Below are 142722 nucleotides of genomic sequence, written 5' to 3'. Positions count from 1 at the left end.
GCAAACTCCATTTTAAGCTATAAAAGGGGGGGGCGTATATTAATAGGGGGGATGAATAATACGGTACCCCGAGAAATTCTAAAAATAAAAAAATCCCGTTATCTGACCCTTCAGCAGGTAGAAAATGGGAAAAAATCAATTTTTCTGTGGGGGCGCTATAAAGGGGGGAGGGGGCGGAATCCCATATAGCGCTTGCAACTCGTATTGACCCCCTCTACCCCCCTACCAAATTTCATCAAGATCGGCCCAGCCGTTTCGGAGGAGTTCATGTGCCACAGACAAACAAACATTTCAGCTTTATATATTAAGATACAACACACTTTAATCAAAATCAGAGACGATGGCAAACGATGCTTTCGCAATACTTTTTTTTCTTAACGTATATTACATACAATTCAATGCAAATTAAAATCAACTGACCACTTCTTTTCGCCATCCACACTTCCTGTCTCTTTTGGAATTCTTTTTTTCTTCCCCAGCAAAAAGGCAAATTACCCCGTGTGAGACATTTTTATTAATGCCAAAAAACGAACATTCTAAATAAGAGCTCTTTGCTCCCATTTTTGGCTAATTCTCTCTCGCAGATAACTATAAGAAGTGGATTTAATTGCTTCCCCATGTTTCATGCCCATGGAAAATGAAGTCCATCTTCATTGTGGTGGGAATATTCCCATGAGATGGGATTTAATCCAGCACAGCTTTTGCTATAAAAGATTTTAATTGCGATTTTTTTGTTCTTCTAAAACATGTGCGAAGTCTTTTTTGGCCATTTTCGCAGGCACTCTTGCGCAAAATGTCTGACCAAAAGTCTGTGGGTCATATTGTAAATTTTTGACAAATTGGTTGAAAATTGAATTCTTCTGTTGCCATCCGACTCGTCCTAACACACCCAGAATGCGCGGAAAATTGCCAAAGAGAAGCAGCGAGGATTGCCGACAAGAGAGATACTCATTTAAAGAAAAAGGAAGAAAAGTCGAGGGGTCAAAAGCTTTTAGCTGATGGATCAATAAAATCGAATGCACAGAAGGAATTAAATGCACAAGAAAAGGAAGGAGCCAATAAAGAATTTGGATAATTAGGATTGTTAAAATTTTACAATAAAGATTAGGAAACGAAAGTTTTTTTTTATTTTTATGGTTAAGCTGTTAATTGTAATTTAAGAAATTATTTTAAGAGCTTTAAAAAAATCGCAAGATTTTATAATTATTGCTTAAATTGTGCTTTAATAAATTTCTTATTAAAGCTTTTTTCACAAGAAAATTACAGCTGTTATGTAGCTTAACAAAGAATTAATATTGTGCTAAATCATTGAATGTACCTGATGAGAAATAAATTTTTTTTATTGGTCCGGTAGCGGTTTATTAAAACATTTTATTTATTTTATATTTATATTTTATAGCTGCAAATATTATTTGAAAAAAAAATTAATTAATGAACTTTCAAAAAGATAAACGTTCAACATTGTCTTGTGCATAACATCCTTTTACTCAGTTCCTTACTAAATAATTAATTTTTAAAAGATTTTCCATGCTTGAGTCAGTATTATGTACGATCCATGGGTTAAAAAAGGGTTAATTGCGCGCAAATCATGATCAAAAAGAGAATTCGCCCACGCTGGTTGGTCAAACTGTTGACCCCTCGGTGGACTGTCTCCTTTGCTTCGGCATGCCTTTCTCGCGAGTGCCATTAATCCCTGTCGATTGTTGTTCCCTTTCTTATGCTGGACAAGTTACCATTTTTGCAGTGACTGTGCGCATCCAAGGAGGAAATCTCCCCAATAAATTGTGTCAACCCATTATTCGTCGGCGATTTGTTCGCGAGTATGAAGCACAAGTGGACAGTGGGTAGGATACACAACATATACTTACCTATATAGAAAAAAAGCGCGCGCATCTCAGGGATCATCGGGGGGCGACTTGATGGGGATTTTACACGTGACTTCTGTCGCAAGAGCGGCTCACGACTCTTTCATCTTCTGCGCCGCACCGTACAAAGTTTCCATTGCGGGGGTATCGGGCGGCGATTTAAATGCGATTGTCGGTGCAATCAGTGGATGTCTCTCTGGCGGGAATTCAAATGCTCTTTCCAACCCAATGCGGTTCTTTGTCAGCACAGCTCCGGCAACAGCTACAACGAAGAAAAAAAAGAAGCCCATACAGCCAAACACTCAAGTGAAATATCCACGAGTGAGATAAAATCGCAATTAAACACATTATTCAGCATAAATTGAAATTAGTGTTGGAATCTTCTGGTGACTGCCGACCAAATCCAACCCCTTTGACGCCATACCGCCCCGCAGTTGTGGAGGCCACTTGTGGTCGCTTTTCTCGCGCAAAGAGATGCTCACACCATGGCTGTGGAGTGTGATACAAATATTTGCACGGATTGCGAAAAATCACACAAATGGAACCACTCATGGGGTACGCGGCCTTGGACAGTGGCAGCCAAATAACTCATCAGACTAACCACCAATTTTATGTTCATCCACAGCTTCCTCAAGAACACCTTTATTGTTACCCAAAAGCTTAATCCAACAAAATGTTTATTTTTAAATTTCTACAAGTCGTTAAAATTTGAATATTTAATTTCTCTGTATTTTTCGGTTTTATTTGTGAACGAGATGACTTTATGTTGTCTAGAATTTTATATTAAATTACATTATCTGTTTTATTTAGAATTTATTCTAATTTTTCTTCTTACCGATGAAAATTTGTAGAAAATTAATGTTGAATCGTTATGTTGCAGATTTTAAAACAACAACTAAGAATTCTAGAAATTTACATCTCAGATTAAAGATCATTTTTATTTGAGACATTAAATTAATCCCAAAGGCAATTTTATAACCAAGATTGGTGATTTTTGTCGCGAAAAACATTAATTTTCTCTTCTGCTCTTTATGATTCTTCATTGGACGTCTCAGAGTTTTCTTTTTATTATACTGCCTGTCTAGGATGATCCACATGGAATATTTATAGCGTGTTTAAAGTCTTCTATCTTTAATCTATCAGTGCATTTTTCATTGCCCTAAGTTTATCACGGCGGAGCAAGCACGTTTACGTTTTGCTTGAATGTTTTTTTCTTTAAAATTTTTATTGTACAAAAACAAATTGTTGTTGATTAAATGTTTAAGTTTGTGTCACAACGTTTATTTTGACAGCTGTCAATCATTTTGCATTATAAAAGTTATAAATCTAACTGATTTTAATGTTTTTATTTTATTATTTTCAAAACTTTTTAAGCTATTTAAGATTTTTTTCATAAACATATCTTCTTGACTTTTTTCTATATTTTTTTTTATAAAATAAAAAAATCCTAAATTGAAAATCTTACGTTTCCTTTTTGCTACCGAATCTTTTTCCAGTCTAATGATGATTTGTTTTTTTTTCAAGTATATGAGCATGAAATTCATTTGTGATCTTCGCGATGTGAAATGATATTTTTCATTTTAGGCAATTCCAATCCCATTTCAGCCAAATTAACAGCCATTTGTGGTCTTTCCTAAATTTCTATAATTCATCAAACTGCCCAAAACTCTTCACAAATCACTGGAACGTCTGCAACACAGAAGGAACCTCACTGTTGTGAGCAATCAAAGGTCCCTCCGCGACGAAGAAGCATATATAAGAAAAGGATGATCTAACAATCTATTGAGCCACACACGGGGAGAAATATTAAGCGAGAAAACACCAAAAACGAATAAAAATAATCTCTAGAAGGGAAAAAAGATGAAGGAGAAAAAAAAACAACAAGAAAATTTGTAAGATTGGGACCTGATGTGACGACGTAATAATTCTCTCCACGAATAATCCTCACGAGGAGCACTAAGGAACCCTCCTATGTCTCACCTTTCTGTCCCTCTTCGACCAATTTGATAGGGTAGCAGTGCATTACGAATTTCTCTATTAAATGAAAAAAAAAAATAGGAAGAATGGAATGTTGAGCATGTCTCGGGAGGGATGAGATTGACGGTTTTTTTTTCTTTCCCAAACAAAAGAAGAATCTCTCCAAAGGAGCTGGTGTATTTACCAGCAAGAGGATTAAATGCACCCAAGCGGAAATATGTAGATTGGAAATTATTGTAATTTCCAGACATACCTTTTTCTTCTCAATTCTCTGCGCCACACGGATGGGAAAAAAGAAACACCGCGTGGATCAAAAGGAAAGGATTACAGTATTTCATCCTCTAAAATGTGATTATTTGAATTAAATGTACATTGAATTTATTCGGACAAAAGGATGACTAATCAAGCGAAACGTGGTGGCTTTGTACCTTTAGGAAATAATTTAGTTATTTTATTATTGACAGCATACATTTGAAATTCAGCATCTCTTTTTTTGCATGAAATTTATGTAATAATCTGTGGTTTTATATTCATAAGCAATTGATATGAAAATCATACAAGCAATTGAATCTTTTACGATATGCATGATAAAATTGGAAAATTTACAACCGTCCCCATCGTTAGTGCGGCTTAAATTTAAGACACAGACCGTGAAGGAAAAGAACATTAAATTTTGTTAAATTAGTAAAATATTTATGAAGATGACGCGACAGTTTTTTTTCTGTGATAGACTTAGCCGTTTTCTTGCAAAAGAATTTAAAAAAAAATCTTCTTTTCTCTCTTTATTAATTAAAAATTATTTTATGCTTTTTGTTCATAGAAAAATAATGTACAAGACAAAGCATAAAAGTGCCTAAAAATTCGTTAAATATGAAAAGAATTTTATCTGTTTCTAGATAGAAAAATCAGGCAAAAATTGGCTAAAAAATAAAAACTCGAGTTTTTCTATTTCCATCGAAGCAGTTGGGCTGATTATAGTGAGTTATGATAATGATTACATTATGCTTTATGCATTAAAAAGGGATTAAAAATATTCAATAATTTTTTTTTTACAATTTTGGTCAAATATTTGCTGGATTTTTACAGCAGATCCCAGGAAAAAATGAAAAGTGTCTAGCATTTTTTATCATTTTTTTTATACTTACAAGATTGTCGTGCATCATTATAATATGCCTAAAAAAGAAATTTTTCTCCTACAGAAACGTATGAACTCCTTTGTAATTTAAGCAAAATTTTCATAACAGATGGTATTTGCCTTGTTTAGGGGCTTTTCCCATAAATTAAAAAAAAACCGTCAAAATGATCATGCTACAGACAGCGATATGTTGTATAGGGTGTATCGATGAGATGTAAATTGATCCAGACGTGTAGACGATGAGAGTCATAATGACGAACCGAAATTTACGAACAATATGGTCCATAATGAATTATGCAATTTATTTTAATTCTATTTTGACAGTGTAAATTTGTGTGTCTGCACGATGCGCTGACCCGCCGAGAGGATCATTATTCAATTTTGTTGTGATCCACTAATGCTCTGTCCATCATCAGTGCTCGTGGAGGGATCTCTATATAGGGGTTTCCCATACAAAATATTATTTATTACGCGCCCTTTTTTTTTCCTCTGTAGCTGATGAGTGAGGACATTGCCAGGGTTCTTGAGACAAAATGCTGGTTTTTCAATCTAAATTAATTGTCATTTTATTGATTATATACATTTGAACATAACACAAAGGAGGGACGAACAAATTAGACTTGATATTGGTGATTTCTTTTTCTTTGCAACCCCTCGCAATTGAATGTGTTCAATGGGTTTCAATCGATATAGAATTGTTGAATATTGCTTTTTTATTTGCAGCAATGGCACAGAGAACTTGTGTGTACCAACCAATTCCACAGCAATGCACAGACGGATCATCGGAACCATTAAATTGAATGGCTTGGACGTCCTCGCGGTGTCATAGAGACGACAGTATAAATTTTATTCACTTTTCACAATTAAACTCGACTTTGCAATTAATTAACAATGTTTTTTTTCCAGCTTGCACAGCCCATTGTGACAAGTGTTGAATTATTTATCTTGTCAATTGGAACACCAACCGAGCAATTTGCAACATATATAGCGGGTTCATTTATTCGCCATCGTCTACACACACAAAAAAAAAAGGAATTTCTTGAGGAAGAACAAAAAAGCAGCAAAAAAATAAAAGTGTGACAAAAGGCTAAGACTTAATGAAATTAATTGAAAAATTTGCGCTTTAATTGAATTAACCTTTCACACTGCGGGGCATTCTTAAGTGTCGCCCTCATTAAAAATTTCACTCTCATGTGTCTGCCTTTTTTTGTGTATGACCATATAGGAATTCTTAGTGGTTTTGTAGAAGAAAAAAGAAGGAATGCCATTAACAATGGTGTCTGGAATTTGTTCATGAGAATTTCATTGAAGTTGTCATTTTCTCGTTATCAAAATAGACGGTTTTTTTACATAGCCCAAAAGAGACCACAAGTCCCACAAGAAAAGCCACAAAAAACACCAAAAATGCAGCAATTTTCAACACTTTAAATAGAAAACATGGAGAAAGAAAAAAAAGCCCTCACGTGAGTCCAAAAAATCATGGAGTTTACATTGTAAAATTTGGACGGTTAATATCTCGCGAGTTCTTTTATGGGTTGAACATTATTTTTTTGTCGTCGTAGTGTTATTTTTTTTCGAACAATTCCTAACCATTAGGGGCCAATGAACCTTCTCCGCTATTCAAACACAAAAAGAGCGCACATAGAGTGGAATAAACCATCATATGGGAGTTCATGTTCGTCGTTAGAAACATATAATAGTGCTCGCTGGGCCTATGTACGCGCTTCATGTTGGTGGTGCGCCCATTGCGGCAGAAGAAATTCTGGGGATTTCACGGCGTGTTGGTATATAGATCTCCCTCGAAGCTATAAACATATAAATACAGGAACTGAATGATTTAGATGAGTTTTAGATTGATGGTTCAAAACTCATGGACCCACAATCACACACACTGCCTAATGGGATAGTGTGCCTATTCCCATCTGGGCAGGGATTGCTGCTCTTGAGATAGACTAAACGCTCAGGCAAATGTGTTTCTCTTCATCATTAGAGCCGTTTTACGTTCTTTTTTCATCCAACTCGTCAGATCAAATAACGATGAATTGCGCTGTGAAGGAATTAAAAGAAACTTGAGTGATCTTCAAAATTTGAATTATTCCCCCAACATGAGAAGAACTATAAAGTCAAAAACCATTTTAATTTGTTCAAGGGACTAGACAGAGGCTCAAAAAAAATGTTAACATGAATATTTTGTGTGTGTGAAGCTAACAAAAAAATAGAAGAAAGAAGCTTCTCATATTCCGCCCACTCGCGAAAAATCAATCAACCCATTAATTTCAAGAGAAGAAAGAAAAGAATACAATACACTGGAGATCCACAGGAAAGCTGATTTTATTAGAATTTTATGTAAAACACGTACAAAAAATTATTAAAAAAAATCTAATTAAAGAAAAATAATGAGCCTAAAGGAGTTTATTCATATTTGTATGGAAAACACCACATTTGACGAAATAAACAGGACATGAAGGATCAAAACAAGAATAAAAAATCCGCAGACACTTTACACAAAAAAATCCTCGTTAAAACATTTAGGGGTAACTGGGGTAAAATGGTGAATTTGAAAAAAAAAATTAAAATTTATAATTCAAGAAGCAGTGAGAGCTAATCTGTCTAATTTTGTCAAAAAAGATTTTTTATTAAAAAAAAATCGTTAAATAGTATTTTGAAATATTCACAAAGAATAAATATTTTAAAGAATTTTTTTATTATTTAAATTATTATACCCTAAACATTCATACGTCCAATAAATCAGAGAGAATCTCCTTATAATTCCCACCAATTTTCTCAAAATGTAATAAAAGACACACATAAGAACCTTCTTCGCAGGCTCTTCTTGTATAATTTACCATTCATCTGCACAAAGAAGAAATCCCTCGTGTGGACTCTTGGAGGAGATGAATAAAAGATTTTGAGGCAATATATTTTTTTAAATGCCAACCAAAAGGAGTTTTGGATCTTTCTTAGAGGTAGTTTTGAAAGAAAAAAATTCAATGGAAGTTTCAGTGAAAGAGTAATTGTTACATCTCTTGAAAGAAAATAAGCAGCACCACACCTGAGATGGGATTTAAGAGAAGGGGGTGGTGCGGAAGGATTGTGTATTCGTGGTATTCGTGATGTGAAAAGATGCCACAAATTGGAACTCTTTTTGACTCTTGGCAGAGTCTCTGGCCTAATGGCACGAGGGATGTCTTTCAATGGACATGAACCAATTATTTTCGCGCTGTATTGAGTAAAAATAAGAACAAGAAAAAAAATGAGCACAATTCGTTCGTGGAAACTGTATTGAGTGGTTTTTGCGTGTGTACTGTCGTACATTGATTTCTTAGCGTTGTTCTTAGCCTTGAAGGTAATTCACCTAAAATTACCCCATGAATTGATCTCTTCTTTTCACAGGCCGACATGTACACAGGCCCTCAACAATGTGGCGGGGGCAGAGCTTATATTGGGAAAAAGGCCAATGCATATAACCACGAGAAAATCGCACGATGAGCAAATGAAATACAACACGATTTGCCCAGCTGAGAGTTGAAACATTCCCTGATTGATTCCATCCTCGGGTTTCTTCTCTTCTGTGGTTTTATTCTTGGGAAAAGGATTGTATTCGTGACAAAAGATCGGATCAAATTCATTCCGTCATTTGTTGATCTCTTGCTCGTGATTGCCCTGGTGAGGATCAACGTGATTTCATGCTTTCAATTGGTTGAGATCACCTTGATCGACACACTGAAGATCGATAAGAAGAAAAAGATCTCGCGAGATCAGCGATCAGAGGGAAATGTCGTTTGAGATTTGCCATGCTCTTTCAAAATTTGAATAAACAACCATCCCAGCTGAGGGCATCACGAGGCAGTGTCGCGATGATCGCGATTGAATTGGATCATCCGTATGGAGATCACTTCAACCGTATTTTCTCTTTTGTGTATAAGAATCTGCATCGTCTGCATTTCCATACAATGCGGTCACACGAATTTGCCATGCCAGACAGACATGCCGGAGATGATCTCTCCCCCGAAAACATGACGATCGCCTCGAGGGACGCGGCGGCGTGTTTTCCAGTAATGCACGATCAGTCCGTGGACTCCCAAAGAGCATTTCTTGGGCTATTATTGCTGTGTTATTGCTATAATTATGGCGCTCTGAGTGGGCTCTCCGGGAGTATGGCGGGATATCTGCCCCCATATGAGGAAAATAAATCGAGAAATTCCCTCCGCGCACCACAATTGCAACCACGATATCGTCTCACACAAGAAAGTACAAGCAGCACCAACCTCCATGAGCTCAACATTTTATTCCCAAGCGAACATGGGGTCGCCTCAGGGCGGAGGCCATGGGCATCTATACAGATAATAAGAAGCAAACTAAAAAAAAAACATTCACCGTGCACGTCTTGGGAGAAGGATAAGCCAACAGCTTCATGTTCACAATTTCCAATGCAAAAATCCTCCTTGAACGTGGATAAAGTTGATGACTTGCACGAAGCATAAATCTCATCCTCTATTAGCATGACGATTGTATTATTGTTGATTATACAGCAGACTCGAATCTTCTTCCCTTTTCCCAGCATCACTCTTTTTTCCCTCATCCAACATTCTTCAATTTCTTGCACGTGAGGGTATGTTTTTTTGCTCCATGCCATCTTTAGTTGGTAAGATATTCGTGTCATTTGCTCATTTATTTCCGAGAACACAAACCTTCGCAAAGTGATCCCTTCACACAGTTCCTCCTCTCTCTCTGTGATGAATTTGAGCCCTGGCAAAATACAAATGTGCCAAGAAGTTAATTAATCTTAAATTCAAGGATGAGAAATTGTTAAAATCAAGTGCATCATGTGGGGTGAGGGAAGGGGGTTGATCTTTGTTTGTTTGTTTCTTTTTTAATACCGCCGAAAGTCTTTGAGTCTTTTGCCTTTGATTTATTTATTTTATTCCCATGAATGATATATAGCGATGTGGTGGGTACCAGGCGTCTCCATCATTACCTCATCATGAGTGCTCGAGCTTACCTTGATACGATTATTGTGATTATCTTGAAATAATTTGCTGCATAATTGCATAATCTTTACACTTGCTTAAGCTCCGTGATGCATTTGTAAAGAATTCTAAAAATGTCCAACCGAAAAATTCTCTAAAGATTCCAAAGAGGAGGATAAAGAATAAAATTTCTTGGGGCTATTTCTTAACAGGAAATCGGGTGGATGAGTCACTTTTGACTTTGGGAATCGATAAGAATAAAGTAACATTTTTGAAGAAGACAAGAAAATTTTGCCAGAATTCTTTCATGGTTCTTTTATCTGTGATTCTTTCTTCTCTAACTTGTTTCGTTTCTTTCTATATATCAAAAGTGAAGAGACGTGCATTGCTAGAAGGAAGATGACTCACCCTGAGGAAGAAAAACAAAGAGTTTGAGACTTTTTGACTAAATGTGGGAAGGTGCAAATATTGACGATGTGAAGGAAATTTGAGCCAAATGGGGTAAAGGAAATTCCTCAAATTATGCTATATATGTAGGTATATAGCAGCTGAATTCTCATGATGTGAAGGAAATAGAGAAATGCATTTCTTTGGTAAAATGCGGTACTTGCCGTTTTTTTGAGGATAATTACAGAATGTCGGTACGTTTTTTGGGACCAAAAACCCATAAAGTTTGTACACTGCAAAACCGCAAAACCCAATCATTTTCCCCCACCACCGATAATTATGCCTTTAGTCAAACCACTGCAAGTCTATGTAATTAAATCCTACAAACCGATACTGAACGTCACACAAACTTCAAGCACAAAATGATGAATTTTCAGTTTACGGTTTTTAGTCTCATAATTTTTTTCCTCCGTTGTTTATGCTTCACCCTCGTATTTTATTACATGATCCTCCCCCTTTGTATGTAGTTCGTTCACCAGAGAAAATTGTAATTTATTAATGAATGTGCAGTACAGTTGTGAAAACGTGCACAGGGCTGAAATGCAGACTAACTAACTACCCCTATCGATGAGGGATCACTTTTTGTTGTTACCCTATACATTGGGAAATGAACAATCCCCTCTCATTCGGTCCAGGTGGTGATTGTGCTGCAAATGCAACTGAAAGAATTTCACTGGAAACTCATCTCACTGTGAGGCACAGAGACAAAGCGAGGATTTCTTCGCATATGGGAATTGTATGCAAAACATATGTGTTGATGGATATTTTTGGGGTAAACGGAAGATTTACGGGCATGTCTGGCTGCAATGAACTCACAGAAGGAATTTCAGCTCATTCCAGTAAAGTTCTGGGAGTTTTGAATAATTTTTGTTGAAAAAAATTTTCATTAAATTAAGTCTTTGTGCTGGAGAAATAAAAAAAAAGTCATTAGAATCTTTGTTTATATTAAATTAATCAATCAGAACTTATTTATTCTTATTTTTAGATGTTTTCCTTAAATCATTTTCTTCAATTAATAGAAGAAAAATTATTTCTCAAACCTTTCAAAATCCCATCTTTCCCCGCATCAATCGAATTCTCAATTTTAATTTAAAAGCCAACTGCTTCCGAAAGGTCAATGTCTCACAGAAAAAGAATAATTTCTTTCAAATCTATCACATTAAAAGGAACTCAAAATAACTCTATAATTAATTCTTCCTACCAAGAAAACCAAAAGAAAGAAAAAAACATCCAAACAGGGGGAGAAAGAGTTGTCTTTCGTATGGAATTAAAAGGACCCCAAGTCCATTGACCGCGTTAAATACCACTTTTCCGCTCTTCATCGAATGAAAGACCATCTTTTTGGCTCCAGGTGTTTACCACAAGGCTGGTGAACCTCCCGGAATGGCGTTTAATTCCGTCCATTCAATCCCATGCGTGGAGAAATCCTTACAAGAATCTAATACCCCACAAGATCTAGGTCAGCGATAGTGCGTAGTTTCTTCTAATTTCATGAAAAAAAAGCACCATCTGCTACAAATTTCCCCTTTAAAAGAACAAAAAAAAATTAACCATCCAATTGGTGCGGGTTTTTTTTTCGAGTTAAAATAATTAATTTGTGAAAAGCTGTGGGGTTCTCAAATATACAATTTTCAAACCATTTGTCGGAGTTTTAATTCACAACGCGATCATCTCTTATACCATTTTACCTTATCACGATTGATGGCATGGTTGGTTACCTTCTCCTTTTGCACCCCGCGCAAAAGGCTATGAAAAATTTGTACGTCGCCTCTGTGGCACGTTCTTGAGCGACAGGAGTTTTTATTCGCCGATTAAGTCTTACGGGGCAAAACAATGGGATTCCTTCCAATGCAAGAAGTTAATAAATTTCCTCTTCCTCGACAGCGAGAAAAGCTTATTATATTGGTTTAAATTTATACCCTGATTATTCATTCTCAACTCATATTTCGACATTCTATGCTGCCACAAGATCCTTCAAGAATCTCAAGTTGGACAATTAATTTCTTTAATGTTCCCATTGTTCGATTGTGTACATAAAATACATATCTTCCTTGTGAGTGTAGAGTTTGGTAGGTAAGCGCAAGACAGATTTGTTGAGATTGTAAATGAGAGATAAGGGATGAAAGAGTTGTGATTTTTATCAAATAAAATTAAATCAAGAATTTTTTTTAGTTGATTTGTTTTGGAAGAAAACGAAAAGCATTCAAATTTGACTTTTATACTTTGTCTTTACGTTTTTTTAAGCAATTTTTCAGTTAAAACGTGATTTAAAAAGAAAATGTTTGAAAATATGTTTAAAACACATTTTAAAAGATAAAACAATTTAGGACTTTAGTGGTCAAAATATTTTTTCCAGGCTAAAATTATAAGAAAAATAACTTAAAAATCAGAATCTCTAACGTTAGAAAAAAATAGCAAAAGACAGAAAACGTTAAAAATAAATTCCAGTCATTAAAAAAAAAACAAAGCTTAATCGTTATAAAACGAAATTACGACTCTAAATTCAATCATCTACAAACTATTTCAATCTGTTTAGAATTTTTAATATCATTTATTAGTTTTTATTTAGAATTCTTTTCAATTTTCAAAGAGCTACTCAAAGTAAATACCTAAGAAGCAGCATGGTAAGAATTGATCACGACACTGCTGATCTTTCGATTTTGATAGCATAGAAATAGAAAACTCACCGCATACAAGAAATGCATAGAAATTATGCTATTTACTGTGTGCAACTCTACACCTCCATTGAATGTCTCTTGTAGAATTTCAAAAGACCTCAGCTGTCTTTGTCTGCACAGAGAGAAGTCCCTCAGCGCAAGATAATTCTATCCAGGAGGAAATGAGATTTCCCCGCATATGTTCGTTATTTCAAAGGGATGGCGCCGCTTTTCTCCTCTGCGTCACGGCGGTACAAGAGATTACGAAGCTGCAAAAAAAGAAGAAGGTTCTTAATTGGTTCGAAAAAACGAATGAATTTTAATTGTGTGAATTGCAAGTGCATTGGTTGAGCAAAAAGAGGAGGAAGTTTGGTGTAGTTGCGGCATTTAAGACGTTCAATTGAGAGAACCAGTTTGTCACCCATTTACCACGCAGAACGCCATCGAAGATCTAGGAGGAAGAAAAAAGAAGGTGGACATTTTGTGTACACACAGCATGTTAACTTTTATTCCAGCAGCCAGCGAGAGGAGAAGAAGACGCCTGGCAGGAAGTTCTTATTTATTTGTGACACAGCCTGATTGCACTGCACGCACCAGATTTTTAGAGCCCTAATGAGCTTCTGGGTTGTCGAAACACACCCTCAGTGACTTCCTTTCTTCTCCAACACAAAACGTCTATTTGTTCACATGGCGATGCACTTTTCCAGACCCTCCATATCTCCCCCTACTATCTGCCACCGTTGTGTTCACATGCCTCCTCAAGACCCTTGCTCCAGACCGCTCGCGTAATTAATCCACATGAGGGTGCGAAAGAAAAACCACACGAAGTAATCCCGCAAAAGGATCAGATTTATGCGTATGATCGCAGGAAATGAGTTTCCTTCTCGGGGAGCAGCCGCAAAAAAACGTTTCTTAGTGAGACAAAGAAGCAATCAACCGATGACGAAGACAATCTTGAGACAATTTTCTCAGTACACGGAGATTTTTGCGCGAGTGATTGAACCGATAAATTGGCATTTCCTTTCTTTCTTCCAGCTCATCCTCCATGGTGGGCTAATTTGTGCTTCAAAGGTGCACCTTTTCGCGCATCGATGGGCACCAGACAGAAGATCATTATTACGCCAAACATTCGCTTAACAAATATGCTGTCTTGTAGAGCATGAGGTGTCGATCTCTTGAGTCAAATTTCTACAATAAAAAATTTTATTACTAAATAATAACTGAGAGGACTGAGAGTTAATAATACATTCAAGGAATTTTCTAATAAAAATTCTATTTAAATGTGTAGCTTAAAATATTTAAGGGCTATTAGAATAATTCATTTAAAAACTTGTTCGAGAAAGTAAGAAGGACGGATTTTCGGTCGCTTTTAGGCTAATTATTTTTTTATTCTTCTAGGCCCTGAGGAATCACTCATACAGTTCGAAATGTCGGCAAGAATAAAAAATAAGTAGCCTTAAAATGACCGAAAATCCGTCTTTTTATTTTCTCGAATAATTATTTATACGGTCAATCACATCACCTTTAAAACCTTATGCTATATTAAAAAAGCTTTTATGTTGGAATTTTCATCTTAATTTTATGCTACAAAATATTGTTAGAAAAAACTTCTGTAATTCTAAAAGAAATTTATAAGAAAATAAAATTAATTTATAAGGAACAAAAAAATTATTTTCTATCTAAATCTCAAACCAAAAGGATTAACTCTTAAGTCTATACTTAGCATAACAGCTTAGTTTACTTGACCTTTACTTGACCGCCCGTCAGCATCAAAGCACATCAAACAAAATGAAAGAAGCAATTTAAGTGCACCACCTGATTCGTCTTTAGTTTACTTAAGAAGAGAATTGGCTTTCTGGGAAATTGTGCTGTATTTGCTAGAATAAAACTGTGCCAACTCTCTGCCACTCTACAAATATTTCGCCATGCCAGGTATGCTCGGTGGTTGGGTAAGAACAAATCGGGCCACAGTTAATAGAAAAGAAAAACAAAAAATAGGAGCATCAGTCAACAATCGATCTCGATAAGATAAAGCCGGGTGGCTAAAATGAGGTAAATTGAATTTTTCTTTCTTTCGAAATTCATGCATTGTCTTACAAAAATTCTACCGGGAATTCTTTGATTTTTTTTTGCTGCTCAAAGGGTTGGGCTTCCTTCCGGTTCATTCTTCAATGAGGGAAGAGTGCTGTGAAGGCACAAAAATTTGAGGTGCCCATTGCTTCATGGTTGGTTGGGTGAAGAAGGACGCCGATATTAAATTGGACAAATCGATGATCATGTTGCAATGTTGGAGGGAGAGTTGTTTTCTGCATGAGGATCGGTTTTTTTTTGTTGGTCAGAATGATCGCGGTGAAGAATTAGCATTCCAATCACGTTTTGTCGCCTCTTCATGCCAAATGACACATTCAGACCTCGTCTTGGTTTCTTTCTTTTCTCCCATAGCTTTAAAAATGTTCTGATGGAGAAAACATCGCTATATGGAGAGATAAAAAAAAAAGCCATCTCAAGTTGAGAAATATAAATTTCATATATAGCGCCAAAAGATGAAATCCGCGCGCGAAGATGGTGTGCAGGGGGGGGGGGGGGGTGGCGGAAGAAGGTGCTGGGTGAAGAGAAGAACAAACTCATTTACCGGCGGGGACAACAGACTTCATCATTGGAGATCACAGCAAGATGAGTATGTAAGTGCGGTCAATTTACATGAGCAGGAATCCGAAGCGGCAATTCGATGGTCATCCCGATAAGCGGGTATAAGAAGAAGATTTCAAGTCGCCGGAGATTTTGCAAAAGGCAAAATAACATGTCTCGACGGGTCTTAGCGAGTCGATGAGCCGAATAGACGGGTCACAGAAATGATATCAGAGCAACGAAGCAATATATAGCATAAATCAACTTCTTCAATTCCCGCGCGCGCAATTTTCTCTCTCGCAACTCACTGTTGTGGGATTTCCACAATATATATAGCTCCCAGCAGGAAGTCATCCTCACGGGAGTTTTTTGGTTTAATAGAGTGAAGCAACAAATGCTCTGTGATCGCACCATGTATTCTGGAAATTAGCCACAGCTTCAGGTGAAAAGCCATCCGGCAGGTTACCTGTTTCAAATCACAAGCAAGTGATCTCGCATAAAAACAAAGGGCATATGAAGTAACATTGGAGGTGAGGAGATGCAAGAAGTGCACTCCCATTGCTGCATGGGTGAGATCTTGTTCTATAGAGATTTCTCTCCCGACCTACGATAATAAGCGTGTGTTGCGAAATGTATATAATAGCGACGTGTTTATATAAATATATAAAAAGCCGCGACAACGCCAAAGTTGTATGCGGGGAATGAAGCCAAGCCAAGCCAAGAGAGTTCAACTGTTTTCTTACAATTTACTACACATATAGCCATGGCACGAAAGAAGGGAAGGAGGGGACAAACTATACGCTAAAACGTCGTGTACTTTTTAATATCAAGAACGAACGCATAAGGAGAGAAGGAGGTTTTGTTTTTCGCACAATTCTATCTCGGCTATAATATGGCTCATAAATATGCCTGAATTGTGGGGAATATGTGCGCAAGATCGGGCATTAGGTGCAGCGAATATGATCCAAAATGAAAATGCCAAGGGGAAGGTCATTCAAATGCAAAAGGTACCTGTACAACATTGTATAGAGAGTTCTACATAAAGGTTGTTAATTTTTTGGAGCAAAGTCCCAAAAATTGGAAAACTTCCATGAAGAAAAATAATTGCAGGTGTACAAATTCTAAGCTGGTTCGTAAGCTGAATTTGAAGGAAACAATGTAAATTTTTAAAGAAAGTTTTCATTGAAATATTTGGGATGTCTTTTCGATGTGTTTAAAAGTTAAGAAAAAATAAATTCTTTAATATTTTTCAATTTATGTTGTTTTTTATTTATTTATCAATTTTTTATACGGAAGAATGGCATTTAAAAATAAACTGACAAAACTTTATTATTTTTCATTTTGAATTCACAAAATTTTTTTTTTTTTTGCAACTTTTATTATTGTTTTTTTTTTAACGTAATTAAACACTTTAATGAATTTCTTATATGAGGCTGATTTTCATTCTTGTTTCTATCCCTTTATTAAAACAAAAAGCTATATTATAATATTTAAGCTCTAAATTAATGCTAAAGATATTCAGTAAATTTTAAAATTAATACTTTAAATCGTAATAGCTATTTACATTAAAAAAATGAATCTAACTTTTTTTCGATTTTGGAAGATTATTTTTTTTTTTATTTTTACTTCATAATTTTGTGTAATTTATAATTGTTTATTATTCTTACTATTTAAAATATGTGAGTAATTGTAAATTGAAAAAAAAATCAGTAAACTATTGTAAAACTATTTACGAAAAAAAATAAAAAGTAGTTTTTAAATTTAAAGAAATCAAAGAGTCATTTTAAATTCCTATTGACAAACCCCTTGAAGGCATCATTAATCCGACGATTTGCTGCATCCACGATCTTCTTGGGATTAAAATTAATTTTAGCAATTTTCTTTTCAGTTTACTACTTATTATTCACCGTGCATTTCTTCATGTGGCTCTCGCTAGTCTCGCAGAAAATTGTCTTGCTTACGATCTTTTTGCGTCTTTGGCATAAACATGAGATAAGGTACACACAATATATGGTGAGTATGTGGGCTTATCGGGTTACTGATTAGAGCCGCCGCACTCTACCCACTATCTCCTTCGCGATTTGATTATGAAAGCGCAACAGAGACCTCATGTCTGCACGTAGAAAAAATTCATGATGAGGGAGTTGTTTATGAGAAAAGTTTCATGAAAATATTCCACGCGCGCAATCGAGGGGGTTTGAGGCGTGATCTTCAATCGTACCTACATACTTGGAAAAAAAAATTTGTGACGCTGCTGATGAAGCAAATAAAAAGAAGAAATGTAGAGAGTGATTGAGAGAGTAATGCGTGGGGAAAGATATATATGTGGCAGGGGGGGAATAGAGATGTTCATGCTGAGGTTTCCTAAATGTTAGCGATCGTGCGATCCCTCAATTTGTATGCGCGAGTGTGTGGTTGTTATTATTTTAATAAAAGCAACAGCATGTGAGATGTGTGGATGGAGTGTAGAGATTCAAAAATGGCGTCTTGTGAATTATAATAAACATAAAAATAATATCGTTATCTCTCAACCCATGTGTATGCACACTTATGGTATATAAATGGGTATTTTTTTTTGTTGGAAAAGTATAATATTTATGTACAATACACACGAGTATTCCACTATCTGTTCTGTTGATGTTTATGTTATGCTTGTCATTGGGTGAATGACCGGTCAGGGTAGTTGACTCAAGTCAGAGGTTTGACTCCCAAAGAGGCTTGCTCTCTCTCACTCGCATCGCCGTGTGGATGTTTGCTGGGCAACCAAAGAAGCCATCCTCGCACTCCTCTGCGTACGCATCGGGTCTCTGGCCGAAGCCACGCAGGAATATCCATCGAATCACTTCTGGCGATGCTTACAAATGAAGATACAGCAAGAGAGGCACAACCAGAAGAGGAATAAAAAGGCACACTCAGAGAGCCATTTGAGTGCCGCACCAGGAATATTTTATAATATGTATACAAAAAGAAAGATATATAATAAAGAAAAAAAATCACCCAAAGAACGCAACACAGATTTAAATATCGCCAAACGACACTGCACACCATGAAAACTCATCTCTTTTTGTAATACAATTAAGCAAAATGCGAGAACGATCGTGGCCCCAAGTGATTTTGTCATATATACATACATAATATGCTATGTACCGTGTGTGCTTTCTTGAGAGACTTTTTAGATTGTGGCACAGCATCTCCACTCCATACACATCCCTCCATGCCCGGCCTGCCCGGCACAGCCTCACCCAGTAAAGATAACTTTTTTTTTATATTCTTTTACTTTACTTCTTCCAAGCAAGCACACACATCAGTTCCAAATTTCAAGATCTCTCTGTACTGATCGTGACTTTTGAAGAAATGCTCTTGACAACGCGCAACACTGAATGATCATTGGTTCATCTCGTTGTTTTTTTGCACTGGGCCACCTCGCGGACTATTCAGGCAGAGAAAAAAGTACACGATTGCGAAATTAAAAATGGACAGAGACGAAAATTAATCTCCCTTTTGGCTTTTTGGCATCACGAGGAACAAAATAAGATTAAGAAAAGAAGCAAAAGGGTTCAGAAAAACAGATCAACGAGGAGGCTGAAGAATGATCGCAATCGCGGTGTTGTATGTAGGTGTGATCGCGATAACCATGCGACAGACGATCACGATCATAAAATAAACACCTACATCCCGCAGCATTCCACTGTGCTCGCAGTTCTCCCAAAAATGGCACAATTTGCCAGATAGATATTTATTTGAGTTGCGAGAATTTTTTTTCACTGTGCGAAAAATAGGCTGAAAATTTTTTAGTATTGTGAATTAATTTTTTGTAATGGATATTATGTAGCATGAGGGGTTGATAACTCGTAAAAATAATGTAACAGCTTTACAACAGGCATTAGAACGATATTATGTGTTGATTCTAATTTCATTTGAAGGTCATTCTTTATTTAAATTTAAACGATCTATGCATTTATTTGAAAAAGGAAATAATATTTTACAAGTACCAGGCGTCTCCATCTATTTGGGATTTTTAATGGATTTTTCCTGTCAACAAATTTTTTATTTACATAATTTTGATCGAAGAATATTTTTTAACGAAACTTTTCATTTGATTGAAGAAAATAACATTCATATTAGTTTTCTCTCCTTTCTTCATTCAAATTCATTGAGCTGGACTTCAAGCACCAGGCGCCTCCATATTCAACCTGATAAATATTATTTTGTTGCAAAATTTGGAATAAGTTCTAGAGGAGGGCTTTAAAGGGTTCTACACCTTATAAATAAAAATATGCAATAAAAAAGAAACTAAGGGTGGGCAATAAATTAATTAATTAATTGAAAAGTTTAGTCCTAAAAGTTAACACTCTTAAATGAAGAAAACAGTTTTTTCGAAAATGAATTACCTAAATGAAACATTCAGAAAATAATTTTTCAATTAAAATTAAAAGGAAATTTTCTTTAAAAAAAATTCCTAGAAATTATTACATTTTGTGACTCAATGGGAAATTATTCAAAGTAATAAAATCATATATAAAATATTTCTACATTTATTTTTTTTTTAATCTTGCACCCTCAATCTAATTAATAAAAAAAAACCCTGAATTTTTTCACATATCGCATGAGTCTCCACAATTTGTCTGCCATGAAAATGATATAATTTTCAATGATGTTTGATCACAGATACACCTCCACACTGTTGAGGTTGTTGAGAGAGTGAAAAAAGCTCCCCAATACTTTGAAAAATCTCCCTCTGGTTGTGGAAAATTATTGTGTGTATATAGCACACGTAACAAACATCATGTCTACAGCGCGAATTGCGATGTAATTAGTGTGGCAAAAATGGCTGTTTCGTGTTTTATTGGTTTTTCCTTATCTAACCTTGAAAGATTGTGAAAAAAGTGACATCGATATCATATATTTTTTTCAGTGTGGTGAGACGCCTCGAAAATTTAGACACAAAGTCCGACCCATTTACATAAATTTGTGAAATTCAATACCAACGTTATGTTAAAGAAGCCCCACAATGGCAGGATGTGAAGTCACGTGAAACAGGAAGGATCTTCGCATTAGCATCGCATTTTGAAATTGTATTCAAATTTTCCGGTTGTCGATTGAAAGTCAATGTCAGTGGCAAAATATATATGTTGGCGTCGTCTTTTCCGTTGGGGGGCGAAAATGTTGAAAGTGATAGTGGACTGATTAGATGGGAAATGATAATTTTCATTGAGTTCTCATTTTGCTTTTACCACGATGCGTGACGAGATCACGTTGTAGCCGCTGTAGCTGTGTGTATATAGTAGAAGGTGTTTTAATTGGATCAAGGTGAGTGATATTTATGCATTTTTATCCAGTTAGGAACTATGTAGGTACACCGATTAAATTATGCTTGCCCCTTATGAGCGATTTGTCGATATATAATTGATCTCATGCGAAGTTTCTTTGGAACAAAAAGTGGTTTTCTCTGCATCAATTGACATGCATAATTTATGTACATAATGCCATATATTGTGCGCTCCCCACTGGGCTGCTGCTGCAATGGTGATCTGTATAATTAAATTATACAAAAATGAAGATGAGTTGAATGATCTTGCGGTGTTTGTGCCTCCAGCATCTCCACTGCACCACTTTTGGGTGTGGTACACGCGGGGCCAGGTAACGTGAGGTAGGTACGTGAGGGGGTTAAGCGTGTATGACGGTTGCAAACTCGTATACGGTCTTTAGTTAATGATTCCCGGAGATTTCTTCTTCGGGACGAGCTCCATTTTTATTTGGTTCGATGATGAATTGCACCACAAGGTATACATATACGGTGTGGTGGATGATAATGGCAGTGGTAGCCATGCATACACCTTGTTTTATATGAGATGGTACATCAGCAATCTCACCCATCATCTTTTTTTGTCATCCACCACCTCCCATTTGCCTTGCACTGAATACTTTTTTTTAAGTGAAAAATACTACGTGCATTGACCCGAGAAATTTGTTTTTTTGAAAGGTGGTATGATTATTCCAACAAGAAAAAAAATTTATAAAATGATCTTTTTAAAGGATTTTTAAAAACATAGAATTCTTTTGTATAAATTGAAAATTGTTTAAAATTAGGAAAAATTTTTTTTTAGCTAAGTTTGCCCTTAAAATCAAATCATTTTTTTTTCAAATTAGCATTAAAATACATCTAAAAATAAATCCCAAAACACCCCATCTTACGTATCATTATAAGTTTTCTAAAATTTTAAAATATTTTGCATATTTTTTCAACAAAAACGCCCTTTTTAAAATTTCAAATGCAGAAACATAAAATTTCTTTTATAATCTTTTAGATTTTTTTTTTAATTAAAATAATACAAATATTGCAAGCAGGCGGATATTGCTAATTAATATATCCTGTTTGCATTTTTCTTTCGTTCCTTTTCCTCTCAAAAATATAATGAGTGTCACCCAAGAGCCAAAAAACTTTACACGTTTCTGAATGCAAAATTCTTGAAATGAGCGAAATGAGCAAAATTAACTTAAAAATATTTTTTCGAGCTTGTTTTCGCGATGCAACTGCAATTACGATGAGAAGAAAACTTCTCCGGTGCACGAGAGGAAGTTCCCGAAATTTCAATTAAAAAGCAGAACAAGATCTCAAGTGCAGCATCTCCCGGAGGATGTTTTGTAAACAAAAATGCGTAAAAGGTGTATTGAGATGATGTTTTGCTCTCTCGGGGCTGTTTTCTCTGAGCTCGCTCCTTCCCGAATTTATTGCTGTGTTATGTAGCATTTGGGGATCATCAACCGCTAAGGTTGTACGTGGAAATTGGACGAGATCGAGTTTTTATTCTTTGCGAATTTTACGCTACAGAAATTTAAGTGTATGTCATTAAATATTAATGTCCAGAGATTCTCACTCACCTTCTTCGTATTACGCCTTACGCGGAGCCAGGACCGTGGGTACGCCATCTTCGGTGAGATCTCTGTATATACGATCACGCGGGAATGAGCTACAATTAATCTATGACAAGGAGTGTGAAGTCATTTGGGAGATTTATTGAAATGTAGGGCTGCGGCAAAAAAAGTGCCATGATCTAGAATAATTAAGGTGGATTACTCTGCAACTTTACCACGCCAGTTGGTATAAGAAAGAAGGAATGGCTATAGGCCTCTAGGCTACGTGCTATGATCCCAATGATGAAGATATGCTGCTCTGTGTCTGTTGGTGTGTGATCGTAAAATTGATGGTGGGCAATTAAATTTTTGTGAAGTTTCTGCCCTCTTCAAACGATGGACCTTTGCTGACGTTGTTGAGTGGGTTATCCTGGAGGATATTCCTCCAACCAAAAAAGATTCTGCAATTTTGGAAGAAAAATCCCCGAAAAAAAATACATTACAAAGTCATTCCCTCACAACCCCGTCCCACTCGTGCGTCCCACATGCCAAAGGGACGGCCAGGAGGAATGGCGATGCAAGAGCAGAAATCCACGAGAAATATATAGTTAATGATAATGGTGTCTGGCATGCAATAAAAAGCCAATTCTGCCAACGAATGTCCAAATGCCAAATGGATTGTGATTGTGTTGTGCAAAAAGTAATTCTTTTGTACCTCTTCGCGTAGTTTTTTTTTGCGTATCCAATCCACCCAGCGCTGACATGTATCACCTACATTGGTGTGTGTGCTGGAGCATAAATTGAGATGAATGTTTGGCATACGGGATGGTGAGGAGCAAAAAGTAACCCCATACAGTCATCATTCGCAATTCCGCCAAGCGCGCACAAAACTCGGCTGCCCCAACCACGTTCGGCTCGGTATTTATTTTTGTGGCCTGAGCTACTGGGCAGCCTCTCATTATTTTATTGCTACTGTGCCAACCATCTCGGCAAGTCTGGTGTGTGTACCACCGGAGCCCATCAACCCACCATTTATAATCGTGTCCTTATGGGCAATGTTCTCCTCTTGTATTTCTGCACTGTGGCTGCCGCAAATGTTACGCTCTGACTCTGTGGTTTTCGCTCGTTTTTTTTTCTTCTCATTTGCCCTTACGTCGTATATTATGTTATACTGACACGTTAAAAAGTTCCAATGCAAAAGAAAATAAAAATCCCACATATACCCACCGGAGAAAATGAGGAATAAAGCCTCAGCAAGACACAATCCCAGCCAAAGGGGTGGCTAAGTAATTCCACCCGACATCTCGCAAAATTCCCGCTCCGGCGATTGAGATTGAGAAATTTATTGCGAAATCGCGAGAGTCTTTTGTGAGTTTTGGTGAGATTTATGACTCTTCCACCATCCGAAATAAGTAATTGCTGGTTTACAGCGGTGAAGGCGCATGTTAAGATGCAATATTCTATTTATTGCCAAAGTGCTTTGAGAGTGCAGCATTAAAATTCTGCACTCAATATGAGGCTATCCGTGGTGTCAATTAAGTTGATCATGAACAGAGACGCGCAGTCAGATCTACGCCAAAGACGAGATTCATGACTCTTTGTCCTGGAATTAAAATGATTCCTTTGGGATTTTACTGTTGTGTGCTTTTTTGCAAGAGAAGAAACAAAAAATATCCTACAACATAAAAATTATGGATGTTATAGTGATTCGTAGGTAATAGGAAGGATTTATATAAACACCAGGCGTCTCCATCTTGATTTATTAGTATTTTCAGAGGAAAACAGCAATGAAACAAAATTGAAACGCTTTCGGGTTACATATTTTGCAATAACTACCAGGCGTCTCCATCTTAAAGTAACAACAACTTGTGTAAAACAATAAGAAACAAATAAAACAAAAAAGAAGTTTTCGGATTACTTTGCAATGGTTTTGGGAAACAAATTAAATAAAATTGAGAAGCTTTTGGGTTATTTTTTCGTGAACATGACGAACTAGGCGTCTCCATCTTGGTGTATTAGTATTTTCAGAGGAAAATAGAAATGAAATAAAATTGAGAAGCTTTTGAGTTATTTTTTTCAAGAACATAGAAGAACCAGGCGTCTCCACCTAGATTTATTACTATTTTCAAAAAAAAATGAAATTAAGGAGCTTTCGTATTATTTTGCAGTAGATGAATGAAACTACCAGGCGGCTCCATCTTGATCTAATACTATTTTCGAAAAGATATGAAATAAAATTGATGTGTTTTCAGTTTACTTTGAATGAGTAGAACATATGGTAACTACCAGGCGCCTCCACATACTGCTGATTTTTATTTTATTAAAATAAAAATGAATCCTTTAACCTTTTAGTTGCAATTTCAGCTGCAATAAGAAGTTATTCTCCCCTAAGCTGTGATCTATAGGTATTGTTCATTAGAGTTGTAAACAACTCATGCATTCGTTCTCTTCTATTTTTCTCTCTTCATGGGGTTTTCTTAGATATTTTCACAACCACTGAAAAAGATCCTAAAAAAAGCATAAAGTCTCCGCATAAAGACAGTGGATGAGATGTCAATTTCTTCCACAGTCACACCACAAACAATCACAGAGTTGGTCAAACAATAAACGATATTTTAAGAACATAACGGAGACTCTCAACCACACCTTTGCAATTCTCGCGCAATTTCTTATATATGCTGCCATAATGAGTCAAGGAATGGCTTTCCATTTGACGCGTTGGCTATAAAATGCATTAGACTTTTTGCCACACATTTATGACTCTCACAGCCCGAGTGCAATGTTGATTAGTTCCACGTTTTGACCTTTTCAATGACGTTCTCGCGGTTTTAGCCATCTTGCAAAGTTTTCTTTGGGGTGTGTGAAAAATATTATTATTGAAATTCAACGTGCAAGTGTTAAAATAAATTTCACACCATCTTTTTCGTCAGATCACGTTGAAAAAAAAAATTTCGCGTGTCTCTCTAGAGAGAAATCTCCGGCAGTGCATAATATATTGATGGAGAGAGAAACATTTTATTCCGCCCAGAGACCTTTTTTGCATGATGCCAATTTATATTCATTACAGTACGACCTCGCATCAATTACAGGCGTGTATATAAGTATATGCTTGGGACAATTGCGATAATTGTTTCCAATGCAGCAACGCGGGGGGATCTCTCACTCGGGCAATTAAGCTCTTTTTCAACCCTTCTCTCGTTGGGTACTTATTTTTAGATATCTGTCTGCCTGTCAATTCATCAATCTTTCCCGGCGCAAAAAATGAGCAAATAAAAAAATTGACACACAGTGCAGAACTCAAGTGCATCCATGTCTCAAGGAGTTTGGTGGAAATGCGATTGCCCACTTAGTTAATTGGCATCATTATCAACTTCTCCGTTGAGGGCTTTTGTTGTGGATTGTGTGAAAATTCTGCTACGCCTTTTAATCGGATTGGGAAATTGCACAAATGGCAATCTTGAGTGGAATTTGCGGAAAAAATAATCAGAATTAAATTGATTTATTGTGGAAATAAAATTACCGTAAAAAGGGGTCAATTGGGAAAGAAATAGCGTCTCTAAACTGAATACAAAAAATGATATAAATCATTGTAGCCAAAATATTTTCCTAATAAACCTAAAAATTTAAACTTAGAACCCTAAATTTTTATTAATAATTTTTTTGAAGGAGTTTATTCGTTTCTGTATAAAAAAAAAGAAAAGGAAATAATCGGAATATGTTTTATTATTCTAAAGAACAAAATAAAAGAATAAGAAATCTTCAATAATACTTCTAATTTTCCATTTGAGATAATCTGAGAAAAGTCAGCAAAGATTTGTTAAAAAATATAGTCAATGACGTCATCATTGTATTTTTTGTCTGTTTAATGGACGAAGAATTTACGCTGTTGTTTCTTTGGTAAGTTTTTACGATTCACTTTGGTGTTTTATGAATGAAAAGAGGCAAAAACAACAATACTGACGTCATTGTATGCAATTTGAGCCAATATTTTTTGACGATTCTTTCTAGCTGATCATAGTGGAAAATGAAAAATCTTTTAAAGCTTTCTTATCCTCTTTTTATTCTTTAGATTCTACACAAGAATAATAGAATCCTAATTATTTCCTCAATCAAGACGTTTTCCCCGACAAAAACGAATAAACTCCTTTTAGTAAAATGCGAAGAATGACCCGACAAACACAAAAAAAAATCGACACAGACCTGAAAGAAAAATTAGCATCAAATTTTTCTGGATTTAACCGAGATCAATTTGAAATCCGACAGAGCAAAACCAATGAGAATGAATTACTTTGCGAGAATTTCGCACAAAACCGCGATATTTTGCAATTCAATTAGCCACAAGTGTGAATGTGCAGAATAATTAGGTGAGTCTCTTGGCTATTTCTAGAATATATGGCAGCCATTATACATACATATATACGATCTAAACTGGCAAATTAATCACAATTTTTTCTCGCACATCCCTGACACATGAGATGTGTTAATATGAGTCGGTTGGGAAACAAATGAGTCTCTCCGCTCTTTTGTCTGGTGGATGAATTAAAAAATTTAATTTCTTTCACGGGTATTTAAGGATCGCATGAATTGGTCGATTGCATTATGTGCCATTTGATTTATGATTATTCTCGCGAATAACACCCTCCAGAGAGACATGTGGTGGAGGCAAAAGAAATCCGTAGCACTGTATGCGAAATAAATAAACAATCATAAATCATTATGCAAAATACTTTTAAGCATATTACAGAAATTGCTTGGATTTTGCTGTGTGTGGATGATGGCTTTTTTTAGAGGCATTTTTTGTTGTTGTTGCAAAAAACAACATGGACAAAATACCCAAGAGTCATCAAGATCGGAGATTGGACGTTCGCTACAAGTTGGACAAGAAAATACCGTGGTTGAACTTAAAACAGGAGCTTTTAACTTTTATCTGTGTACATATGTATGTTATTAGTGACTATGTATAAGCATCCATAAATCTTTAAAAGATTGGTGTGATTTAGAATTTAGTCTGGAAAGTTTTTCTTCGCGGATTTTTGAGAATAAAAAAAAATTAAATTTTTTTTATTAAATTTATTAAACTTTGGACCAATTTTCATGCCCTGTAGTGTAGAAAATGAAGCAACCTAGGGCGGTATATATAGAGAAGTTGGCAGAACTAGTGCGTGTTGCTATTGCGGAGCCGACAACGAGATTAATAAAAGTCAAATTGAAATGGCTTCTGGGCTGACGGAGTGGATCTCGTTGGAGGCATCTCTCGGATATGAGATTGAGGCCAGGCATTTCGTGCCTTTTGCACAGTATGTTCCCCATTGAGGAGTATGTGTGTGGGTAATGATAGTAGCGCAGCGTGTGCAGTAGTTGAGGGCCCTCTTCATGGCTCTCATATGGGACTGATTAATGATTTTAATTTTTCCGCAAATTATCGTTGAGGCATCAGGCTCTTCATGGGACTTGTTGTTCCATATATGTAAATCACTATCGCAACACGCATTCATTATTAATCCCCATGCTGACCAAGTCTCGCCTTTTTTTCCGGGCTGGTTGTATTATGCGACAAGCGGTCCACCAGTCTTCATGCTGCGTGGCTTGGTTCATGTCTCAATTGGCATTTTTCATGCCTTATTTGTGTGAAAGACACCATCATGGACATTTCACATTCATCATCTCTATTATGTTGTGCAAATTCGCAGATTTTTCCCCGTCAATCCACCATCCAATTGTGAGCCATCGATGCAAATTCTTGTTGCTTCGCTCAATGGACCTTCATTGTAATTTAAAAATCAGACCAGAAAGTCTACAGCTTGGTTTAGACCAACTAGACTCATGACGATGCCAAAACCCATCTACTGGGGGCTTTGTTAATTTTTAAATTTAAAATTCTTACTAGGTTTCTGAGTTTAGAATTTATACTGAAGTCCTCTCCTGAAAAGAGAATTTTTTAATAAATCTAGCGATGTTTTGGAAAACTTTTTTTTTACTAAATTTCAAGCATAAAATCACGAATAAAATATTTGTAGGGGAACGTGGCCCAATTCGGACCGTTTAAGGCCTTTTTCAATCCGCCATTACATAAAACCGATAAAACTTTAAATGTAGAAAGATATGGGATTAAATTATACCAAATTTAAGAACTTTTCTTTTTGTTTTATATTTTGAGCTTTTCCTATCAGATTCCTTAACCCTTGAGTGCCTTTTTTGTCCCATCTTTCTAAAGATTTATAATCAAATCATAACTATAAAAAAAATTATTTTCTTTATTCTTTCCACTTCATGTTAAATTTTTTACCGCCTGTCATGTTTAATCTTCTTACAAGAACATAAAATTTCATATAGAATATTATCTTCATATGACTTATGTTTGGCTTGCTTGGCTTGTAATTATGTTTTCATGAGAACTGTCACTCCTCCAATGAGTGATTATCCACGCAAGAAAATTTCCGACTAGGCCTCTTTTTGGGCAAATTAATGGCAAACAGGTTTCACTTCTATATGATCAATCCCCCTTAATCGCCTCCCATTGAATCCTATAGCATAAGTACAATGCCCGCGCAACATAGAACAATCATCCAATGCTAAAAATCCCTGTGGAAATTGTAAAGAGCTCACATAGGACTGTGTTTGGTTGGAGTCTCTCTCCATAGTCGTGAAGTAAGTTCGATGGCCGCGAACGTTGAACCACAGAATTTCTATTTAGCTCTATTCGAACAACATGCTCGCCCCTTTGCCGGCTTCCTCCACAACATATCTATGCTGTATTCACAAAAATTATAATCTTATATCTCATGCGCGCGTGAATGGAGACTGTGGTGGAATTGAAGATGCCAGAGAGAACCATAGTTTGTGCTTCTTCTGCGCACCCCCTCTTCGCTATACATGATTAGATTTCCTATTCTGTGCCATGCCATGGAATTTCTTGTCTGTCGTGTTTTATAAATCACTTTTCTTGAGACGCAAGAAAATCTCAGCTCACGAAGAATTTCAGCTATTTTATGCTCCAGCGTAGACCTATAATTTTCTCCTTTGTGCTACGTGGTGTGCTAGAAGAGTTGGGATTGAATCTCCTGCCAGGAGGCATTTCTGAGAGCGATTAGGATTTTTTTCTCCTTTTATACCTACAAAGATATATAAGTATGTAGCTTCTGCGTATTTGGGGCTTAATTAAAAATTCATATTTGGCGTGACGCGAGAAAATAAATAAAAAGGGGGCTCCAAATGGTGTTTATACCACAAGAGACTTATCTAAGGGGATAAATCGATGGCTTTGGTGTTTGATTAAAAAAAAAGAAAACGAAGAATCCAAAGAGGAGTTTTATGAAACACAAACAAGTCAGAAGACGATGATGGTATAGAAGCAGCAACAAAAAAAAATCCCAAAAATCTCTGCTACTGTTTACGATATTCCCGGGGAAGTGGCTTCGAGCACAAACCAATATTGTGTATCACTTTTGCTATATATCCACAAACATTGATGGTGGATTGTATACCTCTGACCACAGAGACTAACCCAGCTGAGGTGCGCGCGGTGGCTGCGGGAACACCACGATTGGTTGGAAGTGATAAAGAGTGGAGAGACAAACAACAACATGGGTTACATTCTGTTCATATACATATTAGCCCCCATAGGAAAGTCACCATCAGGAGATTGCTTGATGTACCCTTTTGCCAGTAATTATCTCTTTGCGATCACTGATCGAGGTGTTTGTGTCCCTTCCTGCCCCATACCTTGTGCACACGCCCAGATTTCGTTGGGTTTTATGCTGCAGTTTTTGGGATTTTTTTTTGCGCGCGCATCACTTTCGCGGGGTGGACGCACCAGCGTGGCGAAGAAGTCACAGAGAAGGCAAGAATAAATTGTAATAATAACAAAACGCCCCTGATCGCGCATTATAATTCCTTATACCCTCGAGAGGTGGCAATAAAAAAGCAATCTTGGGTGCTGCTAAAAACTCTTCGGTTGGTCGTTTTGAAAAGTGCACGTGTTCAAAATCCAAAACGAATACACCGTACTCCCTTCCCCCTGGTCCCTACCATCGCCCCCGCCACCAAGAAGTCGCCAACACCATGCCAAGGAGGTAGCATGGGCAAAAGGAAAGCAAAACAACACTATATAGACTCCGAACACACCAGCAACTTCCAATGCTTCGTCGTTTTTTTCCTCCTTCATCCACCATGAGGAATACAAAGAAGGCAATAAGAAATTTATATATGTATATATAGGAGATGAAGCAAAAAAGGCAGAGTACCAGATAGGAAAAAAAGAATTGAGAATCGTACAAAAAAAACTGTCAATTTCCAGTTATATACCTTGGTTTGCTTCTTCTTCGCCCATCTCCCAGCAAGAAACCGAGTGTTTTTCTCTCTCGATATTGGCGTTGGATGGGGCAGCATAAGAAAACTAAAAGAAGCTGAGAGGCACCACAAAAGGGATAACAAGTGCTTCGTTGAGTGATCACCTGAAGCTCTTAAAATTGATAAAAATTTCTCACCCTATTAAAGAAAAGTATTAAGTAAATTAATTATTAAAGTTTCTCGAGAAAAGAGCTTTGAAAGAATTTTTCAAAAAATAATCTTAAGCTTTTAATTCTATAAACCGAATCGCTTAACCGATTTGGATAAATCAGCAATCGATGGAAAGAAAGCATTCGTTAAATAACGATTTATTAAAATCGAACAAGAATCTATGAAAAATTCACCTGGTTCCAAAGATTTTTTTAACACATATTAGAACTTTTTTCAATATTTTAATGGATAGAATTTTTATTAGAAAATGTTATATAGGTTTTTACCTCCTTTGGGTAAATTGTGATAAAAGTTTTTTCTTTTCTTTACTAATAACTTAAAAGGTAGGTGTTGTAAGATTTTGACAGATAGAGTTTTTTAATAAATTTTAAGATTTTTTCCAAAATACCAAAAATCTTATAATTGACGATTTGTAAGGAAAGAAAAGAGAAGACTTGTATCAGAATTTACCTCCTTCTTTTAACAAATAAAGATAGAAGACGTCGGAGAAAACCTTGAACTTTCGACTTTAGCTTCCTTTATCTTAATAGCGAGCTATTTCTTAAATATTTCAACTGTCCATAATAATTTGTGAACTTGTAAACAATTTTAAGGCAAGCTGGTAATAATTCTAATAAAACTTGACATCTTATAAAGATATAGGTATGTATGTCAAGAAAAAAATATCTGCAAAATCCTTTTCTCCAATTTAAGATTTTCCTAAAATCTTTCAAATTAAGTTTTCTTAATTTTCAAAAAAATCATATTTAATTCTTTTAAAATCACCTTTTTAGACACCAAAATATTTTATTAGTCCACTCTACTTCCTCTCTGAGGCATGTTATGTAACTTTTATTTGTTCATTTTGTACCAATTACTCACCGTCAGAGATTTTTAGATCTAACAGCTTATAAAAATATTGTTATATAGATAAGCAAACAAGGCATTTTTCTGCCTAAAGTAAACATATGTATATATTGAATTTTATTATATATAAAAATAAGTCTGATAAACATAGCACAATACCTGATATCGACCACATTTCTTCTGTATTGTTATCATCACCTGCTTATTGTTAAAGAAAATTTTTTTCTCATGAATTTTTTTTCTCTTGGCTGATTCTTGGAAAATCTTGCGCAATAAAATCGCCTGATTTGAAGGGCGTGCAAGAGTGTCGCGTAATTTCGAAATATTGCGAAATTGGGGGCACACAGGTAGGGGTTAGTTAATCGCCCCTGATGGAAGCACCACGCCAAACCACGCTACAATCGCCCAAGATCCACTCTCGCGGGCTGAGATGGATGGAGTCGTTTGTAGAGAACCAGTTTTATTCTTGACTTTTGTATCAGGTTCTTATGCGGTGGAGAAAGATGCAAGAGACGCTGCCTCCAAGTTGGGTCCTTTTGTTTTGACTTGAAGCTCTTTTTATACTGGACCATCTGACACACTCTTCGGCTTCTCTTTGCCCTCCCCATTCGCATTGTGGCCGTTTTGGGTGATGGAAATTTTTGGGGAAAACTAAAAAGGTCCGATCTGCGATTTTGCGCGCCCTTTTTTGGCGCGCAAATACACTGTAAAAAATAAAACAATAATTTTGTGAACTGCATGAGTTTCTTTTAATTTTTTTTTGTAATGTTATTTTCTTATTTCGTGGTTCATCTTCCGCCCGCCTCTTCTGTGTTTGCTCACTGTGTTGAGATTTTTTTTGCTGTGTGTTCCTTTAAGATGGGATTGAACTTTTTTGCTTTTGTTGTTTACTTCTTCGACTGTTTGTGTCAAATTTTTCGTTTATCTTCTCGCCCAGTTATTAATAATGCAGCGTCCTGTGGTCCCGCAGAGGCACAAACAATATTCATTATGAAAAAGGAATGACTTTTAATAAATCTACCAATATATGATTTGTTGATCGAACGAATCAGTCTCTTGTTGTTGGCCATTCTGTGTAAACAAGCAAAAGAACTCCCAGGCAACCACCATCACCAAAATGACAATGATCGCTTGGATACGGTGTCTAACGTAAAAAGTTTATTTCATTTCCCATCCCGCAGCTTCCAGTGATTGTTGGTGGCAACAGTGGAAAAAAAGTGAAAATAATTGAGCGATGAGGTAAGACGCCGTTGGGGTTATTCAAGAACCACTCTCTGAGTGATCATCGACACAAGACTCCAGAAATCTCGACAAGGTACTCTTCAAAAAAAGAACCCTCCTTTGCATAAAACCAGAGAAAAATAAAAAGTCCAAGGGTTTTTTCTTCAGAAATGTTTTCTTTATTGTTTATTCATTATATATTTCAGAGAATGGACACTCAACATTGGCTCTGAAAGTCTCCATTCTCATCCATAAATTATTTTCTCTTGCGCACTCGATCTCTATTAAATGCTAAAAGACAAATTTGTATGCAACCTTAAATACCAAAAAAAAGGAAGAGAAGATCAATCGCAAATTCTTCTCTTTTACTATTTACAAAATACTTAGGATGATTTTTATTTTCTTTTCAACTTTTAATAGTTTTAAGAAAATTCTTAATGCCAAAAGATCTCTTCCTCACATTCGTGTCGTGTGATTGGGAGTTTTTCTTCTTATTTGTTGTGGAAAATATTTTTTTTATTTTGCATTATCCTATGGGAAAGAATATTAATGCAAAATTCACACAAACACGTGATTTATCCACGGAGTGATGTATATTTAATAAACTATTTTACAAATTTCTTGGATAAAGAATCTAAATATTTTTGAGGGTAGAAATTATTGATGCAGAAAAAGTTCAGAAAATGATATATTTCCGTTTGATTTGAATTTTTTTTGTAAAGGGTTCATTCTGTCAAAAATCTTTTCTTCTTTTACAATTTGACTGTTATTATAAAAGATTTTTACATAATTTGAGTTCTTAAATCTTTCTATTTTCCGTTTTTATTCAAAATTTAATTCAAGACTGAAATTTATAACCAAACTTTTTGGTTTTAATTTTAAGAAAAGGACGCTTAGTTTAATTTCAAGTTTTCATTTTTACCAGTAATAATTCGAATTTTCCAAACTTCCTCTGAATTCTTTCTGCAAATTTTTTGAGTTTCCACACACACACGAAACGAAAAGAAAATCTATTCGGTAATTTCCGCAACATATTATATTAGCAAAGAACTGAGCATAAGTGATCTGCTTTATTATATATAATTGTACCAAAAAAGTTGTGATGAAAATTGCAAGAAAATCCAGGTTAACAAAAAAAATGAAGAAATGAGCTTAGATAGAGTCGTATCACAATTCAAAGAATTAAAAAATATTTTGATTATCTCAATAGAGGGGTAAAAAAAATGCAATCAAAAGATTTTTTAGGAGAATTTTGTACTGTACAAGAGTCTCTTGCCAAAACCACGCGGGGTTTTTTTCTTTAGCAAGAATTTACAATTAAGAAAAAAAAATTAATCCAATCAGTGTTTCTCGTTCTTTTTTTCTCTCATGTTTCTTTTAATTCAAATTGTTGGGATTTTTTTTCACTCTAAGAATTACATTTAACAAGGGAAGAGGAAGGGGTAAACAACACGTTGAAGATAAGGCAGTTCAATTTGAAGTTCTTGGGTGACCACGGTGGGAAATTCTCACATTTGTTACAATATTTATACAAATTCTTGTTCTCTTAATTAACATCAATGCCCACACATATGGAGCCTTTAATTGAAATGTTTACTTTTTATTATTATGCAGGTTGTGGGGCTTTTGCAATGACACACAATCTCGGTCCTTTGTCCAGGAAATGTTCTTTAACTAAACAATATTGAGACTTTCTGTGAGGAAAATTAATTTTATCTACAGAGCGCTGTGTGATTGCAAAATCCCTCTGCAGAGGATTTTTTTTGTGTTAAATTCATTTTCTTCAGCTGAGCTCCTCTTTCACAACAAATTGTCAATTGAACTGGAATTTTTTTAATGATGACATGAAATTATTTTAAGGTGGAATTTCTAACTTAAACACTTATGTCACCTTTCGATATCACAATACAATTGAGAAGGGTTTTTCAGTGTGTTGTTCATTGAACCTTGAGATAATTTTCACTGGGGTGAAGGGATTAAATTTGGAAAAAAAATATAAATCTCAAAATGTGATGGACCGTTTCGATGGGGGTCAAAGTGAGAGAAGAAGCTTTTTAGCGCTGAATTTGGTCCCAAATCTCCTCTATTGCACTGTTGGAAAAAGAATGTCTCAAATTCACCTCAAAATTTGTAATATTTTCAAATATTTCTAATCATGTTTTCATTATTAAAACGATCGTTAAGAAATATTTAAAAATTCACAAAAAATTGAGGAAAAATCGTTAATTTCTCCGCGCAGTGCAACAATTTTCCTCACTCAACCAACTCCCTCACTTTAACCACCTTTTTTTTCGCGTTAAAGTTAAAAACGAAATGAATATTGAAAACCGAAGTTAAATTCTATTTCTTCCCGAAATTTCTCAGCTTCAGTGAGTTTTTTTCAATCTTATATTTTATCTCTTTTTTATATATTATGTACGTTTTTTTATTCAAGCAAAATTAAATAGTTCCTAATAACTAAACACAATAAGATAAATTATTTTCTTTTTCTAAATTAAATATTCGAGATCATTTCTTGTTTTTACCATCAATATAAATTAACACTCCTTTGCTCTTTTTGTGTGTTCTTTCTCAAATGGTTTCACGATAAAAACTGCATATATGCTTTTTTTGTTTTCTTACAAAGAAATTAATTTGTTTTTTTATGAAAATTTTTTTACTGCACCAAACCCATGATGCGCATGAAGAGGATAACTCACAGGATGACCCCCTTTAGCGCTTTTCCTTGGACTCTATGCTGGACTTCCTTGATCTCGCGGTCTTTCGTTCTGCCTTGAAGTGATCTACAATGAGAGAAAACAAAGACCAAAATTAGTACTAAGCTGTTGAAGAAAAAAAAAACTGTTGGTTTTGTCTTTAATGTTCCAATTTGGTGTGGATATTTGCACCATAAGATGGCTAAAAAAAAAAAGAGCTTCATTGTTCTCAATCATTTGAAACGGCGAGATGGTTTTCTTTTTTGTTCCTTCTTGACTCTCTCTCAATAAACAATGGAAAAAAAACTACAAGGACATTGGGGTCATTTTATTTACTTAGGTGTTCGCAATCCATCAACACACCGTGTACGCGAACACTTGCAAGTCAATGAAGAAGAACCATTCATGGGGGTCTTTTCATCTGCACAGGGTAAATACTTTCTCGCGCACAGAGACCCCGATTCACCGATTTTGCGAGGGGCCCCCTAATCTCACTCACCGCTGCCTTATCGCTGCTGCACCCATGATTAGAATAAGGAGAACCCATTAAATGCACTCCGCAATCAAGCATTTGACGGAGACACACTCGCGCCGCAAAAGCACACCATATGCGATGTTTATATGCAAATAAACCACGTTTTCAACACAAAGTGCAGATTCACGTTCAATGTTGAGAAACGTGTCGATATATAACTTTTTTTCTTTACTCAACTACCCATAAAAATCATTTTAGTAGATGGCTAAAAATACAAGAGAGTTGCTTTTGATATCACACAGAGGGGGATATTTTGGGATTCTTCTAATACTTCATGTTGACTTTTGATAAGGCTCGTAATGAAAACAGCTTTTTGATGCTCATACATGTTGACATTTTTAGCATACTTTGCGCATGATTTGTGCTGCTATTAGTTAAGAGAAGCCAAGCAAAGAGTGAATGTTTGAAAATCACAGATATTTTGACCTAGATTTCTGTGGGAATTTTTTTTAAAAATAGTGAAGTTGTTTTGAAAAGGATTTCCTTTACTCAGAGAACAAACAATATGTCTTAAGAGCATACTTGTAATGTACATAGAACTCATTTAGAACATAAATGGGCGTGTAACGATGTATTTTTTAAGCTAATGAATTTTCCTTCGCACATAGTAATTTTATGAATTAAATTCCGAGATTTTTTTATGGGAAAGTCATGGGAAATTTCTTGAAATTATCATATTTCTTGGAAATTGCATTTTCTGAATTATTCATTCATTTGTTTCTTAAAAAATAAATCTTTAAATATGTAAAAAGTAATAAAGAGTTTATCCGTTTCTGTATGGGAAAATCTCTCATTCGAGGAACTATCAAGATGAATAGTAATAAATCGCCAATTACTTTGCATTTTCTACGACAATCTATTAAGAAAATTGTGCAAATAATTGCACAAAAATGCACACAATTCATAAAGAACTAGAAGATTTATTTCTTAGTATTTGAGTTAATTCACTTCTTTCCAATTTACCCCAATCGACAGTATTAACCATTTTTTTCTCTAAAAAATTCTACAAACTTCTCCAAAAAAAACCTTCAACCAATTTAACACATAATTTGATCATTATGCAGCCAAAAGAGCTATAAAAGCATCAATGATGTTACAAAAAAGTAACCGAAAAAGAGTTGCTCTTCCTCATTTTTCCCATCCATGCTACACACGGAGAGAATTTCATGATTTTCCGCAAGACTAGGTCCACCAAATGTTCATTTATGTATCGCGTATCGGACGGGTAAATGATGCTAAATGGTCGTTTATCGTGTAAAAAAAGAACAAAGACATCTGATGCGCTAAAGAGCGACATTTTTGCTCATGCAGTGTGAGAGGGCGAAATAGGATCTGGCACAGGATGAGGGGGACCACTTTTATAGGGAAGTGCATGTAAAATTCGATAAGGGCATGTGCTCTTTCGTGTTGAATTACCCACAATTCAGTGACATATGGGATGCGAGATGCATTTTTATTTTTTTTTATTATTATTAGAAGGGACACTGCTGTGAGCCCGCACACGGGAATTTCCACGAGAATTTGATACATCGGTCAGGGACGAAAAAAAAAGGAAAAACTTGGTGGTCAGTGAGGCTGAAGAGTGTCAATTGGAGAGCAAGTTAAACACTCTGATGGTCATCACAAGCAGCAGCATAATTCATCTGGGTGGGATTAAAAATTCAATCTAGAGCGTCTGGGTTGAAAAATATTTCCCTCACATTGAGTGACAAGCATGATGAGAACGATGGGAGAACATATTGCAAAAAAATACGCGAAATGCTATCAGAACGACCTCAAAAGAAAAGGGGTAAGAGCGTGGTATTTTTGCGCGCAAATTCGCTAAACATGAGGCATTTTGATAAGGAAAAAAATTAGCTGGGGGATTAGGGGAAAACAACAAGTTGTAATTTTGCGCATTTAATCGTGTCAATTGCCCATGTGGGTCTTCCACATTGAGATTTATCGGGCGCACAATGAACGCGACTCTTATCGCGGCTTCCCACAAATCAATACTCTCTATATACGAGGAGCTGTAAATTCATCATTATTTTGTCCCTCCTTCAAAAGGAAGGCCCCACGATTGAGTCTATCAACAACACTATACCCAGCAATCCAGCAATAAATAATTCCACCCGAAATACCAATTTGACGATCTCAACGACAATGTTGCGAGTTAAAAAGCGACACGAACCATTTTGATTGAATTAATTCACAGTGTCTCTCGGCACAAAACAAATCTGTCTCAATTGATGGTGGTTATCACGAGAAATCGGGCCTTCTTAATCAGTCCCGATGAATGGATGGGATACCGTCTTGGACGCACTGACACATCACCCCCAAAACGGGACAATTTATTATATTTAAAATTATTCTCCCATTTCCCACCGAGTTCTTTGAGGAGCTTCAACTGGAAAATTCATGCCATAAAGGAGGGATAAATTTGCCAAAACCGCAGAAAATGGCAAAGTGGGGTTAAAAGATGTTAGAGGCCATGTTCACATAACTATGTATCTCCCGCTTTTGGACTCTCTCGCATAATTCTATACACACTTCTTCGGCCAAGGAGAAAATGTAGAGTTGAGAAGAAACTTTATTATGATAGATTGAGAATTAATATTGAATGATTTTTAAAAATTTAAAATTAATAAGAAGAATTTTTATTAGATTATTGAAATAATGAGTTGAAAAAAGGACTTTATGTAGTTAAATTAAACAATTTAATTAGAGAAAATTTAAAGAAAAATTACGAACAAAAAGATCAAAAGTATCATCAAAATCATCATATTCTACTGCAAAAAAACTTTTCTTTTATCATAAAAATTCATTCAAGTTTATCTTCCTTCAAGAAATCTCAAAGAGTTCAACTCTGTCGTCGACCAAAGCAACGCAATCGCGAATGATGTCACGCGCTTGTGAGTTTGTCCATCGCACCGTACAATTAGTCACTTGTTTGGTGAATTTATGGGTGAAAAATTAACGGTATACTCGCGCCTCTTGGGAGACCGTTGCAGAGGCCAAATGGGCACAACCATCACAAGCAGCAAAGGAAGTGATTCATGAGATTCTAGCGTGCACGAGGAAATGGGGCATCTCTCATGAGAAGCACTTGAGTGAGAATTGAGTCTAATATATAGGAGAAGACCCATGGCAGACGGCCCTTGAGAGTTCAAATGCATGATTTAGAGCGACATCCTTTCAATTTACTTAATAAATGCACCAACGATGTCATTGCGGGGAAATAAGGATAATTTTTATGATTATATGCTTGAGAAAAATGTATATATAGAGGTTCTCAGGCGGGACTTTTTATTGGTACCATGTTCCTCCATATTTCTTTAAAATAAAATAAAATAAAAATATTCCCATTGTCGAATGTTTCAACTGCGTACGCACGTTAACCCCCGAAAATGCGAGTTCCAATTTTTACGATTTTAGCTGTCTCACACTTGAGGGATTTTTAATGCTTTTCCAATCTATATAGCACGCCATCGCCTAAATGGATGCTGGCAATGTGCATTACCAAAGAATTTTTAACAAATTTTACGACACAAAACAGCATTTTGGCTGTTTTTATTGCCGCTTGATCATTACTTTTCCCATACTGGCGCAATGAGATTTCCTTCAACAATTCCCTATTTAGCGATAACCCTGTAAACTCTGACTTTTTCCCTTTGAGCACCATTTGGGGGAAACAACCCTCGCCCCTTTCTTTTTCTCGCCCAATTTTCATCACACTATTTTACTCTTTGTGAGAAGAATTAATAAAAAAAATCCCCAAAAGAAAGAAGATCGTCTTCAGGGCCTCTTCTTAATTGAAATACGTGATTGAATCTTAACTGTTTCGGGGTGAATCAACATTGAGCTGCCTGCACGCACATTTGGTCCATGTTTCGCATTTTATTTTGGCAAGATCACCCAATAAAAGAATGGATAGAAAAACGCAATAAAAAGGAAATTCGAGTATGTTTTCGACAACAATGGGTGCAACCGAATTTTGACCCGCATTTTGCTCGCGTTTTTTACGTCCTGCACTCGCGCCATAAAAGGAGTTACAATCGGGATGGTACAGCTATATATAAAGCATTTTTTCCAGATGGTTGCTTTTTGATACTAAATGCAATAAAAAGGGATTTTATTGGGTTTCATTAATTTTTGTACTTTTTTTTTAAAACTGGAAAACTAATAAAATAATTTTGCTTCATTGGGGGAAAAAGTATCTGCACTGTAAATAAGAAATGAGTTCTGAATGGAAATGAATAAGATTTTTTTCTTGTTCTATTTAATTTAACGTTTATTTTCTAACATTTGAAATTTCTTTTCAAACTTCTGATGTTTATTCTAACCATTTGAATTCTTTTGTAATTTTTTTTAATATTTGACATTGTTTTTTTTCATGTTTGACGTTTCTTTTCTAACATTTGACATATTTTTTCTAACGTTTGCTACTTCGTTTCTATTATTTGACATTTATCTCAACAATTAACAATCTTTTTACCCGTTAAAAAATCTCTTTTCATAATATTTAAATTTAAATTTTAGCCAAGTGTAAAAATTTCCTTAAAAGTTAAAAGAAAATCCAAACTACATAAATTCTTAGGATGTTTAGGCACCTAAAAATCCTCCCTAGTTACGTCGCTGTATCTCCTAATAATAATTTCTTATCTATTACAGACAAATACATCAAGAATTCAATGCAAAATCAAATAAGCAAGCTTGACTAATTCAAAATTCCAAATCCCCACCATTTAGAGTTTGGTTGTATAAGAAGCAAACCATCAAGAAAATCCCCCATAAGCAGGAGAATCATCTTCGCTTCACAAACCCAAAAGAATTCCCCGCGCGCGCAATAGTGGAGTTAACGAGTGGAACGAATTTGGGATTCAGTGGAGCAACAATCACCATTGGACTAGTCCCCCAGTTCTACCGAAAAGTGCATTGTTGGCCGCCATGTAGGTTGATTAATCACCGCAGATTCTGTGACGCATAGTTCGTTTTTCGCGCCAAAACCACTTCGTCACCACGATCGCGATGGAGTTGCGAAAAAAGCGTAGCACCACGATAAAATTCTTATGTAAATGCCCACATGAGATGATGTGTGGTGTCCTTGTGGCAGCCCAACCTCTCTCTCTCTCTATGGCATCAGATACGCGTGCCAATTGCGACTGGTGCAAAATTTTAATATCTTTTTTTTCTTACCCCCTTCCACATGACGTGCGGAGATTTTGCGCGAGTATAGCCTTGGCCAGACAAATGGGACGTTCTCGTGGGAGTTTTTGGCGGGAAATTCAATTAAATACTCATTTAGGGAGATTACACTCCCGTCCATGAAACTGCGCATGTCCATTGGGATTTTTCAGCTACAGTGCCATTGATTAGCGCTACCGTGCTAATTCAGGTACCTCGCGAAATAGGTGAAAAGTCGAAAAAATGCATCAGATGGACAAGAGACCATGTGCTAATTTTGCACGCGTCGACAAACGAGTTTGTTCGCAACTTCTCACCACGCTGGCCTATCTCTTGAGCCGGCAAAAAAAAAGTTTAGAGATGATTTCTCTGCGAAAAGATGTTCTTTTTTTTTGCTACACAACTCACACAGTCACAATGCAGGCATAAAATTTTTGGCGCGAAGTTTCGTTTACAGCATTTTCTGTGATTTATTTTATTTTTGGCAAAACACCGACCATAGGCCATTTAGCAAAGGAAAAAAAAACGAACCCACAAATACACTTGAAAATGTTTTTGGGGCCCGTTTCACGTTGTTTGTTGCGAGATTTCTACCAGAGATTTGTATTTGGTGTGTGTCGCAAAAATGGCGGGAATTTATTTTTAGCGACACTGCACTACGGCGTCGAATTTTTTTACAATCTATCTAAACGGACGCGCGTCGCGAAGCTTCTTCATTTTTTCCGCGGGAAAAGTGGCTTCGGTGGAATGAAGGTGAAAATTCGTGGGGAGAAAAGGGTCACAGAGAGGTCCTATTGCGTGATGATTTTCCTTCAAATCGCGTGAATAGGATGAGGTTGTTCAACGTGTTTCAGATCGAGGGGTAATTCAGGATGTTCGCAAACCCTACCCTCCGGTGTGCCCTTCCCTTGTGAAATTATTAATTGAAAAACGGGACGCGAAAAAAGTCTTCCCGTGTATTACGTAACTGTGCCATGAGTGGAAAAGTAATGGGTGCGCGAAAAAGGAATTCAACTGGCAAAAAAAGTGTGTCTGTAAGATGAGTTTTTTTGAGAAATTTATCTTTTTTTGAGCCAATTAATAAAAAATAAAGATTTTTGGGAAATAGAATTTAGTTCTTTCTAATGAGGTTTTTATACGTACTTCTTACTACTCAACACTACTCTTTACTTCATCCTACAGTGATGATTTGCATTAAACACAAAACGTTTATATTTTTTCAATTTAAATGCAGTTTAGGAATGAAAGAAAAAATTATTTTAAAAAATCTGCTCAAAAGAACGAATAAATTTTCTACTTAAAGATAAGAAACTATAATTTCTGACCAATAAAATATTTAAGTTTCAGCATTTTCCCAGGAGTTTTCTTCTTAATTTTCACAAAATCTATAATCAGAATGGTCTAGAAAAGTTAATTCCTTATCAAAGTTCTTAATATTACATACAAAATATTCTAAAACTCCTCCCTAACCGAATTTATTCCGCTTTTGTGAAAATAAAAACCTTTTTTCCAAATTTTGAGCTCAAAATCACCAAGGAAAATTTTTCTAGCATACTAAATACATTTTTAAATAAACGATAAATTTACTTAAAATTATGTTTAAAAAGAATTAAAATAATGTTTAGGTAAAAGAGCAGTATAGTCGTTTCCTGACCTAAAAAATTCACCAGATAACCACCCCTTGGAATCAAAGAGAAAGGCCTTTTATGAGACTCCCTCCCTTGGGCAATATGTAGCCTGCATGAATTCATGGTGTTTATTGTGAAGAGGAACAAAAAAAAGAAGGGAAATTACCTGTGATTTGTGTCTGCTTAGTTGGTCGGCCATAGGGCTTAACACGACGACTCTTCTCAGTGGATGAGATTTCTTTCCTCGTTTTCCTTGCACTGGCACCATTGCACATGCCCTGCGCCTTCACTGTATCCTTCCCTTCTTCACTTCTTGGACACTCTGACTTGAGATTGTCACCCAATGCCTCGGCACTTGGGTCACCATCACTCTCCTGGAGACGTTCAGATGCAACAGCATTCGTCTCCTTGGGGTCCTCCTCAACAGGTCGTCCGGTTTTTATATCATACCCAAATCGATTCTTTATTCTCTCATAGCCATCCTTTTCGAATTTCTTTAATTCTTCCTGCGCAATCTTATTATTCTCCCCCTCTGGAGCTTTGCCGAAGAGACACCGGCGTGTACTGGCAAGGTCAGGTTGAGTCTGCATTGCCCTCTGAGTATCCCCAATATTGAGAATACTCCTATTCCGTGGGTTCCTCTTCACAAGTGCCGGCTGAGCCATCTGGATCTTGCTCACAGTCATGATTTCTGCCTATATATGATTTTTTTTAGAGATGGGAAAATTTTCTGAGATCGCTCGTTGCTGCTTCGAGGTGTGGCTAACACTAATCACACACAGAAAGTCTCTTCAAGATTAATTCTCAAGAAAAAACAGTTCTCCAAGAGTTAATTAAAATTTCTTATTAAAATTCCTCTTCGTCTTTCCGCCAGCACTTTCACCAGAGCACGTCAGCTCGTTGTATGTATAGTAAAAAAATAAAATCCACCAGAGATGTACTTCCGTCTCTCCAAAATGATCTCTCACCACAAAATGTTGGAACCACTAAAAAACGATGAAGAAAATCCTTTAGCGGATTTTTCAGTGATATTTTTTATTCACTTTTTTTTTCACAGAAACTTCGCGGCCACGAAAACACTTTGAATTTAAGAGAAGAAAAAACTCCAACACTGATGCTACTCCCAAACCGATCCCAACTTCTTAGCGCACCCACCGAAAATACCGTCCATACACCACGAATGCTCTTATTCGAATGGTTCTCTCAACTACCGCCGAATGCTCTGACTCAAACCTCGGTTCTGGCTTCGCTATGTTGCGCCTGTGTTGGTTGCCTCAATGTATATCTCATCCACATTCATAAATGACCCGCGATGCTTCGATGCTTCAATGGGGGATCTCGTATGTTGAGAGAGAATAATATAAAATTCACAGATTTGAAGCATATCTGTGTGCTTGGTAGATTTGGTTGTTTTTTTCTTCATCCACAAGTTTTCAAGCTCTCTGCCGAAGAGAAAAGCGAGAAAGAACAGCGTGATGTGTTTTCTTTCACGTATGCACTTTGGCATGAGCATGTATATGGGGTTTCGTATAAGCAACACTCATATAGTCGGGGATGGAAAACCTTGCGCACAACTTGGGCTGATTTTTCTATTAAAAAAAATTAATTGAGCTTTTGCTTATTTGGAAGCTTTGCAAGCTGAGAATCTTATAAAAATCATAAAAGTTTTTTTTTATATAAATACATCAAGAAAACAAATTGATAAATAGATGGAGCAGGGGTTAGAGCACTTGACTCTCATTTAAAAGAACATCGGTTCAAGTACGGGTATTGATTTTTGGAAGGAAGCGTTTAATTTATTAGGAAAACTTATAAAGAAAATGGAAATCAAAATTCCGGAACGCAGTTCCAAGAAAAGAATCAAATGTTAGAAAAAATGTAAAAGAAAAAAAATGTAAATTTGTCTTACGTTAAATGTCTAAAACGTTAGAAAATAGAACATTTAATGTTGAATGAATTAAATTGTTAGAAAATTAAAACGTAAAACAATAGAAAAATAAATGTCAATAGTTAGAAAAGAAACGTCACACATAAAACGTTTCAAACGTTAGAAAAAGAAACTTTAAACGTTGAATGTCTCAAACAGTGGAAAATAAAACGTCCAACGAATGAAAATGAAATGTTAAACGTTAGAATTGCTGTAATTGTGAAAATCAGCTTATTCGAAAGCAACAGCAGTAAAATCTCTATTCCAATGCTAATTTTTTCCCGAGTCCCCGAGCAAATGTGAGCAATTTCCAACGCCGATCTTTAAATTGAAAATATAGGACTATTAATTTGTTTTTCCGAAAAATCCTCTAGAAAAAATTTTAACTACGCCTCTGATCAATTCATCTGATTTTCTAATTCTATTTTCTTCTATTCTTTTTGAGAACTCTTTTAGAAAAATTCTAATGTCGTAAAGAATAGTAAGAAAATCACATAAAATCCGCAAATAAAAATTCTAAAATGCATAAAATTCTTATAATAATTCCAACAATAAGAAAATCTAAAGACAGAGCGATAAAATGTTCAATCAATGCTATTCATCACACATCTCTGAAACTTCACATACATTTCTATTAAGATAAAAATTCCATTGTGCCTAAGTGTTCCCTCTTTGAATACAAAATGAAATAAATATTAAATGTGTGGCATACAATTGACCCAATTTCACTTCGCGATTTCCTTCCCAACAACATTCTATGCGCAAAATGCCAAAGATCACCTTCAGAAGCTCTAATGGAGAATATAAAGAAGGCACATGAAGAAAAAGCGTCAGCCATCATCTAACTATTTACTACACAAATGTTTAAATTTCAGTCTCTTTTTTTTCTCCACCGCCTCAAGACTGAGTGTGTGAGCGAGCAAAAAGGCTTAATTTGCCAATATTAAAATGTTTTTTCTTATAGCAGAGTTTGAGGAATTTTGAGGAGTTTTCATGAGAAATAGGACATTTTTTTTTCTTAAATTCTGTATAATTTTTCATCAATAACTCTGTCTGGAATATTTTGAACATATTTCAGAATTTATTGATAATTTTTTTCTCAGCAGAATTTCATCTGCAAAACATTTTCTTGAAAGACATCTTGTGATGTCACACCACGACTGGGGCTTTTTTTATGCTGCTTCACTCCGCGATTTGTTTACATTGGTTGCGATTGTAGTGAAGGAAAAAAAAAGTTGATGTCACCGCCACGGTATAACTATAAAACCCCCTCATACTAAACTGATAAAAGATACTTTTGTTTAAAGTGCCACATAAAAGGGCGAAAAAAAATACGTTCTCTTGGACAAATATTAACGAGTTGGTTGTTGATTTAGAGAAGAGAAAAAAGGAATTGAGAAAAAAAGAAGTTGCAGAAAACGACGAAGTTGATAGAGAAAATGTTTAGTGTTGAGTTTTGAGGCACAGAGATGGATGCGTTTGGGGCATGGGATGAAAGATAGATGGTCGTTTTGTGCGTCATATCGAATTACGATATTTATACAGGCCCAATGTTGTCAATTTTAGAGATATTTTCCAGCACAATCAGCACAAAAGGGCTGCTCCATTAATGGCTAATTTTAGATCATTTTTATAGACTAATTTAATTTCTTTATCAAAGATATTAAAATAGATCAAAAAAATCATTTAAACAATTCCAAAAGAAGAATTAAAAATAATTTCTTCAAGACACAGAAAATCACTCAAGATGTTGTTGAAGAGAAAATCGCGTGGGTGCTCAATGTAAGAATAAAAAGAGATTTTTGGCGGGAAAAATGTGTTTCTCTGGGAGGAAACAGAGAAACGTGCCGGCTGTCGGATACACTTGAGTATCTATTATTTACCATGGCAAGAACTGGCAGGAGTCTCATCTATAAATTACCTGCGAAGACATCTGGTTCTTGCGAGTCTCTCACTGCCCTCCCCCGAAAAAACCATCTATGCAAAATTGAGAAATATATTGAGCTACAAAAGGTTTTTCCATCGAATATGTTTCTCCTATTGTACCTCAAATTTCTATATAACTCCCGCACATAGGCTGCAGAGCATTTTGAGCGGCAGAGAGGCCTCAATAAAAAAATAAACCAGAGATGGTATTCCACAAAGATTGAAGATATTCCTTGTCTTCCAAGCGCTGTGAGTTGTTGGGAATTGATGATCTCTGGAGGGATCACAACTCTGGGGAGATCAAAAACCATTTGTCCTGCATATTGAGGCTCAAAATAAGATGAATTTTGAGGCATGCGGAGGAAAGAGCAGAATCCACAGAAAACGTGATATTTATTATTTGGGACGATGCAGTCGGTCTCAAATTTTTGAGCAGATGTTTTTCTCGGTAAAACCACCGTCTGGCTCAATACTTTTGAGGTATTATGTATATACCGTCCATCTCTCCACATCCTTATTTACCAACGCAGAAATTGAGCGCGAAAATACATTTGGCGCAAAATGCTCAAAAAATACATCTGTTGAGCATTTTTACATCTTCCCTTTTGCGGATAATAATTACAGAGAGGTGATCATTTTGAGCCAAATTAGAAGGCTTTCGAAGTAAAACCAATCCCAAGATGTTCCTTGAAATTTTGTTCAAATAAAATGGGATTAGTTTGTGAGGGAATTATACCTCAAAATCTCTTTGGATTCCCCATAAAGATATAGAAGCCTAATCCACCTTTTTTCTTAGCGGCACAACAGGTAATTTGTGTAACTTTTCACCCTCATTCCCCGCTGTATACGCTGTCTTATTGTTAAGAGCAAAAATTCAGCTCAAAAGATACACAACAAGGCATTGAGGGGCACAGATGAAGAGGAAATTTTGTAATATAAAGAAATCCCCTACTGAACTCTGATCGATCGACAAGTTCCTTTTCAGTGCCAGGCCACCTTTTGTGTCAACGCACAAAAATACCTCAAGATCCCCTCCTTCTACACAGAGAGGACAAGTACATTATATAGGAAATTTTCGCGCCAAAATAACTTTTGCACCTTGCCTCAACGAGCTCAGGTAAACATCTTTTATGAGCTATGTGCTGTGTATATAAGACGCTCAACATTTTGTGTGCAGCATACTCATTTTGCTCCCTTTTCCCGCCATTGCATGCCACACGGCTCCAAATTTTTTTCATCCTGAGCAAAATCGAGAGTGGATTGTGAGCAAAAAATTGCGCGCCAAGATTTTTTGAGGCAGTTGCTAACCACCTGTCGTACCTCGTCCCTTGCCCCATTGCATGCGAACGAACTATGGGTTAGCTCAAGAAACTTCGCATACACGGCTCAAAGATAAAATATCTTGAGTTTTGAGAAAGGTATATCCCAAACACACTCAGAGAAAATTAAAGAAAATTGAGACGAGGGTAGAATTTTTACAATTTTTTATATCTATTTACAAAAAAAACAAAGTGCGTAAACTTCTCTAAAAATGTTTGAAGTGCACAAAACGGCAAAAAAGCGCAAAAGATTGCAAAAAGTGCACTAAAAACATATAAACTTTTTTGCAATATTTTAGTGTTCTTCTAGGGAATTTAATACTAACTTTAATCATAAAATATGATCCAATAAATTATTATGGAAACTCGAGGAGTTTTTTTTACCTATCTTCGAATCAATTTTGAGCCAAAAATCGGCCATTAAATGATCAAAATTGATTAAAATTTGATATTTTTACTTTAAGTATTTTTCACATTTAAATCTTTCTGTTTTCATCTAGTGTTTTATAAATTTTTTAAACCATCATTTAAGTATAGTTTTAATGAATAAAAAATCTTTAATTTTCAAGAGAATTTCACAAATCCTGATTTATTTTTTCCGAGTGTAAATGCATCAGATAAGACATTGGATTCAATGGAAAGTTGTATGAGTTTTCCTGTGTGAGAAAAACAACAAAATGAACAAAAGATGAGTAGCTCTTCGGGATGGGAATACAGCTGTCATAAATTGGGCAGGATGGACACTTGAAGGTTGGAGCCTCTGGGCAGATAAACGTGGCAGATAGTACTAAATCCGGTGACATTAATTTATTTTAAATACATTTTGTGTGTGAGGAATGACCGTTTGGCCAAGACGAACGTTACCTTCTCTTTGCCAAAGTGGCGGAAGTAGATAATGGTCTGGCACTGAATCAATTGCTGCTACGGCATATAAGCAAAAGACATGGAGTACCATCAACCACCAACTCAGTCGTGCCTGAACGATATGGTTCCATGGAAAAAAAGAAAAAAGAGACATCGAGGGATTCATTTGACTGCGATTGCACGAGAGCGTTGCGGACATGAAAGAGTGGGAATAAAAGGCACCCAAAAAGAGTGTAAGTTTAACAAATAAATTTAAGGAAAAATATTTGACATGTTCCAGCATTTCGTCTGTCGCTGAAATGATTGAACCTTCCGCTTTCTATTTTTGACGTGACATGAGACAATTCCGGCGAACCCTTGATTTTCTTGCGCCAGTCTTACTCAAAAGATTCGGTGGGGAATTTCTTTGAAGCATTTTTCTACATAGAAGTGTTAGCACCGTTTTTTTTTTCATTGAGAAATTAAATCATTTTTTTGTGGCAATAAATAAAGCAAAATGAAGACGCAATGAAATTAATGTTCTTGAAAAAATTTATGGCAAAATTTTTGCGCATTCTTTTAGTAGATTTTATCATATCGTGTAAAAGTCTTGCAAAAATTTATAATAAGCACGGAAAAAAATTGTAATTATATTATAATCTTGTTTCTGGTTTCTGCTCGTGTTTTCCTTAACACAGGTACATAATTCAAAAACTTCTTAAGAGTTAGAAGTCTTGAAGTCGTCGTGAATGGAATAAAAAAGCTTAAAATGATTCAAGAAAAATTTTTGACTCCTCTCTTTTTAAAAAACTTTAAAATCTTTTTAAAAGAATTTTAAGCTTTTTATTACTAAAGATCCTAAAAGTGAATCAAAGACCATTTTTATTTTCTTAAACACCTTCTAATCTAATCTAAATCTAAATCTAATCTCTTCAAGATCTAATGAAGGAAATAATTTAATCAAAAAATTGAACAAAGTTTATATTATTCCGATTAACGTCTACTATTTCTTCTAGTCTTTCTTAGAAGTAATTCGTTTAAAAAAATAAATTAGACCTGATTTTCATAAAATATTTTTTATGCAAAATTTGTTGTGATGATCGCAGATTATCCCACCTCGTTCAATCTTTAAGATATTCTACTTTGAGATTGCCGAAAAATATTTCATTCCTCAGCCCACATTTCGAAATGTTTCTCACCATTATTTTAATGTTTAGCGTCAAAAGAATAATAATCCCATGAAATATAGGATTTTCCCATCTCGGTCACTGTCTCCGTGCGTTGATTCTTTTACGGAAAGAAGAAGCGGAAGCGTTTCTATATATGGCGGTAAAAGTTGTTTGAAGCCGTTGAGATGAAAAGGGCCAGTGTTTTTTTCTCTCTTTTAACTCCACAAAATAATACACTTAATTGTTATTTCGGGACCTCATTGATCTTCTACCAACGTGATGATCATCACAAGAACCCGCGTGTTGTTTGTGCTTTTTCTCTTCGCCTTGAGTACAATCTCGCCCCGGCAATTGTATCCTCTCTTGAAAGGAAGAAGAATCCTCCACGCGGAGATTTCTTCGGGGAGAGGAAGTTGAAGTGCAATAAAATGGGATAATAGCTCCATCACACACTCACAATGTATCTCTTTGTTTTTCGGGAGATCATCACTCCGCATTTTTTCTTTTTTTTTGGGGGTATACGTGCGGACCTCACGATGGGCGTGTTCGGGCGAGTAAATATTAAATATTGAATAAAAATATATATTCACTTCATCTCATCGATTCCCAAAAGACAAATAGCTTGTGTCTCTGGATGGACGTTTTTTTCTTGCTTGTCATGCATTGCATATGATCTCTCTCGGGGCTCGGGTGTCTCACCTTGACTTTCGTGGAGGAAGGCACATGAAATTGACCGTGTCGTCTGGCTGAGGAGAGCCAAACAAAAACACATACACGGAAAGAAAAGAGGTCAAGATGCTGTGTGAGAGTTTTTCCCAAAATGTCTCAGTTTTCCAGAGTGGAAGAAAAGAAAAGTATAAAATTTATCTGTGAAGTAGTGGAGCCAAGTGGTAAATATAATTTCATTTAATTTACACTACAAGCACTGGACTAAATATTAGTTCCACCGCAGAATGCTAAGATGTTCAGCAAACAGAAATCCATTTAATAATAAACTTAAACATTATGATCGACAAACAAAGATGGTAATTGTTGTAGCAGCTACCGTATCTCAGAGATGCAACATGATGGATAAACAACGTGCATTTTTTTACCATCTCACAGCCACTGTTCACTCACTCGAAAATGGCTTTTAGAGTAACCAGAAAAAAAGAAAAGGTTTAAGGTTGATGAAGATTTTGTTGTGAACACAAGTTTTTTTTTTGGGAAGATAATTAAAATAAAACTAATTCTAAAATAAATCTAGAATTTCAATATAATAAATTTCATAAAAATGTTCAATCAAGTTTTCAATTCAATTTGGTAAAAAATGTAAAAGAAGTCTCAGAGCGATTAAATTGTTGGTATATTTTGAATGGAAAATTGCTTTTAATCAGTAAAATAATTATGTTAATAGTTACATCGTTGTTTAAATCCAGAAAGAGGAGCTTTAACGCAAGGAACCATTAACAATTTTGCCCATTTTGCATGAACTTTTTTTCTTTAATTAATTTTTTTTTCATCATTATGTGGTCACATTTTCACGACTGTTTGTTTTAGCTAAAGTAGCTTCACTTTTTTTTTCATTCAAGAGCACTCGTCTGGTGAATTTCATCATTCGTGGCTTACAATTATCACAGCTCACAAAGGCAGGAAACACTCATTTATTAGATGAAAAAAAAAGAGAGACAGGAATGGAGGATGAAAATAGAATTTTCACAGAGAAATTTATATGGCGTCATATGAGCGCACATCCGCCATTGCACTCAATTTTTTCTACAATAAAAAAAAGTGAAGATCTCTACGTGGAGACAGTGTGATTTGTAATTATTCCAAAAATAGTATAAGAAGAGCGACAAAACGGTTGCCAAGTGAAGTGTTTTGTGAATTAAAAGACCGTTAAAGAGACACATCTTGCAAGATGCGGTGGTGTGCATTTAAAGAGAAGAAAAATCTCCCTCCCTTTTCATTGAAAGACTGCGTTGCGTAGGTGTCTTGTGAGATGCACCCTCGTTGCTTTTGCTGCGCCTTTTAAAAGTAGGTACATTCAGGACGTATGTTAAAGGTGCATTCGCGTTTGGAAGCAGCTGTCCTTCCCACCCAGTGAGGACATCATCACAAACAATCGTCGTCCCCTTGAAAATGCCGAAATCTCTTGTCGGCAAACTGCATGTTCTGCCTCCCAACATAAAGTTTTCATTACATGCTCACACGTAAAAATATATCCCTCGCCCCTTGCACAACCCCTCAAATGCATGTTTTTCCCGAAATCACGCACAGCTGCTGCTTTTCCAGCAAACATCCCCGACTATCCCGACTACATAGAGATCAAAATTGAGAATTTTCATGTTCTTGGAATTTTTTCTCTCTCTTCTGGGCACCTTGCCAAACTCACTGACTTGCTGACATTGAGCAAACACGCGGAGAACATTCCCAAAAGAAAAAAAAAAACTCCTTCATTGAAAAGGTGAGACAGCGTACACACCTTCCTCTCCCTCCGAAGAATTCACCTTAATAACCGATAAAATGATTGTGAATAATAATTTTTCGGTGCTTCCCTCCGTAAATTGGTGCGTCTAATTTGGAGATGAATTGATTATACTATTTTATTAAGACCCAAAAAGGGATTCGCTTGAGTCGCTACCACCAACAATTCCTTCATCTTTTAGCTTTTTGAGAGAAAAAAGTGTCATTTAGAGGTACCTACAGAAAAAAATGCTTATTCCTCTTTTGGCTCTGTCTTCTCTCACTGCCTATCGAACCGTAACTGTGTTTATTGTAGAACATACTTTTTTTTTCTGATTCACGTAAAACGACATGAAAGCATTTTGGGAAAAATCTCAGACGAAATTCCCCCATTAAAGCCTCATTATAGTCACGGTGGATGATTCTTTGTCGCATGTAATTGCAGTGTGGATGGATTTATTGAGGTGAAATCACAGACTTTTGCTGATCCTCCCACACATTCTTAATTACATGACTCACCCCCATCTGCAGGGCAATTAATTCCAACGGTCGTTTCGGAGCGAATGGGTCATTTCCCTGAACAATATCGTTCGTTGGCCGCATTTCTTTACAATGGATGGGGTAATGTTAGAATGAATTTAAAAGGTGAGCGGTAAATTGTAAAATATATTTAAATGTGATATACCGGGACGATTTCTGAAAAGATTTTTTCAAGCTCTTGAGGAAAATGTGCAAAATCTAAAAAAAATATACAAACAAAAGTGAATAAGCTCCTTTTCCCTTTTCTCCTTAATCTGTACCTCTGAATTCAACTCAATTGAAGTTTTTTACGATCTCTTTTCAAAAACTGATCAAACAACCAAAATACGAATCATTGAATGACGACCAATAAATATTCATATAACCCGTATAACCCTAATTTCCCCTATTTCTCTATAAATACATTATGTTATTAGGCTTCCAAAACTGACTGTTCTCGCAACAAAGAAAAAACCTGCGTAAAAAAAACAGAAAAGATCCCTCATTAAAAGATTCCATATGGCGTATAATTGTCCCAAAAATCATGTTTATTGGTAATTCGAGTCTTATAAACAATATGAAATGTAATTCGATTTTAATTCTATGTTCCTTGCTGGCAATTTAATGTGATTATCGTGCGAAATGAGTTAATACAGAGATGGTACAAAAAACACACACAAAAACAAACTAAACCGCCGCTAAATCCAATCCACCGTGGACGCGCGTTCGCATCACTGCAAACACCCCAATGCCAAGCACGAGGATTAACGCAACAACGGCGGAGGTGGCTGAAGTGACCACCATTGTGGAACTTTCGCTGGGTGTACGATCGAGCGGGAGACTCTCCTCGAGCCCCAGGGAAGAATCATCGCGCCCAAATCCCACCAGGTCTCGAGTGTTTTTCGTTGAAGCAAGAGGACGATCAGTTGTAGGAGGTGCTTCAGTTGTTGCCACAACATCAGGAAATGTTTCAATGCTTTTCTTCGTTTCCATCGCAATATCCACGGCGTCCACAATCGACTGCAGGGCTCCTTCAACGGTGTCACCGTTCAAACTTCTCCCCTCGGGTATAGCTGCGATCTCCGTGGTGATTTCTTCTGTAGTTTCCTCGTGGAATTCCCTCGAAACTCCCTCCTTCTTTCGCACTGCATGATTATCCATTGTTGGTTTTAGTTCATCTTCAATTGCAGAGATTTCTTCGGGGGTTTGACTCACAACCACAGCCTTGCTAACATCCAGTGATCGAGATCTTGCTTCCTTCTTGGCATTCTTGAGGGTGTCCTCTTCACTCTCTGATGAGGCGGGCTTACTAACGGGCTTACTCAGAAGGTCATAAAGGTCATTCTTTGAAAGTGAATAATCCTCACTGACGCTCAAACTCTCAGATCTCATCGTTGTGGAATATAAAGACTCGTAAGTGGTGCTGCTGGTTGTGCTGCTGAAACTGCTACTGCTGCTGCTGCTGCTACTACTACTGCTGCTTGAACTAGAAGATTCCTCCGAAGATGAAGAAGACGATGCTCCTGAAGTTTTCTTCTCAAGCTCATCCTTCAATTTATTCTTTTTCTCTTCAAAAGATGTTGGGGGAGTTGTTACCTCCATCACTTCCTCTTCCTCATTCACCAATGTGGTTGTTTCTACGTCATTTATTGGGTAATTTGTCGTGAAATCTGTTGCAAAATTCTCCCCAAGAATTTCCATTTCTACCCCAGCCAAAGTTTTAGCAGCAATCTTTGCATCTTCAGTGTCCGGAGGGTGAGTTGTGGATACCAAAATGACTTCCTCGAACATATCTTCAGCCAGAACTTGATGATCCTCCTCACGAATATCCAATGGTAAAGTTGTTTCTGTGAAAAGAAGAGATTTTTAATGAATTTCTAAAAATAATTTAAAAGTGGCTCCATTTTCATGTCCACAACTATAAAATTCCTGGAATTCTTCAACTCACCTTCGTAATAAGAAATCGTTGTAATTTCTGTAGGAGATTCTGTGAATACTTCTGAATCTTTCTCTTCCTGAACCTCCTGATTGATTCTCAATTCTTTAACATTTATTTCTTCCTTTTCAGGTACTTCGGGAACTTCCGGAACTTCCCTGGAGATGACTTCATTCTCACGGGAAGATACATATTCAACGCTTTTGTCGGTGGTTCCCTCAATAAATTCTTCTGGGATTGTTGTCACTTCTGGTGGGATTGTTGTCACTTCCGGTTGGATTGTTGATGTATTAATTTCTTTCTCTTTTGTATCCTTTTCCTTCTCAAAATTCACCTCTTCTTTCTCTTTTGCAGGTTCCTCCGTGACGACATTTTGCATTTCGAGAACTTCCTCGAGAATTGATGAGATCTTTCTCATTTCTTCCGCTTCTTTTGGGCTCTCTGTTAGCTGAATCACCGTCCCATCGTCTTCCACAACGGTGAGATGAATTGGTCGCCGTGGCTCCTCAACAGCTTCCTCAAGCCCCTCAATCTTCGGCTGGATATCTTTAGTGAATTCAAGCCTTACTTCGGGATCCGGAATAGCTTGGATGGATTCAATGAGGGGAGATTCACTCTTTGGGTGACTGAACTCTTCGGGAATTTGCTTTGGTGTGACAAGAACATCATTCTCAAGATCATTTTCAGCATCCTCATCAATTGTGTTGATACGTTTCTCAATCTCACGCTTCACGGGGGGATTGGGCGTGCTCTCTGGCTCCTGGCCAAATGATCGCATGAGATACGATGCGATATTGCTGAAGAATTGCGAATCCACACTCCTCACACGGCGATCCAGTGGAGTGTCTTCGTAGTAGTCGTCACTTTCGATGACAATCTTATTCTTAATTTGCGCCGGCGGTGGGTGGGTTGTTGTGGATGTGGGGACAAGGTGCTTAAAGATTGCCCCCATGTCAAGAAAGGGATCTTCAGTGTGTTCCATTGATTTTTCCTGCTTTGCCTTCTCCACATCCTTCTGTTGCTTCATCTTTGCACGCTCAATGAACTGTTTTATCTTCTCTTTGGGAATTTGTGGCTTCTCCGTTGTCCTTGCCTGGTGCTCCTCACCCATTGCCATGAAATCCTCAATAGCTTTAAATTGCTTCTTCTTTATTCTCTGCAAACGAGTCAGCATGGTCATCTCTCTCGATGCCTTCTCCACAAGATGAGAAATATCCTTAATGTCCCACAAATTATTCTCATCAGCAACCCTCTTGTGCCTCTTAACTTCTTCTTCATAGTCCCCACTGAGCCTCTCCTCGTCGTGCAGCTTCTTCTGCAATTCACTAACGACCTTTTCAATGGACTCAATTACACGATCAATGCCCTCCAGAACTCCTTCCACATTTGCATCATTCTGAAAGGCTTCCTCATCAGTCTCCCCAACATTCTCTTGTGGATACTGTGCCTCGTACGGCCTAAATAAATCCTCTAAATCTGTCGTCGTGAGATCATCCGTCGTCGTTGTGGTGGGAATTTCCGTTTCTGCTGCACCCGTTTGAACTGAAAGAAAACTCCCAAAGTTAGACTTTCTCCTTGGCTTCATCAGAATGATTTTTTTTCTTGGAATTTAGGGTTGAAATGGTGTGACCTACAATTTCTCATCATTCCGGGAGAAATGTGATTCTTCTAATCCATCTGTTTACTTAGGATTCATCACCCTTCGCACATTTTTTTCTCTTCAAATATTATTCGTTTTGGTTTGTTTGAAAAAAAAAAGAAAAAATTGTGGCTTTTACCGCAAACTACCCTCTTGGTTTGATAAATTTACTTCTTACGTGAGAATCAGAGGTTTTCTCGTGAAATATTGGATATTAATTAGTCAATATTGTGGTAGAAAGGGGATACAAATGGGAGGCCATTAATAATAAATTTATGGGACAGCGGGGCAAAATGATATATGAAGCACAATATTTTATAAAGATGCTGTGTTTAATTGAAAAATCCTTAAAGCCCTTAAATCCTCCATTTTTCATTAAAAAGTTTTAAATAATTTTTATTAATTTTAATCATAAATTAGTTAATTTGAAAAGAATTTGTTTCATTCAATTAAATAAAAAAAATATAGAACATAGAATGAAATTCATTATTGTCTGAAGTTCTTTAGAAATGAATCTTTGCACCTTTTTTTTCTACCTGCTTTAAGCTCGGAACTTTCCATAGTTAAAAAGTTTGAAATAGAATCCCGAAGTTGTCTTCTTACGACCTCATTATGACCCTTCTTCTAAACATACAATTAAATGTTAATTTATTCAAGAAATCACTTCTTAATGCTTTTTCTTCCTCAACTAATGACGACAACCCATCATTCTCAACTTTTAAATGATTTACGATAATTTATTTCTCGTCAAAAAATATTCATTATTTCTTCCGAGAAATTTGAGAAAATGAATTTTATGATCTTTAACTAAAAAATCGATGCTTTTAGGGGCATTTTAGGGATAGAAGCTGATCGACAGCCACCCTCTTCATCGGTTGGAATGATAAACAAAACGGCGGAGACATAAACAGATGGATGAAGCCACATTAACCGCATTTTGTAGCGTTCGCTTTTCCATGGATTTTCTTGATTTTTCAAACTGTCGTAAATTTCATAAATTTCATTAAATTTTTCAGTCTCTCAACCTTAATATTGGCCAACTGCTAGAATTGTTTTTTCTGAGGTTTTATGTGGGACAGATTAATGAGATTTGTGACGTCCCCTCCTCATTGGAAATTTATTTTAATATCAGTTGTGTCTTGATTCCCAGAGTATCCGCACGGAATTGGGGAGCCGAGCTCTTGGCCCCAAAAATCCCCATAGAATGTCGTTGAGTGATCCGCGCGTGAGTGGACGGAAGAGGCTACTGTCCGGATTGAGCCGGAAGGGGCTGCACCCGAAGTGCGAAGAAGAGAAGTACCATCGCTCTCCCACTGGAAGGGAAAAGATGCTGCCGTCTACGAGGCCCCATGTCGATGGATGTGACCCCACGGGCTCCGTGAGCAAAGGAAAACCCTTTCACTGCCGAGCCAATGGCAGAAGAAGGGCAGAAGTGAGTACCCAAAGATGGAAGAAGCTTCTACACTGCAACATTCGTCGTGGGAGACGAATTCTGCGTGCTGTGCGTCGCGAGACCGACGGTTGTGAAGATGCCCTCCACCGAGATGAGCTTCAGGAGAACACCGAGTGGAGGACATGGATTCCCTTTCGGGGATGGGGAAAGTCCTCAAGCCTGGTGCCGAAGGATGAGCATCAGGAGAACACCAAGTGGAAGACATGGATCCCCTTTCGGGGATGGGGAAAGTCCTCAAGCCTGGTGCCGAAGGATGAGCATCAGGAGAACACCAAGTGGAAGACATGGATCCCCTCTCGGGACTGGGGAAAGCAGCATCCAGAGAACACCAAGTGGCTGACATGGATTCCCTCTCGGGAATGGGGAAAGTCCTCAAGCCAGATGCCGATGGATGTCAATGGGACGTGGCGTGCGAGGACACTCGCAGAAGAGACAGGAATCAGCGAAAACCTGTATCAAGTAACTATGTTTCATGTTTAACAATTCTCGTCGAATGACGAGTGGCGCCCAACATAAAAGTCATTTAAAGTAACTTGTAGAAATCTAAATTAAAGTTCTTGCTTTTCTTTTTCTTAAATAATTTAAATTAAAAATGCTAATTAAAGTTGCCTACTTGTGGATAAAAGAAATGAGTTAATTCTTGCCCATTTTAATCATGAAAATTGAAAGTCCAAAATAAAATTTAGTAGTGCAAAAGTATAAAGAAAATCTTTTCTTTCCCATGAAAAGAGGTTCATTTCAATGGCGCCCAACTATGCGCTCTTAAGTAACTCACCTTTGAGAATTTTTCTTTTTTTTGCCGTTTTTTCTTTTTATTTGAAGAGATATGGTTTTGGTATTGAAAGAGTCTTATGTTTTATCATTTTTTCTGAATTTAGCCGTGTGGGCAGGCTGTTAAAGTTAATTTTCTTTTGAATAGAGAGCCGTTCTGGGGATGAATGAAGGGATATTTGTGGCAATTCCTTTCCCCCAGAACCTCTCAGTTTTTCATGCGATCTCAGGACGAATGAGAGAGTCGAAACGCGTAAATTCGACAGGCTTTCTCCCTGAGATCGACATTATATGCTAAAGTTATTAAAGATTTCTTTTTCAAATTTTATTATAAAAATTTTCATGCAAATTGTGTCGTTTGCTAACATTGTGATTGTCTGTGGAGTTTTGTGATCTCATTTAGTCCCTTTGAAAATTTAAAATTCCTTGAGGGAGAGAGCGGGAAATTTGATTTCCTCGAAATGATGAGGAAAACCCCGGAAATCTTTGACTTTTATTTAACCTTGTTGAGCCATGACATTGCTCCACGGTCAAAGTGTGTTGGCTTATCACATAGCGGTGATCTCTTTTGAGATAATGGTTGAGAGATTAAATTAAACTTTGTCCCCTAAAAATTTTGGGGATTCTTTAGTAGTAATTCTTTTTCAAAAATTTTTTTTGCGAGAATTTTAAAATTTTACCGGTGCATAATTTTAAATCTTTTCTTTTATCTTTAATTATGCACTGTTGGGGAATTGTACTTTCAATTAGTTTTGATTCTTTTTATTTGCGATCAGTCCTCTTGGACTTTGATTGGTTGAATTTGGTTTTGAATTAATTTATTGGAGTATTTCCTCGTTTTGCCATTGAACGCGGGGCATGCGCTGTGGGTTGATCGGGGGCGGGTGCCCTTCGATTTTCTGATCCCCGTATCTTGCTTAGGCAATTGATTAAGCGGGTTGAACAGAATTTGCTGGACCATTTGTGACCCGCTTTTCTCGCGTGCTGCGTCCTGCGGGCAATGATGGAATGAGGGAAGTTATTCTGTTTTTTTTTGAAGTTTTCCAAGTTCAGAATATATTGCTGACACGTGCACCGTGCTAAAGATTCACGGATATTGGAATAAAGCTTTTGAACCCAAGTGCTTTAAATGCAATTAATTTGTCTATTCTTTTTGCAAACAATTTCCCCTTTTCCTTTAAAAAGCAATTATGTGGCAGGACAAATGGCATATGGTTCGGTGGATGGCGACCAAATTGAATTTTCTAGCAAATTTTCCTTTTTTTTTCCCATGTTAATTCCGATTCTAAACGAATTTTGCGGTAGGGAATTTGCTAATCAGAATAGTTGTGATTGAAGTTTTCTGATCACAATTTTCTTGCTGAAAGTTTTCCTTTATTTAATTTTGAATTTAAAATTTATTAATTCTCGCGTTTTCCTGATCCCTGCATCGGGCGTTGAGCATGCGATGCGAGCCGACTCAGGATGGGCGGCCGTTTATTTTCCGGACCTCGTATCTTGCTTAGGCAATTGATTAAGCGGGTTGAACGGAATTTGGCGGATCGCTTGTCGTAAACTCTGTCCTTGCGTTAGCGTTTGACGAACGGTGATGGGTTTATGGAAAATTAGCGCTTTTCATTTGATAAGGATGTTTTTGGAACAGCTTGCATTGCTGCTTGGAATTTAAGGGAGAGAATTGCTTAATCTATTTTAAATTAAACCTACTGAATAGGTAGTACAAACATCCTTGGAAAGCTTTCTTGTTTAAGCGTTAGATTTTCTATCCGGGGATGGAGGTCTCCTCAGTGGTTTTTCGGCGTATGTTTTTCACGAGACCTCTTGTTTTCTTTCCCCGTCGTGAAGTGGCGCCTCCTTCCACGGGATTCCCAGCTTTAGTCTGGTTTATCCAGTTCGGATGTGAGTCCTTCCCTTTTGAAGAGCTCGCCGGAAAAATTTTGGGATTCGTCCCGAAGTTTCGCCGTGGATTCTGGTTTGAGGAGATGTGTAGCTTCTCCCAGATCCATCCGACCCCATTGAGATGTGAGACCGTTGGTGGTTTCTTTCCTCGCACCCTCTGTGTGAGGATCTCAAGGAATCTTGATTAGCTTTTGCTTCGATGCCTCTTGTGAGAACAATTAATACTCTAAATGGGTGATTCTCTTTTGATAATTCGTTGGGAACGTCTGGTCGGTTCGAGATCCTCCACTTTCTTTTCTTTTTATTTTTCTCGTTTGAAATTCATCGCCAACCCCAGGGTTTGACTTTGTTGACCCTTGCATTCTCTTTCCTTTCCTAAATATTTCCAATCATCCAATATCACCATTAAACCAGGATCTGAATTTATTCAGAGATTGGTTAATGCCCTTTTGTACAGGTTTTGCAAGGAGAGAAGTTAATTGAAGCATGTTCCGCAGGAACTAGGTTTTAACTGTCTTTACTTACTCTCTCCATATTTATTCATTTTGTTCAAACCGGAAGGAAGGTATCGAATTGCTAATTGGAGAATTTATTATTGTTGATTCCTCAATAGTTGCAGTATGAGGGGAGATTTTGCATGAGTATCAGCATTCTTGGTGAGAGTCACGTTTTGAAATTTGTTAGAGTCGTATCATGCCTTATTTGGCAAGAGCTCTTTCGGATGGCATTCGTTGATTCGTAATCGGAGATGTTTGTTCCTCGAATTCTTTCCCCTGCACTTGGCAGAATCCAATTAATTCCATCCTTCCCAATCCTATGAAAGTACATGCACAAGATGCATAGGACCCATCCCACCTAACTAGTAGAGTCAATACTCCTTTTGCATTCTCGTCTAGTCCGCGGAAAAAAAATAATCACATGAAATAATAGAAAGATTCCTTCCTCTTGTTGCCATGCGACCACCTCCAATGGTAGGGCAGAAAAGTGTCATCTGGACCCATACTTATTCTCGTGGGCTCGTGGATGAATCACAAGAAAGCGAGGACGGCGTACCTCCAAGGTTGTCTCCTTCTTTTCATAGGTGCTCTCTGACGGTGACCTCGAGGCAAGGAATCGTCGAAAATTGAAGAGTGGTGGAGGAGTTGAGCGGCGAAAGAGAAGAGAGAAAGGCAAAACAGGAGTCAGATTGACAAAGAGCCCAATGAAAGGGGTGGTCCTTTACACCAACCTGGGATAACTCTGCATATGAGCCTTTTGCTCGAATGGTGGCGGCGACTGAGTTCACATCCACCCAGTACGCAATCTCACGGATGGAGCCGAGGCCCTGAAAAGCCAAATCTTCATCGAAGGTTCACCCCGTTCGTGCCCATGTCTAAATTCCACCCCCTCTACGTTTTTTTTTGAAAGAGAATGAGGAGAAAGAAAGTAATTTTGGGCCTCCGGGTGAGCTGGAGATTGGAGGAATAAAAAATAGGGTAGGGGGGCCGGTGAAATGCCGAGGGGAGGTGAACTCAGTAAAGAGAGAGAGGAGGAAAGAGGGGAAGGAGGAGAGAGAGAAGGAGGAGAAGAGAGAAGGAGGAGAAGAGAGAAGGAGAAGAGAGAAGGAGGAGAGAGAGAGAAGGAGAAGCGGCGTTGAGGATTCTTTGCCTGGAGACCATCTGATGAGATGCTCCTGTGGGGAGCTGGTGTCGGCTAAGAAGGGACAATGGACGAGTGGACGTGTGTGAAGTCTTAAGGTTCTCGGGAGACTTATGGAGCGAGGAGCCAACGAGAGATGCCAGCAGTGGTTAACGCAGTTAGGATCTTTCGCCCCCCAAATCCGTTGTCCAAGGCTCACGTTATGCAAAGCGCGTGAGTCAATGTCTTACGAGTTTGCGGAAGGATCAGAGAGAGAAGTGGAGATAAATTTAAAGTCCATCTCACCTTTCCCCACACAAACACTTCCGCGTTGCTAATAGCAAATGCTGGTAAGGAAAGAGAGACCATCAGTTTGAAGAAAGCTCAAGAAGCTTTATTATGAGTCACACCGCCTTCCTTCCAATCTTGAATTTCTCTAGTAAAACAAATTTTCCCTCCTTCACTTTTGTGACTCTCGTAATGATTAAGGATCTTTAAGATACTTTAGATCCACCAGTTGAAGGGGTTGTTGGAAAGCACTTTTATTTTGATTTCATTTTTTTTTGAGTCTGATTAACCTGAAGAAACTCAATCTACAGGATTGAGGAGAAGAAGACTGTGGGTTTTGAAGAAGAAGGGCAATTAGAACAAAGTTATCCTTTGTCATTCCTTAATTTCCCTTCCAATTCCTTTCCTTGCCTTTTTCCATCTCGAAACCTTTTCTAAAGGGCGTGATATTCACTCGAGGGTTTGGAGGAGCGGGATACATAATCCCCATAGTTTTCACCTCTTCTAGGTGCGATCAGCTCGTATTCCCTTTAATTTATTTTAGTAAATATTGAGGCATAAATTCTTTAATTCACCCAATAAAGTTTCATTAAATAATTACGCCGAACGTGGAAGAAACCGATGCCAGCCCTTCTGTCCTTTGCCAATGTTTAAAAGATTTTAAAAGTAAAATTTCCTTTGCCTACATCACCTTATTAAGAATAAGTAAAAGTTCTTTTCTTTTTTTTTATTTCCTTTTTTTTTCTTTTGTAACTAAGAGGTGATGTAGCGTTCGCTTTTCCATGGATTTTCTTGATTTTTCAAACTGTCGTAAATTTCATAAATTTCATTAAATTTTTCAGTCTCTCAACCTTAATATTGGCCAACTGCTAGAATTGTTTTTTCTGAGGTTTTATGTGGGACAGATTAATGAGATTTGTGACGTCCCCTCCTCATTGGAAATTTATTTTAATATCAGTTGTGTCTTGATTCCCAGAGTATCCGCACGGAATTGGGGAGCCGAGCTCTTGGCCCCAAAAATCCCCATAGAATGTCGTTGAGTGATCCGCGCGTGAGTGGACGGAAGAGGCTACTGTCCGGATTGAGCCGGAAGGGGCTGCACCCGAAGTGCGAAGAAGAGAAGTACCATCGCTCTCCCACTGGAAGGGAAAAGATGCTGCCGTCTACGAGGCCCCATGTCGATGGATGTGACCCCACGGGCTCCGTGAGCAAAGGAAAACCCTTTCACTGCCGAGCCAATGGCAGAAGAAGGGCAGAAGTGAGTACCCAAAGATGGAAGAAGCTTCTACACTGCAACATTCGTCGTGGGAGACGAATTCTGCGTGCTGTGCGTCGCGAGACCGACGGTTGTGAAGATGCCCTCCACCGAGATGAGCTTCAGGAGAACACCGAGTGGAGGACATGGATTCCCTTTCGGGGATGGGGAAAGTCCTCAAGCCTGGTGCCGAAGGATGAGCATCAGGAGAACACCAAGTGGAAGACATGGATCCCCTTTCGGGGATGGGGAAAGTCCTCAAGCCTGGTGCCGAAGGATGAGCATCAGGAGAACACCAAGTGGAAGACATGGATCCCCTCTCGGGACTGGGGAAAGCAGCATCCAGAGAACACCAAGTGGCTGACATGGATTCCCTCTCGGGAATGGGGAAAGTCCTCAAGCCAGATGCCGATGGATGTCAATGGGACGTGGCGTGCGAGGACACTCGCAGAAGAGACAGGAATCAGCGAAAACCTGTATCAAGTAACTATGTTTCATGTTTAACAATTCTCGTCGAATGACGAGTGGCGCCCAACATAAAAGTCATTTAAAGTAACTTGTAGAAATCTAAATTAAAGTTCTTGCTTTTCTTTTTCTTAAATAATTTAAATTAAAAATGCTAATTAAAGTTGCCTACTTGTGGATAAAAGAAATGAGTTAATTCTTGCCCATTTTAATCATGAAAATTGAAAGTCCAAAATAAAATTTAGTAGTGCAAAAGTATAAAGAAAATCTTTTCTTTCCCATGAAAAGAGGTTCATTTCAATTTTCAAACCCAAAATTCACTTTAAAAAAAATTCAAAATAAAAGAAAAACTTACCTAAATGCAATAAAATAATCGCTAAAAGCGAAAAATTCTGCCACAGGGGCATTTTGGATGCTGCTGCAACCACGCAGAATGAACAGAAAATGCACAAAAAAGCTCCTCGAAAAAATATATAGAACACTGAACTATTAAATTGTCCTTCACTCCTCCACCAAACACAGAATAGTCACTTCTTTTCTAAGAAAACACCAAACAATGCTCCCAAAAAATATGCACAGAGATAGAGAAGGGTCAGATGATGCCCTTTGGTCTGCCTGCAAGAAATGTGTGTCTGTAGGGATTGGAATGCGGCACAAAACTAACTTCCAGCTGACTTAAAATGCAACTGAGGCGAAGTTATGCCAAAAAGTCCCTTTTTGCCTCTGAGGGTGTGCACAACTACAAGGACAACAAGTCACAGGTCAATGCTGCACGAAGAGACCCAAACACCAACACGCAGCCAATGATCTTTATGAACCTTCCACATAATTCCCCTTCCCCCAAAATGCATCGTTGTCTCTGCTCTAATTACTTATCACATTTCCCCTCCCTTAATTATCATCATCATCCCATATGGAATCCTCATGGTCCGTGCCATCCAGGAATATTTCATTTTATTCCCTATTTTTTTTTGTTTTTTAATTCCCACATTAGACAACAAAAAAGGGACGCTTTTCGTTTAAGAGCGTGACTAAAAGCCACTTCCTCAATTTACGCCGTAGAACAACATATTTTTCGGGGGTTTTTGAAAATTTCAATATTTCATGAAATTTTTAAATTATCAAATTGTTTATTGTTGGGTTATCAGGGAAATCACGGTTTATCTGACTGTCAATTAATGATTGATTGATTGTAAATCTTCAGTATTGTTTATTTGATTTGAACTCGTTGTTTTAACATTAAAAATACGGAGATTTTTCTTCAGAGGAAATTAATTGAGAATTAAGCATCTTGTGCGCTTTCAGCGACGTTTTGCTTTATTTAAAATCATCATCAGGCATTCACAAAAGACACCATTATAAAAAAAATATAGAGAAATATAACGGTATCATACAGCCAAATACATAAATGAAAGTTTAAAAATAAATCGAAACATCGCTGAAAGCATCAAAACAGTCGTTTTTCAATAGACTGTCTATGTAGAAAAATCCTCATTCTCATAACAGTCAGTCGTAAAAAAACATTTTTCATCGCTCAAATTTTTCAAAGTAAAGTTTTAAAAAAATAAAGATTTCACATGGTCTTGATAAAAGAACTTTTTTTATAAATCGTTTATGAATGAATGAAAGACTTAATGTCTTTTCCTTTTGATCTTTATTCATGTCATTTAGCATATTGAAGGTAGATACGGTAGATACTCAGAATACAAAGAAAAATATAAAATATTTTTAAAAGAAATAATTTTTCATTAATTTTGAAATTTTCAATTAAATTTTTATGGCATGAAAATGCCTTTTAGTCATCCCACAATTACTCTAAAAAAAAAGAGACACCCATATTGGAAGGTCAGGAATTTATGCACACAACTTTTCGAAGATCTTATCATTTTTGAGGTTTTCTCTACTTCCTCCAGCAACAAGCCGATGACAACGCACCACAATTGATTTTTTCCCACCCAGAATTTCAGCAAAAAAACGCCTCTCTAAGCCCGCATGATAAGGTTCTTTTTTTTTTTCAAGCCCCCAAAAATTTAGTATTTGATGAGAAGAAGAAAAGAGAGAAGAATAAAAGAAGTGAAAGTTTTAAGAAAAAAAAACTATTGCAATGAAGTTTATCAACTATATATTTTTAATTTTTTTCCGAAAGTACTTGTAGCTGAATGAAGTGAAAGATTGTGTCATAGCCAAAAACGCGAACTCTCCCACAATTTATCTAATCACGGGGGAATTTTTTCATTCTCTTCATCTGCCTCACCCCGCATTCCGATTTTATGTTTTACGTCTATCAAATCATTCTCCGATCCGCTCTAATCAGATAACAACGATTTATTCTTATCACCCTCTCGCACATACCCTGTCGTCTTACTCATTATGTACACCTCTTCGACAAGGAGAACACTTGAGTACAGTACAGTGCTTGAGAAAATCAGTTCATTTCCATCGATCGTACCTGGAGGATCTCAAGAAATTCAACCGGCAACTCCCTCCATTTATCTCTTTAGTTCACAGTTCAATAAGATTTATTAATTTTTTACATCAAAATGGGATGCTGTTGTAGTACATGTAAGGATTTATTTTTTTTGTGTAATTTTAAGAAGAAAGTGAAAATCAATTTTAGATTTGATTTTTAGTTGATTAAGTGTCTGTGATATCGGGTGTCCTAAGTTAAACGCCTAATTTAAAATCAAGGCATTGGTGATTTAGAAATCTAGCCTAAAGATGATGGTTTAGAGAATTTTAAACATAAAGGAAAAGCCTGAAAAATAATAAAACTAAAAATAAAAAATATCTTCAAGTGATTGAGAGCATTGAATTTAAAATCGTGATTAATTTTTTATGTAATCACTATCATAACTCGGTGGAATGGGGGTTAAAAAACCAACGGGATTAGTTGAAAAATTCACGTCTGATTCAATATCTTTGATAAAGAATTAAAGTATATAATATTAAAAAAAAAAAATGTCATAGATGAGGTTCAAAAGAACACCGCTGGAGTACGTCAAGAATATTGATACTGAAACATTGAGTGATATTTATTATTATTATTATCATCACTATCAAGGATAATTCAATTAATTGAATTACAATCACCTTGTACTAAAATAAATTAGTCAACCACGTCTATTGATGACGACCTGTATTGAGCATACAATCAATATTTTTACGAATTCATTGACACAATGCAATGAAAAACTAATGAAACAAATTGTTCTTTAAAAATTGAAGAGAAATTTTAAACCACTTGTGATAAATATAATTTTGTAGAAGTTACAGAAGAGTTCAGTATTCGCCAAAAAGACCTACCTTTTTCGGGAAAGTCCGATAATTAATCCGGTAATTATGTATTTCGTATCACTTTAAATATGTGAAACATTCACTCTAATGTTTCATTGATCATTTTTGACGAAGCATTATTGAAACATTTTTTGTAAATTATCCCATATTTGCTCAAACAATTTTCATTAGATCAAAATCGTTTAATTCTATGACTTCTTAATCTTTTTTGGTCATTAACCTTCCAGGGGTAAAATTCTGTAAGAAGGAAAAATTCCCATTTTAAAATCGCGAAACATAAAAAGAAACGTGAAAACTCGAAAAATCTTGTGGGAATTTATCATTAGTGCCTTCTTTTTCATAGACAATAAGCTCCCTGTGCCAGTTTTCCCTGTTTTTCCTCTAGAAAAAGACTTTGAGAATTTTTGACAGAAGCTCTTCCCCATAGAGAAATCAGCCCCAGGTCTATTTTTTCCTTTTGAATAAAATGTATTTTTTTCCTGTAAAACGCGTCCACTAAAAATCCATTAAAAATAACATTCAGCCAAAAAAAATTTTTTTTGAAGATTTTGATTAAAAACTTCTCAAATAAAGACATAATTAAATCCAAAGAATCATAGCTATATAGCCATGCGTGGAATATTTCTGCATTCGCACAGAGACACCCTATATGAGGAGATTATTTAACAAATTAAATAAATTTTATTTGCGTCCCTGAAAATTGCGATAAATTCCTCTTTTTTTCTACGATGATTAAGAAAAGTGAATGAGATTGTGAATCATTTGAAGAACAAACATCAATCTGTGATTATAAAATGTTAGTCATCAAAAATTATCTCTTTTACGTGCATTCCCTACACTGTTTTCTTCCACTCAATTAAACCACATTTTTTATTTGTTTTTTTTTTTTCATTAAGTATATGTATTTTAAGAGAATAAAGTTTTTCTTGAAAAATTCACATTTCAAATTCATTTTAAAAACTTCAGAAAACTATTCAAATTATTTCGTTATTTGAATAAAAATTAAGTGAATCAGCTTACCAATTCAATTTTTGCTTTATTTTTTTTCAGCTGATCAAGCTGATATTACGCCAACACCACCAATGGCTCCTGGGGATGATCCTGCACCACGGCCTCCGATGCACGACTTCCCCACACCAGCAGCTGCAAGTAACGACGAACACTCGAGATACTGACACCCTGTATAGCTTGTAAATCATCAAAATAAGAAAAATTATTCTTACCTGTTAATCTGCATTTTGTACATCATCAAAGCAAGGATTCGTCTTGGGCACAGCAGCACCTTTTGGACAACCCTCTTCATTCAGTTTGAGAAAATCCTCAATTCCACTTGCAATCATCTCCTCATTGTGCTTCTCGCACTTTAGTGGAATACCCGAACCTGTTGCTCCTTTAGCCTTTAGTTTTTCCATTATTTCATTCCATGCGCGAAATTCCTTTGCAGCTGGATCATTTTTCTTTTCCTCTTCTTCGGAGTCCTTCAATCTGTTCACGATGTATAGGCCTGAGGAGATTAGAAAGGATTTTTTTAATCAGGAAATTCAAAGAGAATTTTTCTTTTTCACTCACCTTCTTTTGCTCTGGTCATGCAGACGCAAACATATTCATTAAATAACTTAACATGCCCTGCGAAGAAGATCACAATACGCGCCTCACTGCACTGGAAGCCAACTTTCGTGCTAACTTCAACATCTCTGAGAAGTGGAAAATGGTCCAAAAGTGAAAGCATTGCATCCGCATTCTCATCTTCCATTGTCAAGAGGACAATCTCATTGGGCTGGTAATTTTGCTGACGAAGATAACTCGCCAAGCCGAGACAGAAGAGATTTTGATAAAAATCCTCCTTTGATTGCAACGAATCACCATTGGGGTCTTTGGGGGGAAATTTCTTTCGAAGAAACGCAATCTCTTCATCCGGAAGCGCGCTGAGATTTTCATGAGTAACACAGAAAATTCTCTGTTGTACCCCACGAATTGGTTCGTAGCTCTTAACCACTTCAGCATCGTGGTAATCATCGTAGAGGGTCCCACGCACCAAGTCAGCAATCTTTGATGAGAATTACAAAGGAATTGCATGAATTTTTGCATTGGGCCAACGGAACAGTGGTTGGGAAAAAGGATATTTATATATTTTATTGATTTTCAGGCAATTTTGATACTTACCTCGGGATGCATTCGATACTGCATGCTCAACCGGACATTATTCAATCCATTATCAATCATTCTGGCGAAGAGATTCAATTTGGTACATTCGGCGCCCATTTCCAGGTTACATTCGCGCCAATGCTCCTCCTGAAGATTAATATCTCCAATCAGGATCAGTTGTTGCACATCCTCTGTTAGTGAATTAACAATACGCGCTTCAGATACTTCCGAAACTTCATCAAAAATCACTGGAAAAAAAATTAAAGACATTTAAAGGGAACTTGAGTCTTTTAAGGCGGGTCTCTTGGGCAAACTGTTGGAACTGACATACTTCTAAGTTTTTTATGGGGTTTTTCTTAAACTTGGTTTTTCGATGTAGGCCACATTTAAAGACTTATTATTGAAGAGTAAGGAAATCACTTTCCGCCATCTTAGGTGCGACGCCATCTTGTGATTTTTCTCATAACACAAAGGTAGGTTTTTCTCAGGATCTACTGGATAGATTTTGATGGAGTAAAAAGCAAATGAAAAGAGGAAATATCAATGCAGATTTTGATGTACCAGAATTTTGAATTTCCATTCTGGGGCTAAGAAAAGTGGAAATATGTGACTTTTGTGCAGAAATTTTTGACGTGCCTTCCTACCTTTGTGTTTTGAGGAAAATCTCAAGATGGCGTCGCATCTAAGATGGCGGAAAGTGATTTTCTTACCCTTCAATAATAAGTCTTTAAATGTGGCCAACACCGGAAAATCGAGTTTAAGAAAAACTTATTGTTAGAGAGAAATAAAAATATTTAATTTCACAGCTCTCAAAAGAGACCCCTCTTAATTTTCTAAGAAAAGAAAATTCAAATTACCAACTGTAGGACAAAGCAATTCCACAAGATCGTGATATTTTGCCGTTGCAGTTGTAGTCATGGCCAAAATACGCTTATCCTGGCATCCAAAGTACATCCACATTCGATAAATTTGATCAAACTTATCAATCGCCTCACGGTGGATACGAAGAGTCTCCCGGACGTCTTCCGCAGCTTCTTCTCCACGAACCTTGAAGCTTTCCATCGCATCAACGAAATCCTTCTTCGCACTCACACACTGGTTGTATGCATTGCTCTTAACGCGTCCATACTTCAAGTCCGTTTCAATGGGACTCAAGGTGAACTTCTCAATCTCCGGATCATGAATAAATGTTCCAATCCGGACAATTTCATCGGTGAGAGATGAAAATTTCAGTGTCATCCTGTCCAAAACCCAATTTTTATGACTTACAAGGAGGATTCTCGTTGATGGATCAACCAAGAGACATTCTGCAATTTTTACAGCAACCGCAGTCTTTCCCGTGCCAGGAGGTCCATGAATTATGGTCAATCTCTTCTTGAGACCCATCTCAAGTGCTTTCAATTGCTCTTGATCCATCAACTGCAGGGAGGCGTCATTTGCCAGCTCAGCAGTGAAATCAACATTCCCCGCAATATTGGTTGATTCTTCGCAATCAATGAAGAATTCCTTCATTGGAAATGTTGCGGAGGAGATCTTCTCCAGAAATTCCAGCGTAAAGTATTTTGTTACAAATTTGCAGGGAATTGTTAGGAGAAAGAGATCCTTGTTGAAAATACTCTCCTTAACATTCTCCATGTAGACAATGTCAATAATGACGAAACCCTGTTCCCTGGCTCTTTCCGGAACGTGTGGAACTACAGCAACAATGATGTCCTTCAATTTATTTTTTTTTTATTAAAAAGAAATTTATTCATTAAAATTGTATAAAAAAAACTTTAAAAAAAATTAAAGATAAACCTACATTGAATTCTGACGATGTTGAGAGGAAGAGCGGAACCATATTTCCCAGACGCAACTTCTCCTCTGTAACTTCCTCCCTGACATCCTTGGGCAGCCTCCCAAAGGTTCGTTTATTTGGCGCCAAATCCATGAGGAAAAGTTTCTTCCCCATTTCCATAAAAGGCGGATAATGCGGAAAAATCCTCACGCATGGGAAAATATTAGAGCCATTGACATCCTTCAGGAGAACCCCGTTCTTCTGCTCCTCATCCAACTCTCTGTACCCCTGAAGGCCATCAAGGAGATGCCCCAGGAAAAAAGCTCTTCCATGTAGGATGTGATATTCCAAGAAATCACCAATTCCTTCGAACTTTCCATTTTTAATCTTTGGAAGGACATACTCTGGCTTCCTTTTCATGTCCTGAACACTGGCATAGAGTGTCCCTTTGTAGAAATAATTATTCTCCAATTTCTCAAGGAGCTTTGTGAGCTTCACGCGCATCTTCACGAGGGTTCTGTGGGTCTTCCCATCGAGAATTCGGCAGAGTCCTCGAGTGCATGAAATCCAGCAATTTTTGGACTCCTGAAATCTCTTTGCGTACCTACAGAAGGTTTCCAAACTTGCCCAAACTTGGTCAGCTCGGGGAAGGGGATTCGGTTCATTATGCTCCTCAAGATTAGCAGCATACTTCACATAGATCATAATATCGTTGCGAAAGGTGGCGTTGTGGCCAAAGATTCTATTGGTGAGTTCCTTTAGGTGATGCCGAAGAGGGACTTTGTGGAGCTTTCCCAGAATCAGGATGAGCATGATGATGGTTTCGTGGGATTTTCCATCTTCCAGAACGGTGTTTTCGAATTTTAACACATCACTCATGATACTCAAAAATGCCGAGAAGGTATCCAATGCCAGAATTCCCTCGAGTTCATTAAGGGAGAATTTTCGGGAGGCATACTTGGAAATTCTTAAGGGCCTCACATTGTTCTGACTTGCAGAATCTGAAGATTTGTTTCAATTAAAATAATTTTAAATCTATCTTAAACTTTTTTTTTTTGGTTTATCTGATAGAATTTTGAATGATTTTAAATCTATCTTTATTAGATTAAAAGAAAATAATTTTAAAAAAATCTAACTAGACCTGAAGAAACAGACAAGGATTCCCCGAAACGTCATAACAGAAAGAGATCTTTTCAATACAGGGTTATTTTAGGCAATGCAGAGCTTCAAAATTTCGTAGATTTTTAATATTCTTGAACTTTTTTTGGAGTTCTTGAGACAAACTTAAATCTTTGAATTCTTTTTAGACAAAATGAAGGGAAAACAAATAAAACTTCCATTAGAAATAAAAGGCCTACCTTGAGGTGCTTCAGCAGATCCGGAAGCATTCGCAGGATGGGTTGGAACATCCCCTGCAGCTCCATCGCTCTGAACATCCTTCTGATGATCAATCTTCCCGGAATTTTCTTTTACGTTTGAAGGACTCATTTCCTTCTTTTCCTTCAAATTCTCATCATCCTCACCGCACATCTTATGGCCTTCCAACGGTACTTCCCCTGGCTCTATCGTGTCCATTGCAGTACTATTAATTTCTCAGAACTGCAACAAAATGCGTAGAAAGACGAAATTTTTCTTTGAACTTTTTCCTTTTGAATTGAACCCTTTTCGACACCTGAATAAACGCAATAATACAGCAAATAACATCATGATTTGTTGGCTAATTAGATATAGAATTATAATACCTTTCCTCCTTGTAAGTATTTCACAAAATTTATCAGAAATCACCGCAAATCAACTCCTTTAATCCAATTTTTCACTGAAACTATTTTTTTTTTGGATCCAACCGCGTTTTTGCCGTTATTTCATCATCATAGTGATTCATCAATTCGCCACGATAGCGCTGTTGTCAGTTGGTGACTTCTTGAAGATCTTCAAACTTTGTAAGAAAATGGTAAAACCGTTAGCCGACTGCTCGCTTTTTTATCAATTGCAAATTATTCGGAATAAAAAAAAACATTTTTTTTTACAATAAACAATAGAACTTTACAAAACCTTTATTACAAAATATTTAAGAATAACCAGATTTACATAACATAATCAAAAAAAAAATATTTAAGAATAACCAGATTTACATAACATAATCAGAAAACGAGTAAAGCAAACATTTTTTTTTTATAAGAATTCACTTTGCTTGAGCCCTCTTTGAGACATCCTTGACGATTTTCTAAAAATTCAACCCATCAGGCACGGATGTCTTCCATCCATACATGGTAATCTACTTCCAATACTACAGCCTTCATTGATAAAGATCTCAAAGTCCAGGTAGGTCACCATTTTTATCTCAGCTCCGTGTACTTCACATCTAGCCGGAAAATATGTTGCAATAGCTTGCATTTCCCGTAACTTCGATGACACTCTCTTCCAGACTTGATTTTCTTCCGGCATGGTGCTTAGATTTTCAACAATAATCAGACCTGGAAGGAGAAAAAAAATGGAAATCAGAACAAACTCTTTTTATCTATTAAAAAAAAAAGAAGTTGTACCTTCTCGTGCTCGAGTCAAGAGTGAGCTGAGAATTCCTTCCTCCTCTGGAAATCCAATTTCCTTCTCATTTTCATTTCTTAGAAGACAAACAATTCCCAGACGACATTCTTTGCCAGCAAAGTGATTAATCGACTTGACTTGAACATTTTTGTATATCGTAAAGATTGACATACAGCGTTCAACAGCATCTTCATGTGCATCATCCGATGTCAGTATTACAATATCGTTTTTGGTATACCCATGATTGAACAAATAAAGTACAAGTTTCGAAATAAAAAGCAGGGTGGCGACATTTTCTTTTGTAGCGTAGGCGATTTTATAGTAAGCAAAGTTGTTGGCACATAAACCAAGCAGTTCTCTGTTCGCAACTTCGATTGGTTCAATAGTTGTTGTGACGCAGAAGAGATTTCTTCCAATTCCACTAATGGGTAGGATATTTCTCACATCATCCCCATCAACAAGATCATTGAAGAAAACGTCACGTACCAATTCAGCAATCTTGAAACATTTAAACAGAGATAAAGATTAGTTACCGCGATATTCGGAATTAACGATATTTCAATACTAACATCCGGGTGCATCCTGTATTGAATATTCAGTTTGACTGCATACCCTTTTTCAATTGTTCGTTCAAAGTATGTTGTTCCAGGGAGATGATTCGGAAATGTAGTTTTGCCGAAGGAAATCTGCGTCGGATCTCCAATCATAATCAAATGTTCTGTGGAGTTTTTTAAGGCTGTAATGAGATGTGGCTCAGGCAACAATGCAGCATCTTCCACGATAACTAAATAGGAAAGAATATTTTAGTTAGTTTTTGACAAAAATTGCGGTTTAGGTTCTAGGCCTATAGTCTTAGGTTGAAGCAGGCTCAACTAAACCCGCCAAAAAATCTAGCACTTATAAAAGAAATTGAAAAATATTTACCAACTGTGGGACGAAAGAATTCCACATACAAACGATATTTTGCAGCTCCAACTGACGTAATCCCCATTATTCTCATATTGTGGCGAGTTAAATAGTATTGAAAGGGCAACAAATCAGCTTCCTTCAAAAGCTTGTGGTAGACATTTTGAAATTTCTTGTCAATGGGATTCTGTTGACCTTCTTCGTATTCTGGAGGATTTGCCGATGTAGCATTAAATTCTATTACTGCTGATTGAAATTCGTATAATGTTCTGTTGATGATTTTAATAAATCTTTTATCTTTTACTAAGATCTCTTCCGGCAGCACGTAATTCTTTAAGCCTTCTTCAGTTACGGAAGTGCCAACTCGAACAATACTATTCGTTAGTGTCAAACAACGCACCATGGCATCATCCAAAAAGGAATTTCGGTAGGAAACCACTAGAATTTTGTGTGATGTTCTAGAAAGCAAATGCTTCATGATATGATGAAAGACAAGTGACTTTCCAGTTCCAGGATATCCATGAATTACGGTCACTCTTTGCGAAAGCGCTTTTTGGACTGCCTCAAATTGCTGCATATTCAGTTCAAAATTTTGCAAATCATTCAAATGCTCAGGCAGCAGATTCACGGGCCTCTCACAATGAACCAAGTATTCCTTCATTGGAATTTCCGCTGCAGATGTGTACTGAAGGACTTTTAGTGTATGAAATTTTTGTTCAAAAGTCTCAGGTATTGTTACAAGGAATAGATCCCTGTTGAGGATAGTTTCATAGATATTTTCCAATCCGAAAATTTGAATCATAGCATAACCATTTTTATTGTATGTCGCCATATTTTTTGGAAACTTAACTGATACGGCTGTGATGATGTCCTTCTAAAAAAACAAAATAAAAAAAAATCTAAACTTTTTTAGATAGATCGATGGGTTTTTTTTCTTAAAAATTACCCACCGTGAAATTACTTGTTGTAGACAGAAGGTAAACCACTGGAATATTTTTACGTAAATCCCTTCCAATTACTTCGTCCCAAACGTTTGAGAACAATACACCGTCCTTCCGGTGGAAGGGCGCCAAATCAAGATAGTAGTATTTTAAAAACTCTTGTTTATGAAATGGGTCGTGGAGTTTCACGCGTGGATAGATGTTTATGCCATAAAAGTCCCTAAAGACAGCCTTTTTCTTCTGTTCCTTATCGAGCGCATTATACTGGGCTATTCCTTCACCAACTCGAGATAGGAAGTAATCTTTTAAATAATTAACTTGAAAATCCAAGTAATCGTGCACATTCCTGAATGACCCATTTGTGATTTGAGGTATATGAAGTTTGGGGTTTTGCAAATCATGCAGTGTGGCATAAATCTTCCCGCTATAGAAGTAATTGTGTCTCAATTCTTCATACAATCCACTGAATATCAAATATTTTTCAACGAAAGCTTCATGTTTATTCCCGTGGAGTATGCGACATATGTGCCCAGTGAGGGAAGCCCAACAGTTGTTGGTTCCGGTTAATCCTTCAATCTTCTTTGCATACTTGCAGATTCTCTCCAAACTGCTCCAAACTCCATCGGCGTAAGGAATCGAATTAACTTCATTGTTCATCTGAAGGTAAATGGCATAATTTATGTATTCCGTAAGGCCATGGTGAAATTTGGTGTTTTCTGCCAAAATGGGTCGCATTAAGTCTTCCAGGAGAAATTTAATTGGAGTCTCATGCAATTTGCCCAGGATATTTATGAGGATGACAACAGTTCCATGGGTATTCTCTTCATAGTGAACTGTACGAATGAATGGCTCAATTTTCGCGAATATTTCAAGTGATGCTTGCACGGAATCCATCATTAGAAATGATAAAAGTTTTTCATCAGACATGTGGGGAGCTTTTTTCAGCTCTTCCAATTCTTTTTCGAAATCAGCGCTAGGCTCAGTAACTTTTGGCGATCTTGGTGATATCGGTACTTTTGGTGATGCCGGTGATATTGGTGAATCGGAACGATCAGGTTCCTTATTTCTGTCTCTCCAAGTGGATAACAAACCTAACTCGATTGGTGGCGGCTTATTGCGACGTTTTATTCCTTCTACATATTCCGCGGGAGAAGAATATGATATTGAACATGAATTTGGAGTTACATCATTTACAAGATTTCATCGAGATCAAACAAAAAATCAATTTTTTTATTGAATAAAATTCTTCAATCGATCAATGACAATAGCAATTGTCATGTGTAAAGCTGCGAGTTTAGCTCATTTTTTTGCTGAACGAGCAAAGAAAGATTTATGTCGTTTATTTCAATTTATTAAGATTTATTTATGCTCAAAGTTATGCCAAATCGCTTTTTTTATGCTGGAAAATTAAAAATCTTACCTTGAGGGCTTCCAGGGACCGCCATACTTTTTTCCGGGGAAGGGCTCTCTTGGCGAGCTTTTCGAATTGCCCCTCCTGAAGGATTCATTGGTGGAGATGGCGGTGATCGTTGGGTCCTCTTACCCCGTGGGCTACCATAGCCACCACTTTTAGAGCTTCCTGCACCTTCATCCATTTTTTAAACCACAAAATTCACGGAAATAAATTTGCTGCGCCGCGTTTTTCACTTCTCTTCACTAAACCAGAATAACGGTCGAATAACGGAACATTTTTTAACAAAGAGATCACTTAATTTCTTAATTTAGCCGCCAGAGGAGCTGTAAGCAGTTGGGAGATTTTTTTTTGAAATTGTTCGTTAATTTTTTCGAGTAATAATATTGCGAATATAAAGAAAAATTTAGGATTTTTTTTATTAATTGTAGTTAATTTCAGGAGTCCTTCAACTTAAATCAAGGGGTAGATTCTGATAATTTTTTTTCTTTTATTTTCTAACAACTGAAAAGGTGCTGTAAGATTTTGAAAGATGAGTGTTCTTAAATCGCGTTCTAAAAGAGAAAAACAAAGAATTTGTTGTTCAGGAAAGAAGGCATAGAAAAGTAATTTTCCTGTAAAAATACGATCAAAGATAGAAATAAAATGTAAGAATCCTATAAGATTTTTCCCGGAATACCAAATATCTTATAATTGACAAATTGTAAGAAAGGAAAAGATTTTTATCAGAACGTACCCCCAAGACCCTTTTATTTTAAGTGTTTCAACTGAATGAGATTTTTAGGATACTTTTGAAATCTTTCAAAAAACTTTATTAATACAAATAAAACAATAAAATTAGCCAATTTAGAGATTTATTAATGTTTACAGTGAACTCCATTCCATTATTAAGAGTGCTCCGTCTCTTCCTTTATTTTCCTCTTGCTGATGTGCCTGGAAGGATTTTTAGAGAAAAATAATTCTTTAGATTTTCCATAATTCTTAACATTTTGTTTTTTTTTATCGAATAAATACCAAAATAGTGTTGATTTGGGTATACCCAATCGTAGGGACATGTCCTGCAGCGGCATATCCGGATTTTTCCTGGAAAATTCTCTAATTTGTTCTGTATCAAATTTTGATGGTCTCCCAGTTGGTTTCTTCGTTTGCGCGCTACAACAAGGACAACGCTGATCCTTTATTGTGAGTTTCTTATACCACCTGTAGCATTGGCGCAATGATATTGAATTCTTTCCGTAAATACTGCAGATGTTCTGGTATGCCTGCGATGGAGTCTTCTTTGTGATTTTGTAGTGCAAAAGTACGTGATGGATGTGATTTTTGCACACAGATACAGGTGAGTGTTCTGTAAGAATAATCATTACCTAATTTTTTTTAATGCTAAATTCATCATGTTTAATTTTCCTAATATTTGTTATTCTTTGACTTTATTTATTCATATATCTGTTTTTAATGAATTTGTCATTTACCCCTTGGAGGATTTTGCTGGCCAAAATGGCCAATTCGAGTTTTTTTAATCGCCAAAAGATTAAAATCTGTTTAACATTTCGTGATAAATTCTACATATCGTCGAAAGAAAACTTGGAAAAATATTTTCTTTTGAGAGAAAATAAAGATTAAACTTTTGAGGTTAGAAACCTCGATCCTCCAGTGTTGAAAAACAAAGGAAAATAAAAAAAAGGATGCAAAACATAACTTTCAACGGTTTCGATCAATTGCAATATAACGTCTCTTTCTTGAAAGGAAAGCGAGTTTAAAAAAAATATTTGGAAATCAATATCAAAGAAATTCTATTTATATTTGATGTTTATCAGACCTTTGCTGTACTCGTTATCCTCCTGGTTATCCCAGGAATGTTCAGGAAACTCAGGAACTGATGAGCTGGAGGATTCCTTTGACATTTCTTGATCTTTCTCGTCCAGAAATTCACTTTTTATCGTAATTTGAGAAACTTCTTGAATTTCAAATGGTTCACATTTTATTCCTATTTCCTGGCCAAGATAATCTTCATCGGGATCACACATTTTTATGTTTTTCAAGCAAAACAAATTATAGAAAATAATTTTTAATTTTATGATGTTTGTTTTAATTTTTATGACATTTCACGCAGCTGTGTGTTTCAGCTACTCGCCACCCGTAGCGCTATCATCTGTCAAAGACAGCTGACAGAATTTATGAAACGCGGATTAAATTTTCTCGGCGACTATAAAAAGAAAATGATTATTTTTTATTATTCATTCGATAATTATACGTGATTCAATTAAAATCTGGTTGAAGAAATACTTGAAGTTCTTTTTATCAATAAGTTTTATTTTACAAAAGTGTTTAAAGGTTGAAAAAAAGAATTTAAATAATCCGAAATTGTTGAAAACTAAATTGATCTTAATTTTAATTTTTTTGTGAAAAGTTGATTTTTTGGGCAAAATGAGTGATTCTGATAATTGGTTTGATAAGGATATTGAGGAATTTAAGGCACCAGTAAGGAAAATCGAAGCAAAAGATCCTACAAGAGACTCCCAGGAAGATTTGGAAGGATCAGGAGGAAGTTCAAGCGTACCTTTTGTACCTCCAGGAGAAGGTAAATTATCTTATTTTATTTTCTCAAGTTTGTACAATTTATGGAATAAAAAATCATATCATTTTGCAATAAATCCATAGATTACGGAGGAAGCTACAACGTACCTATGCCGACAAAGACACCACAAACTAATGCAAAGCAAAGCAAGAAATCAAAGAAAAAGGAAGAAGGAGCAACTGAAGCTTCTGCAGTCTTACCAATTCCTCCGAAAAAATTGCAAGGGATCGTAGAAATGGATTCTGTGGATATTTTTGTCGAAATTATGAGCAAATTAGAGAATTTCACCGTAAATGCATTTGAAATGGACAAGTCATTCAACACTACAATAATTTTGATAAGAATTCTTGCAAAAATTCATGAAATTCCTCTAAATTACAACGTTGAACACATAATGAATCAAATAATGAAACCCAATGATGCTCTTCTGCGGGATATCCATTCATACGTGGTATATGCCGCTGATCTGGAGGAGAAAAATCTCCCAAATTTACTCTCAAATGCCCATCATGTTTGGAATGATTTAGAAATCATTTGTATGTATGGCGTAAAATATCGCGGAGGGGAGAATTTGTGGGAAAATCTTGCAAGAATGATTTTCAACGTCCTCAAAGAGAAGAGTCAAAGTTCACTTTTGGACAGGAGTATTGTCTTTGGGAAGATTCTCGAAGACATGGCGAGTAATTACTTTTACCCCGAAGCCATTTGTGGGAGTTTGAGGGAGGTAAATGAGCTGGAAGACTTGCCAAAAGTTAAGCGTGGCAAAAAGGCGGATACGCAGAAATACCTGGAATACCATTTTTTGCATCTAAAAAGTATCTTTATGCAGCAGCTCCACAATGGGGTAAAGAGTCTTCGTCTTTGTGGTGATGAATTGAAGAGTGGGGCTGTTTTGAGGGATGTCGGTGGTACAAATGTCTTTCCTTGCGTTCGAATTCGCAAGAGTTTCTTCCAATTTATGGCCTTCAAGGATAAATACTTTTTGCTTGATTTGGCGCCTCACATGAGGAATGATGAACATGCAATACCCGATGATGTGAGAAAGGATGTAACAAGCCGAGAGTTTCTCCTGCAACCTGGATCTCTTATCTTCCTTTCCACATCTTCAGCCTTTGAGGTAAAAAAAAAAACTAATATTACAAAAAAAATTTTTTTCAAGCAAAATCTTTTATTTGTTCCAATAGAATATGATTGTGGCAGAAATTCCCTACCTTCCGGATGAGATACAGAAAGAAGGATTCCTAATTATTGATATTCTCCAAATGGAAAATATTGAGGAATGCATTTTGAATAGAGATCTCATTCTTGTGACAATTCCCATTTTATTTGAACCAATCTATCAAAATCTCAAAGCTCTCAAGAGATTTTCAACTAAAACCCTCCCAATGGGGGAATACTTTGTTAATTACGAAAAATCACCCCGTCTTCCCGATGGAATTTATAAACAGAAAAACTTTGAGGCATTGGGAATGAATGAGAAGCAATTTGAGGCATTCACGTTAGCGCTCACGCAAAAATTGAGCCTTATTCAGGGTCCCCCTGGTACGGGGAAGACATCAGTTGCCCTCAATATTGTTCAACATCTCCTCCCAAACACTTCCTTGAGGATTCTCGTTGTAACCTACAGGAATTTAGCATTGGACAAATTTCTTCTTGAATGTTCGGCATTTACTGAAAAAATCGTGAGACTGGGTCATCAATTTGCCGATCCGGCAGTTAAGAAATTTTCTCCAGATAAAAGTCTCCTTGATCAACGATATCGGCATATAAAATGGAAATCCTACAGTGAATACAGAGAAATAATGGAAAAGTTTGTGGATGAAATGAAATGCCTCGATGTGGGTGATTCAAAGGAAACAATTTTAGAGAGTTTCAACAACTTGCGAAAAGCAACAATGAGATTGAATCAACTTTCAACACTCGATATGTACCACAGTTGTCGTGATGCGAGGATTATTGGAATGACAACGAGTGGTGCTGCAAGAAATCATGAATTACTGGAACTTCTTCGGCCACAAATTGGTAAGTTAATGGTAGTCATGTCGTGTGAGGAAACACGCGGAAAAAATTTCAACAAAATTATGTTCAATTCAGGAGAAATTCTGGAAAGATTTGCCTCAAAAATGCATAAAATTACGTCACAACTGAAATTTTTGTTTTAAGTTTTTGGTGTTTTAGGAAAATTCCTTCCGATTGCGTCAGCCAAGGGACGGTAGGTCAACCCTACCGAGTTATGCCTCAGATAGTTGCAAAGAAAAGTCAGTTATAGATAAGTGAAAGAAAATTGTTGAAAAAAGAGAATTCTCCTGCATAAAAAACCACATGATCACCAATATCAGACGATTGACGATTCCCAAACAAAGACACAATTGACCACTGAGGAAGACGCACAGAAGCGTCGAAAGCTTTGGCCCTAAAATTGAAAGGATGTGTTTGGGTTGACCTACCGTCCCTTGGCTGACGCAATCGGAAGGAATTTTCCTAAAACACCAAAAACTTAAAACATCCCGTCAGTTTCCACTGGTGAAATTTTTGTTTCTTCAAATGTATGAAACATTCACGCAAGTGTTTCATCGGCGAGTTTTGACATAAGACACTGTTGAAACATCTTTCAAAATACTTTTGTTAGATTCATCGATGAAACATTAGCGTAAATGTTTTGTGTGCTGACGTAATTCTTCATTTTCAAATAGACTCCTTAAGACTAATTAATTAATTAATTTTAAATCTCTGTTACGCAGTGATCATGGAGGAAGCTGCTGAAGTACCAGAATCCCACATAATTACAACACTAACTGAATTTACAGAGAAACTTATCCTTATTGGTGATCATAAACAACTATTTCATAATTTTGATGCAAATCTCTATAGTAGTAACTACACAGAATCACTTTTTGGCAGATTAATTGGAATTGGTGTGCAAAATGTCTGCCTCAACGTTCAGTACCGCATGCATCCTGATGTAAGTTTTATCAAAAAAATCTCAAAATTCAATTGAATCTTGCACCAAAGCTTTACTTTTAAAGGAAAAGTGATTTGTTAATGAAATATAAATGAAGAAGAAGAAGAAATTGTGTCATAAAAAATATTTTTGATTGGCTGATCAATTTGGACAATGCTTGTTCATTGGCTTGTGCATAAAGGTGGAGCTTTGGTGCAATGTTAATTAAAATGGAGATTAAATAGATTTTATCATTCTAAATTAAATATCCACAGATTGCTGATTTAATCCGTCCAACAATATACAAAGGCCTCAAAGATGGTGAAAATGTAAAGCAGTACAAAGCAATTAAGGGTGTTGTGAGAAATCTCTTTTGTATTTCGCACAAGAACCTCGAGAGTCTTGCAGAGGAACGTTATGCCATGTTAAAAAAGGAATTTCCCATGGGAAGAAACGCTTCGACGTCAAAAGAAAATTTCTATGAAATGCTCTTCACTGTGGGCTTGGCAAATTACCTCCGGCAGCAGGGCTATCAATCCCATGAAGTTGTCATACTTACAACGTATTCTGGCCAACAGGCTGCTACTGCATCCATTCTCATGCAATTCCCATGGCTGAAAGAGGTTGAGGTGCACACAGTTGATAGTTTTCAGGGTCAGGAGTGTCGGATTGTGATTCTTTCCCTCGTAAGGAGTAATCAAGATGGAAATATTGGATTTCTCATTAATGAGCAGCGTCTTTGTGTTCTCCTAACACGTGCCAAAGAAGGTGGGAAAGTAACTTTTTCTCCCAAGGAAATAATTAAAAGACAATTAATTTATTTATAGGACTCTATATTGTTGGCAATATGGATCTCTTGGTAAAGAAGAGCGACATTTGGGGGCATATTGAGAGGAAACTTAAGGAAAAACAAGCAATTGGACCGGGTCTGCCAATTAAATGTGAAAAACATTCATGCGAAATGATTGCAACCGGAATGGAGGATTTTCTGAAATTTTCCCGAGATGGATGTCCTGTCGGAGAGAAGTTGCCTAAACTTACAAAAAATCCCTGCCTTGACAATTTGTAAATTTTTATAAATAAAAACGAGATTTTTGATCAGAAAGAATTTTTTTTATGTTGCTAGAGGCTTCCGGTGTTCGTCAGAGGAAAATTCCCGCTCACCCAAGGAAAAGCAGCAATTTATGCCAAAGCTTTCGAGCCCAATAGTGGCTCTTCTTCAGTGGCTGAAAGGACACATTTATTTCAATACATTGAACATAAGTTTTTTACATAATTACATAATTTTTCTCAATAATTTTCAGAACAATAAATCTTTCAGACAACTCCCTCCCACTCACTTTTGCTTGTTGTTACTTGGGGATTGTCCTCCTCTCTCTATGTTCCACAAACTCATTAGGATTTCCCGCAGATTTTTCCTTTTTAATTTTCAATTTTTCTTTTTCACTCTTTGTACTTTTGTGTTTGGCGTCCTTTCAGCCACTGAAGAAGAGACACTATTGGGCTCGAAAGCTTTGGCATAAATTGCTGCTTTTCCTTGGATGAGCGGGAATTTTCCTCTGACGAACACCGGAAGCTTCTAGCAACATAATCAATACGTCAGAAAAAGAAAGAAAATAGAATTTTTTTTTTGATTTCATTGATGGCGGATTTAAGCACTTTTTGGAATAAAAGACAATATGAATTATAACCCACAGTCTTTTATTTATTTCTTTAAAATTGATTAAAATATAGAATAAAGATTAAAAAATATATTAAATTAGTCTCTTCATCTTTTTAATTTTCATCTGCCACGACATCGAAGCAAGGGTGATAATTGAATGTTTGGGGTAGGTTCTTCCCAATAGCGCATCCCTTTTTCGTAAAGTCCATGAAATCTCCGAAGCTTTTAGCAATTATTTCACTTCCATGCTTCTCGCATTTTATGGGAAGTCCTGTACCAATTGCATTTTTTTTCTCCAACACGGTTTTCACCTTCGCCCAATAATTTTTCTTTTCATCCTCATCATTGTCTTCGTCTTCTTCCTCGTCCTCGTCCTTTTCCTTCTTTTCCAAAATGTTTAGAACATTTTCAACTATGAACAAACCTTCTCTTGCCCGTGTGAGGAGAGTTATTGGACAATGAGGTCCACGACTTAAATATTTATTGTCAGGGCCATCATTCAAAAGGCACAAAATGACAATACGGCATTCTTGACCTCGAAACATGTACTTTGAAGACACATTAATCCCCTCCAGTAGAGGTAGATCAGATTTCATGAAACTAATGAAAATCTTGAAATATTGTACATAATCATCATTTGTTAGTATCATAACTTCATCAGACTTGTATCCTTGGAGTCGCAAAAAGTTAGCTAAACCAATGCAGAAGAGTATCAAGTGGAAATTCTTCTTATCATCGTCATCAACTTCTTCTGAACGAAGGATTTTTTTAATAATAATTTTTTTAATCCAGACCTCGCATTGTTCATCTAATCCCTCAATCTCTGTCTTATTGATGCAATAGACATTTTTAGCAATTCCTCGAATTGGTTGATATTCCTTCACATTTTCTCCATCAACAAGATCTGTGTAAAATTCTTGCGTTCTCACCAAATCGGCAATCTGCAAATTAATGAGCGGTCAATTTTGAGTAGGGGAGGGCGGGGTTAATAAAGTCACTTAAGGGTTTAGAAAAAGCTCAAAATATCATATTTCCCAAACAGATAAAGTGAAATGCATAGCTCAATTCTTTAGGATATTTCTTGCCCTACAACTCTTTCTCAGATCATTTTGTTCTATCTAGCTAGGAAATATGATATTTTCGGCTTTTTCCAAACCCTTAAGTGACTTTATTAGCCCCGCTCTCCCTTATTGAATTTAATTTTAAGTACTTCCGGGGAAATCAAATAAAGTGCCATACAAGAAAAGTAGAAGTACCTAATAGAAAGTCAATCATAACGCGTCCAGTTATAAGAGTTGGTGTCCCACAACGTATAGAAGTTTGTTTATGCGTTGTAATACTATTTGTGAGCAGTATTAGTAGGCAAAGGTGATTTTTTTTGTGAACTTCAGTAATTTGATGCAAAAAATGGTTATATCTCTGGTTCTATAAGGCCTATAGAAATTTCTTGACTAGTTATGGAAAACTATTGAAATAAGCTATAATCTGACATATGTTTCGATACATTTCAAGGTCACCACTAGAACACAAAATGGCGGATTTTTGTTTCACCAAAACAGTTTTTGGTATTTTTTATCCTGAAGGAATAGTTCTAGAGGTTTCTGATGTTCTAGAAAGTTGTAGAGTTTTGCAAAACCTTTAATTTGATACCAAGTTGAGCAAAATCGGACAAGCAGTTAAGGAGATATGGCTCTTAGAACTTTTCAAATTCAAGAATTTTTCAAACTGCGATATCTACTAAACGGCGACATAGAATTTCTTCATTTTCGGACTGGTGAAAGATATTGAGTCAGGCTACAACATATCAAAATTTAAAAGATTTGCCTAATGGGGATTCGGAGATATTGCCCCTTAAAGTTAGGCAATTTTTGTTTTTGATTTTAGCGCCTCTTGCGGATGTTTTTGGAACTTGGAATGTTCTAGACAGTTGTAGGGCTTCTTGAAACCTTTCATTTGATACCAAGATGATCAAAATCGGTGAAGCCGTTCTCGAGTTATATTGAAAAAACACTTTTTGCTTTAGGCCGCCATATTTGCTAAACCGCTTGACCGATTTTCAAGTATGAATAGTCGATGAAAACGTCTCACTGAGCTCTACAACATACTAAAATTTCAGACCTCTAGCTGTAAGGGAAGTGGTTGACAGTATTTCAAAATGACGGACGGCGGCCATCTTGGATTTTGAAAATGCGAAAAAATGAAATTTTACACCCACATTTCTATAAAAAACTTCAAACCGGAAGTCTCTATCTGTTACCGTTCTCGAGATATAAGGCAAAGTTTAGAGTCCCGGACGGCAGGCCGGCAGGCCGGCCGGATCAAAAATTTTCCACCACCATTTTCGTAATGTGGGATGTCTAAAACGTGCTCATACCAAGTTTGAGCCCGATCTGAGGTGGTCGGAAAATCCGACGATTACAATACTTGGTGTTGGCCACGAAGTGGAACACCAACTAATATGAAATGTTCTTCACTTACATCAGTATGCATTCTGTACTGCACATTGAGACGAATATTGTTCAAGTTTCGTCTAACCATTCTATCGAAGAATTGCGATTCATTAGGAGGTGGAATGGGAAAGCTTAGTTCACGAATATGAGTCATCTGCATTACATCACCAACCAGAATTATCTGTTCTGTATATTCAGTTAAGGATGTGATCAGATGGGATTCAGGAAGTATAGCAGCTTCCTCGATGATAACTATAATGTAATAAAATAATATAAAATAAAAAAAACAAGTAAATTTAGAAAATTGATTGGTTTAAGTACCAATTGAAGGACGAAGAAGTTCCATTAATTGATGATATTTTCCAGTGCCAGTCGTTGTAAAGCCGATTATGCGAGCATTTTTGGTTCTGTAATACATCCGTAGTGGAGTCATTTCCCACTGTTTTAAATCCGCATGACGAAGATTCTTTAATAATTCGTCCTTGCTATCGGAAGATTCTCTATTGAATCCTCTATGCTTGATTGTGCGTGTAAATTTACATATGGCTGATATAAGTTCATCGCCAGCTTGCTTCCTTAGACGTTTCCAACGAGGATCTCTACATGGGGCATAATATAGTTCCATGGCTTTTACTTCCTCATTCCTGCTGGAGTAACCAATTCGAACAATTTTATCCGTAAGCTTTGAACATCTCATGAGGAATGTGTCCAATGATGGGATACTGTAGGTTATAACAACAATTTGTGAAGAAGTAGTTTTCAGGATATTCTCGATGATGTTGAGGGTTACTACGGATTTTCCTGTTCCTGCTGGTCCTTGAATTACTGAAAGTTTCCGTTTAAGCGCCATTTTAAATGCTTCTCTTTGTTTTTCATTTAAATTCAAACGATGAAAGTCATTTTTGTCGGAATTTTCATCACTTATTTGGAGTTGTTCAAGAGATATATCCCGTTCAATCGTATCAGTGGACTCGCACTCATCTACTAGATATTCCTTGAATGGAAGGATGGCTGTTGACATATTTTCAAGGTATTGCAAAGCAGGCAATTTTGGTTCAAAGTCATTGCGGACTTTCACAAGAAACAAATATCTTTCGAAGATATTCTCATGAATGTTTTCCATTCTTAAAATGTTCACTTTTAGGTAACCGCGGAAACCTCCTGATTTTTGTAGTTTTTCCATATCATTTTCCATACTAGGTGAATGAACTACAATGATATCCTTAAAATAAAATAAAATTGAATTTGAATGAATTTGATTTGATTTGAATAATTAAGTTAGAATGTAATGTGTGTAATCTTAATAAAGCTGAAAAGTCTGTCTGTGTATATGTTTGTGGCATATGAACTCCTCCGAAACGGCTGGGCCGATCTTGATGAAAGGTATGGGGAAAGAGGGGGTCAATACGAGTTGCAAGCGCTATATGGGATTCCGCCCCTCCCCCCTTTATAGCGCCCCCACAGAAAAATTGATTTTTTCCCATTTTCTACCTGTTGAAGGGTCAAATAACGGGATTTTCTTTATTTATAAAATTTTTCGGGGTACCATATTATACACCCCCCCCCCATACTAATACACGCCCTCCTTTAATAGCTTAAAATGGAGTTAACTTACACGTGATTGGGGGCTCGTGTTGACTAGTACATAATAAATGATACTGGGCCCAAAAAATTGCTTCAAAATAGGAACATTTTAGCTGTGTTTCTTTCAGACACAGCTTTTGTGTACCGAGCAAAATCGAAAGTCGTCAGATCGGGCTCAAACTTGGGATGAGCACGAATTAGGGTCCCCACATTCCAAAAAACGTATGCGCCAAAAAAATTTTTTTTCCGGCCGTCCGTCCGGCCGGCCGGCCGTCCGTCCGTAGTATAACGCTAAATTGCAAGAGAACGGTGATAGATAGAGACTTGCGGTAAACGGCAAAGTTTAAAAGTCGACTGGAAGACGTCAGATTATGACGTCAAATTTTACCCCCCACCCCCGCGTCCGCCATTTTGAATAACCTCAAAATTTTGTTTTCGCTATATCTCAGCCCCTGTAATAGCTAAAAATCTGAAATTTTGATATGTTGTAGGGGCCATCAAGAGCTTTCCAACGATACCTCATTTTCGAAAATCGGTCAAGCCGTTTAGTCAATATGGCCGCCACAATTTTTCATCGAAAATCGACCATAACTCGAAAACGGCTTGACCGATTTTGATCAACCCGGGCTCAAATGAAAGATCTCAACAAACCCTACAACTCTCTGGAACATCCGAAGTTTCAAAAGTGACCGCTAGGGGGCCAAAAATCAAAAACAAAATTTTCGATTAGTTTTCGATGAATATCTCGAAAACGACGACATAAATTTTTTTCATTTTTGGATATGTTGTAGCTGACCATATTATCTAGCTTCATGCCAAAAATGAAGAAAATCTATGGATCCGTTCTCGAGATATAGCCTTCTAAAGTTAGCATGTCATATCTCGGGTTCTACAAGTCCGATCTTAATCAACTCAAGCGCAAATGAAAGGTTTCGAGAAACCTTACAAATGTCTAGAACATTGCAACTTCGAAAAATGTCCGCAAGAGGCGCTAAAATCGAAAACAAAGTTTTCGAAAATTTCGAACTCGAATTTTTCGAAAATGGCGACATAAATTTTTTTCATTTTTCGATATGTTATAGCTGACTTCAAGACCTTTCAAACAAAAAAAAATTTATGAAAATCTATGGATCCGTTCTCGAGATATAGCCTTCTAAAGATTTCTTAGGGTATGAATTTTCAACTTTTCCCGACTTTGCGCGTATTTAAATTAATTCGCGTTATAGTTTGCTCTCACAAAATTGGTACACTGAAAGAAACACAGCTCTTGTAAGCTTGGTCAGCTTACCAGTACATTTTAGTCATTAAAAGGTTTAAGCTTGCTAGCTATTTAATTACATATTGTATAATTTAAGTCAATAGTTCGATTTCATGTTTTGTTATTTTCTCTTTACTGTGTCCTTTGCGTATCTCTCAAAGTTTTCTATGTGAAGCCAAAAAAAGGTTTAAAAAAAATACTTACTGTGAAGGAATTTGTTGTTGAAAGGAAAAGAAGTGATGATCGTGAAAAGATCGATACATAATTGGAAACTTCTTCTTGAAACTCATCTGATAAGTCGCTTCTTCCTCTAAAATAGGGTAGTAAATCCAAAACAAACAATCTCTCATTTACTTCTTTTTGTGGTTCAGAAATTACTACTCTTGGAAAAATATAATTTTTGCTAATTTTTATCATTGGCGCTTCATTCATTTCATCATACTTTATTTTTAAAGTATTGTACACTTTTATAATTGGTTGCAATCGAGATAGAAAACATCGCTTGTGATATTCTATCTGAAAATCCAAATATTCTTTTGCATCGGCAAATTTTCCATTTTCCCGTTTAAGCTTATACTTCCTCTCTTCATTTGCATCATTGACTGTGGCATAAATTGTTTCTTGATAGAAGTAATTTCTCTCCAATTCCTGTTGTAATTTCAGGAATTTAGAATACTTCCTTGAGAGGGATTCTTTTGTTTTTCCAGCAAGAATTTGGCAAATTGATCGAGTGAAATAAGCCCAGCAATTTTTATTGCCTCTAATCTTTTTTGCATAGCTGCAGAAAGTCTCAAGATTGTCCCAAACTTCACTAGCAAGGGGTATTTTATTAACTTTGCCTTGTTCCTCAAGATCAACCGCATATCTCACATAAGCGAGAATATCATCGCGGAATATTGTTTCCTGACCAAAGATGTGAGAAACGAATTCTTCCAAATGCGATCTCAGAGGACTCTCATGAAGTTTACCAATGATGCAAATCAAGATTACAATGTCTTCATATGATTTTCCTTCTCTCAATGTTGTCTTAATGAATCTCTCGCCATTGTCCAAAATCTCCAAGAATAGATCAACAGGATCCATTTGCAGAATTGTCAAAAGTTCCCTTTTGGACATTCCTTGAGGAAATCTTGTTGAGTACTCTTGCCCTCGCCAATTTCTCGAAAAATTCGATTCTCCGTAAGAATCTTTCCGTGTGGGTTCTGATCGTTCTGATACATTTCTACTTCTCCAACTTCCGGAATGCCCACTGGAAGTTCCTAATGTATTTGCAGGAGATCTCACTCTCCAATTCTCCATAGATTCTATGTGCACAAAAAGGGAACATAGGCTATGTAAAAAATATTAATCTAAATACGAAACTCTCTTAACGTAATAGCACAACCTCTATTTAGGTAGCAAAATGCAAGTCAAATTCATTTTAAAAAAATCTTTAACACACTGACGACGGGTAAAATACTTCCCAAAGGTTTTTTACGCGACATGTAACAATTAGTCACTGGCGTCCAGAAATGTTACCCGGTGGGACCATGGTGTTCTTATGTTCTTCGCACGCGTTATCAGAAAATATTTATATTTGAGAGAATACTCACTTAAGTGAAACACAAATATTCTTTTAATATAATATAATCGAAAACAAAACAATAAAATAAAGAATAATATTCAAATTAAAATACAATTTAAATTTCAAAAATCTTTCTTTAAGATTTCACTAACTGTTGTATGTTGAACATCAAATTCAAGCTCACCGAACAGTCAGAGGAATAGTTTAAATGGTATGATATTGGTGAAGAGAATTTTTTGGACATATTTGGCATTTTTTTCTCATTCCAACATAACCCCACTTTTATATTTACGTGGGAAAAAGTCAGATTTATGGGATAATTTCAGTGAAAATCTCTCAGATGAGTTTCCTTTATTCTATTAAACATTATGCAGCATTTTTTTACCACAAAAATTAAATTGAGGTTATGTAAGAGGAAAATTTTCTTTTCGCAAAATATATAACCTAACTCACCTGAAGTTTTACACGATGAAATTTTCCGCTATAAAACACTTAAAATTAAATTTCCATGTGAATTTTCAGCTAGAACATTATTTTATAGCCTAAAGGGAAAATTCTGGAAGCTTTTCTTTGCTAATTTATTCCATAATTCTCACTTTTATCGGACAACAGAATAAAAATTAGGTTATGTTGAAACGAGAAAATATACCAGATATGTCAAAAAATGCTTCGCCATCCGTTCTGAACCAAATGGTAATGATAACGTGAACGAGCAGGTTGATTTTTTTGTTCTAAAAATTCTGAAAACTTCATAATACATGTATTTAGCTAAAATCTTCTCTGTGACAGAGCAATTAAAAAAAACTAGAATATTCTAAATATCCTTCTACTTATTTCTTGTTTTTTTTTTAAGTTTTGAAAATTTTATTTCTCCTGACATGATATTTTTCATAATCTTTATAGGATAATAATATATAAGAATGTTTTATTCGTTCTATTGTCAATATCAAGATTAATAGAATAGAATATTCTAGATATTCCATTTTCTTGTCACTATCAATCTCAAATCATTTCAAATTGATTCCAACACATTTCAGAAATTTAATAAATAAAAATTTATTAATCATATATGAACACCTCACGAGTCAGCAATCAAAATTGGCTGAAAAAATGTTGGAGAAGTTTTCCTACCGGGTAAATGTCAAACGCAAAAAGAGTGGCAAATTGTTACAGCGTACAGAATTGAGAACTGTCAGTGGACGCCGATGTGCGTCAAGCCGTCCTGGATGTGTTAAAAGAATTTAAAAAAAAGTCTTGCGATTATTTCAATGAAATTCAGACTTTATTAATAAACTTTAGGTAAATCAGAAAGATCATATAAATGTAGTAATTTTTGGTTTTAGTCGTTTTTAATCTGAATCATCGGAATCATTGTTTGCCTTCTTCTTGAGGAGATTCCTCTTCCTCACAGTCCTCCTTACGTGGTAGAGTCTCGTATCCTTGATAGCGCTAAAAAGGAATTTGAGGATTGATAAAACTTCAAAATTCAGAGCGAGGGAGAAACAAGCTAAAACATACGAAAGAAATGTCGTAGTGGATATTCCAAGTTTTGGGGCCATCTCAGCAATGGTCATATTCGGATGATCCTTGTAAAACTTTATTATTTCGTCCTTGTTTATTTTTGGGGCATACCCAGTTGGTTTCTTCAAAATCTGCGTACAATTGGGGCATTTGCAGTACTTTTCTGGGAATTCCTTGTACTTTTTGTACCACCAGCGGCATTGACTTCTGGAATAAATCTCCTTCCCGTACCAGTAGCAGATTTCTCTGAATGCCTCTCCGACGGTCTTACCCATTGAATTGTAGTACAACATAACATGTTGTAGGTGTGTACAACATACGGAAGGACATGCTGTAAAATTATTATTAACGAACTAATTTTTAATTTGAAACAATATAAAAATTAATCGCAAGCATGAAATTCTTGTAATATTTTCTCAAAAAAAAAAAAATTTTTTTTGTTATGCTACTTGAGTTTAAATGGGTTGTGCCATTATTTAATCATTTTATTGATTATTAAACTAATATCAATTGTTATCAGTAGGTATTTAACTAATCATTTATTTGTTACTTTGAGACTTTTCTGGCAATTCAGGGATTAATTGATAAGCGCCCCATTAAAGTGTAAACTGATATTACTGGCGTCTCGGAGAACTTTCAATTAATAAAATAGAAATTACTAAATATTTTTTAATTAATAATTCTTTTTCTAACCTTTGTTTGACCTCTTTTTTGCTGGTGCAGCTTTGGGGATTTTCGGGGGTTCCCCGGACTTTATGGTTTTCTCAGTTTGTGCCACCTTATCAGTTTCAACCGTCTTAACGACATTTTTGGATGATTCCTGCACATCTTTGCACTCTCCTGTTCCTTCGTCCATGGAATAATCTTCACAATCACTCATTTTGTATTAAAATTCTCGATTTTTTAGCAAAATTAAAAGCAGAAATTCGGCAACAAGTTTTTTTTTCAAGCCACGTGAAATTATTTCTTTTTTTGACAGTTCTCGCGTTAGTTACAACTACTCACCGCTTTGGTTATAGCGCCACGAGATGGCATGAGAAAAATACTTTCCTCTCACTCTGGAATTCTGTGTAGGTGAGTTTTTTTTGAGTGTTGTGTGAAATGTTTGTTTGTAGTTGTGCGGAAAAATTTTAAAATATTTATTTTTCCGGGAAAAATTCATTTTTGCGACTTGGGCCTACGCGGGAAATGCTCAGGGGGGCCCCGGGGAGCTTCAGTAAAAATATGGGCGCGAAATTCGCCGGATTAAAAAAACCATTTTGTACGACTTTTTCTGGCGCGGATTTTGAGTGTTTTGAATTGGGGACGCCAAACGACGCGGCGTCGCTTCCTGGTCACAAAAAACATGATTTTCTCCTGAAAATTTGTCGGAAAATGCGAGAAAATTGCGAAAAACTGAATGTGTGAGGGAGACGAATAGCGGTAAAATGCAGCCATTTCTTTTTCCCTTAAGCAAATAGTAGCAAAAAGGGCCCAAATTCAAAAAGCAGTCAAAAAAGCATGAAATTTATATGGGGGCGCTACGAAGGGGGGCTCTGGGAGGAAAATGAATAGCATTGATGAAAACAGCCTCATATAAGGAGCCTCTGTACCAAATTTCATCACGATCGGACCAACGGTGTAGAAATGCAGATAAGATTGGGAAAAAGTGAAATGAACTTCGTTAAATGCTCGAATTTCTTGGTAAGAAAAGAAGTTAATTTCACAACCTTTTTTTTTAAGATTTGTCTTACAAAAATTCAAATACTTGCTAAAGAATTCAGTTAAATTATTCCTTTTGTTTTAGACACTTTAAATCTCTTTTAACAGCCAGGAATTTTATGATCTCAATCATTCGACGCCCTCGACGTCCGCCTGCGTCGTTTCATTTGAGGTTCCATTGGTACCATTTGTGTTCTCAGGATTCTTTGTTTTGTTCTTCTTTTGCACCCTTTTCTTTTGCTCCCTCTTGACGCCGTCTGCCATGCGAATGCGCCTGGTGGAAGGATAAAAAAAAGTGTGAATAGAATAGAATTTTAGAGAATAAAATCAATTATCTTGACAATGTACCTGTATATAATATCTGTGCTTATACCAAGTTTCTCAGCCATCTCTCTTACGGGCATTCCCGGATGGGAGCGGTAGAATTCCAAAATTCTCTCCGGATTGGATGGGGGTCGTTTCTTCGGTATGATCTCACAGCAGACACAATCCTTCCTCTTCTTTTTCTCCATATAAAGTGGTTTGTACTTTTCGTACAAACGGTAGAAGTGTCTCTTTGACATTGGTTTAGTCCCATATATTCCTTGGATCTCCTTGTATGCCTTCTTCGCCTTAATCTTCATCACAATGTAGTGCAGCATGATATGATGCATGTGTAGCGCACATCTGGGTGGAAAGGCTATAAATATTTACATTATTTTAAACACTTCTCTTTTGAAATTTAATTAAATTCTTAAAGTAAAAAGTTCTTAGATTAATGTTCTAACCTTTGCCTGGTTGATTATCCTTCGAATGTCCAGGAATTGGGGAATTGGAGGACTCTTCGGCATTCGATTCTGCGGTAGCTTCAGAGGCTCCATTTGATGTCTCACGCATTTCAACATCTCCGGATTCATTTGACATTTCTTCCAGAGAATAATCTTCTTCTGAATCACTCATTTTGCTGTGAAATTAACAAGTTATTCACTATTAAATTCCTAATTTAATTTGCAAGTCTTTTTCACTAGAACACGTTGAATTGTTTATAATTGTGACAGTTTGTGCAAATGACAGTTAAAATGGCGCCAAAGAATTTGTCATTCGTTTGAAATCGAATTGGGCCTTTTTTCGGAACATTTCCCTCAAGAGAAAATGAGACGGATGCATTACACCGTTATCCGTCTCCTTCACACATTCAGTTTTTCGCAATTTTCTCGCGTTTTCCGACAAATTTTCATGGGAAATTGTGGTTTTTGTGACAGGAAGCGACGCCGCGTCGATTGGCATCAGAAATTCCAAAAGTCACAAAAATCCATTTCCGGGAAAAAAAGTGCGTGTAAAATCCCCAACCGTCAAAATTTCTGCGGGCCCCAAATTCCGCACGGAGAAGCTTCCCAGGGGCCCCGGAGCACCTGTAAGTGCCCCAGGAGTCTCAAAAGTGCGTTTTATGCCCAAAAATTTGGAGAAAAACAAGGAAAATCACGAATTTTGTCGAAATGCAAAAAAAAAGTTCGTTGAGTTCAGCTTATGAGTTGGATAAAATTTTCCGGAAATCATTACTGATTTTATTTTTATCAGTACACTCTCCGGAAAAATAGAAACGTCAAAATTTTAGTAAACATTGCCGATAATTTTGCTTTTTTGACCGGAAAAGTGCACAAAAAGTGTGAAAATTGTGTGAAAAATGACTGAGGGAAATGCTGAGGTAAGAACCCAAATGAAATTCCTTTGAAAAGTATCAAACTTTTTCCAAAAAATCGTTTTAAGCAATTTTGAGGTTATGATTGGTTTCTAATTTTTTCACAGCAAATCCCGCAGAATGCTTTCGATTCAATGGCAGAGCATGAAGCGGAAATGCAGAGACAGATTATGAGTGTACCCCCATCAATGGCTGTGCCTCCTCCGGGGATTCCACCTCCCGGAATACCTCCAACGGGGATTCCGCCACCGGGAGTGCCACTGGGGCCGCTTCCAGCACCAGGAACAATGTCTGTGCCACCTCCGCCAGTTCCCGGAGGGCCACCAGGAGCATGGAGTCAACCAGATTCGGGAAATGAGAGTGATGAGAAGATTCCCTCATTGATGTCTCTTGTGCTGGATAAGCCAGACGAGGTGAAGGCTAAGAAACCCGTTGAGGTGGTGCTGCCGAAAGCTCTGGAGGAGGTGCTGGCGCTGAAAGATCAACGAGCAATGGAGCTGGGAGGGCAGGCTGAGGACATCATGAAAGCCACACAACCTCCACTGTCGACGGGTGTAATTAGTACGGACTATGCAGATGCCGATGTGGATTCTGACGATGAGGTTGATCTTGCAACAGCACCAGAACCTCAAGCTGCCAAAGCTGAAGGGAAGGTGGACAAAAATCGCCGAAAGAAGAAGCGAAAGAAGCAAAATCGGCAGCAGAGACTTGCTGCCCAGCGTGAAGCTGAGGCAAAGAAAGAGGAGGAGGGTAAAAAGGATGACGGGGCGCAGGAAAAGCCGCCAAAGGTGACGGAAGAAGGGGAGGAAGATGTGCAAATTGAGTACGTTCCGGAAAAGATCACAATTGCCGACTTGGCACCGATGTATCGTCAATTCTATCGTGTTTTTGAGTTGTTTAAGATCGAAGAGAAGCGCCCCAATGAGGCTGCTCTGGCGGAACAGGCAGCAGCTGAGAAGGCTGCCAAAGAGAAGGCAAAACTCGTGATGGAGGACATGGATGAGGAGGAGGAGTTTGAGCAGGAAAAACTCGATGACAAGGAGCGAATGTCAAAGCGGAAGATGAAGAAACTCACGAGGCTCAGTGTGGCTGAGCTGAAGCAGCTCGTGAGTCGTCCGGATGTGGTTGAGATGCACGACGTCACAGCACGTGATCCAAAGCTCCTGGTACAGCTGAAGGCGCATCGGAATACAGTTCAGGTGCCGCGGCATTGGTGCTTCAAACGGAAGTACCTCCAGGGGAAGCGTGGCATTGAGAAACCTCCATTTGATTTGCCGGCATTTATAAAGAAGACAGGAATTATGGAGATGCGGGCATCGTTGCAGGAGAAGGACGAAGCAAAGACACTCAAGGCGAAGATGAGGGAACGGGCAAGGCCCAAAATGGGGAAGATTGATATTGACTACCAGAAGCTGCACGATGCCTTCTTCAAGTGGCAAACAAAGCCCCGGATGACGATACACGGGGATCTCTACTACGAAGGGAAGGAATTTGAGACGCGACTGAAGGAGAAGAAGCCGGGAGATCTTTCGGAGGAGCTGAGAACGGCTCTGGGAATGCCAATTGGACCGAATTGTCACAAAATTCCACCTCCGTGGCTCATTGCACAACAACGGTATGGACCACCGCCCAGTTATCCGAATCTCAAGATTCCCGGACTTAATGCTCCAATTCCGGATGGAACTTCCTTTGGGTACCACGCTGGAGGATGGGGAAAGCCGCCGGTGGATGAAAAAGGGAAACCCCTGTATGGTGATGTCTTCGGGACGAATGCTCTGGATCAGGATAGTGGGATTGATGATGGGGATATTGATCGGCAGATGTGGGGTGAGCTGGAGTCTGAATCTGAGGAATCGAGCGAGGAAGAGGAGGAAGAGGGTGAAGATTTGGGCAATGCTCCCGATGAGAGTGGTCTTGTTACCCCAGCTGAAGGCCTCGTAACTCCATCCGGGCTGACGAGCGTCCCAGCTGGCATGGAGACCCCGGATACGATTGAATTGCGCAAGAAGAAGATTGAGAGTGAGATGGAGGACAATGAGACTCCGGTGCTTTACCACGTACTTCCGGAGAAGCGAAATGAGCGCATTGGGGCATCCATGATGGCTTCAACGCATGTTTATGACGTTGCGGGGCACCTCAAGGCTCCGCCACCGCCACGATTCCCACCCATTGGGGAACGCGAAGGAATGGTAGAGTTGGCGCTTGATCCCTCAGAGCTGGACATGGACAATGAGGCCATGGCTCAGCGGTATGAGCAGCAAATGCGTGAACAGCAGAGTCATCTGCAGAAGGAGGATCTTTCGGACATGCTTGCGGAGCACGTGGCGCGACAAAAGTCAAAGAGGAAGCGCCAGCAGGTGGACACCAGCAGCAAACAGGCCAAGAAGTACAAGGAGTTCAAGTTCTAAAGGCTCTGAAAGATCTCCAAATTCCTGACTCTGACCGGAAGATTAATTCCCGCATATCTTATCGGGGCGATACAGAGTGAAGAAATCACGGCTTGAAATTAATTTTTGTGCTATTTTTATCGTCATATTTTCACCGTTTGATAACAAGAAGGTGAGGTGAGAAGAAAAAAAGAAAACAGTTCCGAGAATTTTTATTTCTCCGTTTGCTGATTAAAAAAAAATAATTTAATGCAAATTGCAGCATTTTCAACCATTTTCATGTAATAAGAAGAAAAATAAAGGAAAAATAAATAAGTTTTTTGTCAAATGGGTTTTTATGACTTTAAAAGTTTTTTTTGCCTGATTTCCTGCTTGAATTTTTGTTTAATCATTAATTATTTTTAGAGAATTATTTTCTTCGAAATCTTAAAAAAAAGATGAAAGATTTATTGCTAGAAGCATTGACGAATATGCTCTATACGTTTAAAATATACAATAATTCAAAAGGGGCGTAGTTTTCGTGCTTTTTTGCATTTTTTTTATTAGAAAAATCTAACAATATTTTCCACCCAATACAGGGAAAATGGAAAATCTGTTTAGTTCATATTAATTATTAGTTGGTGTTCCACTTCGTGGCCAACACCAAGTATTGTAATCGTAGCAAAAATCGACCACCTCAGATCGGGATCAAACTTGGTATGAGCACGTTTCAGACAACCCACATTCCAAAACTGGTGGTGGAAAATTTTTGATCCGGCCGGCCGGCCGGCCTGCCATTGGTCCCCATTTTGCCTTATAGCGCGAGAACGGTAATAGATAGAGACTTCCGGTTTGAAGTTTTATATAGAAATGTGGGTGTAAAATTTCATTTTTTCGCATTTTCAAAATCCAAGATGGCCGCCGTCCGCCATTTTGAACTACTGTAAGCCACTTCCCTTATAGTTAGAGGTCTGAAATTTTAGTATGTTGTAGAGCTCAGTGAGACGTTTTCATCAACAATTCATACTTGAAAATCGGTCAAGCGGTTTAGCAAATATGGCGGCCTAAAGCAAAAAGTGTTTTTTCGATATATCTCGAGAACGGCTTGACCGATTTTGACCATCTTGGTATCAAATGAAAGGTATTGCGAAGCCCTACAACTGACTAGAACATTTCAAGTTTCAAAAACATCCGCAAGAGGCGCTAAAAACAAAAACAAAAATTGCCTAACTTTAAGGGGCAATATCTTCGAATCCCGATTATAGATTTCCTTGAATTTTTGATATGTTGTAGCAGGACTAATAATCTTGCACCAGTCCGAAAATGAAGGAATGTCGAATCTATGTCGCCGTTTAGAAGATATAACCATTTGAAAAATTCTTGAATTTGAAAAGTTCTGAGAACCATATCTCTTGAACGGCTTGTCCGATTTCGCTCAACTTGGTATCAAATTAAAGGTTTTGCAATTCTCTACAACTTTCTTGAACATTAGAAACCTCTACAGCAATTTCTTGATGACGAAAAATGCGAAAAACTGTTTTAGTAAAACAAAAAGCCGCTATTTTGTGTTTTAGAAGTGACCTTGAAAAGTATCAAAATTTATCCCATATTCTAGCTTATTTTAAGACCTTTCCACAACTAGTCAAGAAATTTTTGTAAGTGTTATAGAACCTGAGATATGAGCATTTTTATGCATCAAATTACTGAATTTCACAAAAAAAATCAACTTTGCCTACTAATTCTGCTCACAAATCGTATTATAACGCATAAACAGACTTCTACACGTTGTGGGACACCAACTCTTATAACTGGACGCGTTATGATTGACTTTTCCTTCACAGCAGTTAACGCAAAATTAGAGAATTAGAGAATCCGGAGAATCCTAATCATGAATTACGAAGATATTATGTACAAGACTAACCCTTTGAAAACCTTTCGAAAGATTTTGCCGATAAGTTCTACATTTTTATTAAAAAAAAAACATTTTTGAATATTCATTTTAATGTATAACTTCCGATCCTTAAAGGGTTAATTAATAACTCTTTACAGCTTTATGAAAATTGACCGGAGCACAGAAGCATATGCTTCATGCTCTGAAAGATTGAACGGGTTTAAATAAGGTACAAAGGGGCGTGGTTTACGATTTTTGGTTTTCCTTCAACGTTATGTTTCTTCTTAAATCAATCAGAAAAGAATAATTTTTGAATTTTCCAGCTCAAAATAATTAAAATAGCACCTTCCTGGAAGTCTTAAAGATGACAAAGTGTCATCTTTGAATGCCAAAAATTTAACATATTTTTAAGCCACACAACACCTGTTAAATGGCATTAAATTTCCCTGAATTTGTGACCAAAAATATTTTTTAATAAGCTCTTGTAATTGGATTTCAACAACGATAATTCCTCTTATTTTATTTCATTCAAATTCATCTTAATTCGCTCCTTTTTAGCTCTTAAATTTCTTCGAGGAATTTCCTAATTCTTCAGGTTGATGACGAGAATTTTCATTTGAATTTCTCCTGAAGAATTAAATTTCCACCACAAAAAAAAAATATTTAAAGAATTCCATCGCATGATGGTGATGCGTAGCGCCTGAGAGGATTAACCACTGTGAGCACCTTAATCATCATCTCTGATAGGAGATTCACCTGTATTTGTGTGTTTGCATGCAAAATACTCTGTTGGGGCTTTTTATCACTCAACCGTTTGGAGAAAAAAAATTGTTATCATCTCCCACCTTCGCCATAATTGAGTCGCGGTGCAAATTGGTGGTTTAGTTTGTGAGTGAAATTCAAAGGTGTTTGTCGCACGGAACAATTAAGCAAACAGAATGCCAGGTAAGACACTGACTGTGTTGAAGCACAATTTCGCAATTTTCTCCTCTTGTGTTTCTGGGGGCCTCTTATCACGAATTATATTTTTTTTTCTGAATGGAAATTTTAATCAATTTTCGAGGGAAATTGGGAAAGGTGAAAGATCTTTTGGGGAAATTTATATTATGTGTATGTGTGGGAGATAAGGTATACCTAATCGCACGAGGATTGCATAATGCAGACTTTCCTCGTTAGATAGCCCACCACCGCCATTTGGATTTCGTCCCGAATTCATGGGATATGCGGCTCCTGAGAGTCCGCAAATGCCACCCCTGGCCTCCCTCTCGTACGCCATGCCAATGCCATCCTTTCCGCCCGCACCTGGCCCAGAACCTTCCAGCTCATCCACCTCTTCGTCGTCCGAGGCCAGTGTGGTGGATCGGGGGCGAAAGCTGATAAGCTTTGATGTCGCCGGTAAGATTCAGCGACTTATCATTTTTAGTTAAAGTCACATACTAACCCCACCACCAACACAGAAAAACTCCTCCCCGCGGGCGGAAAGTCAGTGGCCGAGAGAGAGGGAGAGTAAGGAAAATCTCACATTAATAGAACTTAAGGATTACTAACTCAGCAATTAATTAAATTACCCTAATTGGCATAAATTCTATTCAGGGTAGTGACCGTTGATTCATAAAAATTTAAAAATTCTCTAATTAAATTGAAATTAAGTAAAAAAATTAAATTGAGATTAAAAGAACTGAAAAGAATGAATCAGAAGAAGAAAATAAGTTCTTCTTGCAGCTTTTTTTTTGTCTTATCTTCAGACTATTTGCTCAAAGAAGTGCGATAAACTCGTGACTCACAAAGAAAGTTGTGTGTGAGAGCTTTTTTTTTTATCTTAAAATCATTCCCATTTTCTTAATAGTAGTGCAAGACAGCGAACAAAGAACTATTGAATAAATATTTAAGAAAATGATTCAACGACAAGAAGCTTTAATTATTTTTCTTTCTTCTTTTTCGAGCTATTGTTAATTTTAATTTCATTTAAAAGTAGTAAATAAAATGTTTTAGAAAAGAAATGCAAAAAAGATAAAAATAACTTTTTTTTTTTAATTTTCAATTTTCTAATAATTTAGAGTATTTTAATTTTGGGAATTTTGGGAAATTCTTTCACATTATTTACTAACCAAAGATCACACTAAAAGACAATTTAATAAAATACACTAATTGGGATTACTAAAATGTTGAAAATTGATTAATTAAATTAATTGTATTTTAATTTAAAAAAATAAAACAAATTATAAAAAAAATATTTCAGGACATTGTTGGCAGTACATTGCTGAGGGAGCAGCAGTTCCCATTGAGTCAGCCGTCCGAGCTGGTCGTGATGCCGATGGGAGCACCATTTACGTCGGCAGGGCATTCCACGAGGGTGATATGCTCCCTGCAAAGGTGATTCCGGACAAGAACATCGCATACGTTGCCTATGGGGGTGAAGAGCATGCAAAGGAGGACTTTGAGATTCTCCGTACGGGAACCTTTGTCTGGGAATTCGCCACAAATGGTACAGTCCCCGAAGGAGCTGTGGAAGTTGGTCAGACGGCAGATGGGGAGAAGCTCTACATGGGTCGCTGCCTGTACAATGGTACTCAGACACCGGGAAAAGTTCAAGTCAGCCACGGATGTCTCTACATTCCATTTGACGGGGAAGAGGTCAGCGTGGCGGAGTATGAAGTTCTGGTGATCAAGTAAAATGTTTATCCCGCGGGGGGCATTACGAGAGACTCTCTGAGCACGGCGGGAAAGTTGTGTGTTAAAAGTTGAATAAAATTAATTAAGCAATGCAACAAAATGCTTCCTTGTTCGTTCATTCGGAGTCAAAGAAAAATTGGAAAATTCATTAACCCCCACAGCGATGCACCAGATGAGCTCTTTTCATGTGCTTCATCGTGTTATAGGAGTTTTTAATGAAATGTAGGAATTTTCTATTCTCTCTCAGGAAGTTATTTAAATTGAAATTTTACAGAAAAAATGGGAAACTATTTAATATATTTATTATATTACAAAATTTTCATAAAAAATGGAATTTTCTTCTGTTTTATTTCTTGGCGCGATTTTTTTTGAATTCCTTTATCAATTCAGAATGGAGATTGAGATGCAAAAAATATTACAAGAACTTGTATTAAATACTTAAAGTTGTATTTATTTTTTGCTATATAATCATGAAAAAAATGTCTTTATACAATGGACTATAGACAGTTAGAATGGGGTGAGTAGAAAATGCGCCAAGTGCCAATTTTCTCTTCGCTTCGTTTGTGTTTCCTCTGCAAAATGACGTTGAATGGATGAGGAAGGAAGAATCCTCGATAGTGCCAAGGAATTCTTTGCTTCTGTGAGGAAGACAATAAAAAAGAACCTTCGCTAGACGGGCGAGTGATTGAGCGAACCACACAAAGTATGCAGATATCGCCTTGGGGCGAGGAGGGACTCGAAGAAAGGAATCTCTTCCTTCGTCATGCATCCAACGTCCGTTCGAAGAAACACAGTAATTGTTTCCGCTGCCAGGACTCACTCCTTCTGTGACTCAAAACCCCTCGCCCCTTCAATGCAGAAAGCAAATTTGTCGTCTGCACGAAAAATTCCCCATCCTCTTCGGGGCGGTGTAGTTGCAAATTGATCTGATAAATACCGCCCCTAAAAAATGGGGTTGAGAAAATTTTCAATGTTGCAGCAACATTCTTTCAGCAATTTAAATGCCATTCTATGTGATTTTTTTCACCTAAAATGAATGTAGCAAAAAAATTCACTCAATTTCGAAACATTTTCAATTAACTTATCAAATGAGAGAGAGTGAAATAATTAAATTTCCATGCACAAAATTGTCACCCTGGGGTCAATCGATTGGATATTTGTAAATTAAATATGTTCATCATTATCCTGAATTTTGCATACCTCTGGCTAAAAATGTTACATAATTTAATTCTGCTATTATATTGAATTAAAATCATGTCAAATATGTGAGAGCATAATACGTTGCTCAAAGCGAGAATTTAGTAAAATGTGAGCAGCTTTATCAAAAAATATTTTTATGTTTTTTGGAAAATATTTTAAGTCTTTACAAAGCTTAGCATTCAATACTGTAGGGAAAAGCTCCGCCTGCAAGCTTTTTAAAGAAATAATTTAAATATAGAACTTTTGGGTAATATTAAACAGAACTAAATAGAAATGTACTGGTAAGCTGACCAAGCTTACGAGAGCTGTGTTTCTTTCAGTGTACCAATTTTGTGAGAGCAAACTAGAACGCGAATTTGTTTAAATACATGCAAAATCGGGAAAAGTTGAAAAGTCATCCCCTAAGAAATCTTTAAAATGCCATATCTCGGGAACGGCTCCATAGATTTTCGAGTTTGAACTATCGTTGGAAAGGTCTTAACCTCAACTATAACATATTAAAATATGAAGTAAATCGATAATGGCATTTTCGAAATATTCGAGTTCGAAATTTTCGAAAATTTTGATTTTGACTTTAGCGCCTCTCGCGGTCATTTCTCGAACTTGCAATGTTCTAGACATTTGTAGGGCTTCACGAAACCTTTCATTTGCACTTGAGTTGATCAAAATCGGACTTGTAGAACCCGAGATATGACATGCCAACTTTGGAAGGCTATATCTCGAGAACGGATCCATAGATTTTCTTCATTTTTGGCATGGAGCTAGATAATATGGTCAACTATAACATATCAAAAAATGAAGCAAATCGATAATGGCGTTTTCGAGATATTCATCGAAAACTCATCGAAAATTTTGTTTTTGATTTTTGGCCCACTAGCGGTCACTTTTGAAACTTCGGGTGTTCTAGAGAGTTGTAGGGTTTGTTGAGATCTTTCATTTGATCCCGGGTTGATCAAAATCGGTCAAGCCGTTTTCGAGTTATGGTCGATTTTCGATGAAAAATTGTGGCGGCTATATTGACTAAACGGCTTGACCGATTTTCGAAAATGAGGTATCGTTGGAAAGGTATTGATGGCCCCTACAACATATCAAAATTTCAGACCTCTAGCTATAATAGCGGCTGAGATATAGCGAAAACAAAATTTTGAGGTTATTCAAAATGGCGGACGGGGGGGTGGGGGGGTGGATTTGACCTCATAATCGGATTTCTTCAGGTCGATATTTAAACTTTGCCGTTTACCGCAAGTCTCTATCTATCACCGTTCTCTTGCAATTTAAGTTTATGATCCGGCCGGACGGCCGGCCGGAAAAAAATTTTTTTGGCGCATACGTTTTTTGGAATGTGGGGACCCTAATTCGTGCTCATCCCAAGTTTGAGCCCGATCTGACGACTTTCGATTTTGCTCGGTACACAAAAGCTGTGTCTGAAAGAAACACAGCTAAAAGAATTTAAGTTTAATTCAGTTTTTTTCTATTTGATCTAATGAGCTGAAAGAGTTTATTCGCTTCAATAGAAGAAAACTACATAAAAAAACACAAGGTGACGTCATTTATAGCATTTTGTAGCAAATCTTTGGCACGTTTTCTTATCTACTTTGAGAGGAAAATGGAAATTTTCTTACTTTTTGTTGCTCCTTTACCCATAGACGCGTTTGTCATTATTACATATTTCAGAAAATCATAAACATAAAAATTCCTTAATTAAATTACATTCTAATTGAGGTCAAGAACTAAAATTCATGTAAATTTAATTACAATAAAATCATACGTCATTGTGACAGGCAAGTGACAGCATCCATTGAGAAATTACTCTCTGAATTATTTTAAGATTTACTAAATCCCTGCTTGTTTGAAGCCAATTGGCTAATCTCATTTTATCCAGGGTGCTGCGGGTACTGGTATTCCAGTGAGCTAACTTTCCCGTAGCGCATACCTTGGAAGTTATCGCTAAAAATCTTCACGTCGCATAAGGGTGTGGCAGGGTGACGTGTCAGACTAGCGATATAGGTAGTCTTGACAGCTCCCATTATGTCTAACCTCAATGCCGGCGAAGGAACTTCATCGGATTCCTTGACCGCCGGATATGTTCCTGATGCTCCCATGAAAGACCTCACGCCCTCGGCTGATGCCTCTATGAAAGATCTCATGCCCACAACACCCTTAACTGGAGCTGATATTTATAAAAAAGTCGCGGCTGTTAAGCGAAAGAGAAGCCCTAAGCAGAGCAAGCAACTCCCCCAAACTACGGAAAATTCTTCGAGCCCTGTGCCCACTAGCAACAGGTATGACGCACTGGGGGATCCCCAAAATGATCAGACGACCCGTACAGAGAGTACAACGCGCAAAGAGAAACCTACCCCCCTATTTGTAAGGGGATTAGAAACCGTATCGTCCTTGCCACAATATATTTCCGAGATGGGAATTACTCAATTTGACGTGAAGATTCTCAAAAATGGACACGAAGGAAAACTTCAATTGTTTGACGTACCGGACTACCGTAAAGTCCAGGCTAAATTTCTTAAAGACAAGATTCCCTATTTTACTTTTCAACTCAAGAGCGAACGATCCCTGAGGGCTGCACTTAAGGGATTGCACGCGGGAATTTCAACCGATGATATTAAAACCGGGCTGGAAAATCTCGGATATACTATTCGTGATGTCACTAATGTCAAAAACCGCTCAGGTGAAAAGACAGGTGTATTCATGCTCGACCTTGAGATGACCCATGATCATGGACAAGGGCCACATCCTATCTATAAACTTACCAGATTCATGCATATGGTTGTTCGCGTAGAAGAGCCCCACAAAGTAAAGCAACCACTTAGATGTCACAACTGTCAGGAATATGGTCATTGTAAAAACCGATGCAAACTTTCCGCGATATGCGCAATATGCTCCGAGAAACATGCAACATCATCATGTACTAAAGACAAAAATGACCTCAACATGAGACGATGTAACAATTGTGGGGAGCAGCACACGGCCAGTTGGCGTGGATGTAGAGTTTACAAGGAATTTAAAGAGCGGATGACCCCAAGACAGAGGCGTGAGGGTAGAAATGGGGTGACTCAGCAATCAGAGCCCATAGCCCATACTAGTGGCTCTAGTTTAAGGGACAGTCGTACTTTCGCGGATGTCACGAGAAATGTAAATGCCACTGACACTCCGCCCCAAAACAATGCGCAAATGACCGGAGATGGAAACATAGTTCAGCTGATGATTTTGATGCAAGGAAATATAAGCGCCCTCCAGGCTAACATGTCAGAGATTATTAAGAAACAGAGTGTCCTAGAAGAGAGTATTGCCCGTCTCTCGGAATTAATGTCCCGTCTTATCAAGTAATGTCTTGTCAACTAAAGATAGCAATTTGGAATGCGAATGGACTCTCCCAACATAAACTGGAGGTCCAAAAATTTCTTGCCGACCATGATATAGACGTCCTTCTTGTGTCGGAAACGCACTTTTCCTCCAAAAACTATTTTGCAATAAGAAATTATATTACCCTCGACACTAAACATCCGGACGGTAAAGCCCACGGCGGCACAGCTGTATTGGTGAAACGTACCCTCAAGCACTGCGAAATAGGAAAAGTCAGCCACAAGCATCTCCAAGCTACATGTGTTGAAGTCTCCACAGGATGTGGACCTTTATGTTTGTCTGCAGTGTACTGTCCACCCAGATTCTCTGTCAAATCTCACGATTTTTCGGCATTCTTCAGGACGCTAGGGGAGCGATTTTTGGCCGGGGGTGACTTCAACGCAAAACACCCTTTCTGGGGGTCGAGGCTCGTAAACCCTAAAGGGAGACAATTGATGGAAACGATCAATAGGGATAAATTGATGTGCTTTTCAACTGGACAACCCACCTATTGGCCGAGTGATCTTAGGAAAATCCCGGATCTCATCGATTTTGCCGTGGCAAAAAATGTCAATCATTCGTGTGTGAAGGTGGAGCCATGCTTCGAATTATCATCTGACCACAGTCCAATTTTGTTGACAATCGCAACAAGACCGCTGGATGTCCCTCGGCCTGAGATTCTCACCAACTCACGCACGAGGTGGGCAACATATAGAGAGATATTGGAGAGAGGGTGCTCACTGGATGTCTCTTTGAAAACAGCTGATGAGATAGAGACGGCAGTCGGAAGTTTTACGAACATGATGATCGATGCGGCGAAGTTAGCAACTCCCAAACCGCCAGCCAATTCAAATTCAAAACCACCAACGGCTCACTTTCCCGATTCAATTGACGTTCTCATTAGAGAAAAGAGACAGGCAAGGAAAAGATACCAAGAGGTTAGATCTGTGGATGCGAAGGCGGAATTAAATAGACTCACAAAAAGAATTCAACGGGCTATGAAGGCTCACAGGAACGGGCAGTTTGAAAGCTTTTTAATGAATTTATCACCCCGGCCCGACGGTGGAATGCATTCTCTTTGGAAAGCGGTGAGAGGCTCGAAAAAACCCAAGATATCCCAGCCTCCTTTGAGATTAGACGATGGGGGTTGGGCCCGCAGAGATGATGAGAAGGCACAGCTGTTTTCATCGCACCTGACCTCTGTGTTTCAGCCGCATCCTGGTGACCAGTCAGAGGACCCTCCCGCCCGGGATAATTCTCCCTCCAGTCTATCTGTTGAGGTGGAGAGGGTGAAGATAAAGCCCAAGAACGTTGAAGTGGTTATCAAAGCGATAAACATTAAAAAAGCACCGGGATGTGATCTAATATCGGGCAAGATGATAAGGGAGCTCCCGGAGGTCTGTATCCGATTACTGACATACATCATTAACGCTGTCTTGCGAGTTGGATATTTTCCTGCCCAATGGAAAACGTCGATTATCAAAATGATTCCGAAACCAGGGAAAGATGACACCCTGGTGTCATCTTACCGCCCCATAAGTTTGCTTCCGATTCTGTCCAAGGTCTGTGAGAGGGTCATTTTGGGGAAGCTGATGCCCCACCTCAGGGATCATGTGATGCCGGACCATCAGTTCGGGTGTAGGGCGGCGCACTCAACAGTCCAGCAGGTCCATCGAATTGCCAACATTGTCCAGTCTGCCCTGGACAGAAAAATGTGCTGCTCTGCAGTGTTTTTGGACGTGGCACAGGCATTCGACCGCGTGTGGCATGGAGGGCTGTTGGAGAAGATCCGAATGTACGTGCCGAAATATTACTACAATTTTTTCGAGTCTTATCTGTCGGAGAGGAGGTTCAGAGTCAAACATAACTCGGCAGTGTCCGAGTTGTGCAATATCAATGCCGGCGTCCCTCAAGGGAGTGTGATGGGACCGGTGTTGTATATGATCTACACTTGTGATGTCCCCACCTCGAGGTATGTCTCAACAGCTACCTTCGTCGACGACACTGCCATCCTCTCTACCCACAAGAATCCCAACACAGCATCGCGTGAGCTCCAGGGGCATCTGGATGATGTTGCGAAGTGGCTGAAGCGCTGGCGGATAAAAGTGAATGAGGGAAAATCGGCCCACATTTCCTTCACTCTTGGGAGATCGAATTGTCCGGCTGTGAGTCTCAATGGGAGGCAGATTCCAAGGGAGGATAACGTGAAATACCTTGGCATCCACTTTGATAGGAAATTGACGTGGGGGCGGCACGTGCAAGCAAAAGCCAAACAACTGAAAATTATGCACTCAAAGTTATACTGGCTCCTAGGGAGACACTCTAAAGTGTCCCCCTCAACGAAGCTCCTCATCTACAAGGCAGTGCTTAAACCGATCTGGACGTATGGTGTTCAGGTCTGGGGATCCACAAGCAAGTCCAACCTCAGTGTCCTCCAACGTTTCCAGTCAAAAATTCTCAGAAGCATATCCCACGCCCCGTGGTACGTTCGAAATGAAATTATCCACAGAGACCTTGGCGTCGCGACAATTCCGGAGGAGATCACTAAAATGTGCAAGAAGTACAAAAAGAAAATCTGCGAGCATCCCAACAAACTAGCGAAATCCCTGCTGGATCGGAAGATCTACAAGCGTCTCAAAAGAAGTGATGCCACTGACCTCTCGTCTAGATGGGAGGCTGGATCCAGAGTGTAGTGTTCTGGGAGGTGAATTGTATGGCAGGAAGCAAAGGTGGACTGTCTTATGTGCTGTATTGAAGTGTTGTTATGTGTGAGTTTTATTAAATATCCCTATGTACATGTGGATAGGAAATAAAGTATGCCATATGGGTCGTTAAAAAAAAAAAAAAAATTACAATAAAATACTCTCAAAGCTCCCAGATAAGAGTTAATTTAATTATATTTAATTTTACTAATCTCTCGAGCTCCCTTTTAGGGAATTTCAAAATAGTTTTTATTACAAAATTAAATTTTTAACAAGTAAGATTTATTCTGTACATCAAGCTACATATATGCATGGCGTAAAGTATTTCCTTTGATTCCATCCTCTTCTATACATTATAAAATCACAGTAAATGTTTTAAAGTTGAATGGAGCAATTAAATTTGTAGCTAAAAGATGTCTTTCCGGCTCAGCATCATGTGAGTGAAGATTTGCCGTTTAATTCATCCAACTTAAGCCTTCTCCACTTGAAAAGCTCCACACACTACACTCGAGAGTCAGCAGGAGCTATTGAAGCTTTTGAAATTCCTTGGAGAGATAAGCACGAGCCAAATGAATAATTTCCACCAAAGTGGTGTACAAATTGTATTGTACAATGATGGGAGAGTGATCATAAGATGACATAAAATAGAGGCGACAGGGTGTGGGTGTTTCGGTAGTGTTAATTATACATTCCAAAGATGCTGTGCTTACGGAATATTAATGAGGTGTGAATGCGAATAAATTGATTAAGTTTGCGAATTAATTAGATTTATCTCTTCACAATGATGTCACAAATGCGTAATTAATTATAGTTTATCGCACAGAGTCCATCTTTCAAAATTGGTTATTGATGACGAGAACCCATGCGCATGAAAAGCCACACTGAGATTCCACAGGAGGGGGGGCTTGATGTGGGTGGAATTTTCCCTAAAATTGTTCCTAAAGCATGCAGAGAGGCAAAAAGTTCCTTATAGCCTCTTGGCGCGCTTTCATTCGCATGAAAGCTTTTCATCAATCAACAATGCTCTGTGTGTACCTTTCCCTTGAGAAGTTTATTCTTCCCACACATCCCTTTTATTGGGAGTTCTTAGTGTGGGTGGGTGGTGGAAAACTAACGTTGCAATGAATTTTTTTTCTCTAAAGTATCTAATTTTAGTTTGGGTAAAAAATTAGTTTCCCTCCCCCCTCTCTTTCGACATTATGTATATCCTTTCATTTTGAAAATATTATGTTAAATTCTGAAGGAAAATGTTTTCCCCACTGTGCTCGAAACACACCGTGTATAGAGGTAGAATTTTCCATCTTTTCCGTGGGTAAGTAGGGGAGAAAATGCATTTTATAGTGTAATGTAGGTCAGGTAGTTTTAAAATGTTTGACACACTCCTCCATAATAATAAACTCATGAATATTGAAGTATCTTTAATGGCTTTAGCAAGGGAAACTTCGCATAGACATGAATGAAAGTATAAAACTAACACAATTAATTGTCTTCTCTCTCTTTCTCTCTGTGGAGGATGAAGTTTCCCTTTTTGGATGGGATGGGAACCCACCGTAGACAGCTAGGGAAAAAATGAATTATTCCTTCCTTCTTTCTCTTCAAGCTCCAAAAGTCTCACAGAAAAGGAAACTTAACACAAGCTTTTGCGGGGTCTGCATGGAATACTTTTACTTAACTATGTACAAAAATATTGCACACTGCAAGGGAAAAGTTTGAAATATTCGCAACACATAGCAATGGGGGGAAAAGGACCCAAAGGCTGCCAGAGTGAAATCATTTAATTTTATTCCCGTTGCAAGTGCCATTCCGGCCTGGAAAATCCAAAGATTTATTCACTTTTGTTATTTATGGCCTGTAATTTAATTTGTGTTGTTATTTTCTTTTATACTATGTGCTGTGTGTACACAAATTGCAACACTAACACACACTATTCTGCTGATTTTTCTTTTCAGCATTTTCCCCAGAGCAGAAATCCTCCCTGGTGTGTCTTTCGCGATAGAGCGGAAATAGGGAGCCAAAAAGTTCGTTGAGATACACAAAAAAAATCGAAGAAATAAAATCTCTATAAACCACGTTATTCTTTGATGAGGTAAGTAAAGCATTTTTGTTTGATTTTCTTTCATTTATTTCTTGAAAAAAAAAAAAAACTCCAGACAATCGATAGCTTAAGAAGAATCTCAAAAAAAAATTCACGACGCAAAAGGAGAATTTTTAATAATTCTGAATTATTCCATCAATTTTTATTTTTTAAATAATAATCTCTGCTCCTTTATAAAGAAAAACTAAAATTCACTGCACATAACAGGATATTTATACACATTTAGGATGATATAGCAAAGTTTTTCCAGTGGTTGACTATCCCCTGGGATTCATGCGGAGGGTGAGGGAGAAAAGAATGAGTGCCCGATCGAGGGAAACTAAACATCATGTTTAATTCAGAATGTGTTTGAGGAATCTATTAAATTTCATATCATCTGTCGCTGTGGGAGATTTTCACAGCATCTTACGAGAAAAATCGTATCATCACCCCCATGAATAGATGAGGAGGTACTGGGCGCCAAAGTTTCCTCTCTCCCTCATCCTCTGAGACGTTCAGATCTTCCCCATATTCTGCTCGCGACACTATGTCAATCAATCAGGCACCCCTCGAAGACTCTCCGCCTCGCGACACTTTCAATTGCGATTACCATCCAATTTTTCAAAAAGGGCGAGAGCACCATCACCAGGAAGGAAATTTAATTAAGTGAGAGGGACATTCAATGGAATTATTGTTCTTTGGGAAGCACACACATTACCCCCCTTGAGGGTACTTTACTCGCTGGGGGGTGGACGTCTTCCCATCTGCCCCGTCGATATTAGGTCAATGCGTTTCGGTAAATGGCTCAATTGATCATTTTCTTTCATCAAATCAATTGTTACTTTTGTGGTTTAATGAAATCTCCTCTTCTCCCTGCTGCAATCGATGGCATGTCAGTGATAAATTGCACTGAGCTTTGGGTCTTTAATTGCAATTGCTGTGTGTTGATTAATTTCACTTGAATTGAACGTGTTAGAAAATTCATATATGTATGTACGTACATACAGTGATGCCTCGTAGTAAGTAGTTATTTCGCAATGAGAGTCAAGATATTTTATTTCTGTGATGAATGGAGGAAAAGTCTGTCGAGAGGTGGAAATTGATGCAAAATAAGAATTGTGGAGCTTTTTTTTTAAACAAATCTTATTTAAATTACTTACTTCTTAACTAAAATATTTATGGCTAAAAATAGCCCTTATTGTGCTTTTTTCATCTATTTTGTTATATTGGTAATTTTCACTGACAAAATAACAAAATTTAAAAAGAAAGTTTTCTTTTTAAATGCTCTGAAACAGAATCTCAAAAGCTTTTTGAGCTTTTCCGTTAAATAACTCAAAGCTCTCTCAAACTCTACCACAGCAAAACATTTACATAAAAAAAAACCCTTTCCTACGAAAAAACATAAGTAAAACCCACGATTTTCATGAAGCATCCTTAAAAGATAAATGGGAATTTTCTTGCATATGGAAAAGCTGTTTCACGTACCCTTCTTTATCGTCGTCACACGTCAACACTAATGCGTTCTTAATGTGAAGTAATGAGAATAAAATAGTTAGAATTTTTGCACTTGAAAAATGAACCTATGACGCGCTTAATTTTCTTCCTGGGAATTTTCTTGTAAAAGTTGAAAAGTTCCAAAAGTACGATGGGAACATTTCCAATTACCATCTCATTCGGGGACTATTCTTCACCTCGCCCTCTCGGCTGATTGATTTACCCTATATGCTGCTGGGGTAAAAAAAAACTTCCAAACAGTTCCAAATGGTGAGGAACGTACGTATGTATATGGATGAATCCCCATCGGGAGGGCCTCTTTTATTAATTTACTCTTTTGGCTTTTTTACCGCTCCCAATGTGTACCCCCTACACATATGGAATGTTTGCGCTCTGACCACCATAAATTCCCATAAGTATCCTAACCCCGTCACCCCTTATGGCCTCATAAATAACATCCAAATTTATAGACATTTCAAATAACATCCATCACCACCTCATTCGCCCACCACGAGCTACATCTCATGCCACCAAAAAGGTTGGATTTTTTTTAGCATTCTCAAGATACCGCGCTGTGAAGATAAATAAACGAGAAAGTGAATGAAACACGGTGTACAAAAGTTTACTAAACTCGCCACAATTTTAGTGGATGAGTGTAATGTACTGAGGAAAACTTTCCTTTCAATCCACGGGAAAAGCGTCACATCCCTTTCCGCTTTACCTTTTCTCAAACACCATAACTTTTGCTGATTTCATGTGCGAGTATTTGAGGACATCGCTCTGAAGGATGCTCTTGAACAAACACTCTCAAGTATTTTCGCAATTTCCCTCTCCCCCTTGACGGTGGACGGTATACTTTTAGAAGTTTGTAGCATTTAAAATTTCCGGAAATTAATAAACTTTCGGGAAAATTGCTGGATTGTCTGAATATTAACTTCTAAGATTGTAGTTTTTGCTGTGAATTAGAACTTGTGTTTAAAATTATTTAAAAATTAAAATTTCAAAGAGTTTAAAAGAGGAAGAATATCCGTTCGAATTTTGGGTCAGTTTTCTTGAAAATCTTTTATAGAATTTCTTTTAAATCTTTCACAGAATTGAAACCTAAACTTTGGAACAATTTTTTGCTGAAAAAAGAAAAATTCTACAAAGATTGGGCCTTATTCAGTGACAAATAAATCCTTGAAATCTTCGAATTCTATACTGAAATTTCAAGAATTCAAGCGAATTTCAAGGATTTCTTAGTCGCTGAATAAGACCCATTTATCTATTAAGAAAATTTAAAATTTCCGAAATTTTCAAATCCTAAATTGAACGTCCTGGAAGAAAGTAAATCCTTTTCACGATGTCCACAAGTTTGGTCAAAAGTTTTACCTTGGCAAGAGAGGTGCCCTTTGAATTTGATAAACAATAAAGAAAAATCCCCGTGAAAAATCCCACGATATCGAGAAAGTTTTCCCATGTTTTGCAGACATTTCAATGAATCTCATCTCGTGCCACATAAATTTCACGTTTGGTATGAAAAATGGAGATGAATCGGACAAAAGTGATTCCGCATCCCTTTCACCTCCAATCTCCCTTCCCTTTTAAGATGCTTTTAAAGTAAACTCCCAGCAGAAGAAGAAGGGAGAGAAAATGGATGCTGTGTTGTATTAAATTGCATGCCATTTGTTGCAGAAGAGCAAAGGAGGTGCCATATATACATAAAAGTTTTTCTCCCAAAGCGGGGTCAACAGGTGTGCGAATATCCATGTTGCGTGAAATTATAATTCAAACGATATGGCTGGAGCCATCGTGCAGAGAGACAGGATTAGGATTTAGCACATGCTACAAAAACAATTTACATGGGATTTTCTTTGGAAGTGGGAGGCATTTAGCTTCTGGCGGGGTTTAATGTACGTTTTATTTTCTTTCACAAACTCCTCCAAGAGTTGCCTTGACACACCATCAGTCCTCACAAGCCACCCCAAAATTCCCACATACCGGAACATGTGTCAACCCCTTGTAATTCGGTCGGATATTCACAGGTCATTCGTTGTTAGGGGATTCCTTTTTTTCTCCGCACTCTTTTTAGTTCATCTCTGAAGCAACAGGATGGGAGGTGGGAGAGGGTGGGGACAGCATGAGTGGTGAGCAATATTGTATGAAAATTTATTCAACAAAATGAGTGGAATAAAAAAGTCATCTCATGCTTTAAAAAGTCAAAGAATACATCAGAGTTGAAATGTGGAGGATTAAGTTGTTTCAGATAAATGCTTGTGATTTAATTAGATCATGAAATTATCATTTTTGTAATTAATTAATTGATAAGTATTTTAAAAATCCTTTTTTTTTACCAAATCAGCCCCATTTCTCTATGTTCAATAAATAAAAATAAATTTCAAGAAGACTGCTTCTAAAAGCAAATTTTTTCCATTAATCTACTTCCTCCCATTCACCCCTACAACTCTGTCATGGCTCTATTCTAATGGAGTGCGAGCTGAGGTGAATTTTGTGTAATGTTTTAATCCCAAAATCACATTATATTCAGCTCAATTTGAAGCAAACACAGCCAAAGCAGAACTTTCTCATGCAATGTCCCCTTTCTTTCACGGCAGGTGTGCCATTTTAGTCCCCGCACCATATTGACTCCCCCACACTTTCAACGTCAATTTGTTTGAGAGCCCGGTGCGACAGAACAACCGGAACCTAGCTCAACCGGGCATGTTAGGGCATGCGGGAGAGGCAACTTTTTGGAAATTAAAACAATGAAATCTCTGTTAGGACAATGGGCACTACTGCGGGGTATGAGGAATTCCCAATGCAAAATTTCCTCACATATGCTTTTCCACCATATAAAAGCTTACCCACCATTATGAGCCATTAAGTTCCGCCATAGAAAAGGTTCAAACATAATGTGGATGGACTCTTAGGGTAGGTGGGGGGATAGAGGATTGCAAAATATATATCAAAACAACATATTCATTCAATTTCCATTGAATTTCAATGCGCAAAACTTTTGTGGAGGCCAAAAGCTTATTATTATTTCCACACATTTCAACCATTTGGATTTTAACATTATGCATGGCGATATGGAAATGAATAAAATTGTTACATTTTCCCATTGATTGGTTGAAACATTGCTTAGCGATTTTTGGTTTATAAATCTACAAACAATCACTATAGGGTTGATAACATATATAATAATTTCATTTTTCAATTGAAATTTATCTCAATTGTTGCAAAACTATTGATCAAAATATTATCCTGGTATTTTAGGAAATTAGAGGTAGTTTTGGTGGTAGATTAAGAGATTTAAAAAATCTTTTTCATGAAAATTATAAATATATGTAAATATATTTAGTTGTTTAAAATATCCGTTAATCTTACTCTTAAAATTCAATTCCATGAATTTGCAAATTATATTTATTCTCATTTGTAATTCAAAGAATCTTCGATACCGGAAATCAACAAACTATCGCGCAAAGCTTCTCGTCTTTGTTGCCATCCTTGCAATAAAGTGATGGGGAAGTTTATAGCATGAATAACAAAATAAGCTCATCGTTCATATGTATATAGAATGAGATGGCAAGAAAAAGCTCATGTGGAGGACGAATATTGCAACAATAATCGTAAATTTGCAACAAGTTCGAAAGGGGGATGTTGTAAAAAGTCACATTGTGATATATGAACTGCATTCAAATTCATTCTTACACGCTCTCTCTCTATCCCTTTTGGACATGAAAAATGTGGACTGTATTTACCACCCGAGATGAAGATATTGCTCAATTTTATGACTACAATTTATCCACCATGAAATATCACATTCCCTCCCTCCTATCAAAGGTACAAAATGTATGTACATCCTAATGCAGTGGGACAGGGCGGTGAAATTGCAAAACTGATTTTCAATTCAATTCTATCGCTCTGTTGGAAATTTGCAACTAAATCTTGCAGATTTATACGCAGAATTCAAAGAAGTTTTATTATAAAATTCTCTAAGAGGAATTTTAATGCAGAATGAGCATAATTTTAGGCGCAGTGTGGTAGTAAAAATTAAAATTATATGTTAATCTTCTTTCTGTGTAATTTTTACAACCAAAATAGACATTTGATAAAGTTTTCAAAATAAAACAATATTATTTTTAACTATAGGATCCTCTTTAATCCTTTAAATGAAGCTAAAATCGATAAGAGAGCGTACGAAAAAATAACAAAACCACATTTTGGTCCATTGGGAGGGAGGGTGGAAATATTTGGCCAAAAACTGTGTGACAAGGAGAGAGTGGTGAAAAGAAGCAGGGATGAGTACCCTCAATCGAATGTCATATCAGTGGGTAATCTCGTGTTCTTTCATTCCACTGAGACACTTCAATTTGCCACAATTACCATACATGGGGTGACTGTGTGTGAGGCTGCCGCTCTCACCCCCAATTTAACCCTCACGGGTCGCCACAATATTGTTTCCCAGCTCCGTGTCACACAAAGGCAACCCCCCGCCCGCTTCCCCATCGCCATGAGCCACCCCCAATAATAAAATGTCTCTTTAATTTAATGTGACACTTGTGTGCCCTCCATTGTGCGGAGAATTTGTGGGCGTTCCACCCTCCGCACATTCCACCTAACTGAGCTTTTTATTCACTCCCCGGGCTTCTAAAAGAGCTCTGCAAGATACACAAAAAAAGGCAACGAAAGAAAAAAAACACGGTGTTTGCACGCTGACTTTGGGCTATGTTCTCTGCTATATATACTTATGTGTATAAAAAAAATTGTGGTGGCTCATTAGTATGACTCTTCTTGTCCCATCAGCGACAGGAGCGTGGGTGGGGAACTTTTTAAAATTTCACCCATCACACAGTGATTTCAGGGCATAAAATTTGATCTAGGGGACAAGATGAAATATGCAAGAATAATAATTTGGAGGGATAATTTTACCACAAAATTGAAAGTAATGTTTGGAGACTTTTTTATGTAGAATAAAATCAAAGGAGATGAAATGGAGCTCTCAATTTTTCTTTTAAAAGAGATTTTGGATTTTTTTTAACTTCTTTAATGAAATCTTTTTAAAATTCAGTTATAAATTAAATAAATTAAGGGTTAAACACGCAGAACTGAAAGATCATCAATTCCTTTGTTAAAATCTATCGAAAATATCAACTCTACTATCAAATCACCCCCATTTTAAATTTAATTTTCAGGTGAATAATGATAAGATAAATTATATTTGACGTGATGAGGTTATTCAAAACTCAACTCAATTTCAAATATAAAGTCAATCATAACGCGTCCAGTTATAAGAGTTGGTGTCCCACAACGTGTAGAAGTTTGTTTATGCGTTGTAATACTATTTGTGAGCAGTATTAGTAGGCAAAGTTAATTTTTTTTGTAAAATTCGGCAATTTGATGGATAAAAATGGTTATATCTTTGGTTCTATAAGACCTACAGAAATTTCTTGACTAGTTTTGGAAAGGTATTAAAACAGGCTATAAATTGACATAAATTTCAATAATTTTCAAGGTCATCTCCATAACACAAAATGGCGGATTTTTGTTCTACCAAAACAGTTTTTGGCATTTTTTGTCTCGAAGGAATGGTTCTAGAGGTTTCTGATGTTCTAGAAAGTTGTAGAGTTTTACAAAACCTTTAATTTGATACTAAGATGAGCAAAATCGGTCAAGCAGTGCAGGAGATATGGCTCTTAGAACTTTTCAAATTCAAGAATTTTTCAAATGGCTATATCTTCTAAACGGCGACATAGAATTTCTTCATTTTCGGACTGGAGAAAGATATTGAGTCAGGCTACAACATATCAAAGTTTAAAGGAAAACGATAACAGATGTTGGGAGATATAGCCCCTTAAAGTTAGGCAATTTTTGTTTTTGTTTTTAGCGCCTCTTGCGGATGTTTTTGAAACTTGAAATGTTCTAGGTAGTTGTAGGGCTTCTCAATACCTTTCATTTGATACCAAGATGGTCAAAATCGGTCAAGCCGTTCTCGAGATATATCGAAAAAACACTTTTTGCTTTAGGCCGCCATATTTGCTAAACCGCTTGACCGATTTTCAAGTATGAATTGTCGATGAAAATGTCTCACTGAGCTCTACAACATACTAAAATTTCAGACCTCTAGCTGTAAGGGAAGTGGTTGACAGTATTTCAAAATGGCGGATGGCGGCCATCTTGAATTTTGAAAATGCGAAAAAATGAAATTTTACACCCACATTTCTATAGAAAACTTCAAACCGGAAGTCTCTATCTGTTACCGTTCTCTAGCTATAAGGCAAAGTTTGGGCGACCGGCCGGCCGGCCGGCCGGCCGGCCGGCCAGCCGGCAGGCCGGCCGGATCAAAAATTTTCCACCACCATTTTTGGAATGTGGGTTGTCTGAAACGTGCTCATACCAAGTTTGAGCCCGATCTGAGGTGGTCGGAAAATCCGACGATTACAATACTTGGTGTTGGCCACGAAGTGGAACACCAACTAATAATGTTCACCAATTTAGCCCCTATGTCCCATGGTCCCCGAATGGACCTTAATTGCTGAATGAGGTATGTTTGGTGGAAAATTGCCTCTAAATTGAACCACACGGACCCGGGGTGTGTGTGTATGAGGAGTGATGGACAAATTGTCGTATCGTTGGAAAATTAATCATGGTATTGAGGATTTGCGGGGGTGTGGTTTGGGCGATTCCGGGGGCAGCTTGATTGTCTTTTACCGATTGACTTCATTTCATAATCGAATAGAACAAAACTTGTCCGTCTATGCAAATAAAGTTGGCGTTCCCATCCGCATTCAGTTACTCTTTCCACCCCCACACCCCCTACCCTTGCTCACACATATATGTATGTATATATAGTTTGTGGATAGGACAATCAGATGAGAATACTAAATACTAATACCATCAGTTTTCGGGGTGAATGTGAATGGAGTGGAGAGAGTTGCTGAAAATCCGATTTGGAAAATGTAAATTGGAATTTATTGTAATGCCAGCTGAAGTACTCTGGCGAAATTGAGTTGTTTGATGGTTTCGACTTCAACTCATGGGTATAAGGGAAAGTTTTAAATTCCCATTCCACATGCATGCTGCGGAGCTTGTCTTCATCCGTTGAAACCTAATGCAATTTTCAAATGTGGTGCATTCGATGTAGGAACGGGGGGATGTTGATGATGAAGAAAAAAGAAAAGGTATAGGACCCATATTGGAATAATGATGAAACTATTATATTTGGAACTTTGACTTTTCTTCTCTGCAGAAAATATTTCTATCAAGTATATTTTGCAAGAACAGATAGATTTTCTTCTTTAAAGGAGTTTAGTCACTCTTATATGAGAAAATTCCTTTTTTTTGGGGAACAATCCGGAGACAGATAATCTTGTGGAAGAACAAGAAAGAATAAAAAAAAATCACTAAAGAATCTTTCTATTTACCACCTGGGATGATATAAGAAAAAGCTAGAAAACAAATTTTCCCAGAAAATTTTAAACAATGACGTCACCTTTATGTTTCGTGTCTCTTGTAATACATGAAACATTCACACTAATGTTTCATTGAAATAAATTTGATTCACCCAAAATTTTCACAAGTAAACATAGAAAATAGAAATTTTCCAACTGTCCGTTTAAAAACAAATTTTACTTTAAAATTTTATTCAAAAAACTATTCCATCGGTTGCATCAAATGTTCCAAAAAAAATAATCAAATGTGTCGTCTGGGTTTATCAAGTGAATTTTGACGAAAAGCTAAAAGTGCATCGAAAATGAACAGAACATAAAATTTTCAGCAAGTTGAACATCGGTGATATTTTCCTCACTAAAATATTAAGCTGACTGCAACACTTTGAATATTCATCATTTTGTGATGGCATAAATTGAGGGAAAACTATGTTGAATAGGGAATAAAATTTACCCCTTATCCCCCCACCGCCGCCTTTGCATTTGGGAATTCTGTAACTTTTGCTCAACATTTGCAAAGTGATTTCTGGCGCGTCATATAGTTTCACCCTGTGAATGATGTTTAGTTGGTGCCGCTAAGGTGTGGGACATGGGGTAATAAATTGCGTGCAGAAAACTGTGAATGACTCAAGTTATGAGCACATGAAATTCCTCATTTTAATTGACATTTTTGGTGGGTGTCTGCCTTAATTTATTTTTTTTGTCATATCCCTTCGGAGAGTGAATCCAACGCGACAGTTTTGCGGATATAAATTCACACCCATAAATTACCCATATATGTATGTGCATGGTGCAACCCCCGGTAGGTTGTCATCTCCTGGAACTGTTGCAGTTTGCTCTATATGGCATTTTGGCTCCAGGATTGGCATTTTGCTCTCTCTCCCTGTGAGGTTCGGGGTTGTGTAAGAAATGCGACACTGAGGTTGGTGGAGGAGCAAAAATGTTTGTGTAACAGTTGCATGTGAGAGATGATTCTCTGCTGAGCACATTCTACATGATAATCTTTTTTTGCTGCTTCTGCTTCTGCTCCTCCTTAGTGTCTCACCAGCCCAAAGGAGGTTTAGGGGGTTTCTTTTGGAGGGAAAAGAATGAGATTTAACCATAGAGAAGCTCCGTGGCACGGGGTGGTGGAATTTAGCGCTAAAATATACGAAGGGTAGGAGGAGCCCCCAAGAGGAGCCTCGTTGAAGACACTGTATGTTCATACTCTATTACAAAACTGTCAGATGCAGGAAGAGCGACACAAAATGGTCCACATTTTCCACACAGTATTTCTTGTTTATTTATGTTACAGTCTCCGTCCTTGGGTTGGTTAATGGTTTTAGTAGTTCATTGGCTATGGTCACACAAACACCCTCCAGGAGAAAATTCTACCGATACGGATATAGATACATACATTCTGTGTAGCGGAAAGCTCACACAAACCTCCCCAATAAAGCTATCCCCTTAGTATATATTGGGAAAAGCCACCACCCCCAATCACCCACAAACACACAGTTTTGCTAACTTTCTGCGATGTCAACAATATTTTGCCGCTCACACGGCCTTTGTCGTGGATTTCAATGACCATTCAATGGCATATCATAACAACAACCTACACACGTTTTTGGATTAAGAGTCGAAGAAAATTTGAAGGGAAAATACCACCACGTCTACAACAATTCTAACGAAGGGAATACAATTCTCTGCATTGTACAACCATTTGAAAGTTTTGTTGGATTTTCCAAGGGATTTTCCGAGACTGATTTCAGTGTTTTCTTTTTTTTTTCAATTCTGCAAAAAAACCTGGAGATTAATAAAAGAAAAATCCTCTTATTTTGTGATTGAAAAGGAAATCAATACAATTGAAGCTTTTCAAATCTAAATTAATAATTTCTACGCTTTTCCCGTTTTTCTTTTGTGAAAAATTCTGTTCTGAATTATAATTTTTTTCTTCGTGCTTTCAAAGTAGTGGTGGGTTCATTGGTGTTTTCAATATCTCTTGTGCGAGAATACTTGCAGAAGGTGAAGTTTCCACCCCAACACCACTCATTGAGAGGGATCAAAAGTTTCGCAATGGCAAATTTTCCCATGGAAACTTCCCATCTTGATAAAATTCCCCCGCATGAGTACCGGGCTCAATGAAAGAAAAATATTTTTCTCCACCTTCATGTGCTAATCACGCTTTCAAGAGGGATATGGTCGTAACATCATTTTCCCATGTAAATCCCATGCAGTAATATTCACATTTCAGTTGGCTCTTTGAAGGGTACCCCAAAGGGGGGGGTTCAATGGCGAATGAGATAGGATTGAAACCTCCAACATATATTCTTTTGTATTCTTTTGAGGGGTGTAAATGGAAAACGTATTATATGGCAATGATGGTGAAATCCAAAAGGAGAGGGAGTGTGGAATCAATAGGGGTTTGAGGGTGAAAGTAAATGTTTATGTGAGATCATAGGGCTTTTTCTAAAATGAGAAATAACCCCTTACTCCCGTCCCCCCACCCAATACCACCGCCTTTTGGAAAATGTACAAAATGCCTCAAACTTTTGCCTGTGAGAGAGTTCACTTTCAACAGCTGCGTGAAAGAGCCCGTGTGCTCCCCGAAAACGAGACGGGATCAAAGGCAAATTGTACAATGCAAAGTGTAATAAAATGAAATGAAGCAAATGAAAAGCTTCATCCGCAAAAGTTTCTAATTGGAATTCAAACGTGAGGAGATATTAAGTGAAAAGTTCCCCCCTTTACCCATTTTCGCACAGCACACAGCGCGCTACTGCTCTGTGGCACATTCTGCAGTACGAGTAAGTCTTCTAAATCACCCCCCTTGAATGTATATAGCGTCTGAAAGTTTCCAAACTGCGATACTGCCACTTACAATATACTCTCACGTGTTACTCACCCGTGTGACGGGGATTTCCCAAGCAGGAATTCCCTTTCTAATCTTACGCCACAATTTTAACATTCACCTCTCCCTATGTGATGGTACTGCGCGGCAGGAGACAAAGCTTTTTCCTGCAGAGCTTTACATGGGACTGAGGATTTTTGTGATCATTGCATAAGCTAGGTTTTTGGGGCTTCTTTCTGTTTTTTAGCTGTGATTCTTTCGAAGAAAAGAATAGCACAGCTTCTGTGTACCACCTAAAATGCAATGTTGTCCGATCGGGCTCAAACTTGGTATGAGCACGAATTAGGGTCCCCACATTCCAAAAAACGTATGCTCCAAAAAACTTTTCCGGCCGTCCGGCCGTCCGGCCGTCCGTCCGGCCGTCGTATAAGGCTTAATAACAAGAGAACGGTAATAGATAGAGACTTGCGGTCAACGGCAAAGTTCATATATCGGGTGGAAGACATCCGATTATGAGATCAAATCCACTCCCCCACCCTTCCGCCCGCCATTTTGGAACACCCCTAAATTTTGTTTTCACTATATCTCAGCCCCTGTAATAGCTAAAAATCTGAAATTTTGATATGTTGTAGGGGCCATCAAAACCTTTCCAACGATACCTCATTTTCGAAAATCGGTCAAGCCGTTTAGTCAATATGGCCGCCACAATTTTTCATCGAAAATCGGCCATAACTCGAGAACGGCTTGACCGATTTTGATCAACTCAAGCTCAAATGAAAGCTCTCAGCAAGCCCTACAACTTTCTAGAACATCCAAAGTTTCAAAAGTGACCGCTAGAGGGCCAAAAATCAAAAACAAAATTTTCGATTAGTTTTTGATGAATATCTCGAAAACTGTACGATAGATTTGGATGAAATTTCAGTATGTTATAGTTGACTATATTATCTAGCTCCATGCCAAAAATGAAGAAAATCTATGTCGCCGTTCTCGAGATATAGCCTTCCAAAGTTGGCATGTCATATCGCGGGTTCTACAAGTCCAATTTTAATCAACTCAAGTGCAAATGAAAGGTTTCGTGAAACCCTATAAATGTCTAGAACATTGCAACTTCGAGAAATGACCGCAAGAAGCGCTAAAATCATAAACAAAACTTTTGAAAATTTTAAACTCGAACTTTTCGAAAACTAGATCATAGATTTTGATTAAACTTCAGTATGTTATAGCTTATATCAAGACCTTTCCAACGATAGCTCATTTAAGAAAATCTATCGAGCCGTTCCTGAGATATAGCGTTCTGAAGTTAGCATATAATATTTTGGCTCCAACTAATCTGATTTTGAGCAGATCTTATTATGTGAGCTTTTGTAGTAAATGAATGTTGAAATTTTAAATAAATATAAGTGTATGAACAAATACTAGTATATATAGGTATCCTGCGCCCCGCGAAGCGGGGCGCCTTATATATACATATATAAGTATATAGATACATAAAAATGCAAAATAGAATTAAAACATGTTGGCGCCCCGCGAAGCGGGGCGCTTTATATATACATATAAAGCATATAAATGTAAATGCAAAGTAAAATATAACGGTAAAATATATATAGCAGCATAGTATAGATTAATAAGAAAAGGGAATGTACATGGTAAGTTTCACTTACGGGCTGTGATTCTTCCTTCAGAGGCCAAGTTAAATATATGTAAATGCAAAGTTTAATAGATAGCTGAAGAGTATGGATTATTAAGAAAAGGGAATGTACTGGTAAGTTTCACTTACGGGCTGTGATTCTTCCTTCAGAGGTCAGTCCAAGTATGATATTTGATGAAGATTGTGGTGAAATGTGGCAGAAAATTCAAGTGTGTCATAAATTGGGGATGCAAACTCTGGGGAAGGATGACTCGCGCCAGGAATCACAGCCAATGCGCGAGTTAGCCTTCCCCAGAGTTTGCCACCCCCAATTTATGACACACTTGAATTTTCTGCCACATTTCACCACAATCTTCATCAAATATCATACTTGGACTGACCTCTGAAGGAAGAATCACAGCCCGTAAGTGAAACTTACCAGTACATTCCCTTTTCTTAATAATCCATACTCTTCAGCTATCTATTAAACTTTGCATTTACATATATTTAACTTGGCCTCTGAAGGAAGAATCACAGCCCGTAAGTGAAACTTACCATGTACATTCCCTTTTCTTATTAATCTATTTTATTTAGGCGCGAAATGCATTCATGCACCCTATAAATTTGTCTTTAATGGGAAAGGGGAATATTGAGCTCCAATAAATTTAATAATTTGCTGATTTCCAAAGAATTTTAAAAAGAAATAATTATGAGTAAAGGGGTGAGCTTTTAAATATAAGCAACGTGTGCGAGGTAAAACACGGGCGATGAAAAGTAATTGAGGGAACCACAAGAGAAAATACCTCTCCCACTACAAATGCATGGAAAAGCAAGAAAAACTAAAGTGAAAAAGGGGTGTAGTAACAATAAACAGACAAACATGCTAATTTGGATGAAAATTCCTTTAGTGCTTGTATATTTTCTCTTTGTTCACCCCTCATTTGAGGTTCCGGATAATTCTATTTGGGAAAGGAGGTAGGACGGGTGGGTTGGGTATGCTCCTCCAAAGTGAGTTCATTTCAATCGTGGGGTATAAAGATATAAAATATAGCAGGAAAAAGGGGTGGCTAATTTGCATTCCGAACAGCACTCAATTTACGTGACTCATCCATGTTCTCCGGGACGACACAATAAAGTACATAGCGAGACGGTCCGAAAAGATATCTCCCCATGATTAAATTTAACCTCGCGCGCCGTACAAGATTGGTGCAGCAAACAAATGGGGATTAAGTTTTCTCCTGTGTCGCATTTGGTGCAACCAAAAACCGGGTCATTTCGCAGAGTGGACAGTGCCGAGAGGAATTAACCCCATATCGCATGAGAGTAAAAAGCTGGGGGTGCGTGCTCCATTCCAATTAATCCCCATAGACGTATTCATTGCAAAACCACTTTATTTCCATTTCACGTATAATTATCACGGCTTAGCATTTTGCACAAATAGCAATCTTTTCCATCGCACGCCCTACCCAATCCCAATTATCCGTGCACCACGAGAAATGCACATTTCCCACCCACTAAAGCGCGCGGGAGCATATTTCACACAGCCAGCACCCGGAAAATCCATTGCGTACCAATAATACAGGGGCCATGGCGTGGAAGCTCTCAATTCCTGGTACGTGCCAACAATTGCCCCAACGCACGGCCCCGTACTTGGGGGATTAGCTCAAAAACTTCCACACACACCGTGTGCTTTCCACGTTGGAATTTGCTCATGGAGAGCGAGAGATTTTTGGGGTAAAACTTCTCAACTATCCGCTTTCCATTGAGTGCTGCCGGCTCTTTTCAGCTCACAACCCCAACAATGGGGGAAGGATTGGAGGATTCTATATGTAAAATAGTGACCTAAATGGATCACGAGCCTCATTCATCATTAGCTCAGGGTGGGAGGAAGAGGAGAGAAAAAAAAGTTGAGCCGGGGAGCTTTTCTTCCATCGCTCAGGAAACATCAAATGGAAATTGCCAACAATGGAAGCTTTAGTTGGTAAAGTTCAATGGATTTTTGTGGAGATTATAACAAGGAATACTCTTGTTAATTTTAAACATAATAAAGGCTTAATTTTTATAAAAGGAAAAGAATTGTATTGAAATATGCAAAATTTCACAACTCTCTTTTTCCTAACGATAAAGTTTATTGAGAGGAGATTTTGCATTTTCATTTAAGCGAAAGGAAAATGTTGTGCAACATAAAACTGATTATCCATTGCGCAAATGAGTAAAGGCATTTTAATTCCAAATGCTGTGTTAATATTTTCATCAGAATAGTGATTTTCCTATAATCCAAATTTCCCACCCCTTTTTTCCTTTAATGGAAAACCAAAAATCGATTTCCTGAGGAAACATTGCTCAAGTGAAAATGTTTGTAATCCCGCTATCAATGTGTAACCGCCATCAATTTCCATTTGTATCATAATCAGTTTTAACACTCTCGTTGGCATTCCCGTACACCGACAACAATTACCGAGCCCATTGGAGCAAGACTAAACATCCTCCCGGACAAGATATCGATTCATGCTCATCCCGAAGAAAATCCCATATGTTCTCAATTTCAATGAAGGTGGGAGGTTGATCATCACACCCCGTGTGTTTCTTGGGGAAACCTAAGATGTGTGTGTCTCGCTAACACTCAGCACAAAGTTGTTAATGCTTTATTTACTGGATTAATTAACATGCTTCACTGTTCTATTTGGTATCTCGCACTCACTCAATTCACCCTTTCACCCCCTGGCAGTAACCTCTGTATACTTCCCGTATCGCGCACACGTTTATATATTTTGCAAAAGTGAAGACAACTCGCTAAAGTCTTCATAATCCCCCCAACCAAATATATTTCATGCTGTTCATTTTATCTGCAAATGATTTCAACATTTTCCCCTTTGATTGTATTTCATTAAAAACATTAAATTAATCCTTTTCCCATTAAAAAGTTCATTTAAAAAAAATTTCTGCAAATAAAAATACTTATTAAATGTGAAACATTGATTTAATTTTTGTACAAAAATCAATGTAAATGAGCATATAAAGTACCTACATTCAATGCATTGGGAAATCCCCTAAAAGCATTTTCCTATGATGCACAAAATAAATAGAAGAGACATTCATTTCCATTTCAGTGATTACAACTTTTAATATGGATTTTTTTAGGAGGAGGAATTAATAATTAATTTATTCTGTGAATCCATTTTGTGAAAATTGCAATTATTGGGTAATAATTTCAACATAAAGAGCTCATGTACTTTTATTGCGGAAGGGGTAATATTTATTAAGAAAAATTAAAAAAGTAATTAAAATGTTTTCCACGAATTAAAAAATTGTTTCCACATAATAAATTTCATTAATAAAACTATTAATCAAAGGTTTAATATATTTTAATCGCCGCATATTAAATTTCGCAGAAATTCAAAAGATGAGATTCTCTTTAAAACTTTTAAAAGATCCAAAATTTTATTGTGAAAACATTTAAAATTCGTTAATTTATTTAAAAGAAAATTGGTTAAATTTTTTTTCTGGTTAAATAGAAAATTAAAAGGATAACTTTCATTTTCTTTTACTATCCTTATCTTGAATCAAAGCGAAAGAACTTCTTCTATTCAACATACCACCCCCTTCGCCCATTTCCATTTGAACGACAATTGTGCACAAATTGGAATAAAATTTCCCAGAGTTGTCGTAAATTTAGGGAAAACACTGTTGAGATTACCATCTTTGTTGCATTTTGGTAAAGTTAGTCGCCCCCGGGGGTGGATGGCGCGGGGTGATTCGCAGCAATCGAAAATTCGAGTGAAAAGCAAAAGCGGGAGGGCGAGTTATTTTTGTTCGCAAGATGGTTGAAATGAAGAATGTGTTTATTGGCCATTATTTGAAGCTGCGCTCCCTCACTTTATGATATCGTGTTGTCTGCTGGGGGGTGGTTGGTGAGGAATCTCAGCGATGACCATGGAGTGTGTTTATTGGAATTGCGGGAAAGAAGTTTCGCAATACCCACAACCAAAGCAATTTTCTTCTGTATATGAAAGGAGAAGACTCCGCTTCTTTCCACCCAACTCCAACTTTCTCACAAATCGCCAATAAACAATTCAATTGATCACTTTGGAGCTTCTGTTCTTTTCGCTTATATTCTTCCTCTTTCATGGCTCCTCGACCACATTTTGCCGCCACTTCTTGCACGTGACCCACCCTCATGTTCGGTTGTAAATAATCATGGGATAAATTACTCTGTGTATTGGTGATAAATCATATTTTGGCATGAAAAATAAAATTTTCAATGGGAGAATTGGTGTGGCTGTTTAAAAAAAATCACATGGAAAACATTTTGTGTCTGTGAGTTGAAAATTTAAATTCATGGTGTGTAGCATACAGAACTAAAATTTATGCCGATTATTTGCATTTTCAGTATATTACTAAGCCGGGTGATTCTGGCTCCACCAAAATAATACGAATTACGAATGATACAGATATGTGGACATGATGTAGTTTTAAATATATCTTTATGCATCCGCACTTTTGCGAAAATGCATCGTACACAATGAAATATTGTGCTGGATGTAAAATTGTGTAAATATAAAAAAGTACACCCTGTTGCATTTTTGATTATTAATTAAAATGTCAAGTTTAATATGAGAATAATTATTCAAGTGGATTATATTTCGAGGCCCCCATGCACAAATACAGCTGCATTGCATGATTAATTTTCATGTTATTAAGTGAATGCAGTTTTAAAATCTGACAGAGCTTATATGAATTATGCAGGGCTTAATTCTCATACTCAATTTGCTATTTCGCCAGCGTTTGCATCAATGCATCCCAGCCTCCCGCACTCAATAATTTTCCATAATATTTCCAAGCTCTTTACCACCTCATCCAACATTGAACCCCAAACCACCCCTTGCCGCACTACCCCCGGTGTTGACGCAAGTTTGACTTTTGGGGCGGCGCGCGTATGAGTTGAAAGTCTGAAACAAACTGCGGCGGAGTTTCTGGAGAGACTCCCCTCCTTCCGCGTGCACAAGTGGCAAAAAGGGATGGAATAAGTGAGGAGTGCTAATTAAAAGTGAATTAAAACAACAAACTTTCCGTAATATTATTTTAACTCGGGCAACTTTTCACAAGCCACTTCACGATTAAGCATCCGTGAAAAGTGTGGTCGATTTAGTGAGATGTTAAACTCAGCATGAGCCCCCTCCGCCCACTATTCTGGGCTACATGGAACCACCAAAGTTCAAAAGGGGCATTAAGATGGCTGAATATTTGTCCGTTTTAGGTTATTAGAAAAACTCAAAAAGCTTGAATGATTTAAAAAATAAAAATGAGCTATCGACATAAAGGAGGTTATTCGTTGCCATATAGGAAAACTTGATGTGGAAAACAGCCGCGAAACGCGTAATCTTATAGTGGATCATATCAAAACAGAAAAGAAAGCTCCAAAAAAGATCAAAAATATAAAATGAAGTCAGAATTGTGACGTCAAAACGTTTTAAAAAATCATTGTCGAATCATTATTTTGCATTCAAGTTTCATGCATTTAAAGAGTAAAGAAAAAAGAACATTTGTGACGTCATTTGTTAAATTTTTTGCCATTATTCCTTATACATAGTATTTTCCTAGCTAAACCCAGATGGAAATGAGAATTTTCTTTATCGATTTTTTATTTCTTTTTTGATTCTTGACAATCTTCTCAAATAAGGAATTTTCCCATGTTGAAATGAATAAACTTTAATTTTAATTTTAATAATTATTTCTGAATTTTATTTTAAATCTTAATCTTATTCAAGAATATCTCAAATTTGAAACAATTCAGATAAACTCCTTTTTAATGCTGCTCGTTCTAAAACCTTTCCCTGGAACTTTTCGTGAGTGATTTGGGAATTTTGTCCCCTGGGGTACTTTTCAAAATTTCAGAACTTGTTGGCTGTTGAGAGGGATTTTAGGTAAAATCAAGAAATCTCAGTAACGACGACGCTATCAATTCCCAGGCGTAATAAATTTCTCTATTTTCATAATTTAACATGACTTTATGGCCTAAAACTTTTCACATTTGCATCTTTTCTATTTATTCTTTTTGGTTTATTTGGAAATATACATATACAGTAGAAGTCCACATCAACGAACAATCGGATGTACTACTCTCGCGCATTATTTTTAATACGCGAGAGTAGTACATCCGATTGTTCGTTGATGTGGACTTCTACTGTATTTTTAAAATTATTCTTAAATCTAATTAATTTGATTAGAATATCTATCGAGGAATTATCTAAATGAATCCTCATCGACATATCTGTTGTCATTTACTTACTTTATGACGTCAATCAGCAGTAAATCTCGTGAGATTTACTTTGTAAGATATTGCATGTCAGTTGATTGTATATCTGAGAGTTGGGTTTATATATGAGGGGTTGGTATTCGCACTGCATTTACCACCCTATGAATTTATCGGGAAAACTTTCACATGACAATGTTAGAAGTTGTGTGGAAATTGAGCTTCAAAGTTCCCATTGCTTTTTCCCACCAATCTTTCGATCAACTCTTTTTTTTTCATCTTCTCTTCTTTCACACTGTGAGTGAATTCATTTGATTGTTTTTAGCACGAGTTGTAGGGGAAGGTGGAAAGTTGGTATATGTATGTATGTACGTGAGAAGCGAAGGGCGGAAAAGCTGAAAGCTTCGATTTCCTTTGTCCCGCAGGCACGATGAGAAATCTCTTCTCGCAGCTGTGATGCGTGAAGTTGTGCGGTGGGGTTTGGTATAGCGAAATCGAAAAGAGTCAATTATTTATTTTCCGTCTTATCTCGTCCTCTTATGTACACTGGCAGAGATACATATCACATCTTGTCTCTCCATTCATCCGGACACGGAGCAATTAATTGATGGGCATTTTCTGTGTATTTGACGGCATGATTGGATTTTTTCGCCAAGCCGGGGGCGGTGAGGAGACACAGACGATGGTAGGAAAGAAAAAAAAAACAGAAGTGGATGGAGAACGCAAGAGATAATCAAGTGATGAATGGGGCAACTCTGAGGCTGCTGTTCTTTTCATTATATTGCCTCAACCCTCTCTCATTGCTATATACAGAGACCCTTTGTTTCGATTCTCCCATGCCAATTCCGAGTCATTTTCACCCCAGAGAGACCGTGTCTTTTTTTTTCGTGCTGGTGCCACCCCATCGTCTCAACAAAGGAGATCATTCCTTTTGATGAATTATTTGGTATTTGACATTTTTATTGCCATTCTCGGCTATACTATATCTCTGTAATATAAAATCCAAACCCCACAAAATGTCGCACCGAATAAACTCCAATCTCTTCAGACGATGAAAAAGCTCATCACACACGCGCCAAATAAAATGAAAAGTTTCTACCCATTTGTTGAGAAAAAGCATCCTGGGGGCGTCAAATTAATATCCTGGGCTGTGAGACTACAACAGGGTGGCTGGAGGAAGCCACACGAAATCCACACCTCATCTTTCTCAAACCTTCGCCGCGTCGTATAAATTGCAAAACTTGGGAACCACTAATGCCAGGCATCTCCGTACTGAAATAAAGTCTCGCCGGATTTGTAGGAGAGGGTATGTGTGCGGGTGTTGTGGGTGGCTTTTTGACTGTGGTGCGGGGAAAGCAGCTCACGGTTACACCTAATCCCAGGATAACACAGCATTGCGCTTTGGAGCTGCCATAGACTGTGAATTACAATAATTTTATATATACGACGTAAGGGGAAAATTGAAAATTAGCCTCTTAAGCACCATTAGTACATTCTTAATTGCCATTATCCACTGCACCTTGCGGTGATGCTGTGTACGTGTATCATATTTAAGCTATGGGATGGTTAAAGGATGTGGGGAATTATTTTTAAAGCTTCCCTTTCTCGGGAATCGACAAAAGGTTTTACTTCAAAAAATGCTTTTTTTTTTTTAAATGATTTTCAATTAAGTTTAACTTAAATTAAGTTTTAATTACACAATCTACTCAACATTTTTTTTCATATTAGAAAACGCGTTAAAAGCTCAAATAATTTAATTTTTTTCAATATCAATCCTTTCACTATCCTCCCACATTGAACGGATGAGTTTTCCAATTTTCATCAGAGTGATAGAGTGAATAGAGAAATTTTGAAAATCACTTTTCTCAATCATTGTCAGAACTAATTGAATTTCCGCGTGCAGTTTGCAATTGCTGCAAAATGTCTATTCTCCCACCCACCCATAAATCTCTCCCAAATGATTTTTCATTAATTCAAATTGATTAATACAAACTGCACCCAGTATAGCCCTTTTTTTTTACACACTACCAAAAGCTTCAATTGATTTTTTTTTCGCACGCTAATCCAGGGGAATTTGCAAAAAAAATTATACCCTACAAATTACATTCATTGCACTCTCACGTGCAATGATAATAAATTGATGCATTTGTGAATAAAGTTGGGGTGGGGGGGGAGCTTTGAAGCTTCTGTGGGATGTGCTTTCGAAGTGGTGGAGTTATTTTAAAAGTGGGAGCGTGTATTTAATTCAATTATTTGCTTTTAGCGCCATGGTTAACCAGACTGCAAATAACTCTCAGATGAGGTTGGACGGGGGAGGTGTTTGGGAATGTTTGCTTCTTTCACGGGAAAACTTAATATAAGTATATAAAAAAAGCTCTCTATGGCGAAAGCTGTGCCGCGAATGCAGATGAGTTGATGAAATGGATGAAATTCTAAAGTGAGCTGGGCAAGCTCAAGTATAACATCATTTGTTTATTATTAATGAAAGCACCCCGATACTACCTCTAAGTGAGCTTTCGAAGGGGTTGTGTAGACATGAGATGTTAGTTATGTTTTGGAGAAGGGGGGAAATAAACAAATAAAAAAATAAGTGAAAGAATTCTCTGCGAATTTTTATTGTGGCTCAACAAAACGTCTCATAAATAATGCACCGCAACCCTCGAGAGGCATGACAAGGATGTCGTGCACTGAATTGGGGATGCTCTTCGGCGTATTGGATGGATTTGGAGTGTTGTACATACCTTCTCCAGGCGTGGAACAGAGAAGTGTCTTGTTTACACAGATGATTCCCCAAGAGATGGGTTTCCCACCCCCCACACATACCCCCGTGGCACTATATAGCGGCTGCAGAGTTCCCACTTAATATTTCCAAATGCATTTACCATTTCCCCCGCGTATTTGCTGTCTCATTGCATTATTTTTCACACTTTCTTCATATACGGCATTGGGGGAAAATATGCACTGCACACACTCTTGGGTAAATTTGGGGCGTCTTCCGAGGCTTCATTTGTCATCAAACAATCGCACCTCGACTGCAGCAATTCACAAAGGGGTTGCAGAATTTCATACCCTCTACTCATATCTAGCATTGAGAAGAATTTCCATTGCGCGAGGTTAAAAATTCTCCACGGAAAATCACACAAATCCACACCATGAACATTTCACCTCGCATTCCATTGGCACAAATATTCAACGCGAATAAGGGGAGATGAAAAGATTTTGCCGGATAAGCGCAATGTATACGCTTTTCCAATGCCATTAAAGGATTTTAAAGTCCTGAATTTTGCTTTATTTGAATTTTTAAAAATATATTTTATTGAATTAAATGAAATATTCTAAAAACTACGAAGGATTTTTGGGGTTTGATCTTGAAAATTATTTTCAAGCCAGTTTTACTTATTTATCTCATCAGAAAATATGTCCAAGAAGGAAACTAATTAATTGACAAAGAGTATTTACAAAAACACAAAAAAAAACGAGACAAAAGCTTAATCAATGTTCTAGCTTTATTCCTCTCAAAATAGAGATTATGATGAATTACTATACTTCACCACCCACTGAGTTCACCCCCCGAGTTTGAACAATAAAATATGAATTTGAATAAAATATAGGAGTAGTGTAGATTGTATGCAGCGTGCATAAGTTTTCCACTGTTTGCTTCAGCGCAACGCATTCCACCCACGAATGCAAGATATTTACTTGTGTGTCAGAAAAGCCGGAAAGAAAGTAAAAGATGTGCTCGAAGGTGTCGGATGGCTTTTCCTTTGCATTTTTTTCTCACCATAAGACTTGCAGCTTTTGCGCTACTTTGCATATTTCCCATTTGCATCGTCCTCTCCTTCATAGCTTTTCTGCCAAATTTACCATCCTTGCCATTTTTCCTTCCTGTGAAGTTTATTTCGTCGAAAGCTTGAAAGGTTGCTTTCAATTGAGAGCGCATAGAATGGATGCTGTCTACTGTACGATGGAGTACATGGTGGCTGTCGTATATATAAATGTGTTAAATATTTTCAGGAAAATCTCAATCTTGGAGAATTTCTCGGAAATTCTTTGTAAACTGAGTGATAAATATGCAAAAAGAATTTTAGTAACATCCCACTAATTAAATACTCTGTCATTTTTAGCAATTTCAATTTATCACTAGATGTCTCTGTAGTTCCTGCTGGCAATCGTAGCCCCCTAGCGGAGAATTAAATCCAACAAATTGTCATAGTCCTTGGCATTCCAAAATTTATTTCACGATTTCAACATTAAAGTTTTAATGGCATCCTAAAAATCCCATTAATAAACTTTAAAAAGCTCCATTTTTTTTAATGCTCTAGCCATGTTTCTCGACACGATTTAACCACTAATTCTTTTTCTTTTTTTTAACACATGTGTAAAGGGACACAAAAAAATGCACGAGATAATTCGCGCTGAGAGCTCTCTGCTGTTTTTTCATGCAAGAAAAACTTTTTCCATTCTCTTTTATTGTATAAAATTGAAATCCATGGGAAGTTTTCCTAACACAATCGTTGTCCTAAATACATCATCGTTTTCGTTGCTCTTCTGCCATTCTGATAGGAGAGATTAGTTTAAAAAAAAATATCGAAAATGCTCTTGTCTCGTGATTTACAGCATAAAACTTCTCGTTGAGCTTTTGGTGCTTTTTGTAAAAATAAAAAGAGCATCGTGAAAAGTCCATATATGTAGAGGAGATGATAGGAATCTTGTGGGAACTTTTAATTAAATCATCTAATTGAATGACCAAGTCAACAATGGTCGAGTGGATGAGGATAGCTATCAGCTGCTGTGGCCATATGTACCCTTCATTGTTTACCAATGATTTATTTGCGATAGTGCCTGGTTAATTCTTGGCCATAGCCAGCCACCACCGACGGTCCGCGATATGAGGGAAGCTTCTGTGGTGGATGATTTGCAACTCAGTGCATTCTGCATATGTCACAGGGGGATTGCAAACGGCTGTTTTGTGTCATCTTCCTGGAGGAGCGGACGCATTTTGGGGGGATGCTCTGCATTTGCTGACACGGCGGAAATTATTCAAGTACTGTCGCTTCTTGTTGATTTCCATGTCGATTTCTACATCAGCACACAATTGACCAAATCATCATCTGGCACCAAGTCTGGCACCGTATAACCACCGTTCCATTTCTTGTTCACATTCCATTCTACAAAGCAAATGTACAATGCGAGAGTAGATAATTTTATGTTTCACGGCGGTGATATATTCGAGTTTGATTAAGTGAATCATTTGCAAGGGTTTTGCCATTGCACAGTGGAGACGCCTGGTATTCAGTGGGAGTGTTTAGAATTGTACAGATTTGCAGCATTAAGCTCTGCTTTGAGGCAAGGTTTATGCGAAATTCTGCTAATCTTCTATATAATAAAGAAAGGATTTCGTGTCTGTACAGCTATACAAATCTACACCGTTTGACCGATCGTGATGAAATTTGGTACAGAGACTCCTTATATCAGGCGTTTTCGAATGGCCGTATTCATTTTCCCCCCAAAGCCCCCCTTCAGGTAGCCCCCATATAAAAGTCATGTATTTTTTGCAAATTTTTGAATTTGGCGCCTGAAATGTTGTATGAAAATGATTTCTTCTCTTTGCAAATTTTTTTCTTTGGGTTTGATGAGAGCTCTCCATCTATATAATAAAGAAAGGATTTCGTGTCTGTACAGCTATACAAATCTACACCGTTTGACCGATCGTGATGAAATTTGGTACAGAGACTCCTTATATCAGGCGCTTTCGAATGGCCGTATTCATTTTCCCCCCAAAGCCCCCCTTCAGGTAGCCCCCATATAAAAGTCATGCATTTTTTGCAAATTTTTGAATTTCGCGCCCGATATGTTGTATGAAAATGATTTCTTCTCTTTGCAAATTTTTTCTTTTGGGATCGATAAGTGGCCCAAATCTGCCTTTAAACCATCATAATTTATTTTCTCTCTGAAATTTGCGCGAAGCGCAACAAATCACCGCGAAGCGGGGCGAGGTAAATTGGAGCGAAGCGACAATTTACCTCGTTTTCAATAATTTCTTAAAGAATTTTTAAGTAAATGTTTTTAGGGAAAAATTAAACAAGAATCTAACATTTTTACTAAATTATTCTGGTTATCAAAGCAAAATCTGCTTACAATTTTCTTTTATCTCTAAAAGCACCTTTTATAGAGAGGTAAAAAGCAACTATATATGTACATAACATTGTAGGTATTTAGCACACAGGAGGCAGCCCTAAAAGCTCACCCATTTGCCCACCCTTTCGGAGAAACCACTCAGGAAAAGCGAGTTATTGAGTTGTGCAATTGAAGAGAATGGCTTCTTGTTCGCTTGTAATATCAAAGTTAACTTTTATTGTGCAAGAGGTTGGAAAATTGTGTGTCTATGTAGTGTACAGTGCATTTGCGGTGGGGAGAAATTAAAACTTTATTTGCTGCGACGATGTTTTGGAGCAAATGCGAGAAATTTCAAAGGCCATGCCACTGTAATTGCTTTGTATATATTTTCCATACAAAACCACCGGCTATAGATCTGCGTCTCCTGCGGTTTTCCCCGGTGGTGTGTCCCTGTGATCCTTTTGTTCTTTTAATTAAATTCAATTTCTCCGGTTTCCTCTTGTTGTCAGCTCTTAGCTTTCTCCTGGAGGGAAATCTTTCAAATTGCCTTTTTTTCTGCTCTCTCTCTCCACTCCCTTTTATTCCGTGACCCTGCAACCCCTTTACCCAGTCAACTAAATGAGTCAACAAACCAAAGTCCAACCCCCAACCTTAGCCGCATTTGTGGTTTTCCACAGTGGAGCAAGTCAACTGAGGGCTTAATTCAGCAATTATTTCCCGTGGTCTCTTGACCAGAGAGGGAGAGAGCTTTTCGTTCATTAAACTTTTTGTCCGCTATATAGCCCGCATTCGAACACTTTCTTAATTGACCAAAGGACCTCTCCCCCACTTTCGATGGGGGTAGTGTATGAAATAAAGATGCGGTTAATTAAGATGAGATTAAGAAGGCTTTAAAGTTATTAATGGTGAAAAACAGAATATAAATTTTAATAAAATGAAAAATGATGTTTGTTCAGTATTTCTTATTCATTGTCTGTAATAATAAATTATCAATAAAAGGCACAAAGTAATGGGAATATAGGGTTCTATAAATATCTAGAATTTCAATACAAATTTCTTGCAAATTCAACACCAAAGTTTTCTGTAAAATACGTCTTTGATGAACAGAAAAGAGCTTCTGAGAATTCTTTCCTTTTAGTATCTTCTTACTAAATATTAAAAGCATTAGGGCGTTTTCCATAAAAGACTTCCATTGAAATAGAAAAAGCCATTATAGAAAGCTAGAACCATCTGGCCAGGAGACTTTGTTGATTTTTGGTGAAATTTTTAATTTAGAAAAATATAACTTTGTCATGCAAAAACTTCCCCGAAGGCACTTTTGCTTCAATTAACCGCCACGGTGTGTGTGAAAGCGAGGTAGAAAAAAAATCCATATATAGGTGTGCGGGGAAAGTTTGCACGAGCTATTGATATTGTGGCAAAGATGTGATTTATGTGGAAAGGTGCGCGGTGCAAAATTCAATATTGAATAAACCTGGGCCGGGGAAGAAAATGTGCAATCAATCACAAAATTTTCCCCATATGCGTGCATAATTTAGCCCGGTCGGTAGCGAAAATTTCAGCACACACAGGTCCAGGTGGGGGCAATTAGGAAATAATGCCGAGGATGGGTATTATATTGTTAATTGAGTGCTGTTGCGGGGTTCACACAATTGCGTGGGTTCATATAATTAAAAATACCTGTAGACAAATAATTACGGAGGCATATGTTACGATATTACTTGCTACATACTACATACTCTCATGTTATTTTAGCAAATACCACGGCGAGGAGCAACTGAATGAAACAGTTTAATTCTTGTTTAATTATTCATTTGCCGTAGCATATATTCCAAAAGTGTACGACATCTATGTATAATGGTTGTATATTTTGCGCTATGCGATCCTCGCGTAGCATAATATGCTGTACATTTGCATATATACACACTCACAGACTCTCTCCCGCGCACAGGTCTGATTGCGTTTTTCATCTGGTGGGTGCGAGGGTGCTTTTTCCGCTGGATTAATAATACAAAAAGATAGGACTGTGATATGGCATATGGGGGGGGGGGGCATTCAAATATGAAATTTTATGTTCACCTTTCTTACCATTTATATGGATATTGTATGAAAATTGCCCAGAAAACTGCATTGGAAACATTAGAAACATTTTTAAATAAAATACATTTATTTTTATTTTTCCACTCATTCACTGCGCAATAAAAATTTGCATTTATTCGCCCCTTATATGACTGTGATGAATTGTGAAGAGAAACATGAGAGGAAAGGGTTCATTTTATTTAAAATTTATTTGCAGTTGCATTTTTTCTTTCAATCTCTCTAGAGTAATAAACAGAAAAGGAAAACTGACAGCATTGTTTCAACTAATTCTCTTAAAGAATTCGAGATATTTTAATAAAAAAAATCATTATTTTCTCATTAATTTGATGTAATTATTTTTTAAATTCATTGATAAGATAAAATAAAGATTCCTGATCCTATAATCTGTACATTACCATTATATGGGAATGTAATCGATTTTTAGAGGTTCAAATTGATTATTTTGCGGGGGAACTATTGGATAGATGTGAAATCAAGGGACATGGCGGGAGGAGGATGTATTGGAATTTAGTGAAAACCAATTTGTGGTTGGAAATTGAATTAATGCAAATCTCACCAATCACTCCCCATTTCAATTATCTCTCTCGATGCCTGCGGATTCTTCTGTTGATGGAGGTTTTTGCACTCCTTCATTTCATTAAGGATTATGCAACATGTTCCACGAGACCACAATTAAATCCCAATTAAATGGAGCAAGAAGGACTCTAAAGGAATCCCATGAAGAAAATACACGATAGATTGCTATTTGAGGAAAACTATAAATTCTTGGAAGTGTTTGCTGGGAAAATGGATTTTGTTGCGAGATGGTATATTGAGTGTGGCGTAGGGAGGGGGATGAAGAGGGGAATAAAATTAAATCGAAAATCGCGTATTTAGCGCATTAGTGTGGCGTATATAGCACACAAAAAGGATTGTAAATTTCAATTGAAATTGCGTGTATTTGTCGGTCTTCAAAATGCTCTAGGCATGGTGTAGACGATAAGAAGTGAGATTGAAACTGACTTGGATGGGAATTCAAAGGGATAGACATGAAGAACATTATGTGTGGTACATATATTCCTTCAAATACACATATTTACTACCTACTATTGCATCAATGGGTGGTGCGACTCCGAAGGAAAACACTTGGCATTGAGAATGGGAATGTCTCAAGAGGAATCTTGCTTTGCTTTCTTTCCATACATCCTCCAACATTTTCCCTCAGCTGGGTTCTATCCACAAGGACCTTGTTTTTGTACACATACATAGCTTCCTAAAGGCACCATGTGCGTTATTCTTAAAGTTAACCATTTATTCCCGTGAAGAATAAAGGATATTGTTGCTATAACAATTCATTATTATAAAGCCATTTGCTGCCTTATGCATAACATTATCTCACTCTTTTATTTTTCATATCAACATTATGCAAATTTCACCTTTATCCTCCAAAACAAGCAGCAGTGAGGAAAAAGATAGAACACAAGAAATGATGGTGTGTGTGTGTCTCACATTGCATCTAATGGAATTGCCATGGAAAGTCAATCATAACGCGTCCAGTTATTAAAGTTGGTATACCACAACGCGGATGGGTCAGTCTATGTGTTGTAATTTAATTTGTGAGCAGAATTAGTAGGCAAAGTTGATTTTTTTTATGAAATTCATCAATATGAAAGTTAAAAATGCTCATATCTGAAGTTCTATAAGACCTACAGAAATTTCTTGACTAGTTTTGGAAAGGTATTAAAATAGGCTATAATCTGACATATATTTCGATACATTTCAAGGTCACCCCCAGAACACAAAATGGCGGATTTATGTTCTACCAAAACAGTTTTTTGCACTTTTCGTCCTGAAAGAATGATTCTAGAGGTTTCTGATGTTCTAGAAAGATGTAGATAATTGCAAAACCTTTAATTTGATACTAAGTTGAGTCAAATCGGACAAGCGGTTTAAGAGATATGGCTCTTAGAACTTTTCAAATACAAGAAATTTTCAAATGGTCATATCTTCTAAACGGCGACATAGATTTTCTTCATTTTCGGACTGGTGCAAGATTATTAGTCCT

General features: G+C 37.2%; 11 protein-coding genes and 1 long non-coding RNA gene across 15 annotated transcripts; 5 read left to right on the top strand and 7 right to left on the bottom strand.

The window, feature by feature from the left end:
• Window positions 1-33277: 33277 nt before the first annotated feature.
• LOC129787704 (uncharacterized) lies at window positions 33278-44362 on the bottom strand. The gene is made up of 2 exons (XM_055823437.1): window positions 43313-44362; window positions 33278-35904 (listed from the first exon to the last, which is right to left on the bottom strand). Exons 1-2 carry the CDS (start codon window positions 43830-43832, stop codon window positions 35834-35836), a joined length of 591 nt encoding a protein of 196 aa, XP_055679412.1. The 5' UTR covers window positions 43833-44362; the 3' UTR covers window positions 33278-35833.
• Window positions 44363-53821: 9459 nt separating this feature from the next.
• On the bottom strand, window positions 53822-65287 carry LOC129787702 (zonadhesin-like). Its single transcript, XM_055823434.1, has 3 exons — window positions 64970-65287; window positions 55243-56772; window positions 53822-55141 (listed from the first exon to the last, which is right to left on the bottom strand). The coding sequence occupies exons 1-3, from the start codon at window positions 65019-65021 to the stop codon at window positions 53982-53984; spliced, it is 2742 nt and encodes a 913-aa protein (XP_055679409.1). The 5' UTR covers window positions 65022-65287; the 3' UTR covers window positions 53822-53981.
• On the top strand, window positions 57832-64881 carry LOC129787703 (uncharacterized). The gene is made up of 2 exons (XM_055823435.1): window positions 57832-58781; window positions 63871-64881. Exons 1-2 carry the CDS (start codon window positions 58074-58076, stop codon window positions 64651-64653), a joined length of 1491 nt encoding a protein of 496 aa, XP_055679410.1. The 5' UTR covers window positions 57832-58073; the 3' UTR covers window positions 64654-64881.
• A 1494-nt stretch (window positions 65288-66781) lies between the features above and the next one.
• On the top strand, window positions 66782-69138 carry LOC129787701 (uncharacterized). The gene is made up of 2 exons (XR_008750251.1): window positions 66782-67176; window positions 68959-69138. It is a non-coding gene; the product is annotated as an uncharacterized LOC129787701 (long non-coding RNA).
• On the bottom strand, window positions 68765-73708 carry LOC129787693 (NFX1-type zinc finger-containing protein 1-like). Of its 2 annotated transcripts, none has more exons than XM_055823423.1 (8): window positions 73573-73708; window positions 73189-73502; window positions 71855-72831; window positions 70911-71766; window positions 70072-70301; window positions 69478-69955; window positions 69132-69412; window positions 68765-69051 (listed from the first exon to the last, which is right to left on the bottom strand). In XM_055823423.1, exons 2-7 carry the CDS (start codon window positions 73403-73405, stop codon window positions 69135-69137), a joined length of 3036 nt encoding a protein of 1011 aa, XP_055679398.1. In that variant the 5' UTR covers window positions 73406-73502; window positions 73573-73708; the 3' UTR covers window positions 68765-69051; window positions 69132-69134. The 2 variants fall into 2 exon arrangements, with proteins under 2 accessions (XP_055679398.1, XP_055679399.1); XM_055823424.1 differs by having other exon boundaries at window positions 73189-73429; window positions 73573-73697.
• A 137-nt stretch (window positions 73709-73845) lies between these two features.
• LOC129787692 (uncharacterized) lies at window positions 73846-77926 on the bottom strand. The gene is made up of 6 exons (XM_055823422.1): window positions 77642-77926; window positions 76231-77354; window positions 75299-76154; window positions 74944-75158; window positions 74374-74872; window positions 73846-74304 (listed from the first exon to the last, which is right to left on the bottom strand). The coding sequence occupies exons 1-6, from the start codon at window positions 77814-77816 to the stop codon at window positions 74063-74065; spliced, it is 3111 nt and encodes a 1036-aa protein (XP_055679397.1). The 5' UTR covers window positions 77817-77926; the 3' UTR covers window positions 73846-74062.
• A 543-nt stretch (window positions 77927-78469) lies between these two features.
• On the bottom strand, window positions 78470-80075 carry LOC129787697 (uncharacterized). Of its 2 annotated transcripts, XM_055823431.1 has the most exons (3): window positions 79449-80075; window positions 78647-78977; window positions 78470-78565 (listed from the first exon to the last, which is right to left on the bottom strand). In XM_055823431.1, the coding sequence occupies exons 1-3, from the start codon at window positions 79654-79656 to the stop codon at window positions 78520-78522; spliced, it is 585 nt and encodes a 194-aa protein (XP_055679406.1). In that variant the 5' UTR covers window positions 79657-80075; the 3' UTR covers window positions 78470-78519. The 2 variants fall into 2 exon arrangements, with proteins under 2 accessions (XP_055679406.1, XP_055679405.1); XM_055823430.1 differs by having other exon boundaries at window positions 78470-78977; window positions 79449-79758.
• On the top strand, window positions 79789-84253 carry LOC129787694 (NFX1-type zinc finger-containing protein 1-like). Its single transcript, XM_055823426.1, has 6 exons — window positions 79789-80210; window positions 80291-81324; window positions 81392-82229; window positions 82949-83169; window positions 83424-83916; window positions 83976-84253. The coding sequence occupies exons 1-6, from the start codon at window positions 80057-80059 to the stop codon at window positions 84215-84217; spliced, it is 2982 nt and encodes a 993-aa protein (XP_055679401.1). The 5' UTR covers window positions 79789-80056; the 3' UTR covers window positions 84218-84253.
• Window positions 84254-84830: 577 nt separating this feature from the next.
• Window positions 84831-94191, bottom strand: LOC129787691 (uncharacterized). Of its 2 annotated transcripts, XM_055823420.1 has the most exons (5): window positions 93882-94191; window positions 90308-91407; window positions 87583-88483; window positions 87290-87513; window positions 84831-85752 (listed from the first exon to the last, which is right to left on the bottom strand). In XM_055823420.1, the coding sequence occupies exons 1-5, from the start codon at window positions 94066-94068 to the stop codon at window positions 84925-84927; spliced, it is 3240 nt and encodes a 1079-aa protein (XP_055679395.1). In that variant the 5' UTR covers window positions 94069-94191; the 3' UTR covers window positions 84831-84924. The 2 variants fall into 2 exon arrangements, with proteins under 2 accessions (XP_055679395.1, XP_055679396.1); XM_055823421.1 differs by lacking the exons at window positions 84831-85752; window positions 87290-87513; window positions 87583-88483; window positions 90308-91407 and adding exons at window positions 92928-93116; window positions 93186-93519 and having other exon boundaries at window positions 93882-94172.
• A 693-nt stretch (window positions 94192-94884) lies between these two features.
• LOC129787700 (uncharacterized) lies at window positions 94885-95925 on the bottom strand. The gene is made up of 3 exons (XM_055823433.1): window positions 95657-95925; window positions 95238-95568; window positions 94885-95163 (listed from the first exon to the last, which is right to left on the bottom strand). Exons 1-3 carry the CDS (start codon window positions 95826-95828, stop codon window positions 95019-95021), a joined length of 648 nt encoding a protein of 215 aa, XP_055679408.1. The 5' UTR covers window positions 95829-95925; the 3' UTR covers window positions 94885-95018.
• A 521-nt stretch (window positions 95926-96446) lies between these two features.
• LOC129787695 (splicing factor 3B subunit 2) lies at window positions 96447-99282 on the top strand. The gene is made up of 2 exons (XM_055823427.1): window positions 96447-96573; window positions 96675-99282. The coding sequence occupies exons 1-2, from the start codon at window positions 96553-96555 to the stop codon at window positions 98973-98975; spliced, it is 2322 nt and encodes a 773-aa protein (XP_055679402.1). The 5' UTR covers window positions 96447-96552; the 3' UTR covers window positions 98976-99282.
• Window positions 99283-101669: 2387 nt separating this feature from the next.
• On the top strand, window positions 101670-103597 carry LOC129787698 (natterin-3-like). The gene is made up of 3 exons (XM_055823432.1): window positions 101670-101769; window positions 102001-102219; window positions 103064-103597. Exons 1-3 carry the CDS (start codon window positions 101763-101765, stop codon window positions 103495-103497), a joined length of 660 nt encoding a protein of 219 aa, XP_055679407.1. The 5' UTR covers window positions 101670-101762; the 3' UTR covers window positions 103498-103597.
• Window positions 103598-142722: the final 39125 nt, after the last annotated feature.

Source organism: Lutzomyia longipalpis, chromosome 1 (assembly GCF_024334085.1).
Source record: "Lutzomyia longipalpis isolate SR_M1_2022 chromosome 1, ASM2433408v1".
Classification (NCBI taxonomy): domain Eukaryota; kingdom Metazoa; phylum Arthropoda; class Insecta; order Diptera; family Psychodidae; genus Lutzomyia; species Lutzomyia longipalpis.
This window is presented reverse-complemented; position numbering and strand designations above follow the sequence as displayed.

Bases quoted from the DNA above. Each gene is read 5' to 3' on its own strand.
- LOC129787704 (XM_055823437.1), bottom strand. From the start codon at position 43,832: ATGACTGTGAGCAAGATCCAGATGGCTCAGCCGGCACTTGTGAAGAGG. The intron at 35,905-43,312 runs GTAATTTCCCTT...CTCTCATTGTAG, and splicing joins TAAGCAGACACAAATCACAG to ATCACTTCAAGGCAGAACGA.
- LOC129787691 (XM_055823420.1), bottom strand. From the start codon at position 94,068: ATGAGTGATTGTGAAGATTATTCCATGGACGAAGGAACAGGAGAGTGC. The intron at 91,408-93,881 runs GTTAGAAAAAGA...TTGTGCACATAG, and splicing joins AAAAAAGAGGTCAAACAAAG to AATCTATGGAGAATTGGAGA. The intron at 87,514-87,582 runs GTACTTAAACCA...ATTACATTATAG, and splicing joins ACTTCTTCGTCCTTCAATTG to TTATCATCGAGGAAGCTGCT.
- LOC129787692 (XM_055823422.1), bottom strand. From the start codon at position 77,816: ATGGATGAAGGTGCAGGAAGCTCTAAAAGTGGTGGCTATGGTAGCCCA. The intron at 76,155-76,230 runs GTGGGTAATTTT...TTGTTTTTTTAG, and splicing joins CTACAACAAGTAATTTCACG to AAGGACATCATCACAGCCGT. The intron at 75,159-75,298 runs GTAAATATTTTT...TTTCCTATTTAG, and splicing joins ATTCTTTCGTCCCACAGTTG to TTATCGTGGAAGATGCTGCA.
- LOC129787697 (XM_055823430.1), bottom strand. From the start codon at position 79,656: ATGTGTGATCCCGATGAAGATTATCTTGGCCAGGAAATAGGAATAAAA. The intron at 78,978-79,448 runs GTCTGATAAACA...TTATTCTTACAG, and splicing joins GGATAACGAGTACAGCAAAG to AACACTCACCTGTATCTGTG.
- LOC129787703 (XM_055823435.1), top strand. From the start codon at position 58,074: ATGTCGTTGAGTGATCCGCGCGTGAGTGGACGGAAGAGGCTACTGTCC. The intron at 58,782-63,870 runs GTAACTATGTTT...CTTGATTCCCAG, and splicing joins TCAGCGAAAACCTGTATCAA to AGTATCCGCACGGAATTGGG.
- LOC129787698 (XM_055823432.1), top strand. The intron at 102,220-103,063 runs GTAAGATTCAGC...AAAATATTTCAG, and splicing joins GATAAGCTTTGATGTCGCCG to GACATTGTTGGCAGTACATT.
- LOC129787700 (XM_055823433.1), bottom strand. From the start codon at position 95,828: ATGAGTGATTCAGAAGAAGATTATTCTCTGGAAGAAATGTCAAATGAA. The intron at 95,569-95,656 runs GTTAGAACATTA...AAATATTTATAG, and splicing joins GGATAATCAACCAGGCAAAG to CCTTTCCACCCAGATGTGCG. The intron at 95,164-95,237 runs GTACATTGTCAA...TCCTTCCACCAG, and splicing joins AGCACAGATATTATATACAG to GCGCATTCGCATGGCAGACG.
- LOC129787702 (XM_055823434.1), bottom strand. From the start codon at position 65,021: ATGCCCCTGTGGCAGAATTTTTCGCTTTTAGCGATTATTTTATTGCAT. The intron at 56,773-64,969 runs GTAAGTTTTTCT...GTTTTCTTTCAG, and splicing joins GATTATTTTATTGCATTTAG to TTCAAACGGGTGCAGCAGAA. The intron at 55,142-55,242 runs GTGAGTTGAAGA...TTCTTTTCACAG, and splicing joins AACGATTTCTTATTACGAAG to AAACAACTTTACCATTGGAT.
- LOC129787693 (XM_055823423.1), bottom strand. From the start codon at position 73,405: ATGGACACGATAGAGCCAGGGGAAGTACCGTTGGAAGGCCATAAGATG. The intron at 70,302-70,910 runs GTAATTTGAATT...TTTTTTTTCCAG, and splicing joins ATTGCTTTGTCCTACAGTTG to TGATTTTTGATGAAGTTTCG. The intron at 69,413-69,477 runs GTGAGTGAAAAA...TAATCTCCTCAG, and splicing joins CATGACCAGAGCAAAAGAAG to GCCTATACATCGTGAACAGA.
- LOC129787695 (XM_055823427.1), top strand. From the start codon at position 96,553: ATGACTGAGGGAAATGCTGAG. The intron at 96,574-96,674 runs GTAAGAACCCAA...ATTTTTTCACAG, and splicing joins TGACTGAGGGAAATGCTGAG to CAAATCCCGCAGAATGCTTT.
- LOC129787694 (XM_055823426.1), top strand. From the start codon at position 80,057: ATGAGTGATTCTGATAATTGGTTTGATAAGGATATTGAGGAATTTAAG. The intron at 82,230-82,948 runs GTAAGTTAATGG...TCTGTTACGCAG, and splicing joins ACTTCTTCGGCCACAAATTG to TGATCATGGAGGAAGCTGCT. The intron at 83,917-83,975 runs GTGGGAAAGTAA...ATTTATTTATAG, and splicing joins CCTAACACGTGCCAAAGAAG to GACTCTATATTGTTGGCAAT.